Source organism: Dipteris shenzhenensis, chromosome 4, assembly GCF_047967505.1.
Source record: "Dipteris shenzhenensis isolate YYH24624 ecotype China chromosome 4, Dip_SZ_1.0, whole genome shotgun sequence".
NCBI classification, from domain to species: Eukaryota; Viridiplantae; Streptophyta; class Polypodiopsida; order Gleicheniales; family Dipteridaceae; genus Dipteris; species Dipteris shenzhenensis.
In genome coordinates this window covers 37,769,171-37,913,349 of record NC_141599.1, presented here as the reverse complement: position 1 = coordinate 37,913,349, position 144,179 = coordinate 37,769,171, and the positions used below count along the sequence as shown (strand labels likewise).

Genomic DNA, 144,179 nt, shown 5'->3' with positions numbered 1-144,179 from the left:
AGAACAAATTGTGCTTCACCAAAAGTATTAAATCTCTCCACAGCTTTGAGGTAATCTGAGCGGCGACCATTCCAAAAAGTCAACTATGCAACAATTTTGTACAATCAATGATTATTGAAAGAAAAGGAAAGGAACAAATTGCATCACACTTGCTACATAAGAAGATGCTCACCATCATAAGATCTTCAAGAAGCTCTCTGTTCCCCATACTTAGGTACTTGTGCATAGAGTCTCAATTAGAATAACACAAAGGTAGAACTAAATCCAAGATGTGAACCCATCCAAGTCATTTCATAGGCAATCCCCTCATAGGAAGCATTGCTTGCCTATAAGTAAGTAGTTAAGTTTGACATTATGCTACAATTTTGTTGTCATCACCTTCATTGTCTATAGGTAGTAATTAGTTGAGTGTTCCATGTCCCTTTTGGACTTCCCCTAAATTCCTAGTAGTGAAGAATAAAAAACTTGTGATGCTTCTAAGGATGGATGCATTATAGGTTATTGGAATTTCAAGATATTTAGAAGGATTACTGCCCAAAGTTGTAGCAATTAGTTGAGTGTTCGATGTCCCTTTTGGACTTCCCCTGAATTCCTAGTAGTGAAGAATAAAAAACTTGTGATGCTTCTAAGGATGGATGTATTATAGGTTATTGAAATTTCAAGATATTTAGAGGGATTATTGCCCAAAGTAATACCAACAATCAAGTTGCTAACTTCGAAAGCAGCAAGCTAGAGGGAGAGTGCAAGATCAAACCAGATTCAATTTCCACAAACATGAATAATGTTATGACTCATCTCGATAATGCAATAGAAGGCATTCTTTGATGTGCTAAAACAAAAAAGCATTATTTGACTTGTGAACACAATCACAAGGACTATGGATCACCAAGACAGTGTATCGTCATGAACACAATCCCAAGAAAGAATGCTCCTATTGGCACTCTTGAGGTCTAATCGAAGAAGCGTCCCAATCGATTGTATTAATGGAAAGTGCTTGGCTTCATCCGTCGTGTTCTAGTGGCCCTAATAGAACACAAGCAAACACCCATTACCAATGGATGCATCATTGTAGAAGAGAGTCACATCCACCGAATCCTATTAGATTTTGGTCTTCTGGGCCTAAACTATGAAGGTCACATCAGCCTGTAGGTAAACAAGGGCACCAAGGGAAGTGGGTGATGCGAGGGGAGTAGTATTGAGATTGAAGACGAAAAATCCAAAGGTGTGCAAGCACCTACGGTTTTAATTTGTTGCATCTAAACACAGACACATGGATTTCTTGGACAATCACACACTCGAATTCGGTGGTAAGCTTTCTTATCATATCTATAGAAATGGCGCTTCTGGAGCACCCATGCAGAACTTTCCAGTTGGAATTTTTTTTTCTCAGAGAGACTGATACAAACGTTTGAGCAAAAGCAAGTATATCTTCATTCCATAAAAGTCAAAAATCGACATAACAGTGACAACCAAAAGCATGGGCAATGGTATGGTCTGCGTAAGTGAGGAGGCATCTGAAGGGTGAGGGGAAGGAAAGGTTGGTGCCGATGATCTGAGAGTGGAGCCAACGAAGCGAGCAATGGGAGGTGATTTGGATTGTGGGAGGCCACACAACCAGGATACTCTGACAGAAAACACATTCTTTCCCAATTCTAGCTCATCCATATCTAACACAACAACAAAGAGAGTAAAAATTTTGATTCGTACTTATCCCGTGATTAGCACTTTCACTGCGATTAGAACAAGGAATCATCTAGAAAAGTTTCTCAAATCAACAACACGCTACTATTTGAGGGAAATTTTAGCATTAATTCCTTGAAAATGATGGGATACTCGTATTGCCCATCCTCGGTGCTCTTTGCAAGGAGCTCTTTGTATATAGTATATTGATACTAAGGTCAGAACTTGAAAGTGCAATGCACTATGTTTACTTGTTTTTAAAAATACATTGTTTTTGGAAGGTACATTCAAACACTACATTGTTTTTGCAAGTATGTTGCTTTTGGAAGCTCCCTAGTTTTAGACCTGAGATCTGACGGTTTATAATGCACCACATGGTTTCACAGGGTTTTAGAATGTGCGAAGTTGAGTAGTTGGTTAGTATGATCGACTGTAAGTAGGTTTTGTTGTATGTACTCTGTGACGTACATTTCGAGGTCCTCATTATTTAACACAAGGCCACATATTTGACATTCCATAAAGTACGATTCTGTAATGTTTTTTGATATGAGCTTGGCCTCATTTTGGAAGGTCATTTTCTGTAGAAGCACATTGTAGATGAATCCTTCTGGCTAATGAGACCAGGATGGTATTCAGTGAATTTGATGACCCTGTCGTTTTTTACAACATGATTACTGAAAACATCGTTGCTGATTTTGTTATGCACATTTTGTTTTGGCTGATAGGTTGTGTGGGTCTCGGCAATGACTCACATGTTGTGGGGATGTTGAAGAGATGCCGATGGAGCCTCCACTCCAAGCTACTCCTTTTGAGAGCAATGCAAGCCACAAGCTATCTGCAAGTGTCACTCAAGCGGCCTCCGGATTGTTACAATGTGTTTTCGCGCGAGAAAGAGGGAAGGGAGAGAGGGGAGAAGGGAGGGGGAAGGAGAAGGGAAGAGGAGAGTGAAGGGGGATGGAGTGGCAAACATAAGGGCACTATAATGGAAACAAGAGAACACCCAAAACACTCTCTTGGAAGAGAAGAGGGAGCTTGTTTTCAAACTTGTGCAAACAACAATGAAGACCCAAGTCAACACTTTGGCCTTTTATACATGTCACCTTTTGAAGGGAGGGCCAACCCTTTTCCTTTTAGCACTCTCCTTCTCTTTACAACCAAAGGCTCTTGGGCCCTAGGGTGCCAAGGCATATTGCTATTTTTTCCATCTCTCCCTACTAGCGGAAATAGCGCTTGTGTTACCCATATTAGAGCGCTTGGGACAAACCTGGCATTAGGAGGTGGTCCTAACCAGTTCCCAAATAGCGCTTGTGTTAGCCTTGCGCCTCCAAGGCTTAAGGGATTTGGGGCTCAAACTCCCTGAGCGCCCTCACGCCTTAAGTCACTTGGGGTTCAAACCCCCAGAATGAGGCTCAAAACTTGGAATGGCGAGGCTTAAATTCCGCGAGACACTTAAGAGCAGCTTGCAGTTGCAACATATAACCTATGCATGCTGCTTGGACTCTTTTGCCTCGGGGTATTTGGGGATCAAACTCCCTGAGCTTTGTACTCTTTCCATGGCTATTTCTGTTGACGTAGATCTAAATGTGCACGTTGCCTACAATCATTGGCCTTGGGGTGTCAAATGGAACCTACAATCTGTGCACGTTGCCTAGACGCTTTAGCCTTGGGATATTTGGGAATCAGACTCCCTGAGTTTGCTTTGTACTCCTTCCTTGTGCACGTTGCTTGCAATCATTGGCCTTGGGGTATTTGGGGATCAAACTCCCTGAGCTTGTCCGTTGAAGTAGATCATGAAGCCTAATCACTTCTAATCACTGATTACCCTGCATTTAGTGACTGTACTTTGTCGATGTTAACATGCCCCCCTTCCTGTTGTGCTGATCCGTCCTTGGGTCAACCGCATTGGAGGAGGTGTGTAGTGAGGACTGTTTGTAAGATTGCATAGCAGTCTAGCTATCATGGAGTGAGGCGAGTGAGGTACGAGTGATACTTCTAAAAATGGGTGGCGTGCATATCCTCGTACATGCGGATGTGATGTCTGTGGAGATTGCGGATGCGAAGGTCAAGGCGAAGGTCTTGAAATTGCATAAGATCGACATCGGGATTGAAGACAATCTGGTTGTTTAGATTGTGGAGGTGGTCATCGATGGGGCGACTATGGGCGGGGAGATTGCAGAGGAGTAAGAGGAGGAGGTGGTTGAAGTGGACCATTGCTATGACGGCGGGATCTAGAACTAAGCCGTACGTGTCATTGAATGACTGGAGGCAGAAGCAAAATCCCTCTTGCATCATTTCTTTGGAGAAGTTGTACTTTGGAAAGTTGTACAACATATTGGGGTCCTTTGTCTGGAGTTCCCCAAATTGGGCCCAAGTCCATCGTCGTTCCATTAGCATATATATATAGGGGTTGGATTCGACGATCGACATGGGCATTGCAGTAGTAGCACCAAAATTTCTCTAGCTTCAAGAAGGGGATTCGCCATCGTGGTTGTAGATTGGCATCTGCATCAGTCGTTGGGAGTAGAGCATCAGGGGCGAGGCTGTATCCTCCTCTTGTGCGCTTTGGGTGCGTGCATTGCCAGTCGTCGAAGGACTACGTGATGAATTGTGTGAGGGGGCGAACCTCTAGGATTTCATATAAATGGAGGTGGGAGCCCTCGAGTTGGCGCTTCCAATGATGCATAAGTGCATTGTCGAGTAGCTCCTGAAATGACTGCAAGTCAGGGCGCCATTGCACATCTTCAGGGGGAAGCAGGAGGAGCTAGCAGAGCTTCATCATCTGCAATGGGCATGGGCTCCGGCTCTGCTATGCCTATTGGTGTTGTCACTTCGGCTACCTATACAAAATGGGCTACCTTGAGCAGTGTGTTGAAGGCTGCATTAGGAAGGTCTACTGGAGTAGTAGAGGAGATGGATGGGGAGGTTCCGTGCTGTGCTGTGGTGGTGTTAGAGGTGTTAGACGAATACTCAAGTAGTGTTGTCCAAGGGAGGGGAGGTTGTGTGGCTTGTTGGGTGGGTTGGGCGGGATCTAGAGGAGGTGGTGGTGGAATTTTGGCAAGAATGGGCGGTAGCATTAAAGAGGGCGATGGCTTCTTGGCCATCTTCCTCGGTTAAATCCTCGAGGTGTGCTATGTGAATTGTTTCAAAATTGCTCACCAAGGATTCAAGTGAGTCTTAAAGAGCTTGTAGCACCCTATTGAAGAGGATTATTATGCCAAGGGGTTTGTAGGTTGTGGACAAGAATGCCACAAGGTGCCCTTGAGATTGGATTGCAGAGGCTCGACCATAGGTCTACATCCAATTAATGTCTACTTGCAGACTTTTGGGTGTGCAGACCCATGGCGTGAGTTCCTTGGGCTTTGCAATTTGCAGATTCACATCATCGTCCATAGGATAATTAAGGGACTCTGTGAAATGATGCGACACTAGGCCTGAAAATTGAGGAGGATGGGATGGGTAGCTAGAGTCTGGAGGTCGGAGGGGCAGAGGAGAGAGAGAGAAGTGGGTTGGAGATCTAAGGAGAAGTATGACATGGCTAGGATGAGGCAGCAATGGTCAAGGTTACGATGGAGGAAGGGTTGGAGGGTGTTAGTTGGAAGTGGAGCTGTGAGGTCTAAGGGGAAGATGAGGTTTTGTGCACGGAGTGTGTCAAAGTGCATTTGGAGGGTTTGGGGGATTGCGTGTGGTGCAAGTGTGTATGTGGTGAACTGTGTAGAGAGCTCCCTATACATTCGAAACTCTTGTTACTCCCGGTCTTCCAATTCTAACTCCTCTGATTGGCTAGGGGCACGCTATCATTCATGCTCTGCTTGGAGGGACACCATGAGTTCCCTTTCTTGTACTAGGAGATCCTGTAGAGTTTGGATCTGTCGTTCCTAGTGCACTTGTGTTCTAGCATACTGCACCTTTGCTTGCGCTTTTTGCTCCAGCGTTGTTCACAAGCCAGATTCTGCCTTGTCGCGATGCTTTACCTTGGACGCCAGAGGCACATTGGTGTTGGGCTTAGTTGTTGCAGCATGGCCCATTTTCTTGGGGGAAGCAAGTTCTTGTGAGACCGTCACCCTTAGCGCAGACCCTTACTTTCATGAGTAGGTTGGCACCATTAGAGGTGGTACGATCGCAATTACTTTTGAGGGTTTGCCTTCAGAATTAGAGGGAGGTTCTTGTGCAACACCTCGTAGGGGGAGGGGTCATTCCTTGCACTACTCCTTGGCTGCCCTTGGTGATATTTGTGTTGAGTCAGACAATTCGTGGTAATAGTGCGTACTCAGTACTTTGGAGCTAGTCTGCTACGTTCGGTTTGTCAATAGGTTCTTGTGGTGCTGCATCTTGAGATGACACAGGTTCTTGTGTTGCTGCCTTCGGAACCTTCGTAGCTTGTACCCTTGACTTTGGGACCCAAGCGACCTTCTTGCCTTGGCCGCCCAAGTGCTGGAAGATGACAAGGCTGTTGGGAGGATGTGGCGGTGGATGAGGTGGATTGGAGCTTGAGGCTCGAAACACGAGCTGGTGGTGCGGTCTTCTACTTGTAGTGGATGGTTTCGAAAGAGATGTTCTTGGAGAGACTGGGGCCTTCTATACCACTTGGACTTCCTCTGGGCATCGGGTCTGATTGAAGTGACATCGAGCACATAGGATAGCCTCTTGTACTTGTTGTTCATGAATTTCTTGAGTGGACGGTAGTGGTGGTGGAGCGAGCAATGGCATCAGTTTACCATTGCGGCTAGATTTCTTCTCCCTTGAGGGTGAGACTTTTATTGGGCTATTGGAGGTGGCTGGGGCTTCCAGTCTACCCTCTTGTGTAGCTTCCTTGTCGTGGACCAATGAGGATGGAACTAAAGGAGCAAGACTCAGTCCACATAGTGGGACCACTGTCATTCTACCACCATTTGTGAGTGAAGTAGTCCAGGCATGGCATAGCCCCAAGTTCTTCCCAATATAATCTGTTCATCAGTTGCTTCTACAGGAAGAACATAAAAGCATATATCCACTACCTAGCAAAAAACCGTTAGACTTAAATTCACATACCTTGCGGGAGATGACGTTATGGCTCGGCTCTTGGATCTATGAGTGCTTTGATGTGCATGCACGGAACCTGCAATTGAACAAGCAACCTAGCTGGCTCTACTGTTGGCTCGTCCGATAGTTCCACCTGTTCAATCGTTGCCTTAAGTAGTGCCATTTGCTTACACTGTCAGAGCTTAGCGTTATGGATTCTGGCTTCCTCGATGGCCTGGCATTTCATTCTAGCCACCTCGGCCTTGTGCTCTTTTTCTCTATGCACGGCTTGAAGGGTGGAGAGAGTGGGCCATAGTATCTTTTTAATTTGCTCCCGTTAAGGTAGCCATCCATTTCTATCCCATCAATGGTGGCTATTCGGCATGACCCTTGGGGACTGATCTCAACCATGTGGTAGGGACACATACCTCAGTACATTAGCTTGCGTTTGGTATTATGGATGCTATATAGGAGTACCAAATCTCCCTCTATTAGGTCCTTATTCTTGAGGTTGTAGTCAAACCACTTTTTATGTTGGGCCTTTTCTACCCAGAGAGAGTAGGCTGCATGCAACCTTATCTCTTCTAACCTTTCGCGGTCAACTAGCCATTTTGCTAATGCATTCTCTGTAAGCCTTTCCTTAATGGTGAGATGAAGGCTAGGCACTACATACTCCATTGGCATCGCCGCCTCTACATTGAAGGCTAGGCTGAAGGGGGTACAGTGCATGGCCACTTTGTAGGAGGTTCTGTAGGCCCATAATGCTGCTATGAGTTTATGCTCTAGTTGGTACGATTGGCCTCTATTGTACAGGTGATGATCTTACAACATGTTTTAATGGAGCTCTCAGCCAAGCCATTTGCCCTAGGGTAGTATGGCATTGACTTCCTGTGTATGATCATAAATTCACTAGTCAGGATTGCTATCGTTTCGTTGAGGAAGTGGGTTCCTCGGTTGCTAACTAACTCCAATGGACATCTGAACTACGTGATGACTTGTTCATATAAGAATTTGGTAGTGGATCTCACATCGGCCTTCACTGTGGCTCCCCCTTCTACCCACTTGATGAAGTAATCGATAGCCAGGATGATGTATCTGGCTCCGGATCCCTTAGCTGCTGGGCTTATGGGTCCAATAAAATCGATGCCCCATTTTTCAAAGGGTTGATTGGTCAAGATACCAGTTAAGGGCATCATGTCTGCCTTGTGTGGGATTTGGATATGTTGGAAGGGGTCGCAACGTTTGATGAATTCGGTCACATCTCTGAAGAGTAGGCCACCAAAGACCAACTTGTAGCACCTTACGTGCTGTAACATATGCGGCAAAATGACCTCCTATGATGCTTGAGTGGGCTTCTTCCAGCACATCGATGTATTTGTGCTTGCACACACATCTTCGTAGGATGCCATCCTTGCCCTTACGGTATAGTTGGCCTGCTATCAGTTAGTATGGCGGTGTACTTAATGAGTTTATGGGCTCGATCCTTCTTAAGGGCCTGGCCCAGGGGTAATCTGTTGGCCAAGTAGTGACCGATTTTGTACAATGGGCAGGCTATGTTCATGTAGAACAAGATGAATCTCCTATAATAGCCCATGTGGCTAGTAAATCGTTGGAATCCCTTGGCCTTGGTGGGGGGTGGTAACTCGAAGATGAGTTTGATTTTATTATGGTCTGTTAAGATTCCATTCTAGGACACTATGTGGCCAAGAATGACACCATGTTTGACCTAGAACTGGCACTTAAGGGGATTTAGGGATATGCAGTATAAGTGGCATTTCTTGAGGACGAGAGCCTGAGGTACTTCAAGTGGTCATCCCACTTCAAGTTCTCGTAGATGTCATCCAAGAAGACTTCCACAAAGTCTCTCAGATACTCTTTGAATACCATGATGATCATCTATTGGAAGGTGGCGGGGGCATTGGTTAATCTGAATATCATCACCTTGGCTGACACACCCCACTCAGGCAGTTTTATGTTGATCTTGTAGGGCGATCAACACTTGGTTGTAACCCGAAAATCCGTCTAGGAAGCTATAAGCTTCCTTTCTAGCTACCCTTTCTAGAACATGTTCCATGAATGGCAAGGGGTAGTGGTCATGTTTAGTGGCCACGTTAACCTTTTTCAAATCCATGCATACTCTAATTTTTCCATTTTTCTTTAGGACTATTATGATGGGTGATAACCAGTCCGTATGCTCAATCTCATAAATGAATCCTGCATCTATGAGTTTTTGGATTTCTTCCCTCACTATGAGTATGTATTTGGGATTCATAGGGTAGGGGTATTGACGTACCGGCCTGGCATTATCTAGCATGGGGATTGTGTGCTGCACTACTTCTGTAGGTACCCCTTTCATGTCAGTGTACTTCTAGGCCATGCAGTCCTTGTACTCTTGTAGGAGAGCTATTAAGGCATTCTCCTCGTTGGGGGTGAGATCATTGGTGATGAATACGGGTTGGGGGACTTGCCCTTTTGGGGCTAGGTTTACCTTCTTGATCGGGGCTAGCCCATCATACCCTTGAGAGCATCCATCTTCTCGAGACCACCTGGCCTATTGGTATAAGATCTTATGATCCTCAATCGTGTAGGTCTTCTAATGCGCCGGTACCTACCGTGTGTCCTCTTTTTCTTCAATCTCCTCCTTTACTTTTGTCAGAGCCATGGTCCTTTTGGCCTTAACTATGCTTTTGGATTCAGGGGGTTTGGGACCTGAAGGGGGCTCTTCCATTGCGCTTATAGAGCCAACCGATGAAGTTATCTTACTCACCCTGGCTCCCCAATTGGAGGAGAATTCTTGGTGGGAAGTCATGGCACCCACATATGACAGCTAGTGGAGATCTGATTTTACCCTCACGGTTCCCTTGCTTACCTCTCAGGGTTTGAGCATGCTAAACATTCTTAGGGAAACCACCAGGGTTAGACCCTCAAGCTCTGGGGTGGTGATTTGAAACCCTATCCTCTCTAGGATATCTATATTGGCTAAGATGTGCATCCAATTTCTACAAGATTTCTAGCTCGGGGAGAGGTGCATACCAAAAGCCATGAGACTCCTTCTCATTCTCTTCCTTGTCGCAGGGTTTGAATAGCTTCACGGAGGTGGTTCGGGCGGTGGTGTTGGATTCTACGACAAAGAGGTGTCGTGACAATGGGTGGGCCTTGTAGTTGTTCAAGTCCACTCTCATGGTTTGCTCTTGGTGCTACAAGTAGATGTTATCATTACACCGATTGTGCATGAGTCCGGACATTTGCAAGAAGGGCCTGCCTAGGATAGCTTCATATCCTGATCATCGAGAGTGAAGTCCATAATTACAAACCTGACGGGGTACATGAACCCAAATACCTTAATGTTTATGCTAGTAACCACTCCTAAGAGCTTGGAAGCTCCTCTGTCGACTAACTTTACTACCGTGCTTTCCCCATTTCATCCAGCATTCCTTGGTACAGACACTTACTTTCGCTCCCCCATCTAGGATGGCCTCAACTTTTTGGTTTCGATAAACTATGGGGATAGTGGCATTTGTGTCATCACCCTCAAAGTACTAGCCTAGCTTGTTGATGGGAACCTTGGGTAGGTTCTATCCCTTTTTTGGTGATGATTGGTTGGTGGGCTTAGGGCAAGCAGGTGCTGGGGGCAAGAGTGGTGTGTTCATCCAATTGGACAGGTCACGCCGTAGGATGGGATTTCCTCTTAGCAGGGAAACAATCGGCATTTTTACCTCTATCAATAGGAAGGTAGCCAATCCGGCACTATCATAGGGTTCTTGTGAAACATCTTCTTCCATGGACAACAGGTCCTCAAAGCCATGCAAATCTCCTTCCTCCTAGAGGTTGTGCAACACTGGGTCTTCTTGGAACATTTTCTGCATCAGATTTGGAGCTTCTTACTAAAGCTAAGGTGTTCCTCTTCCTCCACTCTTTTCGGTACCTTGAGCTTTCCTCCACTCTTTCCAATACCTTGAGCGATTTTGACCCTTGGTGGCCCATCAGGTGGGCTGGATGAATAGTATATGCTGCCTTTAGTCGATACTCAAACTTCTCTTGGCAGTCTTGTGCCAAGTTTTGGGCATCTTTATCTTTTCTAGGAATGGAAGATGGGTCTCCTTATAGGAGGGTGAGGGTGTGAGGCCTTGGACCTACATTGGATTGTTTACCTCTGGGCTCGAAGGTACTTTAGGGTCTTCATTCAAAAGCATGCTTGAGGCATTCAAAATAATTGACAATCTACCATTGACTCATCTACTACCTAGCCAGGCTAGGGTTAGTAGGCTATGAAATTTTATAAGAACATGTAGAGGACATCTGTGAAACCAAGCTTATATACCATTGTTGTAGTGCTTATAGTGTGTGCCAACATGGTCAACCTAGAAGAGGGAAATCTTAATCATTTTAATACTACTAAACTACACTACTCAAATAGTACTACACTCATCATTAATAATTCAACCCTGGGTGGAAGCATGTTCGGAAGCAAAAGAGGTGGCGAGAGTAGCTATCTCCTCATTGGAACCATCTTGGATGAGCACCTAGTCGGAGCTGTCTGTTGAGAGTTGTGGTGCCATGAGCACATGTAGAGCAAAGGTATGAGCAAAGGATAAGCTGCCACATGGCCTGGAGGAGATATCCCACATGTGAGCAAGCAAATGGATGTAAGTACCCTCACCTATAAAAGGGAGGTTCATTTGAAGTAATTCAATCAAGCACTTTGCACTATCTCAAGATTCTCTTTATGAGTCCAAGTTAATCTATCTTGGAACCTAATTGACTTGAGATACATGTCATGAGCACTCTCTTCATCATGCTTGCACTTAGGTTGCATCCTCCTTAGATTAGTGTTGTATTAGGATGTTGTCTTAGTGACTAGGAGAGTAGGATCCTCACTTTGTCATGGTATCAGAGCTTAGGTCTAGTTCTCCTAGATTAGTTTTTAGATTGAGGTTGAGTGTTCTCTTTTAGTGTTCATTCTTTCATTCTCCCGTTGAAAGAATTCCGTCCATGAGAGTTGAAGATTTCCGTTCAATTCTTTTGTGAGAGTTCCATTGTGGAAAAGAGAGAGCTCTTGTGAGGCCACTCTTTGTGCTTAGAGAGAGAGATAGGGAGATATTGCAAGAGAATTTGAGAGTGTTTCTTGAGTATTCATTGCTGAGAGAAAGTCTACTCCATGAGAAATAGAGTGAGAGACATAGGCGACTCTCCAATGTAACAACTCTGCAATGAAGTCTCGACTCACAAGCAAGCTCCATCAACAACATAACAATGACCTCCTACGCCTCAGCCAGCTGTAGCAGTAACTCTCACGTTTAGCCGACAACCTTCATGCTCCTAGTGACCCGACGGATAACCTTCAACGAGCTAAGGAGCATTGGTATTGACGATTGTAGCCTTGTCAAGCCCTCCACTGCAGTCATCAACGATTCGATCGCAACGGCTGACTCCTTCTATGACCCTCAAGGCAAGGCGGCCTCTATGCGATGACTTCTAAGCTCCCCCGCCATTCGCTCCTATGATGACACGGGCTAGCCGAGCTTCTATGCCTGCAGCACCTCAAAGTCTTAGACCAAAGCTTCCTTGATGCTCCAACGATGCTTCTGTGTGTCCGACGCTTCTGTGTGTCCAACGCTCCAGCAACGCTCCCTCGACACCTACGGCCTAAAGAGTGTCCACAGAAGCTGCTGTTGTCGGCTCTAGCAGCATCGGACTCTCCTCTGCGCCGTCGACGCCGTTTCGTCTTCCTCGTCGCCGTCGTCTGCAAGCTGCCCTCAAAGCTCTCCTTTCATTTTCTCTAAGGTTGGACCTTAGGACATGTGGCAGCCAAAGACGAAGACACGTGGCAGATAAGCCACTAGTCTACAAAGGGCCACGTGGCAAGATAAGGTGGTAATGTTAACTGTGGTTAAGTTAACTGTTCAGGTCAGTTAAACCCTGGTACAGCCTAAGTAACTGTGGTTAACTAAACCGGGGTAATTGGTTACTACAGTGCTACCCAAGCACAGTCCCTTTGTAAGCACAATTTGAATTCTGCATGTGAAATCCTGTGCCACATCATCAAAGACCCCTCTTCTTCACAAAAGCTCCAACAAGCCATAACTTGCAATCCAGGAAGAATTTGCACACGCTCCAAAAAGGAAAAGTGATCGTCTTTTCGAGCTCTACGCACCTGTCAACTCAGTTTTTCTGTATGCAATTAGACACTGCCAGATTTGAAAGTATCATCAAACTGGTAAGACCTTTGCAATGGCAATCCACACTCCAACTGTTGAGAAGTCCACCGGGGATGGATTTCACACATGGTCTACACAAATGAGATATCTTCTGATGCACCAAAAGCTTTGGAAGATTGTAAAAGAAGACATACCCACTGCACAAAATGATGCTTGGAAGGAAAAAGATGAAGTAGCACTGTCACTCATTGGATTGCACTTGGGTCCAAACATAATTCATCATATAGACTCTAAAGATCATGCCAAGGATGCATGGGATGAGTTGAACACAGTGTTTGGTGCAAAAGCCAAAAACCAAGAAATTCATCTTAAGATTGAATTCTATGGTATGCACATGGGCTTCAATGAATCCATGGCACAATTTGTCAACAAAATCAAAAGCATTATGACTCAACTAGAGGGCATAAATGCAAAAGTAGGAGAGAAAGATGCACTTGCAATTCTCCTTAAAAGCATGCCTACAGAGTATAGTGCATTGACAACCACTTTGAAGAATTTGCCAGATCCAAAGTTTGAAGAATGTGTATCCTCTCTTCTCGAAAAAGAAAGAGAGTTGAAGGCATCGACATCAACATCAACACTCAACAGCTATAATGAAGAACAAGCACTATTCAGTAAAACATCAGTGAAATGCTACCATTGCGGAAGGATGGGTCACTATCAAAGTGACTGCAGATTGAAGAACAAACCAAAGTGTCACCATTGCAAGAAGCTGGGACACAAGGAAGAAGATTGCAGATTGAAGAATCAACAAGTCAACTACGCGGAGTCATCATCAAGCCATGAGCCAAAAGGTGACATCAATGGAATGTATTGAAAAGCAAAAACCTTGCCAACCTTGCCTATGTTTTGTAATCAACCTGACCACCTGAGAGTAGCTATGAAAGCACCCAGGGGAGGTATTGACATGTAGAAGCCACACTTGACCACCTTAAGTAGCATGCATGCACTAAGGGGAGGTGATGGATTTGTAACTCACATCTGACCACCTTGCAGTAGCCAAAGGATTATGGCACCAAGGGGAGGTGTTGAGAGTTGTGGTGCCATGAGCACATGTAGAGCAAAGGTATGAGCAAAGGATAAGCTGCCACATGGCATGGAGGAGATATCCCACATGTGAGCAAGCAAATGGATGTAAGTACCCTCACCTATAAAAGGGAGGTTCATTTGAAGTAATTCAATCAAGCACTTTGCACTATCTCAAGATTCTCTTTATGAGTCCAAGTTAATCTATCTTGGAACCTAATTGACTTGAGATACATGTCATGAGCACTCTCTTCATCATGCTTGCACTTAGGTTGCATCCTCCTTAGATTAGTGTTGTATTAGGATGTTGTCTTAGTGACTAGGAGAGTAGGATCCTCACTTTGTCACTGTCACCTACCCACATGGCCTTCTTAGACTGGGTTAGGGGGTGTGGAGGGCCGAGCGACAGGGACCCTTTATCCTTCCTTGCCAACTTCCTCATTGCTTTGCCTAATGCCTTAGCTTGCATCCTAGTGATGACTTGTAGGGGCACTGTGGCCACCTGGCCTTATTCGATGCTAAGTAGATTAAGGCTGGTACTCTTTGGTGGGATGATTGGGGTTGTCGGTCTCCTTGTGGGATAGTCGGTCCCACACCCCACACACAAGGGTGTGGGGCTAGTCGTGGTTAGAGGGGTGGGGGTACGATCCTTGTATGGACAGTCTTTTAAGAAATGTCGTCGGCATTTGAAGCAGGACACTGGAGGGTTTGAAGTACCTCGATAGGGGCATTCACTTGCTCTATGGGGATCCTGGCAAGTGTAACATTAGAGCAAGGGTCTCCGAGCAATTGAGTTTAGGTCTCTTGCCCTTGCGTTCACGAGTGCGGTCTGGAATCCAGGAACCTATTGATCCTCTGGTTGGAGGTAGTGGATCAGGGTGCCACTTCCCTCCTCATAGGGGTAGTAATCGTGAGGTCTGTGATCTAGATCCGTATCAGTCATTGGACACTTCCTCTACCAACATTTTATTGATTGGGGTTATACGAGGTAGTGGGGGTTATGGGCCCAATATGGGTGGTGGTAACGGAGTTGGTATTGGCTAGAACTAGCCATAGGGCCACCCTATGTGATTAGGGGGTTAGGTGGGGCTGTTAGGGCTAATGGGGGTCTCATTTGATACATGGGTTGGGGAAGGGACCTCGAAAATCGACATTGGGAGGTATCATGGTTTCCCCACCTCTTGCAGTGTGCATAGTAGAGTGTCAACCTTGCCCTTAGGAACGGGCACTCATTGGAGGGGTGGTTGCCATTGCATACCCCACACTAGACATTGTCTCTCTATCGAAACAAGTGGGGGTTGCTCGGAGCCTACTTAGAGGTTCCTATCCTCTATTGCTAGCCTAGCTGATCTAGCAGATTGGTGGCCAACACACTCATATCCAAGCCCTTGGGCTCGTTGGTCTCCTTCTTGATTGTTTCTACACTCGAAGACCTAACTAATGGAGCTAATTCTGAGGGATCTGGGGTTTTATTTGAATTTGCCTTGTCCATCATGTTATCACATATGCGGATGGCCACCTTGCTGCATAGATCAAAGGATAGATCAAAGGAGGTAGGATTCATCACCATTAGGTGGTCGTGCAGCTTTGAGTCTACCAATCCGATAAGGAAGCGGGGCAACAATCATTTGTTGCTCATCCGCTCATACGTTCATAGCGGGTGTTGAGGTGTTTGATCCTAGCAATGTAATCCCTTAGGGATTCCTTATCATTTTGCTTTACCCCATACAATTGATTAATTGGGCTCCATTTATGGCCGCTGGGGGCGAACCCCACAATGAAGGCATCTCCCAGTTGATTTTCTCTTCTGGGGTGAGAGCCCTATACCATTGGCCTGCTTTGCCATCCAAGTTGAGACCAAAGACATTGGCCATTTCTAGGTCTCTGGGAGCACCAAAAGCTTTGCAAATTTGCTCCAATCGCTCCACGTGGGAGATCGGGTCTCCTTCTCTAAGGAACTTGGTCATTAACTTGGAGATTTCTATGGGTCGGCTCCTCGAGGGATTCGCAATCCCTACGGGAAACACTGGGGTGGGTGGAGGTGGTGTGGCCCCTTTTCCTATAACATTCACCAAGATGCACATTGCCTCATTAGTTAACACTGTTTGAGCGGCTGGCGAGGGTGGTGTTGCTATGGACCTGACGGGATGCAAGGCTGGCCTTATTAAGCCTGGCCCAGGTGGTGGTATCGATGTAGTTGCTGGTACTGTCATTGGAATGGATATGCCAAGGCTTGCATTCATCAAGGCAAGAGGTATGGATGGAAAGGGATGAACTCTCGGTGGGGGTGGGTCCTAGGACATGGGGACGCTAGTTCCATGCAATGGGCGGTAAGGTGGAAACTATAGTGCCCCATAGTTGACGAAGGTTGGTGGCACCTAGACTATTGGCGGTTCATAAAGCGCCCCCCCTTGGAAGTTCCTCGCATCCCCTCGGCTGGGTTCTTTCCTTCGAGACTCCCTCATCCAGGGATATTCATCATCCATGTGTTCCCATTGGGAAGGTCTTGCATAGGTGGAGGGTCCTTGGTCTACGAAGGTGCTTTCCATATCGGTCTATGGTTTGGGAGCTGGATGTTGCTACCCTTCCCTTCCTGTAGACATGCCGGCGAAGGGGTTCTCCATGTCTGCTGACTTTGTTCAGCCTAAACATCCGAACATGTTGGAGAATGTACCTCTCAGCCTGGATGCCACCGAAGTTGCGGGAGAGTTGGGAGAGGCTACACTAGTGAATGGGGTTTCGGAGGCCCGTGGACTCGAGGGGTCTTGCATTATTTCATCCAAGCTCTCCATCTCATTGGAGCTAGATAGATCTTCTTATCGGGGGCCTACTAACGAGTGGAGGCTAGGAATCGAGCTTCCAGATTCCTAGCTAGGGCGAAGTGTGGGCTGAGCATAGCTCGAAGCACTATCTTTCGACATGGGATCCTTGAGTGAAATTCTCCTGAACCTCAAGTGCATGTGGGAGGCCTCTAACTAGGCACACTCAGGTTGAATTGAGGTTCTGGATTTTTTTTTTAAATTTCTAAGCTACCCTAGAGGTATCCCAACAGTGGTGGGGATAGCTCTATGGCGACGGTCATAGGGATAGGGTATCGCATCAGATGGCGGGATAATTATAGTGACGGGCAGCGCAATGAGTAAAACGCAACGAGTAGCAGAGTAGATGTATCGGGCCGATCGGAAAAATAAGTCTTGCCACATGTCGGTGGAATAAGACACAAGCAGTATCCCTATGGACATAGGGATAAGGTCAAGACGACGGACAGTGGGATAAGGATGAACGCGTCAAACAGTAGTATATCTATAGTGACTGGTGTGGGGATTGAAAATAGCGACGGGTGGCGGAGTAGATGTATCACAAATGATCGACAAAATAAAAATAGCAACAGGTAGCCTGATAATTATAGGGATGGGCGGTGGGATACAAATATGACCACGAGCATGGGGATGGGCTCACTGCATCAGTGGTGGAGTAGCCAGATAGCAACGGTTGACGAAATAGCTCTAAAGCCATGGGTAAACGACTATCAGGTCGGCGAGATAGTAACTCTAACATGCATTTAATAAAGGCAGTGGGTTAGGCCGTGGTCAGAGGTTAGGTCAGTGGGATATGGTTATCGCATCGGGTCAACATGGTTTGACTGGTGGCATACTGCTAACGGACCGGCCGGCAGGATAAATAGTCGACGGGATAGCTCTATGGCACTGACTCAGCGGGATAGTGGAACACAGTGTCGCCAATTGGTTTTTGTGGACTTTTGGGGGATTTTGAGTTTATGTTCTGGTTTTGTTATTTCTTGAAGGGTGAGTTCTAGAACACAAAACAACTTCGAAATTCAGCAAGAATCATCATTTTTGTTGTTTTTTGATGTGGTTGGACATCACACACTCCTTAGCAATCTCAAAACTAAGTTCCTGTCAACCCAAAACACTAAAAAGCATAAAAAACAAGCTTAAAATGCTCCAAAATGACTTTCCAACAAGAAATGATAGCTTTCCTACTTTTTAGTCCACAACTCTCACTTCCTCCCTCCCTCTTCTCCTACAACTCCACTAACAAAGCTCCAAGTTAAGCTTGAAGCCTTGTGCAATTAGTAGATAATGAAGGAAGACAAGTGCAAATGCAAAAGCATACCTTTTCTCCGCGACAGTGGTGCCAAAAATGTGTGGGCCTCGATGGTGACTCACGTGTCGTGGGGATGTTAAAGAGATGCCGATGGAGCCTCCACTCCAAGCTACTCCTTGTGAGAGCAATGCAAGGCACAAGCCATCTGCAAGTGTCACTCAAGTTGCCTCCAAATTGTTGCAATGTGTTTCCACGTGAGAAAGAGGGAAGGGGGAGAGGGGAGAAGGGACAGGGAAGGAGAAGGGAAGAGGAGAGTGAAGGGGGATGGAGTGGCAAACACAAGGGCACTACAATGGAAACAAGAGAACACCCAAAACACTCTCTTGGAAGAGAAGAGGGAGCTTGTATTCAAACTTATGCAAACACCAATGAAGACCAAAGTCAACACTTTGGCCTTTTATACATGTCACCTTTTGAAGGGAGGGCCAACCAAAAAAAAAAAACCACCCCTGGGAACCAACTGGATGTTGCTCCTCCCCGACCTTGCTACTGCTCTCCCCCACCTCAGTCGTACGACTGTATGGCCTGCTCTCCCTCTCCCCTCTACCGTATGGCCTCTCCCTCTCCCCTTTGCACTCTCCTCTCAGCCTCGCCACCCTCTCCTCTCCACTCCCTAGACTCTCCTCTCTACCTTGCCCCTTTGTTCTCCTCTCTACCTGCTCTCTACCCCTCTCTTCCTCTCCACCTACCCTCTCCTCCCCCTTCCCTTCTTGCACCCTCTCCTCTCCCTCCCTGCTGCCCCCCTTCTTGCTACCCCCTTCACCCTCTCCCTCTCCCCCTACTGCCCCTTCTCCCCTTAGCCCTCTCCCCCTACTGCCCCTTCTCCCCTTAGCCCCCACCCTCTCCCTCTCCCTCTCCCTCCCTGCTATCCTCTTCTTTCCTAGCCCTTCCTAATAGCAATGTTGGTCGGACAGAGCCTTTTGTGTTCGAGTCGGCCTTCACACCTTGATTGACAATGGCCCAGCCTTCAATGTTGGTCGGACGGAGCCTTTTGTGTTCGAGTCGGCCTTCACACCTTGATTGACAATGGCCCAATCCTTGCCTGCTTCCACCGGTCGCGAAACCATCATTTTCTCAAAAGACGAGTTGCAACAGCTCAAAAAAGATAATGAGTAGGAGAGCTCGACACTGCTCTTTGCTCGCTCCCACCCTTCCAGGTTACAGGCCAGGGAGTGGATGGTCGCCACTCTACTTGGAGACATCACAAGGCACTTGGCACTTCACAGATGTTCATCTGCTTGGGCGAGGTTTTTGTTCCAGATTGTTTTTGACTCCTCGAAGGTAGCACGTACAATGTTGTAGGCTAGCCCGGTAGCATTGGGCTCCAAGAGGATTTTTTTGACCCCTTTTTCTTTGGGGTTTGATCTTGTCGAGGAAGACAACCGGACAATGTCACTCTTCATCAGATTTCTAGGCCTTCCTCTGGTGTGGCATTGATTGCTACATTCCATTGGAGCCGCCTTTAGAGTGGTTACTGAGATCCCCCCTCTCCCTGAGATGCCTACTTTAGCAGCAGAGGCAGTCAGGTTCGACGGGGTACCACGTGTTAGGGTCATTGTCTCTGGCCCTAACATCTCATATGAACACATTATGCTTCAACATCCAGATGGCTCCTTCTTCAGATAGAGAGTCAAGATTGCAAGGAGACAAGATCAGTGTAGGATTTGTAAGACCCTTGGGTACTTTGCCAGAGATTGCCCAAGGAGAAAGAAAAGACCAAAAAGATCCATGGGTGTGCCTCATAGCTTCATCCTACCTAGACCTTCTTCACGACCAGTTCCTATTGCCTCATGCATTGCTAGAACTTCGACTTCATAGCCATGACCATCAGCGTCTTGTCTTGGTACTTCTATAGTGCGGACAAGACAGTCAGCATGTCCTGCTTTGGTCGTCCCCCATTGGGTGCCTGTCAGAGTTGGTGAGCCAGTACCTCAAGCTACCACTGATAGGGTTGCAGACCCATTTGTTCAAGCAGGAGACATCCTTGTCCTGGTTCCATGTGTAGATGAGACTGCTCCTGACCCTGTTTAGATATAGGAGCGCTCATCTAGGGAGAACCTTTCTATAGAGACCCGTGCTTTACTTGAAAATAATGATAAAATTGTGGCTGAGGTCATGCAGTTGTGGCCACATTTTCTACACCTGATAGAGGTAAGGGGGTTATTGGTTCCACTCCTCCTTCCACAAGGCTCCTTCGCACTCCTACGCTAGAGGTACTCCTTCGCACTCCTGCGCCAGAGGTACTTCGTAGGAATTCATTTTTAGTTCTAGTAGACTTGGTTGAATTTGAGGCAGAGGAGGAGTTTGTACCCTCTATGCTTGGGGAGCACATCTTCCAAGACAAAGTTTCCCCCTCAGCAGGGGGTGTGTGCTTTCCCCAGTTGACTTCCCTCCTCTTGATAGGAGGAATTTTTTATAGGAGAGGGCTTTGTCTGCTACCAGGTCAAGTAGGATCTTCCATCCGGCCTCCTCCTCTCACAGATGAGGATTGTCAATTGGAATGTTCAGGTACTCGGGGGTGTACCTCACCGCCGCCGCAAGTAGCTGATTCGTAACCAACTTCATCCAGGTGTTACTGGGGGTCCCATGGACATTTTGATGATTCAGGAACACAAATTGGATGCCAGGGATTTTTTCAAGTCGGGTAAGATTCTTACAGGCCACACTTTTTGGTCACCCGCCTTGGGCACCAAGGGAGGTACTTGCATTTTTGTTTCTTCTTCTATACTCCCCTTGGTGATTAAACACGGGATCATAGTCCCTTCTGAAGCTCCAATGGATTATACTTTTGATTGATGGGCATAAGGTTGGTCTCTTAAACCTTTATGCACCCAATTCTAGAGGGGATTGTGTTCTTTTTTGGAAGGAACTACTCTCTTGGTAAGATATTGTAGATGCTTGGATTATAGGGGGCGCTTTCAACATGGTTGAAATGCCCTTAGAAAAAGGGGTGGTAGGGAAGATGGCATTCACTCTCTAGAGATAGCAGTGTGGGATGCCTTCCTTTTTCAGTACAATGGCAGGGATGCTTGGCATGATGGCGCTTTTCACAATCAACCACAGACTCTCCTATTTTCTTGGTCGAATAGGAGATTGCAGATGCCTATACATGCACGGATTGATAGATTTTATGTGGATGATTGGGCTCTTGACAAAGGTGGTATTGTTTGCATTGTAGGTGGGGTGTCCACTTCAGATCATTTTCTAATGATTTTGATGTTTCAGATCCCCATGTGAGGTGCCGCTCTACCAATGTTAGGATTCCAGATTCTTTCTATGCAGAGGAGGGCGGCATTATAGAGATAGTGTTGAGGACCTGGGCATCTCACTTGTAGTATGGGCAACTCTTTGATATCAGTGACTTTTATCTTTCAGTTGCTCGTATCAGAAGGGGTGAGATCCTCAGGCATGAGATAGGTATCTGCCAGCAGTTGCCTACCCTCCAAAGGGAGGAGCAGAAGAGGCCTACAGATGCTTTGATTCAAGAGCACCTTGCTATAGCAAGGGCTCAGTAGTAGTCACTTTTAGATTAGAGAGCAGAGTATGCCTTTCATGCCAAAGAGTCATTTGGACACAAAAGGGAGGTAGGGTCAACAAGTTCTTCTCTACTCTTGGCCCCAGACATAGTAGGGAGAGCATCTCACAGCTTGTTGACTTAGGCGGAGTTATTCAGACACATGGATCATCATGGCAGGCCACTTGGAGTGTCACATTCTATCTAGTGGTCTAGATGGGAGAGGGGACCTACCTCTATTGTAGGTGCTTGGTAGGCCTTTATGAGACTTCCAGAGGATCAAATACTTTTAGCAGTTGGCCACCTCAGAGGGAGTGCACTTAGGATACAATAGATACAGGCAGCCATTCTGCCAGAATGGATTGACACAGATGACATGCCGCTTACAAAGTCCACTTGGTGGGGAGTGTTTTTAGGGACGGGCATTCCATTATAGATCATTGCATTGTAGGATGCACATGAGGATACCCATCTCTGATTTTCAATTGGGAGGCAAACTTATCAGATCTTCTGATGATATTCTTTTGGAGGTTGCATTTTAGCTTGTTAAGATTGCAATATTCATGGAGTGGGGTAGGGATTCACAGTGGTATCTTGACCCTGATCCTATTCTCCTTGCACTGGGGTCTTGGAGACTCTGGCTGTATGATGGTTCCCATATCAGGTTCTTGTAGTGGGACCTAGGGGAGTGGGAATGGATTGATGAGGGGCATCGAGAGAAGAGCTTTCCCTTCTTTCGCTACACAGTTAGAAATGCCCAGAGGTTTCAGCTCAGTAGTAGAGGTTGAGGCCCTCTAGATTGCCACATTGGGATAGTTTTCTTTGGGAGTGCAGATAGGTGAGGACGATCTGGAAAGATGTTGCTAGGATTTTTTGCATCTTTCATACAACACCTTTCTATATGACCTGAGGTTTAGTGGCTTGGTTATCTCTTACTGGCCCACAGGTGTTTTTCGAGGGACATGATCCATATCCAGCTTTCATTGTATGACAACACCCAGTGGAGTCTAGTTCCCTCCAGGATGTTCCCCTTAGTCCTTTTAGATCTGTTCATGCCTCAGTAGACACATCTTGGGAGATTTTGGCTAGCATTGCAGCTTGGCATATTTGGAGATCCAGGTGTACAGAGGCGCTGGACGGTATCTAGGTTCACCCTTCCCAGACTATGGCCAGTATTTGGACTGACATAGTACACACTCTGATGGCCATTTGGGCGAGCATGTAGGGATCCTCTAGAGTGGCCACTACTAGGAGAGTTACTTTTTTTAGAGTTTGGCGGGGATCTCCTTTCTTCTTTGAGTTTCCTTCAGGGTTGAGATGGCATTTTCAGCCTCCGCCTTGGTTCTTTATTAGCTCACTTTGAGCTATTTTTTCCTCTTGCATTGCATGATGTACTCTCGCATTTGAGCTTGCTCTCGCAGTTTTCATTCATACTTAATGAAGTAATTTTCTTGAAAAAAAAAAGAGGGAGGGCCAACCCTTTTCCTTTTAGCACTCTCCTTCTCTTTACAACCAAAGGCTCTTGGGCCCGTAGGGTGCCAAGGCATATTGCTATTTTTTCCATCTCTCCCTACTAGCAAAAATAGCGCTTGTGTATTAGAGTGCTTGGGACAAACTTGGCATTAGGAGGTGGTCCTAACTGGTTCCCAAATAGCACTTGTGCTGGCCTCGCGCCTCCAAGGCTTAAGGGATTTGGGGCTCAAACTCCTTGAATGCCCTCATGCCTTAAGTCCCCCGTGAATGAGGCTCAAAACCTAGAGTGGCAAGGCTTAGCTTCCGCGAGACACTTAAGAGCAGCTTGTAGCTGGAACATATAACCTATGTACGCTGCTTGCACTCTTTTGCCTCAGGGTATTTGGGGATCAAACTTTATGAGCTTTGTACTCTTTCCATTGCTATTTCCATTGATGTAGATCTAAAATGTGCACGTTGCCTACAATCGTTGGCCTTGGAGTGCCAGTTGGAACCTACAATCTATGCATGTTGCCTAGACGCTTTGGCCTCGGGATATTTGTGGATCAAACTCTCTGAGTTTGAGCTGTACTCCTTCCATGGGCACATTACCTTGCATGGTATTTGGGGATCAAACTCCCTAAGCTTGTATGTTGAAGTAGATCATGAAGCCTAATCACCTCTAATCACTAATTACCCTACATTCGAATTGTACATTCGAATTGTACTCTGTGGATGTTATGTATGTTCTATGATACTTGTAGAATGTGGTATCCTCAAGGCATGTGAGCCTTCCATAATGGATGCATGACAATGTCATGGTTTTTTGAGATCATTCGTTGATGTAGTGCTGGAGGAGATGAGTCGACATAGTGAATAGACTCGCTCCTTGTGATTACTAGGATCTTTGCGCAACCTTTGTTTGTGACATTGGTTTTAATAGGAGTTTCAATTTCAATGTGTCAAGATTTTGCAACCCCAATCATGGTGCATCCTCTGGCCGAATGATTAATTTTCCCATTGGCTGTGCCTTCATTCCGTATTTGAGAAGGTGGTGTGATAGAGTTCATCACACGTTGTATGTTCATGTGGGATCCCCACAAGAGTAGCAGTACTGGATGGTAAGGAACAACGTTTCGATGCTCGAATGCAAGACGGAAGAAAAGCCATCTTTGTGTATGGGGATCAAGGATAGGTTTAGGGGTTAGCTATACTTGAAAGGAAATTGATACTTACATGAATGATGTGCAGATCCTGTGTAGCAGCTTCTTTGGCAAATATGTTGTAGCTACTACTGTTTCGAGAATACTAGATTGCACATATTATGTCAGGACAGATGTAGGTTGGACAAGTAATCATGACTTTGAGCTATCCTTAAGCTATAGAATTGTATCACAAATGATCAACAAGTGATCAAAATTACACATTTCTCTATGTCCCATGCTCTTAGAGCATCGTAGAGTAGCCATAGATCCAAAAACTACGGGTTATGTAATCAATACTAAGTTGGAGATTCAATAGGAGCAAGTCATGGACCAAAACACTACACAAAACCTCTCAAAAAAAGGTAAGGGTTTTGTACTGGATGAATTACAAATAATTTATAGTGTTTATCTTTGACATCTACTGGTCCATGTGGTGTGGAGGAGAGCTTAAGTAATAGAAATTTTGACTAGTAGGTGCATGATGTCATCATGCAGTTATGTGGTTGTACCCGATTTTCTTTCCATTGTAACATATGAAAAATGTTGAAATATTTGCAAATACTTGACATTATTTTGACACAACAATAAGATAAGTGGTGGTATGTGGCTTGAATTGCACTCATAGAGACATTTCTAAAAGAGGTTTTAGAAGAAATGCTAGATGTGACAATAAGTGAGATGCAAGAAATTACTTTTGATGCTCTTCCTATTCAACCAAGTGTGGCTGGTGACTAATAGATCACTTCCAATGCTCCTCCCATTCACCTAAGTGGTAGACTAACAAATCACATCCAATAGGTATGAGATGTAAGAAATGACTTTCAATGATCCGCCAATTCAACTAATTTTGGCAGACCAACAAACCACTTCCAATGGCTATGAGATCAACAAATCACTTCCAATGGCTATGAGACTAACAATAAAGCATGAATAAAGTTGTAGCTTAGATGTGAATTCTCCAATCTAGTCATGGGAAACCTATGGAGTCAAGTGTGTAAGGTCATTATCCATCATGCCTATAATAGTAGAAAAGATCTTACACAAAGTATGATGTGGTCATGCCAGATGGGCTCATTAACAGAAGTAAGGTTGATTCCCTTGCCTTGTTTTGCAAGTAATGGAGGATCTTGTAGGTGGACTTAAGACCCACGTTTCCATGACCAAGCAGTGAGCATGTTTGGAGCTACCATGTAGGTGGACTCAAGGGCCACTCGTCTATGACCAAGGGATGACCAAGCTGTGGTGAGCATGTCTTGTAGGTGGACTCAAGGCCCACCCAACTATGACCAAGCTGTGAGCACATTAAGAACTACTTGTAAAGGTGCCTTTAGAATTTGTTGTCAATAATATATAGATAAGGTAGCACATTGCAACTAAAATAGTGCCCATAGAGTGACCCAACGCCAAAGTGTTAATTGCTAAACATATAAAAAAGGTGGGAAGACATATAAAATTGCATGAGGGTAAAAGCAAGACCAACCCTCTTGCTATAAAAAATCAAAAGTTTTTTAAAGCAACTTCATCATTTGACTTCATATCAATGGAAAGGGTAGCATAAGTTTTGAATGCACGCTTCATGAGTTCTTGACGTGTTTGATAGTTTTGTTTATTTGTTGAGATCATGAGATTTGACTAATGTTCCACCTTACATGAATTTAATGTTATTATATCTATTGAATGCATTCATGGTATAAGCCTATATATCTCAAAGATAGGTTTTTAAAAAAAGTCTAAAGATCATGATCTCTGACTAATTTTACACTTTGCCTATATTTTCTTTTGTTGTATCTATGAACACATGCATGGTACAAGGGTAGATATCTTAAACATAGGCATTTTTCCTAGCATATCAAATACTAAGTTAATAACCTTTGCATGACAATCAAAGTCTATGCCTCATACTTTAGATGGGTTGGGAGAATGCAAGTCCTTATTGCATTCTCAAAGTACTCAAAAAATATTGGGTGGGTCATGAGAATTCAATCCATCTTTTAAGGAGGACATTATGGTGTGAGTTATTTGTGTGAACAATAAAGCATGGATAAAGAAAAGCATCAAAGCAAAAACCAAAGACTACGAATGTTGCAGAATCAGTATAGTCCCATCAATGTGACATATAACATGCTAGAGTATATACCATTAAAAAATTGCATCGTAAAAAATTATTTGATGGGAATTAAAAATTATTATGATTTAGACAAGTTAATATCAGATTTAACTCTATCTTTAAAAAGGGTTCAAACCATGAAATCAATTGAAAACCTTGTATGATAGTATGTGGTGATGAATATGTTGATTAAAAAATAGAACATTGTATGACGTATCAATTTCCACATTGATATATCCATTTATGAATGGTGGCTGCAAATCCTTCCCTTGAAAAGGATATGAATGCTACCTCATGATCGATCTTATCCACACATGGAGACGCATTATCCTCCTTCATATGCTTTCTTCTTTATGCACTCTACAGCTAAAAACTACAACTACATTCTGTAACGCACATAAATAGAGTATTCCTAAAGATAAAAATGGATACATATCATTTGGTTGCACTATGGTACATGACCTTGAAATTGATTTGGACCTTGTACATGTATTTGGCATGAACCTTGTCACAGTGTTGCTTTATGTTGTGGCCCTCTTTTTGGATATATTTATGATGCTCCTCCAAGTAGTATATACCAAATCATGAGGTAGCTAAATCACATCACCCCCATGACTTAGCTATCTCAATGCCTTGATAGGCTGTCTACATGCCCTATCTCGTACAGTTACGCTGTCTGGCCCAAGTGTTGATTTATGGTTGTAGGCCTCTTTATGATACATGTTAATGCACTATCTACCAAATCGTTCCATTATGAGGTAGCCAAATCACATCACCCGTTGACTTAGCCAAACCACATCAGATATTGAATTAGCTATCTTAGCACCCTGACAAGATATCTCAGTGCCCTAACTAGTTGCAACTTCTCCTAGCAAAGTTTTGAGCCAAGATATAATCTTGTGCATCCCTAAGTGTGCAGATGAGGTTCGATGTCTTCATATGTAAGTTTGGGCTCCATGCTATCTCAACGCCCTAAGATGCTATCCTAGCACTTGAGCTTGCTTTTGGCTTGCTTGTTGGTGACATGAACTTATGTATATACTCCTAGTAGTATGTCTACCTTGTATACTTGATTGGGGAGTGATTTGAATAGTGCAAGTGGGGTTCAAGATGAATTAGCTTCTATCTTGTTGGTGACATGAACTTATGTAGATACTCCTAGTAGTATGTCTAGCTTAAATACTTGACTGGGGAGTGATTTGAATAGTGCAAGTGAGGTTTTCCTTGATCTAGGATGAATTAGCTTCTATCTTACGATGATGACGTGTTGAGGATCCTATGTGATACCAATGACTGATGTGAAGTGCCAAGGATACTTCTTAGGTTGTATTAAGAGTGTAGACATTGATAGATACCTTATGCTTGACCTTAGAGTTTCACCAAAGTGCATTGAGATGGGCCTATCTTGAGGTAGGCAAGGCAAGGTTGGGTGTCAAGTTTTGGTACCCAAATTTGAGTGTTGCCTTCATAGTACCCTTGGGACTGTAACAATACTTTGGCTGCCATTTAGGTTGCCACCTTTGCATGTGTGCTACTTGTTTCCTTGAAGGGCCTTTTTGGAAAGAGATTGTGTATTTGAGATAGTGGGTGACTGATGAAGGGAAACACGTGGAATCCATAGTTGTTGTGCTTCATCAAGGTAATCTTGCAGTAGATCCTTCCTTCTGCACACATTTGTGTGCTTTTTTCCTCTTTGTTTGCACCTGCTTGTGATGGGGCCATGGTTGTTGAGCTCAATGTGGCAGTTGAGGTTGATTGCAAGGAGACTACTTCCACAAGAGGTATGGCCAGGGTACTTTTGGCCTCTTTGCAAAGAGACACCACCGAGTTGTGATCATTATTTGTTAGTGTGGCTGTTCTTTGTCACTAACAATTGATAATTGACACTCCAACACCATGATCTAACCAAATTGACCTCTTCTTCAATTGTTTCACTGAGTATGATAAAGAATTCACTTTCAACCACTTGGTTATTAACAAAAACTTGAGGTGCAACATAACACATGGTGTGCAAAACATGGTTATTAATGGCTCTAATTCCTCTATAAGAGTAGGGATAAGAGATAGCTATTGTAGAAATTTCCATACATCTTGTACGATGAAGTTATGACTTGCACCTAGATAAAACAATGCACATAATCCATGGTGTGTAGAACATGGTTAATAATGGCTCTAATTCCTTTGCTGAAGTAGGGTGAAGACATAGCTATTAGACTTTTCCATACGTCTTACATGAGTTGGCCATAGTAGGTTTTTACAGCTGTCATACTCGAGCAAGAATTAACCTATGCTTGACTTTATAAATGTTGTGTTGCCTCTGAGCGCGCTCTTTGATAAAACAGTTGAAGTCTTTGATAGCCTTATCATACGTGAGACGATATGTTGTATAGGTTGCAAATCTTCCCAGTGCATAGAGTGTGAAGTAAATACTTCATCTGCCCCAGTTTGCCGATAGACCCTGTAATGGGCATCTCCTCCATACTCGAAATGTGATGCAAAACTTCCATCGTGGGCATTGCAACTAGGAGACCCTCAACCAACACAATTGGCTCGACTTTCACTATTTGCTCCATCTACACCTCGTTATTTGCCATCTCCGTTGAAATTCAGACCTACACCGAAACATCTTTAAAATTGTAGTTCGTATGTTTGACTTGCTCGATGCTTGATGCTCAACTTCTAAGTATAGCATGAGAAGGGTGTGAGCCGTGACCCCTTCTGACACACCACACACACGAGAGAGAGAGAGAGAGAGAGAGAGAGAGAGAGAGTCTATTAACTTTCACTGGAGACCAAAAGGTCTACGAGACAACAAGAAACCCTCTAGTACATTTACTTTAGAGAGGGCACATGGCAGCTCCCAAGGATTGCAAACACAACCCCCATTATTTTAGAGTACCTACATAATAGTCCAAAAAAGTAAACAGCCATACATTAGTTTGAGACCGAGTCTTTTGATTTTGATTTAAACTCTTTGACTAGGGCTACACCTTCACGGTAAACTGCTCATTTTCCATCCTTTCTAGTAGCCCTGACTTCAGCTAATTCAATTGCCTTATTCTTGAGTTGAGCTTGTGTAAGCTCCTCTGTTGTCCATACTTTGGTATCCTTCAACTTGTAAGATTGTCGAAGAAGCTTGATCCGCATGTCTTGACTTCAATGTAAGGATTGCATGACCTTTATAGTGCATAATAGAAGCTGGCCTGGAGTTATCATCATCATCCACCTATTCAATGTTGGGCAAGCTTGCTTTGATGTTTGTCAATATTTCACTATATGTATCCTCTTTGTACCAGTCTTTTGGGAGTCCCCCTATTCTAATCTTCAATGCATTATCACATCTAGCTTCAATCCCCCTATTCTAATCTTCAATGCATTATCACATCTAGCTTCGTGTGCTTTAATCTCTGCTTGAATATTAGACTTACTTACTTTGGTGTTCACTTCCACAGTCACTTCCTTGTTAGCAGTTTGTACTTCAATGTGAATAAGATCTTTGACTGTAGAGACTAGCTGCAAAGTAGAGGGAAAATCCTTACAAGATTTTATAGCCTCACTACCTACTTACCAGGCCCTTTCAGAATGTGAAGTCAAGCCTTTACTTCTACCAATTCCAATCGTAGCTCTCTCACTACCTACTAGAGATAAAAAAATCTGACCTTGTTGCCCAAGGATGGGTTGTTTTTGAGCCTTCTTGTTGATAATTCCGTGCATATGGAGAAGATGTCATGGCTACAACTATAGAGTACCTAGTCCTGATGGAGGTTAAGGAGTTGAGGGGGACTTCCAGGAGAGGGTAGGCCAATCCATAATTGGATGTCTATTGAACCCCCTAGCTTAACCTAGCCCCGGGTTGGGTTGGGGATTTAGCCCAACTTGAGGTTAGGGTTAGTGTGTTTGCTACTAGCTGAGGTAATTGCTGGCTGAGACAAAGGGCTGATGGGTGGAGGGTTGCTAACAGGCACAAATGATCACATGTATGGATGCAACTCTAGTAGATATACTTGGATAGTTAATAGATAGATGGACATCCCGTGCAAGATGTTCTATTATTAATGTGATCACATAAACAAAGACAAGAAAGATGATTAGGTCACATTTACCCTTTTAACATTAGAAGATTTCTTTGAGAAGTTATCCAACCTAAATAATTAGTCTCTCAAACAGGCCAGTCCGTATGATAACATTGATTTTGATCTCAGGGATAGCTGCTCCCAATAACTATCTTAGAGAGAGAGAGAGGGGGGGGGGCCAGGGCAGGTTAAGAATATTATATTCATTTTCATAACAGAACCAAGTGTCCAAAGAGTACCTAATTCAAGGCTTGAGGACTCAAATCTGGAAATTAGAACTAGAATATAAGCTAGTCCTTTATTTCTTTTTGCAGTTTTTCCCTCTTTTTGCAGGGGCGGGAGGTTTATTTTCATTGCATGATGCAAAGTTGCGAATATTTGTCTAGTATGCTTGCCATAGTATACGAAAAGAGCTTGTAGGGCCTTTCTGGTAGGCCAAGGCTGGATTGTACTCCTGATATTGACTGATTACAGACAATCTAGATGTTGAGGTGTTCAGCGAGGTTCCCAAAATGGGTTGGCCAGCTTAAGAGGCTCATGTGAAAATGAAGCCTCTTAAAGTGTGTTTGAATGTTGAACATCTGTGAAGCAGGTTTATGAAGCAAAAAAGAGTGTCATATTTTCAAGACTATTAACAATCATGTTAGGCCTTTCTGATATCCTATAATGACAGAGATACACTAAAAGAAAGATATATTTCACTCAACAGTTTGAAAGAAAGCAAAGCAGAAATATATAATGATAGTGTGAAAGTATCCATTTAACCATTTTACTGTGTAAGTACCATTGCATAGGAGAATTAGTCATCGTAAACAGAATCATGCTGTCAAAAGTTACAAATCTCACTTTCACATAGGCCTCGTGCTTTTTCCAATTTCCTCCTTAAGATCAGGTTCTTGTTAATCAGTAATTTTCTGTGGTTCTGTTCATTCTGCCAAAAGATCTAGATTAAATAAATATAAAATATGTCTACTTCGTAATTAAAAGTAAGTTATGTGTATGCAACGATTATGATAGCAACTTCTAAGCAACAGAGAAAACTTCTTCCTGTATGAATTTTAAAATTAGAGAGATTTTAGACAAAATTACTCGAGTAATGTTGATTCCTTCAAACGGCCAAAAATAAAAGGAACCTGATAAGCTTGCTCAAATTGGGTTGCTCTATTAAGAGTAGCAATCAGCTCTTGTGACCGTTTTTCCAGAAGCTGCTCACAACCGTGAAGTCTTTGTTGGAGATAAGCACCTTTTGAAACCTCTTCCAACAGAAGTTTTTTTGTACGCATACCTTGCAAAGCTGTCAAAGTGGCAGGCGTTTAAGCTAAACTATCTTTCCCATAGGAAATTAAACCTTTTGTCAAATGTAGCCATACATATCACGTGAAAACTAGTAAAATCAAGAACAGTTTCTCTAATGCAATTAGAATACCAAATTGCAAAACACAGTTTGGGAGCTTTATTGTACAATTTTCTTGCAACCTTACAAAGCCACTTTACACCTATACTTCCTGCTTGTACCTTCAATGTGAACATGGCCTACAATTCTTCTGCTACAGCATCACTGCAATGGCACTATTATAATATCACAATACCAATAGCATCACATGATACAGGTAACCTAGGTGTGGGAAGTTCTAGACTACATATTAAAAGTATTCAAAGACCAGGAGAGAATAAGACCATCATACTATCTGCATGCCAGACTGTAATATCTAAAATAATGCACAACTAGCAAGTAATATATGCTCATCCTTTGCGATAGACGATCCATGGTACCCTGCTTCTTATTTGATCAAGATACACAATTAGAATTTAGCGTGTATGTGTATATTGAAATCAGCATTCTCTTCGAGCCACCTCCCTAATCTGCATCACAAAACGAGTAAGCTATGGGTTTGTGGGTTGGGCACTTGAGGTTATGACAGCTGACGATTTGTTGTCCCACTGAGATATTTGAAAGTCTCTTCACGCCATTCCGACGATGGACAAATGGTTTTGCCATCAACTGGTCAGAAGTCAAACTGTATAGCATATGTCAGGCCACATTGCTATCACATTTACTAGCTACTTCCTGCTTGTATAAAGTCGGATACTTAAAAGGATCACTCTCAAGATTTTATGAATGTAATGACAGTCTTAATGTGTCTGCTATCTCAATGGCATCCAACATCCTGAACTACTCAAGCATAGAGTCAATATAACTTATTTACATAAAAAATATGCCATCCACCGTTTGTTTCTTAGTGGATGTAGAGGCTTCTTGGTCATGCTAACCATGTGGTGCAACATGAATCAGAACATTTGCATATCGACTTGGAGATGCCCCATTCTGCTTACTATTTCCACTTGTGTTGAATAGAAATTCATCAAAGCATGTACATCTTGTGGGATGTTTTCTCACTTGCATTTGTGTCAATATATTCGCTTCCTTTCATTTATTTGTTTAAGCTTCTCATCAAACGTGAGATTTCCATAGGCAATCATCTTACGGGTAACAAGTTTGCAAAGTTTGCATGCTTTCTGTTCTTTAGCATATCAACCATAATGCATTTCTACCCTTTAGTACCAAAACTCTCATTTACCTTTAGGAATACAATGTAAACTGGAGTACCAAAACCCTTGAGATGCTAGAAAGTTGGCTTGTGTCCCTTCCATGCTTCATCCGATGCCATATCATGTAAGGCATTCTTAGATAACCTATTGATCAAGGATATAGATATGCATACTAGGTTTGCTCAAAGTTTGTTGGCAAATCTGTAAACATCTTGGTCGTTGCACTGTGAAATGTCATGCAGTCCTTCATTCAAATACACCATTCTGATATTGAGTCTTCGGCAAGGAAAACCATGTGTGGACACACAAGTGTTGGTAGAATTCAGTAAATGATTTTGAGATATATTCCCTTCCATTGTCGGATCGAAGGCATTTAATTCTACGATTTGTCTGAGCTTGTTCCAAAGTCTTAAATTTCCAAGCAACTGAGACCTCTTCAACGTGACGTAGACAAATACTTTCTGAATGGGATCATCTATGAAAGCAACAGCATTTGCTACATGCCAATGATGACAAATCTGTCATATAGCTTGCTATGTCACTGTGCATCTATTCTAGATGCCATTTGGTCCATGTAGCTTAAATTTTGAGAAATGGTTCATGGTGTTGGTTACCATAAAGGCAAGTCCTTTAACCATGTCCAGCTTTAAGCATTTGCATAGACCCAAAGAGAAGAGGTCAAACCGTTGCTGCCATAAATTGTGGTTATGTGCTATCATGTACATGGGGGTGCTACTAGAAGCTTATAAAAAATGCCTTCTCTGATGTGATGTCGAATCATCCCTTCAGAGACAATGGCATCAATCTCTATGGTTGAATCATTCTATGTTGATTGATTTAGAGTGCCTGACTGATACAGGGTACACAAAATATTGGACTCTTTAAGTATTAAGGTGAACTGTTGTTTTGACCTTTTGACAAATCTATTGTTGTGACCTTTTGGTATATCTAGCAAGAAATATTTTTAAAGCAAGCTAGCACAAGAGACACCTAAGTATATTGCCTACTGCACCAAATACTTCTCATCCATGATGTCGTTCTTCAAGGTCTTGGGGTTCACCCAAAGTGCAGATATAAAGATCATGGCGGACTTTCCAAGGATTTGCCTCACATGTCAAAATGCAAGCAGCCTTTAAACTCTTAGCATTATTGCTTCTTGCCGAGTACCGAGCCAAGAAATGCAATCCCTCTGATCATGAAGCAATAGCCTGATGTAGACATTTGGTATCGATACCACCTGAAAATCTAAATCACAATAGCCACCACCGAGTGTGGCTCATATCTTATATATGATGCTGTAGTTTTGCATGCATGTGATGCGACTTAACATCTCCTATACCCGCCCCATAGTGTGACCATCCTAGGCTTAGTAGAGTTTTGGCCCACTAGCCAATTGCAAAACCAATTCCACACCGCGTATCATACATATAAGGAGGCTTCCAATCAATCTCATAGTATGTGACGTCTACCTATGGAGACATGCCTTTTTTTTGCAATTGCCTACACAAGAGTGGTAGATGGTCTACACTACTCCATCTTGAAGAACTTTAGAATCTCACCAATGTATCTTTGAAATGAAACGAAGATGCCTTCATGTCCTCAGTGCAATTCAATGACAAGGCAATCCTGAAGAAGTCGATCACCTAAAACTCTTGGCATTAGTAGAGTGGATCTCTGTGATCTTCTTTGAGTGGTCTCTTCTTACAATCACATCATCAACGTATAACATGAGTATAACTTTCCTCCTTGCCTCCCAAGAGATAGAGTTGGTATCTGAAAGGCAATTGAACAATCCAATCCATCATAATTATTCATGAAAGCATCTCTCAAGGCCTATACCAACCTGTAGAGTGCCTTCTAGAGTCTACAACTTTATCAAAGCCTAGAGGTAGCTCTACGTACATCACCTCTTCAACATCTCAAATCAAAGAGGGCTAAAGTCTTGTTTATTCAGCCATTGATGATGTGTAGCTAAGGCCAGAACTACCCTTGTGGTGGTTACCTTGTAACTAAGCAAATGTTTCTTGGTAACCGAATCCTTCTACCAATGCACACCCTTCACCAAATTGGCTATATACTCGTCCAAAGAGCCATTGGACTTATACTTGACTTTAAAGACCCAATTGATTCCAATGACTTTGCGTCATGCTAGCCTAGCCACCAAGTACCAAGTTTTACTGGAAAGTATGGAGTCCATCTCATTCCTCATGGTCTCCTTCCATTGTAACTTCCCCTCACTTCTTTGAAAGCCTTTAGTTGCAAAATCTTGGTTAAGACATAATCTACAAAGTTTTCCCAGTCCAAATTCTTCTCAACCCCCTGATTGCTGCATCCTCTGAAGTGGACGACTCCTCTTCTGCCAGGTGTCTCTGTGTAAGGTTCAGCAGCTGCTCTAGGCTGTGAGCCCTTGCTGCTGCACCATGCACTCCCAATTGTTCTCCAGCCTGCTGTTGGCCTGCACACTAGAGTGCCCTGAACTGCACAGATTGAACTGAAAACTTTCCCTCATAGATGTAACATTTCTAATATCATTATTAGTTCTGCAAACCATAGGATTCTTTTGACTAGCCTTTTTACTCTCGTGGTGAGCCGACTTTTCTTCTAAATCAAACCCTAAAGAAAAGAAGGAATGTAAACTTCTTGTCGAAAAAAGTTTATGGAGCCTGGTTGCCTTGAAAATTTCTTTTAAGTTAAGAAATTTCTCCATCTATATGCTCAATCGGAAAATGGTGAAAGGATTCAAACCCAAAATTTTCCATTGTTGCATATAAGGGTTTCAAATCTCCAATCTCAAGGAATCCTTCTTATGAACTTTCTTGGCTTCCATAACATGCTCTTGAAAATAGACGAAATCTCTACGATAAGTAGGACCTACATAAAGCATACTATTACCATGCATATTCTAGACAGCATAGATTACTTGGGTGGTATGAAGAGGTTGAGGGCTGCAAAGATGTTGTTTAGTCCTAAGATGTCTTAATTTATTGAGGAACCTTATATTGATATTTGTATAATGTGCACTAACCAATATTGACTTAAAATTAGATCATTTGATAGAACCTTCCCGAAAATCATGAAGTTTATTCAATTTCGATCTAGCTAAGAAATCAAATCTATATCTATATGGGTTTCTCACATGTCTAGAAGTAGGTGGAAGAGTTAAAAGAATGTACCTCATGAAAGTCAAAATTTATAGAAGTCATGTTTAAATTTTGTTGAACACCCTCCCCTCATTTGAATGCATTTTATATATCCACATATATCTAGAGAGAGCAGGTAGACACATGGTATGCACACATATCTACATGGCTTGCCAGGCACGGTATCTAGATGGACAGGCTTCCCCCCTTTCAGTACAACATGGATGCCCCTCCTGCGAGATGAGATCAACCGTATCATACGGTTAGACCTCCTTCAGCTTCACACATCCCTGACTTGGGGGGGGAACTAGGAGCTCCCCACCAAGACCCAATTTTATCGCGACCCCTTCCTGAGAGTATCAAAGGAGGGATTCATTATCAGACCCCAGTATCTCGAGGATAGAGGAGTCTCTCATGCATTGAGGATTGCCATTGGTCACATGCGGGTTTCGTCCCATCAGCTGAGGATCGAGGCAGGGAGATCAGCGGGAGGGGTCACGCTAGACATAGTCTAAAGAGCGAGGAGACCGCATCCCCCACCGCAGCGCAAGATAGCTCGATAGACACAGATACAAGACATCTTCGCAGCCCACCAGAGAGCCATCACTGTACCAGGCTTTGGTTTCGTCCCAGCGCCTGGATAAATTGATTGATATGGCCCACTCTGCAGCCGTAGTTGACTTTTTTTTCCTATGATTATGATTATGATTCTGTTAGCATAGATTAGTGCTCAGCAAGGGTCCTAGCGTCCCCTTTGCTTCAGCCCACTGAGGCTTGTATGAGTTCTCTTTTCTGTTCACTTCGTCCCATAGGCCCGTGAGGCCTCCCGTGGACGTTAATATCTCTTTCTTTCTTTCTTTCTCCTGTTATAGGCCCCAAGGCTTGGGAAAAGTGGCCGACTGGAGCAGGCCTCCTGGCTGACTTTTCTGTCTATGGGCAGTTCTCTTTGGGCTGTGTGCCCTGTACCTTTAACTAGGGGTCCAGCCCCCCTTTGTAGTGTTGTGCCAGCTCCCCCAACTCCCCCCTATGCATGTACCTATGGGATGGCCTATGTGGCCGACTAGACTGGCTGACCAGCTCATCCTCCTGGCCCTATATAAGGGCAGGTGTTGCCCACTGCAGCCCCTCCCTTCCCTGCAACACCTGGTCCTTTGTTTGTGCTGCTGCCAGGCATTATACCTTTGCTTCTTTGCTGCTCTTCCGTTGCCTCAAGCCAGGCCAAATCTGAGGCTTGATGCCCCGCCATCTCTCTTGCATATCAGCTCCTTTGATGCGCCCTCTAAAGCTCCGGTTTACTGTGAGGTGCTGCCCATGTGGCAGCCCCCTCTTTCTCTCTCTTCTCTGGGTCGATCCTTCCCTAGGTCTCCCTTCCCCACGCTCTCTCATTTGGGGGCCTACGGATGGGGAGGTGACCTTTCCAACATCTCTAGCCTCAACATCCAGGTCTTTTCAGCAAGGGGAGGCTGCAATGGTGCCAAGGACTCCATCCTCATCTGAGTTTTTGTTTGTTTTCAGCAATTCCAACTCCCGTTTTCACATTGTGATTTCTTTTCCTAGAACTCTAGAATATGCTACTAATGTTGGATGAGGTTTGGATTACACACACATCTTCCTTGCGGATTGTGTTTCTGAGGAAGTCCGGTTCCCTCTAGTTCCAACATTGACAGGATGGTACCACCAGATCCTTTCCCATGACTCGATCTGCACACGTCCCAGATGGGCAGATGTATGACAATGATTGCAAAGAGATTAGAGCCCACCTCACATTAGCGAGCACTTGGGCATTTGATTTCACCAGAGGCACAACGGATCTCACACCAAGTGACATGGCGTAAGAAATGAGCTTTCCTCATACACAAAATGGATGAGGTGATTGGATCCTTTCGCACAGGAGATCCTACTACGGATGGGGGCTCTTGTCAAAGGGGAAGTAGCCCATTCCCATCGTAGATCCAACAATCTAGCATAGATATTCATGCTCTCTTTATGATGTTCCTGGCCAGGCATCACTTGATATGTCCTCTATGCCTAGACCCACTATGTGTCACTTGTTTACTGCACAGAATGAATGGGCTGCCCTTCTATGGCTTCATAACCGGAGATCACCAGATCGTGAGGGACTACCCATTGAGCACTTAGCACATGGACAGAGGTCTTTTCCCCGGTCCTAGCACAACTGTTCATCCATGCCGTATGCCAAGGCTTCCTGCCTACCTGGAGTACCACCACCATAGTAAGGGCGGGTGATCCCATGGACACTGGGAACTACCACACTCTTATGATTGGCCAGACTTTGGCTAAGATATATTTATCGGTTACTAACGAGAGAGATCAACAACTACACACAGGGTCACGAGCAGCAGGCTCTTGGGCAGGTAGGTTTTCGGAGACAACACTCCACTATTGAAGAGGCGAAGTCGAGGCATCAGAAAGTCTACACTTGATTCGTAGACTTTCGTAAGGCATTTGATACAGTCCCACATTCTCGCTTGATCAGGAGGTTACAGGAGTTGTAGCTTCCAAAGATCATGATTTGGGAGTCATGAGTCTATATGAGTCCGTCAGAGGGAGGGTACGTGCCCCAGGAGGTCTATCAGACGAGGCTGAGCGCACTATCGAGGTGAAACAAGGCTGCCCCCTCTCACCGACTCTCTTTTGGCTCTATATTGATGAGATCACTTCCTTTGTTGATCGCCTAGGTGGAGAGGGTTCACTTTTGGCTGACTTGATGGTGCACATAATGGTTCTCTAGAGGACACCATCAACGTGGCTTTGAAGGTGGAACAGCTCTTCAACAACAAACGCAGCTCCAAAGACAAGCCCAAGTTCCAAAGAGACTTTTCGAAGGAGCAGAAGCAAAGAGACCGCCAAAGGATCAAAAGGGGACCAGCCAGCCCCTTCCAGAAGCAAAAGTACTATTCCGAGCCAAGGTCTTCAAGTGTGGCGGACGAGGCCACAACTTCTATGAATGCCCTAAGGCTGCCCAAAGCAGCCCCAACAACAACAATAAAGAAGCAACCCAAAGCAAGAACACTCCAATGGTGAACAATATGGAAGCTACCCCACAAAAAGGAGGTCACATTGGTGCCCATAGTTTACTCAAAACATGGGGGTCAGGTAAAGGATAAATCCGCTCTTTTTCTGCTAGATAATGGTGCTCCTCACAATTTTATTTCTCTTGAGATGGCTCAGAACTTGGGGATAGTCCCAGAAGATCAAGGAGAGGCCTAGGAAGCAGCTTTCAAAAGCAATGAAGAAAAGGTGTACCCTCTCATTGGCAAGTTAAGGGTCCACATTCAAGGATATCTGCACCATCTATCCTTTATGGTGGCTCCAATTCAAGGGATTGATGTAATTCGCGGGATGCCTTGACATAAGCAAGTTAACCCACAGATTGATTACGCAAAGAACATTTTCACCCTCCAACACAAGGGTAGGGATGTGAGCATTGCAACAGGAGTCTCGGGGAACACCATTCCCATGGTAAGACATACACAATTTTCCAATCTAATTAAGAAAGGAATGTGTTCTTTCCTCATTTTTGTACTTGTAAGGGAAGACGATGAATAAAGTTCAACTCCTCTTTTGCAAGCACGATTAGACCTTCTTAGGGGTTTTCAAGTTGTTTTTCTCAAGAACTTCCTAGCCATCTTCCTCTTGAAAGACCCGAAGATCACAAGATCGATATAGTTCCGGATTCTCACCTCCAAATAGACCTCCCTATAGAGTCAAACCAATTTCAGCAAGATGAAATCTTCAAACAAGTTCAAGAACACTTGGATAAGGATTTGATCCGGCCCAGTAGCTCTCTTGTCTTATTAGTCCAAAAGAAAGACAAAACTTTCAGGAAGTGTGAATACTTAGTAATGCCATTTGGCCTTACTAATACCTCAGCCGCTTTCAATCAGTTGATGGAGTGGCTGTTTAGAAACCATTGGCAGTTTGCAGATACTTAGTAATGCCATTTGGCCTTTTTGATACCCCAGCCGCTTTCAATTGGTTGATGGAGCGGCTGTTTAGAAACTATCGGCAGTTTGCAGCAGTCTTCTTTGATGATAATCTCATTTTCAGCAAGAATTAAGAAGAGCATAAAGAGCATCTGAGGATTGTATTTCAACTCTTAGCTGAAAATGCTCTCTTCATTAATGAACAGAAGAATGAATTTTTTCTAACTAAAATTCAGTATCTTGGGCACATTATTTCATATGAAGGTGTCCCAATGGACCCGGCCAAAGATACAAGCAATTGTGGAATAGCCCAACTTGAGAAATGCTCATGATGTAAGATCCTTTCCTGAAAATTTGGCCCCAACCGAGGCACCATCCAGCAGCATCACAACCCTAGGTGATCTCAAGATACCTATGTGTCAAGCTGACAGCTAGAATAGAGCATGCCCCAAGTGAGTCTCTGACATGCTTCATAGGCATAAAGACACTTGTTAGCACTCCAATTATGCCTACACAGCTCTCATTTCACTTAGGACGAGCACATGATCAAACATTTTGAGCGCTGCACTCATTCTGTGTCATTGATCTTCAGTTGAATTTATCAATTTTTAGGGATGCCCTTAGCACTTCTAGTTTCCCCTTAGGGAGCTTTGTTTATCGTGCAAATGTATCTGCCTTTCGGTCTCATAGGCTTGTTTGGCCTTTTGGAAGATGCTAGTAGAAGAGCAATTGTGGGCATATAGACAATAAGCATATTATACAGCAACTACTAAAGCCTGCTAAGAGGCACACAATAGTAGGGGAGGGTTCTGCAGCAGTGGGTGTAGCAGAGGTGCCCGCAGTGGTGCATTACTTGGCTATACCTTGCAACAAGTTGTGGTACACTATTGCGGTGGGTTTTGTACTTGATTCATGTATTTATACATTAGGTTTTTGGCTGTACTACTATGCGTGTAGTCTTACCAAATTTATAGTGTTTCTTTATTCTAAGAAGAAATCTGTCATTTAGGATAGTTATGCTATATGAATCTAGGTAGTCTAATACATAATTTGCTTCTACATTTGAAGATGTATGCCTTTGATTTTTTTAAAAAGGTGACTTTGACTCAATCATTTCAGCTTTAATCAAGTGAAGGTTTGTAGTGAGTGCAAAGGATCTGCAAGGAATCTACATAGGCACCCATGGCATCTCGTATACCTATCCCTAGGTTTGGTGAAAATGGGTATGCAGGATGAGACCAACTATCCTATTTGGAGGATAAAGATACGGAGTCACCTGGTGGCTCGATCCTTACGGGAGATTATTGATGGAGTTGAGACTAAGCCCCAAGATCAGCTAGATGCATCGAGCAGGTTCTAAAGACTGTTAGAAAGCAGAGTTGAAGGGTTGAATGTTGCAAGTAAGAATGAGAAATAAAGGATGCTTAGGGGTCTTATATAGACCTTTGCACTCAAGGTTGACCACGCTGGGCTATTCAAATGTTGACCAGGTCGATCAAAGTCACTATGACCAACATCAACTGCTATCATGTTTACCAAAAAAATGAACTATGCATATTTTAGGTCCTAAACGTTTTTATGTTCTGGGACATCTCTTGAGTGTCCTAGAGCCAAAAAGTTAAGCTTAAAAGATTTAATCTAACCCTACTTAATCTTTGATGAATATGAACTAACAACATGACTTAATTAGTAGGTTGTAGGTGTCCATGTGTACCACATGCAACACAGTTGTAGAGTGGTTTGCCATGTTTTTACTCCCCAAATCATCCACAATACATAAGAACCTGTAATTGCTGCCTTACCAGCAATGCTTTCTAGGAATAGCACATCTTGCAGAGATCCTTGCTCATGCACACCACCGAAGACAACCAAGCGTTCATTTTCAAAGGTCATTGTGTGTAGAGATCTCCCATACACTGCTCCTCCTCCTCCAATCTGGCTTGAAAGGCAGGACTTGATATTTGACTTCAATACGTCCCAATATCTCCACACTTTGGTTTTGATATCAAGACTGTAAACATCTTCAAGATACCTTTGTCCATCATATCCACCATGAACTACCAAATGGTCTCCTACAGCAACCATTGCATGGTGTCTCCTTGGAGTTGGTACTTGTCCTTGAGTGGTCAAAACATTCCACGTGAAACTTTGCAGATTTAAAACCTGAACATCACAAAAATGGGAGGTACCATTAAATCCTCCAAAAACATACATTTCCCCCCCAATGATTGCTGCTCCATGTCCACGTCGCGGTGACGGTGGAGCTCCAAAACACTCTGGGGAGGTCCATGTCATTGCATTCAAGTCTAGGATCCACAACTCATTTAAATGTCCTGTACACCCCCTGTATCCACCAAACACCACCATGTATCGCCCCTGTTGGTACAAACAGCTTGTATGTTGAGATACTGGAGATGGTGATGCACCCATCATGCATCTTGGTTGTACCCATCTGCAAGAACCTGAAATTGCCATGGTTATGATTTTTATGTTTGCAGCTAACATCACTAGATCCATACCTGATGAATTTTGAAATATTGTTTCAATTCTAGTGCATGTGATTTATAGATTAGTGGCGATTAAAAGATATTGGGACAATAAACAGTATACTTACACCCATTATCAAAGAAAGAGAGGACTGAAATATCTGAAAACTCCCGGCATCCATCAAACCCACCAAAGACGATCATTTTATTTTCAATTGCACAAGCTGTATGATTCCAGACTGGGGTAGGAAAAGCACTGCCCTTTTCAGTACCAACCACTGGGATTTGCCATTGCTTCTGAACTGCCATGATTCAGACCACAAAAGCTTTGAAAATAAGACCCCCAAAAAAAAAAAACTGATTTAGCGTTGTATTCAGATCCTATCAAAACTTTAAAGTATGGTTGAAAGTGTTTGGCAGATACTACATACCTACATAATACCACCAGAAAATGAAGGCATATACGACAGTTCTGCTGTAAATAAACAGTGGAAGAGATGCCAAATGTAGATGCACCTAAGGTAAGATAGCTTGAATAACCACCCTAAGAGGAAGGACGCGATCTCCTTCTCTGATGATGTCAAATCATCTGGCCCAAAGCTGAGTTGACTTACCCATGTCTTAGGTTACAGTGTGAGTTACATAAGAATACTTTTAAGTGAAATTCGAATGTTCTTAAAATGAGGATTTAGCTGGAGCCATGATCTTGGAAAGACAGAGAATTGAGAAGATAAAGCAGACTATCAGAGCTGGTATTTTTTCCCACCAAGATGGGAAAGCTGTCACAAAATTGTACTTCTCTCAAGAAATAAAGAGAAATCTTTTATTATTGACTTCGATCAAAGAAAGTTCACTTTGGTTACCTAAAGCAAGTTTATTTTCCTTTGTTTTACCTCTAATAGATTAAAGTGTTGGATATTGTTTATTGATTGTATGTTAGAGTTTGACATCTTCTAATGTACATTACTGAGTGAGGGCTGCTTTGTGGGTCTGCCCGCCCTATGTAAGGATAGAATAGGAGGGGGATGTACATGTACCAGGGCCACATCTTCTGCCAGGGTGTCATGGTGGATCCAGCCAGTTCGAGGGCTGATCCTGGACGCCAATCGCTGCGCCAAGGTACAGCACAGGTTCAGGGGGTTGGTACGGGAGTATACAGGGCAGTTACGGCTCAGATCAGGGCAGATTCGGGGTCCCATGGACCCGTCATGTTGCCGCGTGGAGCCACCCCTCCTGTCACCTATTCCAGGGCCTGGGTGGGGGGGGGGCAGGTAACCCAACCAGCCTAGTCAGGTCTCCACAGCCCAGACCCGACCCATGGGTTGGGTCAGATCGACCCTGCAGGTCGGTCCGGGTCAGCCTGCATAAGCAGGCTGACTGTAGAGGTGAGGGGGCTATGTATAGGCCTCCCCTCTACCCTCTTTCACCACTGTTCTCGAATTTTTTGCCCAGCAGTAGAGGGACTTTTCTCCTGATTTCGGTATTGCATCCCTCCACCTCCAGTTTCCTGTTCACCATTCGCTGCACTTTACATGGTATCAGAGCAGCAGCACGCATAGAGCCTGGGACCAGGAGAGCTGTAGAAGCAATCATTCAATTTGTGGAAAGTTGCTGCTGATTGGAGGTCATTGAGGGACTGGAAAAGGCAAGTTAGGGAGCTGAAAGCAAATCTATGAGAAGGTACCTGAGTAAGGAACAGCAAGCACTTGGAGCAAGAGAGTTGGAGGCAGAGATAGCTGAGAACAAGGTCAAGATCTCCGTCTTACCCACCTTTCTAGTGGAACGGCAGTAGGATGGCAACAATTACAGCGTGTGGAGAGTTATGATGGAGTCAGTTCTGCAGTAGGTATGTTCTTTTCTTTTTTCTGAATTGCACTCCTCAGGTCATCAATTACATCAAGCATATGACGCTGGCGAAAGGCATATGGGAGCATTCGGCATCAATGGAGACCTGAAGGAGAAATTTACATAGAGCAACCACCCGGCTTTTAAGTTCCAAACTCAGCAGGGATGGTCTATAGGTTGCACAAGGCGTTGTATGGTCTCAAACAGGCACCACGAGCATGCAACCAGAAGATCGATGCATTTTTCATACAGAAAGCATTTCAGAGGATCATAGCCGATCCGAACTTGTCTATCTTCCATGAGAAGAATCTTGTTACTCTCATTATCCTTACATCGATGATCTCATCTTGACAGGGAGCTATGTGGCCCACATAGCCGAGCCAAAGGCTGCCCTATCGAAGGAGTTTGAGATGAGGATCTAGGATTGCTGCATTTCTTCCTCGGCTTGGAGATCTAGCAGATCAAGAGGGGGTTCTTTGTCTCCCAGCAGCAGTACGTCCATTAGCTGCTGGAGGCCTTTGACATGTAGAATTGTAAACCCATTTCCTCTCCAATGGATCTGGTCACTAAGTTGTCTCAGCATGATCCCAGTGATCGGGTGGACGCAGCATTGTATCGGAAGCTGATTGGGTCCTTGATCTGGATTTTCAACACCAGAGTGGATCTCAGCTCGTACGGCTGTTGAGCTCCTTCATGCAAGTACCACTGAAAACCCACTGGGATGCAGGAATGAGTATCATCAGGTACCTACAAGATACACAAGATCGAGGACTCTTCCATGAGGCAAGTTGGGGAGTCAAGCCATGGGTTCAGCTGCAGAGATGGAGTGACTGCAATTGGGGAGGAGATCCACACACACGGAGATCGACAATAGGATGCTATTTCACCCTCAGATCAGCAGCAATCACGTGGAGCAGTAAGAAGCAATCCACAGTGGCATTGTCATCTACCAAGGCTGAGTATAGGGCCACATGTTCAAGTACCTATGAAGTGGTGTGGCTTCGGAGATTGCTTGGCGAAGTAGGGTTCCCACAACGAGATCCAACAATCATTAGGGGTGACGACCAGAGTTGCATAGCAGTTGCCAGAAATCGAGTGTTCCATGCTTGGACTAAGCATTTGAAATGAAGTATCAATTTGTTCGCGAGAAGATACTTGATGGGGAGATCTTGCTGGCTTTCTGTCTGATGGAGGACAATACAGCAGACCTATTTACCAAGCTTCTACCACAACAGCTGCTTGGGGAGCATTGTACCTCATTCGGGTTGATCCGACATCCAAGAGCTGAGAGGGGGTGTTAGAGTTTGACATCTCCTAATGTACATTTCGCTTCTTTGTAGGTGTGCCCGCCCTATGTGAGGATAGAATAGGAGGGTGATGGGACACGTACCAGGGCCACATCTTCTACCAAGGTACCATGAAAGATCTAGCTAGTTCCAAGGCTGATCCCAAGATGCTAGTGGCTGCGCCAGGGTACAACACAAGTTCGGGGGGCTGGTATGGTAGTATACAGCACAGGTACGGCTCAGATCGGGATGAATTCGGGCCCATGGACCCACTCTATTGACGCGTGGAGCTGCCCCTGCTGTTGCTTACTCCAGGGCTACATTGGGGGGCCAACCAAGCCACTCACCTGGTCGGGTCGCTATAGCCCAGACCTGAACCCATGGGTTGGGTCAGACGCCCTGCAGGTCAGCCTAGGTTGGCCTACATAAGCAAGCTGACTATAGAGGTGACAGGGCTATATATAGGCCTCCCCTCTTCTACCCTCTTTCATCACTTGTTCTTGAGGTTTTTGCCCAGCAGTAGAGGGACTTTTCTCCTGATTTTGGTGTTGCATCTCTCCACCTCCATCAGATCTTTTCCTAAATGTGAGTTTGTTGTTTTGCTCACAATTCGCTGCACTTTCACATGCATAGGACCTTGGAGAGTGCTGAAAGGCCCACATTTCAAGGGGGAAAGTGCACAAGGTCGACAACCAGCTTTTTAGGGAAGGGGCCCATGGAGTAAAAGCACCAACTACAGCTTTATGGGACGTCGTTTCTTAAAAAGACTAATTCAGCCAGCTTTCCTTGGCTGAAAAGCTCCCAGCTTTTAGGGCAAAGTCCAAAACCATGGTTGTGCCTAGTTCTATAAACAAGAGAGCTTCTTAGCTCCTCAAATCAGAGTTCTTCATGCTCCTCCATGAGTCAATTCGCGGGGGGGGGAGGGGGGGGGGCTTATTTTTGGCCCTAGTGCTGCCCTCTCTCTCTCTTATTCAATCATTCTTTACAACTATTGTAATTTGTACTGTATACTTAGTCTATTGCGATGTGCTCTTCTTCTCATCCTAGTTGTGCTCTCTTTCTCCCTACTCTCACTCATTGTTTTGTCATGGTATTAGAGCATCCTATGCTATTCTTGTGAGAGCTTTAGCTTGATTTCCAGCTTTAGCGGCTTACTAGTCCTACAACAACTTGTTGAAAAATATATGAAGATGTACTTCCAGCTCAAGTCCTTGCCCACCACGAGATCACACTTGAGAACTCCAAATCCTACTCTGGATGTATACACACATGTATAAATGTAAGCCATGCTTAGAGCCTATAATAGACAACAAGAGCTGCTACATGGGCATGGTTTGGACATGCCATGTCGACAGATCAAATTGAAGGAGAAGCTGCCACGTGGGTAGGATCTTGGCTGCCATTTGGGAAGCACATATAGCTTCCATATGAGCAGCATGTGGCCACGGATGAGGACTTGTTAGGCCTGCAAATGTGCAGAGTTGGGAGGTATTATTGTTAGAGACATATTGTGCATGTGTACATAAAGTAGGAAAAATGTTTCACCAAGAATAGTTCATGCAAGAGAGAGAGAGAGAGGAGAGAAAGCAGGTCTGTATAACACAGTCCTAGGCTGAAAATGAAACTCCACCACTCATATAGTGGCACGTCAACAAACTGCATATGATGCCACATCATCATCCGTATGGTGCCATGTGGCTACTTGTCACATCAGCAACATATGTATAGTACCACATCGGCACTGTACATTTGCCTTATAAGTGAGCAACTACGATATAGATGAAGGGTAACAGAGGGTAGAGCATTGACTATCAACACCCCACAGTCAATGCCCAAGTTGCCACAAACTATTGGAGATATCATAGTCAAAGAGTGTGTTGGTGTGTAGTACTAGGTGATCTAGTACTAGTCTATGTGTGTGAGTCTTGTGTGAGTGCCACGTGTCATCATGGGACTTATCCCATATGCACTAGGTGCTAGTGTGTGAGTGACTAGCCTATATAAGGCTTGTACTTCACTTGTCTTGATATACTTGATGAATGAATGAAAGCTTTGATTATGTCTTCAATAGTATCATTTCTTCACTCCCTAGCCTATATCTCTCTCCCCGTCACATCATGTTTCTAACATCGTATCAGAGCAGGTCAGTACTGCCCTAGCCCGCCTTGCCACGTCATCACCTTCTCCAACAAACCCGAAACACTAACTCTGCTCAGCTGCCTCTCCTATGTAGCTTGCTCATTTTCGCCTCTAGCTGCCTCTTCCTTTAGCCATTTGCACCTGGTTTTGCCTCCACATCCTGCCGCCTCTACACTCCTCTTCCTTTCGCCTTCATTCAGGTTATTTATGCACGTGTCACCAGTGGTCAGCGCTTCCTTCAGGTCGCATCTGCACGTGTGCTTCCCCAAGGATGTTTTGGAGCATTTCGGTGCCACAATCTGCATCCCGTGTGTTGCTGCTGCATGACTGCCTACAACAGAGGCGTTTTCGAGCCACCTTAAGGCCACTAGCACACCTACAGCAGACGATTTTCAGTTTGGTGCCTTGCTGTAGCATTTCGGAACTGTTCTAGGGAGCCACCTTACACATTTCGGACCTACTGTTGCGCTTTGGAACACCTACACACCTGCTGCAGCACTTCAAACAGTGCTACATCATTTCGGACTGTCCTACGGAGCCGCCTTGCTCATTTCAGACCTACTGCAGCATTTGGAGCTGTTGTCTCGACCACAAGGGCTCCTATTCTGGTTCAGTTCTACAGTTCAAATCATTCTCTTGCTGTGTTTTCATTAGGTTTTGCATTTTGAAGCCTCCAAGATCATCGACTAGCTGCTGGAAACGTTTATTCACGCATTGCTTCAACCGCCTTGCATTTGTGAAGGCTGTTGATCCATTTCAGAGCCCTAGACCAGCCCCTCTATTTGCTGGTTATTCATTTCAGCTTGCTGGCTCTTCATTTACTGCTGCGAAATTTGTTACATCAGTTTGCTACTATGGAGCCTCGTCCTTGTGGTGAAGACTCATCAGCACAACTCTCAGCTAGGGATGAGCAAAATGGCAAAGCACTGGCGCTTATTGGCGTGAGGTTGTCTGACAAACTACTTCATCATCTTGACGTCACTACTTCAACCAAGGAGACACTGGACAAGCTTGAGATATATACGCCACATCTAATGGACCTAAGGAGCAAGCTTTATCTGCTATATTACATGATCTATCCCTCTCTGAGGTGGTAGATGATGATCAGTGATGTCAAATAAAGGTTCTCAAGCTTGAGTTGTCCCTGTAAACTGAATGTGTTTGGAGTCAATAAGAGGTACTCTACCCTGGGTTGTCCCCCAAAAATGAATGTATTGTCTTTTACTTTGGTTGATGGTATTGACCACCCAGTTCAGAGTAAGGGGGGATGATGAGTGATGGTTTGCCCTTGCCAGTCGCAAGCTGACAGAGAAGTCACTATCACACGGGAGGTGTTGGATAGTTGGACTTGCTCTTTGCAATATTGTGGTGGAGGGGGATCAGTCTACTCTTTGCGTGTTGGGTCTCACACTCTTTGCTCTGAAGGGGGGTATTGGAGATATCATGGTCAACGAGTGTGTTGGTGTGTAGTACTAGGTGATCTAGTACTAATCTAGTCTGTGTGAGTGCCACGTGTCATGATGGGACTTATCCCATATGCACTAGGTGCTAGTGTGTGAGTGAGTAGCCTATATAAGGATTGTACTTCACTTATCTTGATATACTTGATGAATGAATGAAAGCCTTCATTATGTCTTCATTTGAGTCTCCCTCACATCATGTTTCTAACACAAACTCCCTTCTTTCCTTTATTCTTTCACACCGAATCTGGCTACCAATACCTGTAAATGACATCTCCTAGCACAAAGGCCTGCAAAGGAAGAGATCTAATAAAAAAGACCTAAATTTTGGGTGGGAATTTCCAACCGAATTTGTGCAAATCTCCATCTTGAGCACTGAATGCTTGCAAAGGAGTGGACTTGACACAAAAGCCCCAAATTTCTATGGCCAGATGCAAAAACGAGCATGGGCTAGATTAGCGTGCTGGTCAAGTTCTGAATGAAGTAGATCTCGTACAACTGTATGGTCTCTTGGAACCAGTACTGAATGGAATGATAGTATATTGACAATTTATTGACAATGCTTGTTAGCAATGTACTCCTAAAGCAAATTTCATAGTTGAAAAGTACCACACTACTCAATATCCAACATAAGCAATTTTTGTGTCAATGACCCAAAGGTTTCATGCTACAAATCTCAAGGATAAGGATACAACTTTTCCTTTGTATCAGTATCCCACTCGTCTTTCCCATTAGAAGCCTCATGTGATCTTAGCGTTGGCATTTATGAAGCAAGTTACTCGATACCAGGAAACCTCTATAGCCCCTTCACAACTCTATCTACCATCCCCACGTGTACACATAGTTGGAGATGATGGCTTATAGGAGTAATTGTTCACATTTGTTAGTTGGATGTGGAGGGCTCAAGACATTGTCTGGGGGACTGCACGATGGTTCACTCCTTGATAGTGGATCATTAAACTCTTACGCACCACCATGCATTCCCATGGATGTCGTGTTGGAAAGGTCACCTCCCCATCTGTAAGCCCCCATATAAGGAGAGCACGAGGGGGGTGGACCTGGGAACTAATGGAAGGCCACATGACCAGCACTATGGCTGCCATGGGGGCAGAGATCAGAGAAAGAAAGAAGAACCTGGAGGAGCCATGGTGGCTGCGACAAATGAAGCTCATGGATGGAAAGTTGGCTGTGGAGGTTCAGCCTGGATTTTGGCCTGCCAGAGGCATGCTTGGAGCAGCACCAAAGGGCGAAGGCACCTTGGAGGTGAGCTGTTTGGCGGGTCTGTGGGCAAGTGTACGACCTGCAACAGGGATTTGAAGATGGCGCAACAGGGCAGGGCAGACCAGCAGATGGGGTCGGCCACATGGAGGAGCTGGTTGGGCTGGTTGGAGCCAGCCAACCAGGCTAGTCATAGGGTTGACCTAGGGGCTGGGCCCCTGCCTTGAAGTGTGGGCCAAAGGCCCTACACAGGTCAGCCTGTTTGGGTCGGCCATAGGCAGCCTGTCTGGTTGGTTTTTGCAGCAGCCCTTGGGGGCCTATAAAAGCAGGGCCTCCAGGCCCTCATTTATCATCACTTGCAGCAGTTCAGGGAGCAGAAGGAGCAGCAGACCAGCCACCTGTGGGCCTCTATCCAGGAGAAGACAAGTGGGCTGTAGAGCTGCAGACCTAGCTCAGGTGCTGCCCACCTAGGCTGGCTTCTGGACAGCAAGGTGGAAGGGATCGGGACGAAGAGTCTACATACGCTCGAGGTGGAGTACGCGGGCTCAGTGTTTTAGAGATATCCGGCAGATAGTAGAAGTACCTTGTGGTAAGATCAAAGGACCACGCTCTGGTGCGACTTTGGATCTCTCTCTTTTGTATTGTGCCCATAGCTTTGGACGGAAATATATTATTTTGGTGGTTTCTATACTCCTCTCCCTCCCCTCAACCGCCTCCTCTCTCCCTCACTCTGCCTCGCGCTCTCCCTCTCTCTACCTCCTCTCTTCCCCACCGTCTACATATACTAGATTGAGGCGGCGGCTGAACATTCTGAAATTCCCTCCCGAACTTTCGTGATTCCTCAACCACCTTAATGTTTAATCGCACCTCTTGGGCTTACCTTAATTGTCGACTTCGACCCCCCCACCCGCCCACCCTTCCCCCACACTAATTAATTAATAGCGACTTTTTCCTCACTGGGGGCCCCTATATGTCAATGTAAGCCCCAAATAAGGGGCTTGCCACCTACATAATAATGTGGGTGGATGAATCAGTAGGCAAAAGGACTGAGGATGCCATGTGGGCAGCAAGATGGCTGCCAAATGGGCAGCAAACAGGAATCCTTGTTTCTAATATTTTGGGGCAGCCTCAAAGGCCACCATCAGGGATCAGGTCGGCTTATCCAAGGGGGCTTGAGCCCTATATAAGGATCCCATCCAGGGGTTCCACTTATCCTTTGGATGTTTACCATGCAGATCATTGTGGAGCAGTGAACAGTAGTGGGAGCTTTCCTAAAGATCATCAGTCCAGTAGTCCTCCCTGCAGGTCACAATTCTGGGTGAGGAGCAAAGCAAGAACAAGGGATCTACATCAAAGGTACTTTAAAGGAGCCTAAGTTTAGGGGGTGAGTGACCTGAACGTGATGGTTTGAAAATTCCAGTGAATCGTAAAGCTTTGTTGGATTTGGGCTAACCTTCAAAATCGGACTGTTGGTAACAACACTTACAGGGTGCAGACCTACAATTGTAGGAGAGTACAAGGAGTTCATGAAAGGGAGCTTTGTCCGCAGTACACATCAGAGCATCACTTTGGAGGAGTGTTCAGCCTTGAGCACCTACTGAAGCCTACACGGAGGCAGGTGGCAGACAGGGAGAGTTTACTTGAGAGGGTGCAGCAAACAGTTGGTACCTTACCTCGGCAACTGCGATACAGTTTGTTGGTAGTTTTAGTACTTGACATCTACCATGATAAATATTCTGTCTTGGCTGTACATCTAAGTTCAGATCTGAGTTGTCCTCTATTACTGTTGTGTGTAAAGCGCACGGAGTTGAGATGTGTTCCACACATGTGTCTTGCGCTCTCTAGTTAATTCCTCCGCTGCATGAGAGTTGGCATTTAGCAAGCAACTTCCCTCGACTTTTCTACAAAAGAGACTAAGAAGAAAAAAAGGCAGGTGAGCTTTTGAAAGTCTCATAGTACGATATGTCACCTTATGACTCTAAGCGATATCATGGAAAGAAAGCCCCATAGGCCCAATCCTAGTACATTCACAAAGGCATGGTCACCCCCATGGTAGAGGATCAACTACCGCCCACCACTTCTTTGTCAAGGAGCTGACAATATGGGAGATGCTTAGTAGCTGGGACAATTGTCCGGGTTCAAAAGCTCCATGCTTGTATGTATGGACCAATACTTCAATGCAGCATCCAAGATGTTGAAAACCATTGCGTCAAACCAAATTAAAGCTCTCAAATCGACCTAGGAGCATTCTGACTCCAAGGTGTCTCAAATCATCCCAAGGGTTTTTTGAGGACCTGTACTAGACCTTGTTTCTATAAGCATTACCCTAGTTTTTGCTAGGTGGGTCTTCTATTTTCTTCCTTGCTTGCTTTACCCTCGTTGATTTAGAGATGTGCAACTAATAAATGGTAAGTTATTTTCCTCTCCTCGCTGTGCTTTGACTTATCAAATGGAAACAAGTGCAAGGCATGAGTTACTTTGTATGCTTTTTATGCTTACGAGCTCTTTCCCCTTTGTAGAAAGAAGCATCAGCAAAAGAGAACCAGAAGAGAAAAAAGGCATGCGAGCTTTCAAAAGCCCATAGTACAGTATGTACATTATGGACAAGAGCAAGTTGACCCAGGTCATCATCTTTTGTTCCTTGTAGATTTTTGGAAACACAGAAAAAAAATGAGGAAAGTCCTATCACGAGTTTTCAACAGACATTCTCTAAAACCAACTCTTTCTACTGTATATGTTTATGAATTCAAAAAAATCAATAGGGATTAAATGCAGAAGAGGGTGGGGCTTCTGAGATGGAACCCCAATACAGAATCTGCAGTTCTCAAAACAGGGGGTGAGGCCCTTGAACAGGTTTAAGTATTTAAAACGACCAGCTTCAAAGAGGAAAGAGCAATACTAGCAGAGGAAAGTGTGGGGTAGGGAGGGAGGAGAAAAAATAGAGGAGAGAAATAGGGGAAGCTGCCAAATTGCAGAAAAGAGGGAAAAAAATCCCCATCCAGAACTGACACGAAGAGAGAGAATCCAGATAATGCAGAGAGGGGGAGTAAATGGGGAGAGGGTTGGCAAGGGAAGAGGAGGGGCAGTAAGAAGGCAGGGAGGAGTGAGCTTACTGTCCTAGAATTTTTGTGCTGTTATGGAGAATTGCCAAAGGTGTTGGGAGCTGCATGACCTTTCTCACTGCTTGTTTTCAAAAGAAAAACAACAACAAGATGCTTGTTGATGCTATTGCTTAATCCTAAGTAAACTGAAGCCATGATTCCATTTTCCCTAGAAATGCTTACGTGGGTCGAAGAGACATATGTCACCACAAGAATTTTCTCCATTGTATCCTCCAAATACTGCAATGTAACTTGATACTTTTGAATCAAATGTGCAAGAAATGGAAACACCAGAGTGTCCAGCACGAGATGATGGCCAGATTTCATTTGTTTGGCTTATAAGAGTCCAGTGTAATCTATCTGCACATCATCAATATAAATATTTGCATATTGTAAGTTATAGCTAGATATTTATTACAAGAATTTGTTGAGCATTATCACCTTAATTGATCCAAAGTTTTCAAGACTACACAGATGTTGAATAAAATAAGCAAACAAAAAATGTACACTTTTATGTTAAATCTACAATGAAAGAAAGGGGGACAGATTTGGTGAAGGGCCAAAGATGGCAGAAAAGGGGAAAAGGGAGAGGAAGAGAGAGAAGAGGGTGAGGGGAAGACAAAGAAAGAGAGAGATTGGGGAAGAGAGTGTAGGCAGCACATAGGAGGAAGGAGGTGGGAGTAGATAGGATTAGATGCAACATAAAAAGTGTACAAATAGGGGTGGATGGGGACTTATATAGTCCCCATCCACATTTCCCTCCTGAGAGGCCTCTAAAGGTCCCTCCCCATCAAAAAGTGTACAAATAGGGGTGGATGAGGACTTATATAGTCCCTTCACATTTCCCATGTAAGAGGCCTCTAAAGGTCCTCTAAATTGCCCCTTTTGCCCCCTTCGTTACAGCCGGATTTCCCATAGAATTTTGCCCTCCAAATTTCACGACATGGTTGTCCAAAAAAAAAAGTGCAGCAAACAGCGACTGCTAATCAGCCCGGTAGGAGATAGGGGTATCCTAGTAAATGCTTTCCGGATGCCATGAATTTTCATCCTTGATAAGATACTCTATGTAGACCTCGTTGCGTAATACATGGTCTCTGAAACCCACGATGCGCTCTGGAACATAGAGGATGTGGCCCTCCTCATCCATAGGTGGCAACTCAGGAAGAACATGGACATGCTGTCCCACATGTGGTTTCAGCAAAGACAAATTGAAACATCATGGATTTTGGATGTACTAGGTACCTCCAACTGATATTCTACCTCTCCAACCTTGCGGATGATCATATAAGGACTATAATACCTATGAGCAAGCTTTGTGTTGGTATTACCTTTCAGCGAGGCATAACGATTCTTATGGGGATGCAAATGCACATACTCTCCCTCTTTGAAAGACAAATATCTCTTGCGTTCATCTGCATATTTCTTATGCTTGGCTTGGGCACTGCATATTCTTTTTTACCAACTACAGACGGACATCCATCCTCTACAAGTCATTCCTGTGCTTGCTGATTTATCACAGCCATGTCAACAATTGAAAGTGGCATCCTGACCTTGCATCCGTACATTGCCTCAAATGGGGGGCTCATGCCAATGGAGAGATGCTTTGTACCGTTGTAGCAAATTCAGCAAGTGCCAACCATTTATCCCAAGACTTCTGAGTATCATGACAAAAGTGCCTCAAATATTCCTCCACCCATTTGTTCACCCTTTTCGACTGTCCATCAGTCTCAGAATGGTAAGCAATGCTAGGTGTGAGTAACATAGCCACTGCTGTAAATAACTCCTGCCAAAAGTGACCCATAAATTTTGCATCTCTGTCACTGGCAATTTCCTGAGGGAAACCATGATGCTTAAAGACATGCTCAATGAATTGCCAAGCAACCTGTGATGCTGAATACCGAGTCTTAGTGGGTATGAAATGTGCTTGTTTTGTCATCCTATCCACCACAACAAAGATGATGTCCCATCCCCTCTCTGTAGAAGGCAATCCTGTGATGAAATCCATTGGTATGTGCGTCCATTTGCCCTCTGGAATGGGTAATGGCTGCAAGAGAATTTGCTGTCCATTTTATTATGTTGGCAAGGCAAGCATTCAGCCCAAATCCCCCCACATGCCTTCCCAAGTAAAGCTCTGCTTGATTCTTTCATATGTTGTAGTGACACCCGCATGTCCAGCCATGGAAGAGGAGTGCATTTCTTGCAAAACCAGCTGTCTATATTTTGAGTCTGGCACTAAATAAATTATGTCTTGTCCTAGCACCACAACAGCCCATTATGTGAATTCCAAATGACCCTAACTAGAAGGCTTCTGCAAATCTCAAAATATGAGAGCTGCCTTAGAATTCTGCATATACTCGTCTTGAATGCCATGAATCCACTCCTAATATATGGTAGAGATAGCAAACCAATTCAGCAAATGATGAACGATTTGTTCTGAGATTATTTGGGCAAATTCGTTATCGTGTTTTTAGATGGTGTTTTTAGATGACATCTTGGTATATAGTCGAACACTAGAGGATCACATTGGACACCTCCGGATTGTCTTAGTTATTCTATGACAGCATAAGCTCTATGCCAAGATGAGTAAATGTGACTTCTTTATGAAAGAGATCATTTACTTAGGACACAAGATTTCTTATGAAGGTATTAGCATTGATCTAGATCGTATCGAAAAGGTTTTGGAATGGCCCATCCCTCAGACTGTGAAACAACTTCGTGCTTTCCTAGGATTTATGGTCACATCTTGGACAAGGCATCTGCCAACCACATTTTCCTTCCCTTTTCTGTACTCAATGTCAAAATCATCGGATGGACTGCAGCCAACCACTTCTTATGCTTATATGATAAATTTGGCTAGGTGAGGAAGAATCTGAGTGTCCAATGATCTATTTTCACCTTAATTTTACTCTCGTATAAATAGTGGTGCCATTTCTTGAAAGCATGCAAGATAGCCAACATCTCCTGATCATAAACATGGTAATTGAGTTCTTTGGCATCAAACTTCCTGCTTTCAAAGGCTACTACCCCGTGTTCCTTCTCAGAACAACGCCCAATTCTTTGCCACTGGCATCTACCTCCACAATGAAAGGATGCGAAAAATCAGGGCATACCAAGACAGGTACATGAGTGAGAGCAAATTTCAGGTCTTCAAAGCTGCGTTGTGCTTCCTTTGACCACTGAAAAGCATCCTTCTTCAAGAGCTCAGTAAGAGGAGCTGCCCTAATGGCAGATTTACGAATAAAGCGCATAGTGAAGATAGTAAGACCTAAAAATCCTCTCAACTGGTTGGGATTTTGTGGCTATGGCCAATCTTTGATGCATTTCACCTTGGTTGGATCGACCCGAATGCCACGTCTACTCACAATATGCCCCAGATACCCAACCTCCTTTGCCATAGAAGTGCATTTGCTGGCTTTCTGATGCATCCTCAAAATTTACAGCACCTGCTTCACATGCTTAATGTGCTCGTGTCTATCCTTGCTGTAAATGAGGATCTTATCAAAGAAAACCAGCACGCATATGAGGAGAAGTGGTTACAATATCTTGTTCATCAACGCCTAGATGGTGGCCGGTGCATATAGCATAAATTGTTTGCTACGCATCCCAATAGATCTCCTCCTTGTCCACATGAGCATTTCCATTGCATCCTCTCGCGCATGAAAAGGCATAGCAACCTGATGCTCCACATGAAAGAGTCCAACGGCCTCGCATGCTACACATGGGTTGAGTGTCATTGGATTGTATACAATGCATGTTATGTTCAATAGCACCACCGGGATCATAGGGGAGATCAGCCCCCTTCGTGGCTCCAGTGTCTGGAGCTTCTTCCACGTCCTGTGCACCCTCTGAATCATCATGAGTGGCATCCAAGGTCTCAGAAGCATCCATTAAATCCTCATCATCCGATATCCCAATAATCATGCTGAGTTTTGTAGTACCACCGTTACGCATTTTACAAACTTCCCGATGCTCAAGAGTCCACTTCTCACCACACTTAAAGCATAAGTTTGCCCGCTTTCTGCTGTCCATAATAGCCCTGGTGTGTTGTTTAAATTTTGATTTTTCATTTCCAGCACTTGGCGAAGCTCCTGGCTTAGCATCACATGGCATGTATGGCTTAGAAAATGGCATCTTGCTGCTTGTAACAGTGGGAAACCTTGGAAATGGTGGTGCTGCTGATTTCTTGTCATGCCAATCAGTCACCTTAGGCTTCTTCTCAGCCTCATTTGCAGTCCCGTATGTGCTGCCCGCTGCCATCTTATACTTCCTGGCAAATTTGGGCTCAAACACCTCTGCCAATTGGGCTGCACTGCAACCAAGGAAGGACTCAATCCTTGGATGAAATGCAACTTCTTCCCTTCTCAGATACATCCTTCATTTCCAGCACTTGGCGAAGCTCCTGGCTTAGCATCAAATGGCATGTATGGCTTAGAAAATGGCATCTTGCTGCCTGTAACAGTGGGAAACCTTGGAAATGGTGGTGCTGCTGATTTCTTGTCATGCCAATCAGTCACCTTAGGCTTCTTCTCAGCCTCATTTGCAGTCCCGTATGTGCTGCCCGCTGCCATCTTATACTTGCTGGCATATTTGGGCTCAAACACCTCTCCCAATTGGGTTGCACTGCAGCCAAGGAAGGACTCAATCCTTGGATGAAATGCAACAACTTCCCTTCTCAGATACATCCTGTACAAACAAGGAAAGTCTCCAAAAGATACTCTTGGACTGTACCAGTCTGTGACAACGCATAGAATTCAGCCAAGTACTTATCCAAGATGAGTGGGGATACGAAGGTAGTAACCATCATTTCTTTGAAACCCCTCCATGCGGTTGGCCTTTGAGGTGAATCCCTCATATACCACCACCAAGTATGTTCATAGTCCTACATGTGCATACCCTCAAAGATTATGTGGCCCTCATCCTGCTTTGAGTAGAAGGGACAATAATCTTCCAGCTTCGTAAGCCACTCCTCTAGCTCATTAGGTGTGCGAGTGTCCCCTTTGAATTGATGCACTATGAGTTTGTCCTTGACATCCTTGGCTGCATAATTCTTGTGTGCATAACCTCCAAAATTGCGGGCATCATCACGCTTGAGGTTCACATAATCGGAGAAAGACATCTCAAGTTTGATGGCCTCAGGCAGGGCCTTATATGAACGCAAGGAATCTGCCAGCATCTCATTAAAAGTGGTTTGCTGCCCACCACTAATCCCCTACTGCTGTCATCTGATGCACTGGCTGGGTCCGGCTATATGTGCTCACTGGTAGAGCAATGTGTGCATGAACCCTGGCTAGGTCTCACTGCCAAATGCATCGCATGTCAAAGGGTTGAGAAGAGGACTGACCTCTCTCCCAGTGTGTGGGCTGCCATATAAACCAAAACCAACTCTAGGAATACTCATTGGTGCCATGAGAGGAGCGCTATCCGGATGCATACCAACGGGTCGGCCCAAAAGAGACGGCTCAGCCTGCATAGATGCAAAAAACTGTGAACCAAAAGATGGCCTGACTATTGGAAAGGTCACTCCCCATTTGTAAGCCCCCATATGAGGAGAGCATGGGAGAGGGAGACCTAGGGCAGGATATGCCAAAGAGGAAAGGAAAAGAGGGGGCTGCCACATGGGCAGCACCCCACATCAAACAACATGGAAGGTACCTCGAGCTGGGATGGATCTGCAGCAGCAAAAGGCGAAGCGATAGCCAGCACAAGGGACCAAGAATAGTACGGCTGCAGTGCGGTCTGACACGTGGACTGTACGGATCTATTTGGCGCTGGAGAAGGGGCTGGCAGAGACGCAATCAAGGTGGGACTGTTGGTACAGGAAGGCGCATGGATGGAGGATATGGAGGAGCAGCAGAAGGGCTGCAAAGGGCCCTGGCAGCAGCACAAGAAAGGAGCAAGGGGTGGCTGGCCCCTTGCCCTTATATAGGACTCCTTCGGCTGAGCCAACCAAATCGGTTAGGCCATCCAACCAAGTCGGCCAACAACCAACCAGGCCAGTCGGCTCATTTAGGGCTGGCTGGTCGGTCAGTTTGAAGGGGCCTTGTGCCCTATAAAAGGAGCCTTTAAAAGGAGAGGCCCGAGGCCTCATTTTGCATCCAACAGTTCAGCAAAAGCACGAGCAGACAGGAGCAGACAGGAGCAGCCATAAGCCACTCACTTGGGCCTCACACTGGGGGTGAAGGAGAGTTGAAGGTGTGCTTAGGGGCTGGACCTTGGCTGTCTTCTAGGGCAGCAAGCTGTTGTGATCTGGATGGAGAGTCTACATACGCTCGAGGTGGGACTTTGGATCTATCTCTTTTGTATTGTGTCCATAGCTTTGGATGGAAATATATTCTTTTGTTGGTTTCTATATCTAGCTGGATTATTGTTTGTCGATGAGTCTGCACATCTATGTGATGCACATAGGTTTAAGAAGTTTGTCATTCCACTCCCCACACACACTGCAAGTTCCCAGGCTATTCTATCAATCTTTCATTGTGCATACCTTCTGTTGGTCCATTTCTAACATGGTATCAGAGCCCAAGTAGGAGGCTGGACACTTCCCAGAAGAGGAAGCAGAAGAAGTGCTTCTATTGTGACACACCCGGTGGATGGAGAAAAGCAGTAGAGCCCAATCCGCCTTCACAGCCACCCTTATCCACGTTTAAAACACCCGAATAACACAATCACAAGGAAAAAGGCATTCATACATCATCATTGCTCTACACATACCGTCTGATACAACTCACACTTTAGCCACATTTTCTCCAAAAGCCAGACAGCCTCAGAAAGAACCTAGTGGACCACACAGCCCAACACAAGCTCCTACTGATGACTGAGCTCAAGCTCACAAGGCCTTCAGATTCTCTGGAAAACAAGCTTCCCTTACAAGGCATACCAACTCACGGCCCTCTTGTATCCAAGGTATTGATCCAAGCCTCTATGGTTGAGACTCTCTCCCATTCGTAAGCTCCCGACAGCCATTGCTACAGCTCAACTATCAAGCATCATTCGAGACAGCCTTCATCTCTATCTCCCTGCATATCTCTTCCTTGCTCACTGAGTTCACCTTCCATCTCAGCTCATGTGTTCTCTTTTGGGATCTTCACCCTCTAAACTCCTCGACCTCTACTCCTCCTACGAGCTCACATACCTCTCCTGCTCTCTCGTAGCCCTTCCACTCTCAGAAGCTTCCACATCCGTCACCTCATGTTTACCGAACCTACTTCCTCCCTTAGACCTTCCGCGTCTACGAGCTTCCACACTCTTCACACACAATAGTCTTCACCGTAGCTTTCATTGCTCACAAACTCCCCTCGTCACCCACAACGAACCGAGATGCCAACTTCTCAAGAACCCATCACCCACCGTCCATCAAGGATCACGGACCCTTTCTCTTTGCCATCTTCGACCTCCAACCCGATCCTCTGGTCTGTAATTGCGTCGCCACTCCAGTCGCTCTCTCCATGCACAGATTGCATCTCTACAAGCACCACTTTCCTTCACTGCCCATCTCCTTTCACACGACGATAGCTACTCTACGGCTTCACTCTTGCTCATCGTTCTCACGGAAATCTGTTGTTTAGAGATCCTCCTAGGAGCCCTCGACCAATGCAATAGCCATCCTTCAAGCTCGGTCCCCTTCACAATAAGAGCAACAGATAACTGCCTTATTGCCTTTCACAGCCGCTCTTATACATCCCAAAGCTCACGAAGATCTACCATGCCATAGCCAAGAAGCTCTTTGTACACGTAACAATCGACCTCTTCAGCCCGTATAGTAGTGTCGCCCATAACAAGAACTCCATCCAAAAGCAAACGGCCCTTTGCCCAACTCACAGAGCTTACAAAGCTCACGTGTCCTCCCAGGTGCTCTGAGGGATCTCCCCCCCCGCCACATACGTTTTCCTTCCTCCACTACAAATCTCCCTCGTCCAGCAGCTTCAGCCCGCAACACTCTACATAACAATGGCTTCTCAACCAAGCACCAGCTACTTGGAAACCTTCAAAACGTCCACTCAATCCCCTGTGTGCTCACGTTGTGCTTTTTTAACCAAACTCCCCTCTATCCTCTTATGAGAACCTCTCAGTAAGGGCAACGGCCCTCGAGCCAGATCCCTCAACCTCTAGTATGGACAGTCGTCCTCTTCATCAAATCCAGCCGCTCCCACCTAAGGCAACCACCGCCCTTCCGTCACCCGTCAAGTGATCATAGCCAATACCGCAGCTTCCCCCTTCGCTCCAGCCTTCAAGCTCCTTCTAAACTACTTCTCCCGTCCTTCCTCTAGAAGAGCCTCTTCTGCTCCACGGAGCACACCCTCTGTCGCCCGCGAACCCCTTCCAGCAGTGCTTCACGTAGCATGCCAGCTTGTCGTCGAGAAGCTTGCTCCTCCTCATCACGTAGCCACCTGCATGCATGCTTTTTTGATTATAGCCACGTCACCTTTTGCTTTTTCACCACTCTCCCAATCCTTCCTTCAAGCTATACCAAAGCCCTTCATGCCCATATGGTTCTGTTAGGCATTCACTCACTTGCATGTCACCAACACTTAGCATTTAGTTCATGCCCTCATACAGAGAGGACTCGGGACAACCATGAAAGGCGTATGTCATCCCACAACAAAACCCCGTCACACTCTAAATATCATGCTTTGGATTATCTGGTGGTCCTACACTGCACTTCATTATCTCCCAGAAGTCCCTGTAGAAGCGCCTTCCATCTCAAGAAAGTATAGCATCAATGTGGAGTCTTTTATGAGAGTATCCATAGCTCATTTCCACAACCAACTAGCTATATAGATAGCTATGCACTCACCCATCAACATGCAATAAGTAAAAAACATTTTTTCTTTTTTATCCACACACCGGACATTTTGTGAAGGATTGCAAAAAGAAGAAGGCGGATTAAAAAAACAACAAGGAGTCCGACTCATATTCAGAGAGTAACACAAAAGCCCAAGCTAATGTGGTAATCGAAGAACTATTCTTGGTGACATCTCCATGTTTTATTGATGTACCATATGCCGTCCTAGAAACCACACTGATGATGTCTACCATTGAGATGTGGGTCGACGGGGAGTTAGAGACCTTTGTGAAGGTGAAGAATAGCATGGAGTGCTTGGAACCTTCCAAGTACGTGGCTGTTGATACTAACACGAGGGTGGATTCCATGGAGTGCCCTAGGGTTTGATATTCAAATAATTGCTGTAATTCAAAAGGGAACAGTACTGGATTACACAAGTTTTTGGTATGTGCCTCGATGAGGCGCATGGTTTGCTTTCAGAGCAAGCACACAGGCAGTACAATGGTCTAATATGTATTTGATGTTCTTAATTTGAACCTTTATAGCATGTTGTGGAGAGAATATGCTCTTCATATGTCTCAGGTAATGTGAGATTGGAAGCAATGGTCCTTCTTCAAATGTAGAAGAGGAAGTGTGGTTGCTTCTTCGAATCTCGGACACAAATTGCTTGAAGGTGATGGACAAGGTGTACTGAAGCCAGAAGAGTACTTGCTTGAGAGCTCAGTAAGAGTTCGTGGTCCAGGTTATCGGGAGATATTCTTGGGACTTCGCTTCTCGAGATGGTTCTTTTGTTACAGACCTTGCCAAAGGAAGGACGGGTTGAAACAGACCCACTAAGCATGGTGCCTGGAAGACTCTAGGTTGTTCACTCATTATGAGGGGGACAACTGGAAGATCGTGGTGTTTGGGTTGCTCGAGTTTGAAGGTGGGAACGTGATGAAGGTGGTGGTGGTGCTAGGAGGTGCTACCAAAGATGGACCTATGTATCAGGACGGTGTGCGGAAGCAGAACCAAACCTGGTGGAGCATGAGCCACTAGATGAAAAGCTAGGAAAAGATTTTGACATCAAACTGTTCCAGAGGACTACTACTACCAGGGAGTTACTGGAGCATCCTCATCAACGTGTTGGCATTGGGCCAAGATGTGCCGGTGAGAGGGGGTGTTGGAAAGGTCACCTCCCCATCTGTAAGCCCCCATATGAGGAGAACATGGGGGAGGGAGACCTAGGGCAAGATGTGCCCAAGAGAAAAGGAAGAGAGGGGGATGCCACATGGGCAGCCCCTCACATCAAGCAACATGGAAGGTACCTCGAGCTGGGATGGATTCGCAGCAGCAAAAGGTGAAGCGATAGCCAGCACAAGGGACCCAGAATAGTACGGCTGCGGTACGGGCTGACACATGGACTGTAAGGATCTGTAAGGCACTGGAGAAGGGCCTAGCAGAGGCGCAATCAAGGCGGAACTATTGGTGTAGGGAGGCGCCTGGATGGAGGATGTGGAGGAGCAGCTGACAGCAACACAAGAAAGGAGCAAGGGGGGGGCTTATCCCTTGCCCTTATATAGGACTGGTTGGGCGGAGCCAACCAAGTCCATTAGGCCACTCAACCAAGTCGGCCAACAACCAACCAGGCTAGTCGGCTCATTTAGGGCTGGCTGGTCGGTCAGTTTGAAGGGGCCTTGTGCCCTATAAAAGGAGACCTATAAAAGGAGAGGCCCCGGGCCTCATTTTGCATCCAACAGCTCAGCAAAAGCAGGAGCATACAAGAGCATCCATAAGCCACTCACTTGGGCCTCACATTGGGGGTAAAGGAGAGTTGAAGGTATGCTGCAGACAGAGCTCCCTAGTGGCTGGACCTGGGCTCTCTTCTAGGGCAGCAAGGTGTTGTGATCTGGACGGAGAGTCTACATACGCTCGAGGTGGAGCATGCGGGCTGAAGTCCAGAGATATCGGGCAGATGGTAGGAGTACCTTGTGGTAAGATCAAAGGACCACGCTCTGGTGGGACTTTGGATCTATCTCTTTTGTATTGTGTCCATAGCTTTGGACGGAAATATATTGTTTTGGTGGTTTCTATATCTAGCTGCATTATTGTCTATCGATGAGTCTACACATCTATGCGATGCACATAAGTTTAAGAAGTTTGTGATTCCACTCCCCACACACCCTGTGTGAGTTCTTGGGCTATTATATCACTCTTCCGCTGTGCGTACCCTCTATTGGTCCATTTCTAACACTGACATCTTGCAAGAAAGTGCTTTGCGGCGCGAAAATGCATCATCTCATTCCAAATAATCCCCATGCTGGGGTACATGCAACGGTCCAAAAGACTGACGCTCATAGGAACGACGAGCATCTCCCATAAAAACCTGCGTGCAGCAGAAAAAACAACCTAACTGTCTGAGTGATCCCCTTGCTGGGGTACGGGCTGCTTGCCCTTGTCCTACATAGCCTGGCCAATCTAATGATCGAGCAACTGTCCCATCTGGGCAAGCCATATCCTACATAGCCATGGCCGTGGTAAGCTACTGGCCGAAGTCCTGTATCTTCTGGCGGGAAGCACCCTGGAGCATAGAAGCAAGGGTATCAAGAAACTGTTTGTGCTTCTGGAGACGCAGGAGAGAGAAGCTGAGTTGTAGGGATCTCTGTACCACCAGTGGATGCACCCACTGTGGAAGGCAATAGCTCATGTTGAGCACCCTGATCACTATCATGCAAGGTATCCCAAGGGGCACACTAGAGTGGCATAGTGGATGTCTGAGAGAGAGAAGCTCGAATGCACGCAAGTAAATGAAATGGACTCAAAGAAGTAGACAACAAAACATTGCTGTAATGAGTACCTGATATAGTGTGTTGAACCACTAAAAAGTCCGATGACGAAGCTCGAGAAGACAATCGATGAAGAGGACTGGCAGGGGGGATTGACGACTGATCGAGTGTGGGTGTGTAGACGGGACTGGCAGGGAGCGATGGCCACAGCTGATGGCTTTTGTTCTTCCTTCAACGGGGGCAGAGGAATACAAGAGACGCAGGGATTAATTTGGGCATTGGATGGGCGTCGCTAGTCTTGCCTCGCCGTTGGAGCCCATGATCTTGGTGTAGCTGCACATGCACTAGAGGTCGCCACGCAATTGAAGGCCACTGCTGTAGATGGTGGCGTGACGTCCACTATGTTTCAAAGGTCAATTGAGAGCTTTTGGAGTCAAGTGCCATGCACGTCAATAAGTTACTGGAAGAGAACGTCCAAGTTGACGGATATGGCACTATTACGTGAAGGGACTCTGCCATCCGTGTGGAAGGGGAGAGAGAAGGAGCACACCGACACACACAACCAGGATAAACACAAGAGTGTGGGGATAAAACATATGTGTGTACCTCCCCTAGCACACAGTCAACCTTTTATATGAAAGGATAAGGTTACAACACTAAGTACGGTGTACTTAGTGTACTTAACAAATAAAAGTACTAAATGTACTTAAGTGTACTAACTGTACTTGGGTGGCCATAGTGCCTTTACCCCAACAACCTCCCACTTAAAGGCAATATGCCCTCAAGTAAAAATAAATGAGGCTCAACCTATACCCATCAACTGTCGGCAATGTGCAAACCGCTCTGCAGGCAAGCCTTTTGTCAACAGATCTGCTGGATTATCATCTGTGTGAATCTTGACAAGCTGAATCAGCTTATCATCTATTACCTCCCTGATGAAGTGATACTTCACATCAATGTGCTTTGTCTTTGCATTAAAGACAGGATTGTGTGCCAACTGAATAGCACTCTGACTGTCACAATGCAACAATGGAATATCACCTGTAATGCCCAAGTCTCCCACTAGCCGAGATAACCATAACGCCTCTGTGGCTGCAATATATTCAGCTTCCGTGGTAGACAAGGCTATGCACTGCTGCATCCTTGACATCCATGACACTGCACCTCCAGTGAATGTATAAACATAACCGGTAGTAGACTTCCGGTTATCGGGATGACCAGCAAAATCTGAATCCACATAACCATGCACCTTTGCATCTCGCTTGCCAAAGCATATGCACAACTCCTGTGTGCCCTTCAGGTATCTCATGATACCTTTCACTGCATTCCAATGCTTCTTGCCTGGATTTGCCATATACCTGCTAACCACTCCCACTGCAAACGCAATATCAGGTCTGGTAGCAACCATGGCATACATGAGACTGCCACAAGCTGAAGCATACGGAATCTTGGCCATTTCAGCCCTATCAGCATCTGAGTGTGGGCTGTCCATTGCACTGAGTTTCACATATGGAGGCAATGGAGAACTAAGGGTCTTCCCCCCCTCCATATGAAACCTGTGCAATACTTTGCCAATATATTCGGTCTGAGACAAATACAACAAATGTTGTCCCTTGTCTCTCCGTATCCGCATTCCCAGTATGTGATTTGCATCACCAAGGTCCTTCATATCAAAGGCCTCATGCAATCTTTTCTTAAGGTCATCAAGCTCCTTACGAGCTTTACCAGCAATAAGCATGTCATCCACATATAAAATGAGAATGATTAAGCTGCCATTTGCAGCCCTTTTGGTATATAAGCAGTGATCGTCATCACTTCTCCTGAAACCTTGGGACTTCATGAAGGTATCAAATTTCTTATACCATTCCCTTGGTGCCTGTTTCAGCCCGTAAAGGCTTTTTTTAAGCTTGCATACAAGTGACTCCTTGCCCTTGACTGCAAATCCTTCTGGCTGCTGCATGTAGATCTCCTCATGAAGATCATCGTGAAGAAAGGCTATCTTCACATCCATTTGGCATAATTCCAAATTCTCACATGCAAAGAAAGCAAGTACAATCCTGAGTGTGGTCATCTTAACCACTGGAGAAAAGATCTCATCAAAATCGACACCATACTCCTGCTTAAAGCCCTTGGCAACCAACCTGGCTTTATACCTTGGCTTAGCTCCAAGTGTGACTTTCAATCTATACACCCACTTGCATGGCTATAATTTCATGCACTTAGGCAACTGCACCAATTCCCAAGTACCATTTTTATGGAGACTGTCCATTTCAGACTTCATGGCTAGTTCCCATAGCCTTTTATCATGCATTTGCACGGCTTCCTTGTAACAGGAAGATTCTCCACAATCTGTAAGCATAATAAAATCTGCTCCTGGAACAAATTTGTCTGGCGGTTTCATTTGTCGAGTGGACCCATTGGTCTTGCTGTCCAACTTGCTGCTCACCTAAAACAGGTGGCTGTTCCAGTAGATCAGGCTGCAGAATTATGCCTGGGAGGTCTTCCAAAGGTGGCATGTCCCATAGTACATCTTCCGCCACTGCGGGGAAATGTGACAAAGTACCGTGCACCTCCAAGTGAAGGACTAGGCATCTCACACACGTCTGTATGCACAAGCTCAAGTTGAGCATCTTTATGTCCTAAACTCCTTTTATGAGGACACTGTAACTGTCTACCACATATGCAGTGCTCACAAAACTTTAAATCAGAAAATTTAAGAGACGGTAAGTAGCCAAGGCGAGCCAATTGCTCCATTCCACTTATGTTCATATGTCCCATCCGGCTATGCCACATAGAAATATTCGGCAGCTCGGTGGCATGAATATCAGCATGATTACATACTTTAGCATGGAGAGTATACATTGTGTCAACCTTAGAGCCTCTGGCAACAACCAGGGCACCTTTGGTGACCTTCCAGAAACCATGACCAAAGCTGGTCACAAAACCTTCGTCATCCAACATGCCAGTAGAAATCAGATTTTTCTTGACTTCGGGTACATGCCTGACATTGTGAAGCATAAGCTGAGTACCATCAACAAATACAAGCCTGACATCTCCAACACCAACAATACTGCATGCATGATTATCCCCTAGAAAAGCGACTCCATTACTGCCTGCTGCATATCTTACAAACAATTCTTTGTAAGGTGTAACATGGAATGAGGCACCTGAGTCAATGATCCAAGAGTGCATGTCTGCAAAATCTCCTGCATGGAGAGAATGAGCATCCAAAGTAGAGAGAAATAGAACCTCTCCCTCACTGTCATAACCGTGTGTAGAATGAAGCTCTTCAATCTTCACACTGCTCTTGCCATTGCTTACTGGTACAATTGCTTTTGCATCTGACGCATCAGTGTTTTTGGCTTTGTCTCTCTTATCATTTTTCAGTTTAAAGCACTGCTTTTTGGTATGTCCCTTTTTGCCACAGTAGTAGCACTCAACATCTTTGTTGGAGCGGGACTTGCTCCTCCCTTTTCCCCTTTCCTGAGATTTGCCTCTTTGCTGACTTCTCCCCCTCGCATTTAAGGCATTGTTAGGCTTTATTGCATCTTGAGCTTTCAGCTTCTGCTCTTCTTGCAAAATCAGCCCTGTGATATTTGAAAAACTTATGAAAGTGTTTGCATTTGTTACAGCTGTGGTGAATGTATCCCAACTTTCAGGAAGAGAGATCAAGAGTGCCATACCCTTGGTTTCCTCATCCACCACATATTTTTGATTTGCAAGTTGAGTGACAATTGAATTAAACTCATTGAGATGTGCATCCATGGAGGTCCCTTCCTTCATCTTCACATTGAAGAACTTGCGCAACCAATATATCTTTGTGGCTACACTTTGCTGCTCATATGTGTCCTGTAGCTTTTTCCACACACCCCAGGCTGTTTTTTCACCATCCACATTCCAAACAACACTCTCATGGAGTGACAATTCAATTATGGACTTTGCTGATAGATCAGCTAGTGCCCAAGCATCATCAGATGTGCCAATGGGCTTCACACCTTTGTGTATAATAGGAGCATGAAACTGCCTGACAATTAGCACATTCAGGACCATCTTTTTCCACATTGGGTAGTTAGCAGCACCCTGCAACTTTTTAATATTGAGAAGAGAAGATTCCGAGGATGAAGCCATTACAATCAGCAAGAAATATAACCCACACTTGGGTGCCTGACTCCCTGCAAACTAAGTGCACAAATGCACTTGTAGTTGTGCTCAAAAGTTAATTCCTGCAATGGAACACAGGACCTGCAACTTTCTCCCACTTAACAGTAAATACTGTCTGTTTCCTGCCTGCTGCAGATCCAGAAAAGCAATACTTAATGCATTAATTGATGCTCTGTAGTACAGTACAGCAGTACCTTTATTTGACACAATGTATGTCCCTGCTGTAACAGTGAAAACAACACTATTTTTATGCACTTTAAACTTCAGTAAAGTGACTGTTTACAGTCCAAAAGTTGACTCCGGACAGTACCTGACTGTACTTTCTAGTACAGCAACAGAAATTGACTGTATAACTGTCCAAAACTGTCAGAATCAGACTTTCTCTTGCCTCTATAACTGTGTTACACAGTTTAGAACTTGAATGAGGCAAAAGCCCCTTGACTGGAAGCCAATTTTTGAAAAATTTTAGTGCATACACCGCTTTCCCAAAGCTCCACTGATCACATAAAGCATCTAGGTGTTTCCCCCAACACTGATATGCATAACAATGTCAATAGCCCCAATTCATATGCATCTGCCACTGTCGCGTAAGTCATAAAATGCATCAAATCCTTGCACAAATCAACTCCAATCAGGAGGATATACGCAAACAAGTGCGTGTATAAGCCAATGCTTGGCTGTGGCTACAAAAGCCCCTTGATTCTGTACCTTGTGACTTGAAATTCTCAACACTGACTAGGTACTCACGGGAGTGTAGTCTGCATCATTTTGTAAGCCAAAGCTCTCCAAAGATTTTAAGGAATACCAAAGGCATTTAATCAACAGTTTGTCCCGAAATCAGGGCAAGGACGCTTGGCGGGAGGCGGGGAAAGAAGCGATACTGGCGCCCGTAACAAGATTGCGGTGGAGACGCTGATGGCGGAGCTGCTGGCGCCTGTGGCGCTGGTAGCACCGCTGCTGGCGCCTAGCAGCTTGGCTACTAGCGTCGCCGGTGGCTTTGGCTGCTGGCGCCGCTAGTGGCCTTGGCCGCTGGCGTCGCTCGTGGCCTTGGCTGTTGGCGTCGCCGGTGGCCTTGGCTGCTGGCGACGAATAACCTCGACGGCTGATAGCGCTGGCAGCGCTAGCAGCTGCTGGCGCTGCTGACGGCGCTGGCTGCTGGCTGCTGGTAAGACCCACGTTTGGGCACCCACAAGAATAGGCAGCTGCAGAATAGGCGAGGATAGGGAGAGTGGCTCTGATACCAGTTGTGGAAGGGGAGAGAGAAGGAGCACACCGACACACACAACCAAGATAAACACAAGAGTGTGGGGATAAAACATATGTGTGTACCTCCCCTAGCACACAGTCAACCTTTTATATGAAAGGAAAAGGTTACAACACTAAGTACGGTGTACTTAGTGTACTTAACAAATAAAAGTACTAAATGTACTTAAGTGTACTAACTGTACTTGGGTGGCCATAGTGCCTTTACCCCAACAATCCGTTGGTTTCTGGCTCTAATTTTTGCAGTTGAAGCTTGCGTTAGTTGCTTGCCTGTTGTGGCGTTGGTCATTGGAGCGGATGCCTCCTCCAAGCTGAGTGTTGAGGTAGAGAGGCCCAAGAAGGAGCTCTGATACCAATGCAATGAAAGGAAGGGGGACAAATTTGGTGAAGGGCCAAAGATGGCAGAAAAGGAAAAGAGGATAGGGGACAGGAAGGAGAAGAGAGAGATAGGAGAGGAAGGGATAGAGGGAGAGGAAGAGAGAGAAGAGGGTGAGGGTGAGGGGAAGAGAAAGATAGAGAGCGATTGGGGAAGAGAGTGTAGGCAGCACGTTGTGTGGATAAAATTGTAAATAGGTTTTTCACTTGTTGCATGCTTGTCGGTAGGCACTTAGCCTTGCACATAGTCAGATAGTTTTGATCTTGGGCTTTGTGAGCACCCTTCTTCTATCTGAAGGATCTTCTCTGATGTAAAAAAAACTCTTTGAGTTTATGAATGGATGTTTGCAAGGCCTCAGTGGGAAATGATGATGTGCAGTGTGGGTGCACCAGACACTCCAAAGCATGGTATCCAATGTGACGGTGTGTTTGTTGTGGAATGACATACATCTTTCATGGTTGTCCCAAGTCATATGTGTATGAGGGCATGAGTATTTTTTGTTGTGGGTGTCTTGTGTATTTTCCGTGTGTCAGGTTTGGGTTCATCATATGTGGCTAGTCTGTGAGGAACTAATCACTAAGTGTTAGTGGCATGCATTTGTGTGCACTAAGTCTATGGTTTGGGCATTAAAGCCTTGGTCTAAGTTTTGGGGAAAAACTTTGAGAGTGGTAAAAACATGAGGTGGCTAATCAAGAATGACGTGGCTGGAATCAAGAAAAGCATGCATGCATGTGGCTACGTGATGGAAGGGGGTACTTCTAGATGACAAGTTGGCATCTACGTGGGCGCTATGATGCGGGCTGGAGAGAGGGACTGTGGTTTGGTGAAGAGCTTGGGGACTTGACTGTGGGAGCGGCTCGGGGATTTGGCTCGAAGGTCAATTGCTCTTGTTGGAAGATGCTTGAACAGGCTGTGGCAGGCAAGTAATCACGCGGGCTAAAGGAAGTCAGCTGTTGCTTCTGGGAGCTTCAGAATTTGATGCGACTCTACTGTATGGGCTGGGAGATCCTAGGTCAAGGAGGCATGTGAGCATGCAGAAGGTGATCGCGAGTTTCGGCCGTGGCTCTTTGCTGTGAGCTTCTTGATCGGGGGTCGGCTATTGCTTTGGAAGCTCCTGGACGGTGGAGGAGTTGCTAACGTGTGGGCTCCGAGCCTTGGAAGAGCTCTGTGTGCCCTATGAGCAGGAGAAGCCACGGTGCTGACTATGATCACGTGACGGGTTACGGGCTGTTGCTCTGAGGCTATGGGATCTCTACAGTAGGAGACAGCTTGATTGGTGACTATACGGGCTGGGAGATCCTGAGACAAAGATAGTGGCTTTGAGTGGGACATGGGGTCCAGATGGAGAGGTGAACTATTGCTCTGGTTGAGAGCTGAGGGACAGAGGATGAACGTTGCTACTATACGGGCTAGAGAGGTCTGCAATTCTAATATATGTGTGGCTGTTCAAAGTATACATAAAGGACAAATTGGAGTATGTGCACACATAAAGATGCTACTTTGCACTGAAAAAAAATCCGCCTTTCAATTTCTACACTTAAATAACAAAGGTCATACAACTCTCAGAGTCATATCAATCAGATGTTCTCCCCCCCTTTTTTTTTAACGCTAAAATAAAGTGCTCTTCCTCGTCCCTCCGGGGATGGGATGCTGAAACTTCAAGAATAATAGTCACAAAAAGCTGCTGGGATTGAAATCGCAACTGAAGAACATAATCCACACCTATTTACATTTACTAAAACGTACGAAAATTACCCTCAAGTAAACCTGGTCTGTTTTCATCAATGTGTTCTACAGAATTTATCATGTCATACTTTTCACACTTTAATGATGATTCTAAATTGTCAATTTCAAGTTTCAATCTCCTTGATTCTCTTAAGTCCATCTCCAGTCTCCTTATCCTTTCTTCCAATATCTGTGATTTCTTTACTGCAAAATCTGTCCTGTTTCATAACAACAACTATAAGCAGAAAAAACGTATGCATAAAAATATATTTATTTGTGAGGTTTTTTAACTTAGCTATTCAAAAACCTGTCTGCTGTCTGATGAGAAAATGAAATCAATGCTGACCCTGAAAATTTCCAGTGTAGTCCCACACAACATAAGTGCTACTGAAAACATCTCGAAGCTGAAAAACATTGTTCTTTGCAGACACATGGATGTTTGCAATATAGGGGCAATATGAACAATGTCTCAGGGAAAGTCAGCATTGAATCCATTAACAATGGTGGTGAGCCACATGCGCCTGAGTTAATTCTATGGATCATAGAATGGTATCTGATTGTTTCGGCTTTGTTTTTGGAACAAAATCTTTATTCTTCTTTGTGAAATCTATAAGCGTTTTTTAAAACAATTACTTGGATCTAAAATAGGAATAGCTATCACATTCTGGTTCTAACTTTTTTCTTGATTTTTTATGCGAAATCCAGAAGCTTTGCAGCAGTGACATCTAATTTCACATATATGATTATTGTTTATGGTTTTCAACCTTGTGAGCGACTATCATGAGATTGAAATTGCACTACGTATTGTGGTTTTAAAGGATAAGTTTTGGGCATGTTCGTGAATTCATCTAGATTTATATATGATTATTGTCTTGGTAAGAATGAATGTTGAATTCAGCAATATGGCAAAGGGAATGCCATTATTAATTCCACATCCAGGCATGTGATGCACCCTTGACGTAGTACAATCAGCATTTGTGACTACTAACACTTAGTGTAATTGGAAATGTGATTCACTCTGAATAAGGACTCTGCTGCTGTACCGCGGATTTTGGGAGCGGCTGAGGGCTGCACAAGGGGTTGAGATGCTGCTGGAGGCTGGGAACTGAATGTCAAACTGAGGGGCAAATAGCCCCTTATATAGGGCTGGTAAGCAGGCCAACCTGGCAGACGGTTTTGACCGACTTGACCAAGCATTGACTGACCTGCTTGGTCAGGTCAGTTCACCAAACTTGGTCAGCCATGAGGATTGACGTAGGTGACCCGGTGGCCCTACCAATGGGCTCTTAGAATGCCCCAAAAACCCTGCAAATATGATGTGTTGGAGTGCTGCCAGATGGTGACGTGTGGCCAGTTGTCACTTCCACCTGTGCCTAGCACTGGTGCATGTGACATTCCCCTCTTCTAAACTTGTTGCTAGGTGGATATCTCACAAGGCTTTGCCCTGGTGACCCAAACTACTCCGTCGTGGCCTGCAACTTTGGGAAATAAGAATTGACTCCCATAGCTCGTGCTTGACTCGTCCCTAGACTGGGCTCACAAAGGGGTCACGGCATACACCAGAATGTCTTGGGTCTGACTGTGTGTCACAATGCACCCTAGTGCAGGGGTGCATGCGACAGTCCCTTCTGCTTGAATTCTGGATGATGGTATAGCTGCTGAGGGACTGAGTGAATCCACCAAGCAAATGTGATCATGATGACGACCAGCTACTGCTCGAAACTTGATTGTCCTCCCAAAGAGACTGAGTTGGCACTGCTCCAAAAGACTGAGGAACAAATGCTCTACTATGTTAACACAGCGGCTAAATAAAAACCCCTGAGAAAAGGTACTGCCACGAAGATTCGAAGCCAAACTACAATGGCCAGTCATCCCACACACTACTGTTGCAAACTCCTAATCAATGGGTGGTATGGCACTCTGATAGGCTCCTGGAAATGTGAGCTGCATGTTGTCCTCATGAACTGCTGAGGACTGGGTTGGGCTGCTGATGCGGAGGCATTGAACTCTGGAAAGCTAATGGTATGATTCTGGCTACCAATTGCTGGCATGCACCCTCCCCACTGCAGGAGAACTGTAACAGAGAAAAAGGCTAACTCATTCTCTCTCCTACTCACTACTACCTGAACTGCGAGAATAATGCACTCAAAACACGAGTGGAACTATGGAGAGAGTGTGAGAGTCTGAGGGAGGAATATAATGGACCTCCGAAGAGGAAATAAATAACTGAATATCTGTCTACCCAATAGGGCTGAATAGAACGAAAGAATAAGAACTGTATGAAGGAATAAGTTCTCACTGCAAAAGGAAAAGGAAACAATATTGCATGCTTGGACTGAGGGCTGTTGTGAGGCAGTCCCTTGCTGCTGCTATAACCTGGATTGAACCGGCTTGTAGATGAGCCTGTAGATGTCAAGAAAGGGGTAGTTCTGTTGCTCCCTGATTGTCATGGGCATCCACAGCCAGTGGACATGCTGGAATGCCACGAAGGCAGCCAGCGCAGGAGCCACATCAACTGCCATGCAAGACTGCCATGCAGACAGGGACTGCCACACAAGCGACAGCAGACATGCCAGATAAACAGGTCACATCAGCAACAGGCCCCGCATTAGCGATGATGTCAGCAACCACGTGGAGATCGGTGGATCCAGCAGGTCGGCCCACAGACTGTCCTAGTCGGTGGAGCAGCAAAGAGGCCAGTTGGTCATATCATGGTCCAAAGAGTCTTATAAAAGGGCAGCCCTTGGCCCTCTTTTCCCATCTTCCTCAGGCAGCTCTAGCCCACAGCCAGCAGCAGCTTATGAGTTCAGGATCAGGCCCAAAGAAGACTACAACAAACCAGCAGCCTCTCCACCCCTTCAGTTAGTCTACAATAGTTCTCCAGCTCTCTCTTTGTAGTGAGGAATTTCCCTCCATCCAGTACTTGTCTATTCTACAGTTGTATTCAGCCCTATGGTCCAAACATTGTTTACTATTCATTTGCCTCTTTGGAGGCCTGCTATATTCTCATATTCGAAACCAAAAACAGTCTTCCGAGCGCACCAGATACGCTACACGAATACCGTGGATTGGTATGGAGGAAGAAACTAGACTTCGTTCGTCGGAACGAGGAGGAGCTACTGAACATTTTGTTTAGTAACAACTCTAAGGACTTCTAGCGGAGATTTCTAGAAGAACGGTCCCCTCCACCACTCACTGACACTCAGATCTGGTTTGATTATGCGCACACACTTTATGACATCCCAAATCAGCCAGCCCCTAATCTCTCACACATGCTTCGCCCCACATCCTACACCCTCTTCACTAGAGGAGGGGTAAAGGATACCGTAATGAAACTTCATAATGGCCGAGCGAAGGATCATGAGGGGCTATGCACTGAGTTCATTGCATATGGAATTAACCTCCTAGCCCCGATCTTAGCAAAGCTTTTTAATGAAGCTGTTTGTTTGGGGTTCCCACACACTTGGACCATTAACACTATCTCACCCATCCACAAGGCAAGGGATCCCATGAGCCCGGAGAACTACAGGACCATTATGATTCAACATGTCATGTCCAAGATTTATGCATCAGTACTTGACTCCGAGGTTAGCAGACTTGCAGAGTGTCGAGGACTTAGCAAAACAGGACAGGCCGGATTTCGGTGTGATCGTGGAACCATGGACCACATTCTCACGCTTAGATGTATCATCGAGGAGGCGAGGTCACGAAAGCAGAGGGTTTATTATTGCTTTATGGATTTCCACAAGGCATTTGACACGGTTCCGAGAGCCCGCCTCACACGGCGCCTACAGGACTTGGGTTATAACCAGGAGATCATTTGGGCTGTCATGGCACTTTACGAGAGAGTTTCGGGTAGAGTTCGGGCACGATCCGGGTGGACAGACGAGATCATGAGCACCATCGGGGTCAAACAAGGGTGTCCTTTGTCGCCTACCTTGTTTGGCCTCTACATTGACGAGCTTGAGATAGTGATGCAGACACAAGGAGGTGTATGTTGCTCTCTTGCAGGCACGCTAATCTAGATATTGCTCTACGCAGATGACGTGGCTCTCTTGTCTTCCTTAGCAGAGGGGCTTCAGAGACACCTAGACGCACTACAATCCTTTTGTGAGTCTCATGATTTGAAGGTCAACCTAGGTAAAACCAAGGTCATGATCTTCAATACATCTCGAGCCATCATGCGCCAAGAGCAGTTCACATTTGAGGAGTCATCTATTGAGATAGTTTCATCATACACTTATCTTGGGGTTATCTTCTCCGGACCCAGCTTCACTATGAGATCCGCAATGCAGGCATGCTTGAGTAGAGGGTATGCTTTATTGGCCAGACTAGAGAGGTAGTGCTTCCGCTCGCACTTTTAGGATCCACGCACCAAGGGGTTGCTTTTTGACTCCTTGGTTCGCCCAACAGGGATGTACGACAGCCCTTGTTGGGGGCCAGACTTATCGGATACAGAGTGGGCCCATGTGGAGCGGCTACAGGTTCTCATGTTATCACAGATGATTCGTGGTAAGTCATCCGTTCCTCACCACATATCATTTAGGCTGAGTTTGGGTCACCCCCTTTACAGCTAGATGCTGCATTTCAGGTCATCACGTATCTGTACCGAGTTAGGGAATATGGGGATTATACCTTAGGGAATATGGGGATTATACCTTGGAACATAGCAGGCTACCATGGATAGCTCTATCCTCTTCTATGACACTTGGAGCAGGAGGAGACCTGAGGTGCCGGTATGCACGTACAAAGAGATGGTTTAAGCGACTAGGGCTCCACATGGATAGACTACCTCCCTTCCAGTACAACATGGATGCTCCGTTTTCTCCCCTCCTATCACACGAGGTCAACTAGCTTATCCGTGAGGATCTACTACAGCTACACACATTTCGGACCTAGTTGGGACCGAGTGAACTCCCAATGAAGCTTAGCTTCTACAGAGATCACTTCTTACATATCACAGCGGAGGGTTTCATTGACCCACCAGGATACACGCAGTAGACTTTTTGTTGTATGCCGTGACCCCATTGTGAGCCCTGTCCAGGGATAGTCGAACATAGGTCAGTCCCTTCGAGCCTTAGGGCCAGTCTTGTTCCTCCAGTAGCCACTGGAGAACTAGGTAGGGTAGCTGGATTTAGCCTAGGTTAGTAAATAGCCTCAATGGCCAGGCCACAAGGACCAGCTTTCGGGCTGCCCCGTTTGACTGATCAAAGGCTGGCTGGTCAAAGGCTGACTGGTCAAAGGATGACCAGTCTGAGTTTGACTAGTCAAAGGCTGACCAATCAAAGGTTGGCTGGTCAAAGGATGACCAGTCAAAGGCTGACTGGTCAACAGATGGAGCGAACCAGCCTAGCCCAACCCTATATAAAGGACTCCTTGGGTCCTCGTTTGGGGATTCAGTTGCCCAGCTTTCAGGAGCATGTCCAGCCCCCTCTGCCTTCCCTTTGCCCTGCACACAGCCACACCCAGTCAGCACACGCAGCAGCATCCATTCGCAGCCAGTCAAGGGAGAGAAGTACAGCAGAAGGGCCAGGATTCGAGCTTCCTCAGTAACGGATTTTTGTGCACTGTTTCAGCAGCCAGTTTAGCACAGCAGTTCACAGTTTTCAGCAAGCGTTTCTCTCAGATTCTCTCAGTCTTTCCAGTCTTTCCACTCAGTTTTCTCATATCTCTTACTCCGTATTCACTCTCTCACTCACGCAGCCACTGCATAGCCTTTGGACAGCAGATTGCCCCAGCCTCTCATTGCATAAGCGGCCTTCACCATCGGTGTGGACAGCATTGAGGCCACAGTCAGGGTTGAAGCTGTTCTTTGGAGTCTTGGTTTTGTTCAAGGGTGGACAATGTCTATTTGAGTTGCGATTCCAACACTCATGAGATTTTGTCTAATGTATCAGTTCTCCATAGGTAAAGCAAATTCCTCCCTATATTGGGGAGGAGGGCCCTCAGTGGGTACAGGGACCCGATCGGTTGTCGACTCTATTCTCTCTCTCTTTACCTCTACCTCCTTTCACTCTATTTTGTGGTGCATCTGAAGACGCCTCGCTAAAGGTTTAAAGAAGGTCTTGCTACATTATGCTACATGATCTTATCCCGTTGCATGTTACAAGTACGGAACTTCCAGCCAGGACCCTCGAAAAGGAAGCTTTGCTTCAACGGTACCAGGACATTTTCCTCACATCGAGCCTTCCTCTAGATCTCACTCCGAGTCGGCCAGAGGACTATCGCATTGAGCTCGTTCCTAGATCATCACCCCCTAGTAAGCATCCTTACCGTCTCAGCAAGACGATGAAAGAGGCTCTTGAGCAACAGTCAGAGGAGTTGTTTGTCACGAGCACGTGAAATTTTGGGACTTTTGATTTGCGACTCCCGTAATTTGCGCGTGACTGCCTTGAGCCTCTGGGACGCAAGGGTCCGGCCATGGGGAATTAAAATTCCTAGTGGACCCTTGCAAATAGTGAATGTGTGCCCAGTTACTAGGCAATTAATTCCTAGGGCCAAAGTGTGCAACAGGGGCGCCAAAAGAGTGATGCAATTAAAAAACTGCTTTTAGGGGCCAAAAGAGTGGTGCAATTAAAAAAACACTCCTTTTTGGAGCCTAGGGCTTTAAAAGGGGGAGGGAGCCCTTCTTTTGGATGCAGTTGGGCAAATCAGTTCTAGGAGCTGAATCGTCAGTTTCAGGAGTTCCAGAGCCTGCCAGGGAAATTCGTTTTTACCCAAGGGCCAATTTCAGGTGATTTAGGGCCTGCTAGGGAAATTCGTTTTTACCTAGGGGCCAGTTTCAGGTGTCAGTTCCAGGTGATCCAGGGCCTACCAGAGCAAATCGCAATTGATCCAGGAGTCTGTTGCAGGTGGCGATTTCTGCCAGGGTGTCTGTTCCAGTTTGCGATTTGCTTTTGGGCTCTTTCAAGCTGTTCCAGGTGCGTGCAATTGGTTCTAAGGCTGTTCCAAGAGTTCTGGACCTAACCAAGCTACTCCAGGTGAACTGCAACTTGCTTTTTTTCAAGCTTTCAGGCTCTGCAAGAGATTTAGACCTGATTTTCTGGAGCTTTCTGGGTGTTGTGGCTGGTTTTGGTATCTTTCCAGGCGTGGGTGTTCTATTCTAGGCTGCTTCTAGGCTGTGCCAGGGCAGAATCAGCTTATCTCCACAGAATCTAGGGTTTTCCAGCCAGGGTGACCTTTCTTCTGTGGAGTCTAGGTAGAAGAAGGCTTGTCTTTGCCTGTTTTTGCTGTTTCCTGATTGGTTGCTGGCTAGTTATTGCGTTTGGGTTTCTTTCCTCGCGAAGGGGGGTTGATTTATGTTGTTGGGTAGTGGCCAGGGAGGCTATAGAATGAAGAAACTCGCTGGGAAGTGTTTGGTTGTTTGATTGCACCAAAGTTCAGCTGTTGAGGACTTTGTCTTGCAATTGTTCAACCGTGTTTGGCTGGTTGGGCACTTGGATGTGCGATTGTAGGAGTGGTTTGGACAGTGGATGCTATTGGGGTCTTTGTTGCATGCTTTGGTTGGATGAGGATACAGGATTGCCTAGGGATTGGATGCCGTTCACCGTTTGAAGTTGAGCAGGGAATTACCAGGTGGGTTGGACGGGAAGTCTGAGGGCGTTGGTTTCCCTATGGAGCAACTTCCCAGAGACCTTTGTAATCAGCCTCTTGGCTTCAAATGAATGTTAAATAAATACCGCAAGGGGCACCAATGTTTGGGGCCAATCGGTGTCTTTGTTTCTGAGTAGGAGCGCTCTAGCTCCCCTCTGATTTGTGGTGTGTTGCAAATTTGTTTGTCTATTTACTGTAAATGCTGTATTTACGTGGATCCTACCACCTTTTACGTTGTTGAGGCTGGTTTCAATGGTTCCATTGCCGGGATCCACCTAACTTCTTCAAGAGGGGAGCCTGTGGTTGGCTTGGTGCAAGTCTGGTGAAGAAGAGAGCATACTATTCAGTAAATATGTCACACAGGGAGAGATCCATGAGCCTTACTGAGGAGGAGCAGATGTCTCAATCTCTTGGAGGGGACCAGGGTGCAGGAGTGGAGACCCAACATGTTACCGAGCATCAGGATGATCGGACGGGTGCGGAGGATATGGAGCTATTCAAGGCACAGATGCAAAGCTTTGTGAGTGCTTTCATGCAATTCATGCAGGATCCTCGCTTCCAGAAGATGATGAACTCAGATGTGCAGCCGAACAAAAGGAAGCCTAATGATGGGGATAGGGATGTTGGAGCTAACAAGCGACCCAATGTCACTTTCCAGGATCGACCCTCTCAGATCCCTTATAGTCAGCAGCAGTCCAACACGGTTCCGGGACCAACTCAAGGTAATAATTTTCAGTCCATGGTTTCCGGACAGCAAGGAGTTTTGGCAAAGCCGGTTCAGCCAGGCTATTTTGGTGGTGGGTCAGTGTTTCAAGCTATGGTCAGCCCACAAGCCCAATTTTCAGGTATGCCTGCTAGCCAAACAGTTGGGTTTCAGCCTAGTTTACAGCCCATGGGACAGAACATGATGTATGCAAATGTTGGAGCAGCCCCAGGTATGCAAACAGGTATGCCTAATGTAGCAACAAGTAGTCTTGCTTTGGGAAATATGCAAAATTTGGGTGCCGGTTTGAATAGTACAGCTTTTCCTAATGCTAGTAGGGTGGGGGATAGAGTGAGTTCTGCTGTCCCGTTTGCCCAGGCACCTGTTCATGACAATTTGGCACCTCAAGGGAAGTTGAAGGACTTTAAAGAGGCAGGTGCAGCCGTGAAATTTGAGACATTCAGTGGGGTGCAGGACAAACTTAAGGCCTTGACCTTTTTACAGCAGTTCGATGCAGCCTACATAGGAGGAAACTTCACAGAATCATCCAAAGTACGCCGGGCTGCAAGTTTTCTAAAGGGGAATGCACTTCAGTGGTGGACCACTATGCTTATGCAGAGCACCGCACCAAACACGTGGGTAGGTTTCAATATTGCATTTGACAAAGGAACGCAAGAATAGCACAAAATGTTGAATCCATGCGGACGTCCAGGTTCCAAGGTCAGGGTCCACTTACCTATTAGCATTCACAAAAAGCCATTTGTTAGAAAAAAATTGGCAACATCTGGGAAGATAGGTGATGCTTGTGTTCCCCAACTTGTTATCACTTATACCAATGAGACTTAGAACTACATAAAGATTCTGCATGTATACCAAAAGAGACCCAAATGCCACAAGTAAGATATCATTTATTGTTTTTATATTTTCAAGGAAAATATGCTCTAGTCATAGTATTTTTTCCAAATTTCTCCATTCCCTTCATGCTTCCTCCATATTTTGGGAGATGATGGCCATTTTGGCAAGGTCTCCGATTGTCGATATTCTAGCAGTCTTGTGGAACTTACATGAGTTCATCCCTAGAGTATCCTATCAAATTCCGTGGAGGGTGCTTTTTTCAAAAAAAAGCACCCCCTCCAAAGCTGGGGGAGGTTGGCCTATTTTGGAAGCAGGGCTTCCCAATTAGGCTGCCCTGCTCCCTATATAGATGGGGCAGGGTACCAGCCCACCCACAGCCTCGCAAAGAGCCTAGAAGCTGCATCGAGTTGCGTGCCTGCCTGCTCCAGTCGTGCATCAGCCTCAGCCTGTTCGCACCTGCGCCAGCCATCCGTACGGACCTGCGTCAGCAACCGTACTCTGCCTGCGTCAGCCATCGCCATCCGTCCGTACATCCGTACAGCTGCGCAACCTCCCATACAGTACCTACGTCAACTGTACCTGCAATCCGTATGGACGCCGTACAGCTATGTCAGCAACTGTACGGCCTGCGTCAGCAGACCGTACAGCCACGTCAACAACACGTTCGCTGCAAGATTTCGCCCGTAGCATCCGGTAGCGGGTTTGGTGAGACTTCGGGATTCGAGGGCTTCCGGTTCGCCAGTTTTTCAGCATCCTTTTCCGTCAGCATCTTTTGAGACGGTTTTCCTCTGCTCCATTCTCCTTTTCGCTTCGGTTCAGTCAGTTATTTCTCTCAGTTTATATTCAAATCAGATTTCAGTTATGTCTGATTCTGCAAATCCCTAGTTCACCATGGGAGAGCAGGATTTGGATTACACTCCTGTGGGAGAGGAGGATCAGGGTCTCTATGATGACCTGATAACAAAAAAGGCCTTCAGTGAATTCACGACTGCTCTAGATGGAAAATTCGAGCAGGTCAATTCAAATCAAACGGGGTTGACACAGCAACTCCAAGGGATTCAAGCAACTCTCACCCTTTTGGCTAGCACTGTACAGGCACTCACGCATGTGGATGCCATGGCTTCAGTGCTAGGCCCGAATATAACTCCAGACCCTTTTCCGGGCAACCAAACGTCAAGAACGAAGGAAGTAGTTGACACTTGGTTACACAAGTGGCAAGTACACTTTCAGTTCCACCCATACCCAGATGAGAAGAAGATCTAGCTTGCAACGGGGTTCATGTCAGGTAAAGCATTGCTATGGTAGAAGGAACTCCAGCCTAAGCCCGATACATGGACAGATTTTGAAGGGGTCTTCAAGAAGGAGTTCCTGAAGAAGGAGGATGATTACGATATCGTTGGCAAGCTCAAAGCCCTCGATATGTCAAAATTAAACTTGACCTTTGAAGTTTATCTTCAAAGATTTCGGGATTTACAAACCAGGGCCACTAAGATGGATCCAGTGACCTTGTTAGGTTTCTTCATGGATGGTTTGCCAGATTCCTACAAGTTGCAGATAAAGAACAACAAATGCACAACGTTGCAGGAGGCCATGAATTATGCGCGCATATACGATGATACCATGGCTGGTGCCAAAGCAACCACAGTTTCCGACACGAGTGGAAAGAACAAACGCAAGTTCTTTCAGCATACGACTGGTACTGGGGAGACAAAGTCTACGGACAACGCCTCCAAGAAAAATTTAACTCAGGCTAAGAATGGTAAAGCCTGTTTCCTTCGCACTTTGAGGCTCAAGAAAGAAGGACGATGCTTCTATTGCGAGGAGTGGGGCCACACAAAGAATGAGTGTCCAAAGCGCAAGAACCAAAAGTTGGTGCTTGGACCAAAGCTCCAGGCGGGTCCACGTACCGCAGCCAAGGGAGCGAACCAAGTCTCGATGACAGGTATTTCAGTAAATGTCATTACCTGCCCACTCTCTTGTAATTGTACTTTCAATACTTCGTTGTTTGGTTCCCATGATCTTTTCCGAGTTTATGGAGAAGTTATGGACCAACAGGTTCACATTCTCTTTGATCCGGGCAGCTCTCACAATTTTGTTAGTTACAAATTTGTGCAGAAGATGGGGCTGTCCACAGTACCTAGCGACCACACCTATGAGGTGCAGCTTCCATCCGGGAAGCAGTTTTGGGATCGCAAGGTTGAAGCGCTTCCTATCCGGATTCAAGCCTACACGGGAGCTCTTACATGTTATGTTATGCATCTAGAGCATGTAGACTTGTTGATCGGAATAGAGTGGTTTAAAACCCACAATATTCAGATCGGATGGACGGAGCATACGCTTTCTTTTGAAGATAAGGACACCCAATTTTGTGATAAAATTCCCTCTTCTCAAGGGCCTATTGTATCTGCGATGCAGCTTCGGAATATATTAAACAATTCTCATTATGATGCCTATCAGTGTGTTTTGATTCCGCTTTCTTCATTTGTTGTTTCTGTAATTAACAAAAATGAATTAAGTGTGTTTGAACACCGTGAATTGAGAATCTTGTTAGATAGTTTTAAGGATGTATTCCCAGCTCAACTGCCGGTAGGTTTACCTCCAGAACGGGCAGTAGATCATCGCATAGACTTAGTCCCAGGGGCTCACCCTATCAGTGTACCACCTTATAGGATGAGCCAGGTAGAGGAGGATGAGTTAGCTAGCCAGCTACAGGATTACCTGAATATGGGCTATATCCGCCCAAGTAAATCACCTTGGGGTGCACCTGTCCTCCTAAGAAAGAAGAAAGATTCTTCCTGGAGAATGTGTATAGATTATAAACGATTAAATAAAGTGACAATTAAGAATCGATACCCTCTCCCTCGTTCCAATGATTTGATAGACCGTTTGGCCGGAGCGGAGTATTTCACTAAGATTGATTTGCGTACGGGTTATCACCAAATCCGTATCTATGCTAAACACATAGATAGGACCGCATTCCGAACTAGGTATGGTCATTATGAGTTTCTTGTCTTACCTTTTGGTTTGACCAATGCTCCTGCTACTTTTCAGCAGATGATGAACGATTTGTTCAGGGATTTTCTGGGCAAATTTGTTGTAGTGTTCTTAGATGACATCTTGGTATATAGTCGAATGCTTGAGGATCACATAGGACACCTCCGGGTTGTCTTAGTTGTTCTAAGACAGCATAAGCTCTATGCCAAGATAAGTAAATGTGACTTCTTTATGAAGGAGATCATTTACTTAGGACACAAGATTTCTTCTGAAGGTATTAGTATTGATTTTTATCGTATCCAGAAGGTTTTAGAATGGCCTATCCCTCAGACTGTGAAACAACTTCGTTCTTTCCTAGGATTTACGGTATTTCTTCGGAAGTCTGTGCGTGATTATTCACATATCACGGCACCCCTAACAAACATATTGAAAGGTCGTGGACGCAGGTCTACTCAGCCGATCCCTTGGAATGATGCAATGAACAAGGCTTTTGAAACCTTGAAGTTTTCTATCAAGGAAGCACCCGTTCTTGCATTACCCGATCCTACCCGGCCTTATGTTTTAGAGGCCGATGCGAGTGATTATGCGATTGGGGCAGCTCTATTCCAAGAGGGCAGACCTGTAGCTTTCGAGAGTAAGAAGCTAGACGACACTCAATATCGTTGGCCCACACTCGAGAAGGAACTTTATGCTGTAGTGTATGCTCTTAAGGTTTGGAGACACTACTTGTATGGTTCAAAGTTCCTTGTATTGACTGATCATCAATCAATTAAGTATGTGTGTGATGGATCAGAATTGAGGGGAAGGAAAGCTAGATGGGCAGAATTAATGCAGGATTTTGATTTCGAAATACGTTATCGTAAGGGTTCGTTGAATAGTGTGGCGGATGCCTTAAGTCGAGTTAAGTTTGTAAATGCTCTGTCATTTACGGAAATATCCTCAGACCTATTTCAATCCTTGAGAGGGCTATACGCAACTGATACTCATTTCAGTTCTTATTGGCAGAGAGTCCAGGATGGGAGCTCCATGGTTGACCAGGACTCAGGGATTGTGCCACCTAGGATACAGGCGGCGGGAGGTCAGTGGATGATTCGGAACGGTTTGCTGTTCCGGAATGAAAAGATTTGTGTGCCTCATGTTCTGGACCTTAAATCCAAGATTCTCTGGGAGTGTCATGATGCTCCTAGTGCTGGACATCCGGGTATACATAGGACTCTGTCTCTTGTGAAGCATACCTTTTATTAGCCTAAGATGCGTGCATTCTGTCTCTTGTGAAGCATACCTTTTATTGGCCTAAGATGCGTGCATTTATTGAGAACTATGTAGTAGGTTGCCGAGTTTGTCAAGTTACTAAGGCAGAACACCTTAGAAGCGCGGGTTTATTACAGCCATTACAGATTCCAGGTAATAAATGGGAAAGTATTTCCATGGATTTTATTACTGGCTTGCCTCGAACGCGCAAGGTTCATGACTCCATTTGGGTCATAGTCGACCGTTTGACAAAAATGGCTAGGTTCTTACCTACTAGAACAACTATTTCAGCTGTTCAGCTGGCTCACGAGTTTGTGGACCACTTGTTTAAGCTGTATGGTTTGCCATCTGACATAGTCAATGACAGGGACTCAAAGTTTACAAGTAACTTTTGGACACTTGTTTTTGAGAAGTTGGAAACTACTCTAAGTATGAGTTCCTTGGATCATGCACAATCCGATGGCAATACAGAGAAGGTCAACCAGTTGGTTGAAGACATGCTTCGGGCATATGTATCTAAGAGACAGTCTTCATGGGAAGATTATCTACCTATGATAGAATTTGCTTACAACAGTGCAAAGCATTCTAGTACTGGTTACAGTCCTTTTATGCTTATGTACGGGTTTCAACCTAAGTCACCAGTTATGGTTGGGTTAAAAGGAATTCAAAATGATGCTGCTAAGAACTTCTTGCAAGACATGCAAGAAATGTTGCAATTTGCCAAGGAGTCTATTAGAAGTGCCCAAGATCGGGACAGATTTTATGCTAATAGACATCGTTCACCTAGAGAGTTCTTTGAAGGAACGATGGTATATTTGCGAATTCCTAAGGAATCCAAGAGCCTAAGTACTGGTTTGGTTCCGAAATTATCCCCCAGATACTGTGGCCCATTCAAGGTCATTACATATCCTCTAGAATTGCCTCCTGATGTTAAAGTACATCCAATCTTTCATGTCAGTAGACTGAAAGAAGTCTTGGGTGCAGATGATCAACTTGTTTCTCCTCATGAGATTATAGAAGTTACAGATTTGACTTTTATTCCTCACGAACCTGAGTGTATTCTTGAATTTCGTGAAAGACAGATTCGTAATCGTACTATCACGGAATACAAGATCAAGTGGAAGGATCGTGTTGAGGAGAATGCCACATGGGAGACATTACAAAACCTCCAAAGAACATTTCCAGATTTTTTAGCGAACTCAGGAGTGAGTTCTTAGAGGAGGGGGAGTATGTAATGTGCACGGATTGGTATCTGACGTGTACTAGGTACACAGAACTAGCTCAGGTTAGCCTGGGGAGACTTAGAGCTAGGCATGACTATGAATGTAATTATGACTTAGTGAGTGATAGATTGGTAAAAGTACTCCATCTTAGACCAGAATCTATAAAAAACATGTCGCTCTCAGGAGCTTTTAGGGGACACAATGAAGAAGACACATCCATAGTACGAAATATTCCTTTTCGTATACAAAAATATAGAGATCGAAGGGATTTTCTAGTAGCTCCTTTACAAGACGTTGACATGATTGTAGGTAAACCATGGCGGTATGATTTTAACCCTGCTATTCATCCTCATACTCATCATTGTTGCTTTGTACATAAGGATCGTAGGGGATCGACACGTGTATACAATTCCATTGATTACTCCTACCCAAGCAAAAAGATTGGTAAAAAGAGAGGTAGATTGTAATCTTGTGTATATACGGGATTCACGAGATCTTCACATCTCAAAAGAATATCGGAAGAGAAATGAGTTCCTTAGAGCTTATGAGGATCGATTTTCAAGAGATGACTCATTCGAATTGCCTATGGAGAGAGAAGATGATCATGCCATAGACTTAGAGCCAGGAGCTTCTCCTCCATGCAGAGCCCCATACAGGATGAACAGGATGGAAATGGAGGAGGTAGAAAAACAAATTGAAGATCTATTGCAAAAAGACCTGATTCGACCAAGCAATTCTCCATTTGGAGCACCTGTATTATTGGTCAAGAAGAAGGATGGATCATAACGTATGTGTATAGATTACCGTGCTTTGAATAAACTTACGATTAAGAACCGGTATCCGATTCCAAGAGTGGATGATTTATTGGATATGCTTAAAGGTGCTAAAGTTTTTAGCAAATTGGATTTGAAATCTGGTTATCATCAACTTCGGATGAAAGCTGGGGATGAACATAAGACTACTTTTTGCACTCTCACTGAACATTATGAGTTTTTGGTCATGCCTTTTGGCCTAACTAATGCTCCAGCCACTTTTAGTAGGCTGATGAGAAGGGTTTTGCCTACTTGGAAAAATTTGTCATAGTCTTCTTTGACGACATTTTAGTTTTCAGCCAGAATGAGGAAGAGCATAAGGATCACCTTGCTGAGGTGATGGAGCTCCTAAGGAAGGATCGATTGTTCCTAAATACCAAGAAGAGTGAGTTCTTCAAGACAGAAATAGAGTATTTGGGACACATTGTGTCTGCTGAGGGAATTCGGGTTGACCCTAAAAAGGTCAAGGCCATAATTGAATGGCCAATACCCAAAAATATACATGAGCTGAGATCCTTCCTAGGGATGTGTAGTTATTATCGCAGATTCATTAAGAATTTTGCACGTCTTGCTTCTCTACTAACAGATTTGTTGAAGAAGCATTCCTCGTATGAGTGGGGAGAGGTTCACCAAGTAGCTTTTGAGGAGCTTAAGAGAACACTGGTCACTGCACCAGTGTTAACACTTCCGGACATGGACAAAGAGTTCTTTGTTGTATGTACGGATGCGAGTGGTACCTCGATTGGGGCAGTGTTGATGCAAGGAGGGCATCCCATTGCTTATGAGAGTAGAAAACTTCAAGGGGCTGAATTGAAATATATCACGTATGAGAAGGAGTTACTCGCAGTCATTCATGCTTTAAAGTTATGGAAGCATTATTTATATGGTTCTGCTTTCAAGATTAAGACTGACCATCAAAGTATCAAGCACTTGTTTTCTCAACCCATTGTTTCTTCAAGGCAAATCAAATGGGCTGAATATATTTAATCCTTTGGGCAACCAAATATCGAATATCAGCCAGGAAAGGAGAATTTAGTAGCCGATGCTTTGAGTAGAGGGCCCCAAGTTTAAGGAGAAATCATTAGGAGCAATGGTTGAAGCTTATCCTTTAGATGAGGACTTCACTGACATTTATGGGAAGATTCAGCGTAATGAGGTCGGGGGTTTAGAGGCTTATTCCATCATGAGACATAGAGGCATTAGAGGGACCATTGACAATATTGAGAGATACTTCCATTGGCCTAAACTTCACAAAGAAGTTTCGACCTTTGTTCAACAATGTGACGTATGTCAGCGCATTAAATCTGACACAAGTAAGACTACTGGTCTTTTGCAGCCTTTGCCTATTCCCCTTGGAAAGGTGGAAACACATTACAATGGATTTTGTGTCAGGTTTCCCCAAGGTTGGTTAGTTTGAGCAGATTTTCACTATTATAGATAGGCTGAGTAAACAAGCTCATTTTATTCCCTATAAAAAGGAGTTGTCTGCTCCTGAAACAGCAAGGTTATTCATTAGGGAAATCTTTAGGTTACATGGGTTACCGAAATCTATTGTATCCGATAATGATGGTCATTTCGTTAGTAACTTTTGGACAGCCCTATTAGAGAATCTCGGCATCAAACCGAAATTTACTACAACCTTCCATCCTCAAGGAGATGGACGAAGTGAGAATGCCAATCAAACCATAATTACTTTACTTCGAGCTTATGTCCATGACCAAACCTAGAAGGTGGCCAGAGTTCTTACCCATGTTAGAGTTTGCTTATAATAACACTGTACATACTTCCACCAAGAAAGCCCCATTTGAAAGCATCTATGGGCAATGTTTACCCACTCCAATAACACACTTGGGGGAGCGAATTTTTGCTGCTCACCAGTTTGCTGAGGATATGTCACAGGTTATTGAGGAGGTAAAAGAACATATTAAGAAGGCCTAGGTCCAACAATCCAAGGCAGCCAATAAAAAAAGAAAAGAAGTTTATTACAAGGAGGATGATTGGGTTTTACTAAAGATTGATAAAAGAAAAATCAAGTCAGTGAGAGGAAGTACAAAACATGTCAAGTTAGCACCGAAGTTTTATGGTCCATTTCAGATTTCAGCAGCTTTATATCCAGAAGAAGGATCCAGAGCGTATGAGCTGAAATTACCATCCCACTAGAGTATGAAGAATATCTTTCATGTGAGCAATTTGAAGAGATACCATGGCGATACTTCTGCGTTTTTGGATACTCAGCATCAAGAAGAACCTGAACTTAAAGATGGGACTGAAGTTCTTACTCCGGAACAGATCATGTACCATAAAGAGAAGAGTACTCATGGAAAGAAGAGATATATGTATTTACTGAAGTTTAAAAACCAGCCAGCTGGTGATGCACAATGGATGGAAGAAGAGTTCTTTACAGATTTTCCACAGATACTCATAGATTATAAAGACGCGATGCAATTGCAGAAGTAACATGAGAAAGTGCACGTAAGAGGAAGAGACAAGCAATAATCTAGAAGAGGACTTTTGCTCATTCAAGCAGGAGGGAGTGTCATGACAAGAGAAATGATTATTTAGTTAATTAATAGTCATTAGAACCTTATTACTGTTAGGCGCCAATTTGATGGTGCGGTTATATGTTTGTAATTATGATCGATCAAGCGGTGTAAATAGTACCGCCAAAACTATGTAACATTGGCCAATGATAGTAATAAAGATGTGCACACACATGTCTAGGTCCTAGGGGCAATAGGAAAGGGAAAAGGTGCATTAGAGTGCATTGAATGGTAGGTGCATGGGTCATAGGATAAGGGTAGGTGTAAATGGGAAGATGGAACTTGAGTGATCTCAAGGGACATTAATGAAAGGGTATCACCCTTTCATTGTGAATCTCACGTAGCATTCTCTCTACCACATTGCATTCATCCGCCATCTCTCTCCCACCTTGCATGTAGGTCGGAATAGAAACAAGTACTTTCATGAGGGCGCTCTTCCCCATTGGAGGGCCAATTGGCATTAAAATTCTGCATGCATTGCACACATTTGCATTCTTGAAAAGTCTGGTTTTTCATAAAGCAGATTGGGAGGAAGTGCCCGAAGCTCTCTCATCGCAGCTTTGGCCCCTTTCCAATAGTCAAAGTAGTAAATGATGTGGCCATGAAGTTGCAGTTACCTTCGACATGGACCAAGCACCCCTTTTACCGTGTCATGGCTCAAGCAATGTGGGCCCAGCACTTACAACAGTACCAAATGTGGAGCAACCTGAAATTGTTGATGAGACCGAGGTCGTTGAGCTTGAGCAAATCTTACTTCATCGGTTCAAAAGAGGGAGGGACAAGCAATCGACAACGCTTGTATCGAGTCAAGTTCAAGCACAAGGGCTCCCACAAGACACCAACGTAGCATACAAGGCCGCCTTTTCCATACCCTAGTTCGAGTTTCAGCAGAAGGGGATGTCACAGGCATCGCAGCCCATGGATATGCTGAACTGCCATGCAGCCAGCCAGTGCAGCAGCCATGTCAACTGCCACACAGGCAGCCACGTCAATAGCAAGCACTATGTCAGCGATGATGTCAGCAACCATGCAGCAACTGCCACGTGGCAGGTCAATGGATCCAGCAAGTCGGCTAGCAGACTGTCCTGGTCTTGGAGCAGCAGGAGGCTAGTCGGTCATATCAAGGTCCAAAGGGCCATATAAAAGGGCAGCCCTTGGCCCTCTTTTCCCATCTTCCTCAGGCAACTCTAGCCCACAGCCAACAGCAGCTTCTAAGTTTAGGATCACGCCCAGAAAAGATTGCAGTAGACCAGCAGCCTCTCCAGCCCTTCAGTTAGTCTAAAGTAGTTCTCCAATTCTCCCTTTTGTAGTGAGGGATTCCCCTCCATCCAGTACTTGTATATTCTACATTTGTATTCAGCCCTCTGATGCAGACATTGTTTATATTCATTTCCCCCTTCGAATGCCCGCTATATTCTCTCCCTCTGATTCTCACACTCACTCCATAGCATCACTTGTGTTTTGAGTGCATCATTATTTCGGTTTAGTTAGTATTGAGCAGAAGAGACACGGAGTCAAGTCTATCTCCCTGTTACACTGGTGCTGGACTGAACCGGGCCCTGGCCTTATATAGTCTTTTAGGGCAAACTGGATGACCCCTCGTCGGCTCGTCAACATCGACCGTTGACCTAGTCGGATGGTAAATGCCAACCGTTGACCAATCTTATCAAAAGTCAACGTTAACTAAAAAGTCAACACAATGACTTTTGACGAAAAAGTCCACTCTACGTTTTTTTCTTGCATTGTCTTCTAAGGTTTCCTGGCAGTATTTGATGGTGCTACAACCTCACGTTCTCTTGAAACTCGAACTAGGATATGAAGGGGGCCTCCCCATATGCTGAAGGAGGTGGTTGACTGTGGTAAACTTGGCTCATAAATCCCGATCTAGTGGAAATGAATCCCAATGAATCTTGATCTGGTGGAAATGAATCCCGATCTGGTGGAAACGAATCCCAATGTCTTTTGCTGACTTTTGATAAGGATACTTGCTGTGGGGGTTAATGATCCAAGAAGATGCTCAATGCGATTCTCCTCCGGTCATATTGGTGATAGGGGTAGAGGGAGACTTGTCGTGAGGGAAGCATCTTGGTCCTAATGTAGTACTACATCCTACTAGGGGGTCTTGACTGAAGCCCTCTAAACTATTGAAATCAAAGCTCAAGGCGGCACACCCCTAAGCCAAGACATGAACATTGACCCATGGCCTGGTATTTTGATATCTAAGCCTTGGTTCTGATAATCAGGTCGAACTTCAAACTAGTGCCCCCATCATGTCCCCAAGATGATATCCGCTGCCTGAGTAGGTTCAAACCAAAGTGACCGACTGTCTACCCACCCTAAGGTCTTCAAAGTGGTTGAGGTGACTTCCATGTTGCTCTCCACCTACTATCCAAGAAATGCACCACTTAAGGCAATGGTATCCATCAGCATAAGAGTCAACTGAGCCTGCTTAGCTACTTTGGTGGAAATGATGTCCTCGGAGCTCCCTAAATGTACCAAGATGAGGACCTTCTTACCACCAATATGCCCATAAAACTAGAACATTGTGGGAAACGTACGAGGCTCCTCCTTTTGCTGATCTTCAAGCTCCTCGATGACAGCTGATGTTCTTCTCGTAGGAGTTGAAGCTATGGATGAACCACCTGACGTAGCTCCTTCTACTTGAAGCTTCTAGAAGTGCGGGCAATCCTTCTTCTTGTGGCCGTACACATGACAATGGAAACATCAATTCTCTTTGGCATAGATCACTCGTGTCGTCGCTGCATCCAAGCACCCACCATAGCCATTGCTATCCTCCGTCATCCAGCTCTTCTTCTGTTGCCCATTCCCTCTATCGCTAGGCGTGGAGCCCTAGGACTTCTTACTATTGACTTACTTGGATCCTTGACTCTTGTGCATGAGCTTGAAATTCTGAACAAGCTCGTATGCATAATCTTGTGGCTTGAAACTACGAACCTCCCACTGGATGTCTGTATGCAGCCCATGGAGAAACTTGCTCAGCTTCTAGTTTTCCTCTAGCTGCAGCTATATGAACACTTGAGTAAACTTATTGGCGTAATAATTCACCGTCTCGGTGTCCCCCTGATGCAGCTCATCGTACTGACTCTCGAGTCTATCCATGTACTGAGGTGGCAAGAACCGTGTTCTGATATCTTTCACGAACTCCATCCACATATATAAAGAGGTGTCTCGTCCTTCTGGCACTTGAGCCACCAGTTGACCGCCTTGCGCGTGAGGTGCATTCGATGCGAGAATGCACCTCTCGTTTTCGTGGCTAGGCACAACTAAAAAATAGATTTCGAACTCATTGAGCCATGAAGTCAACACTAATGGTTCGGTCTTACCATCATACCGAATTAAATTGAGCTTCCCAGGAGAAGAAGCTTTGACGGGTGCTGGACTCTCTCTCAGCCTTCTTTTCCATGTGGGTGGAGCAAAGAAATGATAGTTGCCAGTCCCGTTCTTCCTTCTCGTCTCGAGCAGTGAGCTCTCTAAGCTCCTTGGCTCTTTGGGCCTCGAGCAGTTGGAGCTCCTTGGCTTCCTAAGCCTCACGATCACGTTCGTCTTTCGCCTCCCGAGCTGCTCCCTCGCACTCTCTGGTGATTGTCCTGCATCTCCTGGACCTAAACCATGCGGGCCAAGACTATCGGACTATTGTTGCTACATCTGCATCATGGCCATTGTAGCAAAAACTGACATAGAGGCCTCTGGGGTTGGGTTTTGTTGTGGTGAGGCATAGGAAGCGGATCTTGCCTCCCCACCAGTGTTGGACGTGCCACTAGCACTCATGGTGTCCTTTCCCAATCTTGTCTATGGGGCACAAACAATTCTTCATCCGCAGGCAGTCCTTTATGTGCTTAAGAGTCTTCCATCTCATTAAAAAAATCCGTGGACTATTCTACAGCAGTTCAGACATTGGTTTCTCTTGGGTCTACCAGTCCAAGGGACCATTCAGTTTCTGCATAGCTTGTGCAGTTCCTCAGGGTCTTCCACCTATTGGGTTATTGTAGCCATTTCCACAACTCAAGGGTCTTCCATCCCTGGGGCCATCTCAGCTCAGTCAGCCACCCAGATAATGAGCCTCTTGGGTCTACCACCCATGGGGATCATCGGGTACTGCAGAAGGATAGGCCACTACACTGTGCTCTAGGGTGGAAGACCCCTGAGCAAATGATGGACTCATACTGGTAGCTGCTAATGGGGACAGGAACTATGAGCTGGCTATGAGAAACTGTTGATGCTCTAGGAGCATTTGCTCTCGTTCTCGCCTACACTCGACCCCAATGCTGCCAAATTGGCACGACCTTCAGTCCGATGCACGGACATGGTCCAATGTTGTGCATCCTCCTTTGTCTTCTTTTCTTGCTCGCCTAAGAGCTGGAGCTGCTTAGAAAGAAGCCAATTATGCTCAAGGAGACAATGCTGGATGGGTCCATGATGGAAGACAAAAAGACCCATCAACTGCTGCAACAACGACTGCCACAGGAAAACAAATTCCCCCTAACCTTTGCCCCCGCAAAATGTAAACGCATAGGGGTGAAGAAGGGAGCCGGCCCGACTAGTCCAAAGTAGGGACAATATATAAAAATACATAATACATATTATCCCCAACATGCTCCCTCCTCTACTGGCTAAGTCCACATTACTAAGCTTTGCTGCCAGGAACCACGCTGCTCTAATACCAATGTAACATGCGGGGACTTGCTGTGTCAAAATATATGAATGCAGAAAGGAGAACTCAAGCATGAGAGACACCAAAGATCATAGTAACTATAGCACACTACATTATTTATACTGCTAGCATAAATGCCCTGACTATTGCTGTACATGAGTGCCAAATGGGCATACAAAACGGAGCTGATAAAACTTCCTAACTGCAATTGTGGAGCTATGCTGCTGAAGCAGACTTTCCAACCTCAAGCATACTTATTACTGGCCAACCCTGAGCTGAAAGTGCTTCTGGTCACCCTCTCCTTGGATCGCGATTTGTACGGCTGATATCTGCTGCTGTATGGTGGATTTCTGGAGAGGGCTGAGGGCTGCACAAGGTGCTGAGATGTTGCTGGATGCTGGGAACTGAATACCAACCTAAGGGGCAAATAGCCCTTGGTGGTCGGGTCACTTGACCCAGCTTGGTCGGCCGTGAGGACTACAGTACCTTGGGTGACCCAGTGGGCCTGCCAATGGGCTCTTGGAATGCCCCAAAAACCCTGCAAATACGCTGCATTGGAGTGCTGCGACATGGTGACTGTGCAGCCCAGTTGTCACTGCCACCTGTGCATAGCCTGTGCCTGGCACTGGTGCATGTGACACACAGGCTACAAAATCTAGAGGTCTATCATTATCATGGTGATGAAATCATGAAGCGTTTGATGAGGAACATCTTCGTTCTCAGGAGCAGCCAAGGCATGGGCTGCCATGGAAGCATATGAGACATGCTCACTCTCAAACACCACCACTAAAGATCTATAGTTGCTAGACTCACATGCCAGCAAGCACACAACAGGTTGGGGGATTGGTTTCAATCATTAAATCAGTCCACAATTTGTTGGATAGAAGTTTTGAATGCTTACAGACTGGAAATCAATGGGAATGGCACAATTCCAGTCATAGTTGCACGGAACCCATAGTTGCACGAAACGGCCGTTTCGTGGCCGGAAACAGAAACGACGAAACGGAAACGGCGTTTCGTCAAGAAATGCCGTTTCATAAAACCTGATTTGCCCTAACCCCTAAAAGACGTGATTTCGCCGCCTGGCTTCATCTTTCGCCGCCTCCCGCCCATTCCACTCCTCCTGTGCATCCTTGCTGCTCTCTCCACCTTCTCTAAGCTCTCTCCACCCCTCCATCCTTCTCTTGGACTCTGTACCTCCATCTTTCTCTCTCCATCCTTCTCATCCTTTGCTCCATCTTCTCCATCCTCAAGCTGCAGCTTGGCAGCCTACTCTCCAGACTCCATCCCTCCATCCCTCTTCTCTCCATCCTCTCTTTAATCTTACCTGTAACCTCTCCATCCTCCTCCTCTCCATCCTCCTTCACTTCTACCTCTGATCCTCCAGGCTCCTTCCACCTCTCCATCCTCTTTTACCTCTGAGCTCTCCATCCTCCTCCTACCTCTCCATCCTTTCTCACTTGTGACCTCTCCATCCTCCTTCTCACCTCTCCATCCTCCTCAATGCCGAGAGATGTTTATTGGGTCCATGTCTCCCTCCTGAATAGTTATAAAGGAGGCGGTGGCTCCAAGAAGTGGAGATGCAACTATTGCGGCATAAGCAAAACGGGGTCTATCACACGGGTGAAAGACCATCTAGCAGGTGTTCCCAGCAAGGATGTAGGACCCTATGAGTTCGTGCCTACTCCAGTGAAAGGTGGCCTAACAGAATGGAAGCGTGTGCGTATGGCAGCCTTGGCTGCAAAAAGTGGAGGACAAGGGCTGCAAGATGAAGAAGAGGCTGCTGACACTGAGCCATTGGTTGATGCCAGCACATTGGGTTCTGCAAAGAGAAGTAGAGGGGCATCAACTACATCGAGCGCGGGTCCTCGTGCTACAAGAACACCCTTGCCACATGGATCAATTAGTGTGGATGCTAGTGCGGGGAAAAGAGGATCACTGCAAAGGTCTAGCATTCAAGCACGCTTGCAAAAGCAAGCAGTGAAGGAGGCCACTAGTAAGCTCACAAAGCTCTTCATACAGTGTGCAATACCCTTTCATGTGGCGAAGACTACATGATGGAGGAAGGCCATGAGAGCCGTAAGCCGCATTGGGTATGAATGGGAAGGGCCTACATATGAGGCCTTGCGGACAAGGGAGCTAAGAAGAAAGAAAGAAAGAAAGAAAGTGTATTATTGTCCACTAGAGGCCAAAATGGGCCCATGGGACATCAAGAACTCTGCATACAAGATAGCACAAAATCAACGTGCCCCAAAGAAGAGGCATCGTCGAATATCATCTAAGTGCTACGCAATATAATGCAAGTGAAAGTACATAATGTCAAATCTGAGCCTAAATACAGAGTAAACTAGATGCAAGGAAACCGCCCCCGGGTGCAAAATGGGAGGGATGAGCACAATATGCCAATGCAAAGATACAAGTCCAGGTGTCACGGAGTCTGAGAACCAAAATAATACTGGAAATCCTGTCCATCGACTCTGCCTCCTGCTATGAGAGTACAAATCTGGGCAAAGGTGAGGTGAGCGGCTGGTGGGGCGAGATCTCCATGAGTAAGTCTCCTCCGAAATGCTGCCATCATCCTGGATCGTCTGGAGATGAAGCGGCGAGTACGTCCCCTATGTAACAAGATCCTGCGGCGTCTACAAACCATCTCATATGTACATCCACATGGTGGAGGCATGTGTCCTGTGTGGGCTCTGCCGTCCTCGTGCTCCTCCTGGTCTCTGTCCTCTGGTATGGCGTGTGCCTGAGCTCTATGAGGCTGGGCTCTATCACGCTCCGGTCTGTGCTCTCTGAAGTAGTCTCGCCGAAGCATAGTGGCCTCCCTGACATAAAGGGCTAGGCAATGCTGATCCTCGTAGTCCATCACTCGTGAGAGAGGTCCAAAGCCATCCGTGAAGAGAGAGGGAATGTGTGGAAGACCAAATGAAGCCCTTGAAAGAGACTTGGAAAAAATATGGATGCACACTCTTATGCGATGGATGGTCAGATGCACGCAAGAGGAATGTGTACAATATTTTAGTGTCTTCTTGCAAGGGAACCATGTTCTTGAGAGCCATAGACGCTTCCACTGCAGGTACAGTGATTACAGGGTTGTATATTTGGGAGCATTTACGGGCAGCCATTATGGAGATAGGTGTTGAGCATGTGGTGCAGGTGGTGATAGATAATGGCAGCAATTGTATGTCAATGGGTGCCATGTTAGAAGATGAGTTCCCTAAGATTGTGTGGACACCTTGTGCCTCACATTGCCTTGATCTTTTGATCGAGGACCTAGGGAAGATACCTTGGATTGATGCCATCTTCTCCACAGCCCGCAGTATCGTGAAGTTTGTCACGAAGAGACCCAAAGTCCTCAGCATCTATCGGGCTTACAGTGACCTTGGGCTTTTGAAACCTCCAACCACAAGGTTTGCTTACATGTTCATAGTGGTGGAGAGGCTTGTGCGAGTGCGCCAGGGCTTGTTGCGCACGGTTGTGTCTCGGGAGTGGGGAGATTGGGATGATAGAGGCCAAGCAAAGTCTATCAAATTTTTTCGCATGATCATGGATGAGTCTTGGTGGAATCAGGCGGAGGCATTAATCAAATCGATTAATCCTATCTACATGGTGCTTCGCATCATGGACATGGAGGGAAGCACATTAGGGCTCTTGTACGAGTTTATGGACAAGATTGGAGAGGCCCTCAACAGAAACACTTCCCTATCGCCTGATAAGTAAGACTTTTTACTTTTGTAATATGTATAATTATTGCAGTTACTAAATTGCAATTTGTTATCATGAAGCCTAGAATTTTCAGATATATATTATGTATGTACTATTATCTATAGTCTATGAATTTTGCATGCATAATGCATTCTAATTTCTTGCGGCATGATTTAGGGTTGAGTCCATCCGTGCTATATGGAATAAGTGGTGGAATTGGTTTCACCGCCCAATCCATGCGGTGGCACATGTATTGCATCCGCTCTGGCGCAGTCAAGAGCAATATGAGAATGACGAGTTGGAGGAGACATGATTTAGGGTTGAGTCCATCCGTGCTATATGGAATAAGTGGTGGAATTGGTTTCACCGCCCAATCCATGCGGATCCATGCGGTGGCACATGTATTGCATCCACTCTGGCGCAGTCAAGAGCAATATGAGAATGACGAGTTGGAGAGGCCCTCAACAGAAACACTTCCCTATCACCTGATAAGTAAGACTTTTTACTTTTGTAATATGTATAATTATTGCAGTTACTAAATTGCAATTTGTTATCATGAAGCCTAGAATTTTCAGATATATATTATGTATGTACTATTATCTATAGTCTATGAATTTTGCATGCATAATGCATTCTAATTTCTTGCGGCATGATTTAGGGTTGAGTCCATCCGTGCTATATGGAATAAGTGGTGGAATTGGTTTCACCGCCCAATCCATGCGGTGGCACATGTATTGCATCCGCTCTGGCGCAGTCAAGAGCAATATGAGAATGACGAGTTGGAGGAGGGGATGCAACAGTATCTACAAAATTGGACGGGTGGTGACTTGGAGATGCAACGAAGAATGGAGGATGAACTTCTATTGTTCCGCAATCACAGCCTCTCCTTTGGTCGACCTACGGCTAGGCTCCGAGAGACACAATTGCAACCTGTCTCCTGGTGGGAGAAATATGGCAACTATACTCCTACTTTGGTAAGAGTCTAAGAGACAAGTTCCAACGCCACTAGTTAGAGCTTAGTCGTTAAGTAATTTGAAGTTTTATCTACTACAAAGATGTTTAAAGTTATCAAGTTCCTGATACTTTATCTTTGCTTAACTGGCTTATGGCAGAAACACCTTGCTATACGTGTTCTCTCACAGGACTGCAGTTCCGGTCCTTGTGAGAGGAACTGGAGTACTTGGGCCCTCTTTCACACAAAGAAGAGGAACAGATTGAGCACGGCTCAATTGGAGCGGTTGGTGTTTTGTCATTGCAACCTCCGTCTCCTTGAGTTCGCCGCCGGCTGCCCTGAACCTCGCCAAGTGAATGTAGACAAGGTGGACGTGGAGAAGATGAAGGCCATACCAGATATCCCACGGGAGGAGCTGGACATATACACCATGTTGTATGAGGAGCTGTCAGCACCAGCACACCACACACGATCATACACTCAACCATCTAGAGATGGTGCTAGTACTTCAGTTGCACCCGATGGTCCTGATCCTGATGTTGATGATTCTTCTTCAAACAGTGACACAGATGCCTCAAGCTTTTCTGAGGACGCAGAGGATGACGATGACGAGGAGTCCATGGATGATGCAGATGATCAGTAGTCCTGCTGCTTTTTTTTATATCATCCATGGGTGCTTTTATTTTGAGTCTTGCATGACTCATGAGTCATGATCATGAAATTTGTGGATCATGAATCATGATCATCTATGGAGTCTGGAGTCTGGACATTGGATACTTTCAAGTTTCAAGTTTCAAGTTTCAACTTGTGTGCTAAGTTTAAACTTTAAAGTACTTCAAACTTCTAAATTTCAGATTCTTGTAAGTTGTAATGCCAAACTTGTTAGTCGTGACTCATGATACATGTTGATTTCAGATTATTGAAGCATCATTCAAGAATTTAGAATCATAGAGGCATGAATGATGCATTGATGCTTGAAGGCTGAAGCTTCAAGTATAGATAATTGTAATTTGTAATATGTATGATTTGCACTCTATTGATAATTATATTATGTATAAAAAATAAATTTTTATACATAAATTGTATCATATTGCCATTTCTTCCGTTTCCGTTTCGGCGGGGCCCGGAAACTCCGTTTCTTCCGTTTCCGTTTTGGCTGGTAACTATGATTCCAGTGTCGGTTTCACATGACGAATGTGTGAAGGACCCGAAGAATGTGAAATATGTGCCAAGTCCTCGAAAGAACTTGCTTTCTGTTTCAGCATTATGTGATGATGGGAATGTTATACTCTTCACAAAGCACAGGATTTCCATAAAGGATTCATGTAACAGAGTGTTAGCAGACATGTGACGCCTTTAGACATTTCAAATTTGATGGCAAAATGATGAAAAGAGAAATCGCATGTTCCACATCTAAACAACTCACTACATATCAGCTCATATTAACCCCAAAAGCCTTTGCACATTGAAAAGACTTAATATGGTGGATGCCTTCGATCCAATACGGCTACATTTCGCTTTTTGTGAGGATTGTATTTTTAAGGAAACGCGCAGGTTGCCTTTCCAAAAGTATAAGCAGAAAACGGCACCAATCCCTCTTGATCTTGTGCACTCACATTTGGTGGGGCCTATGAACACAGCCTTTTGGTGGAAAGAAATATATCTCGACAGAGGAGGTAAGTACAAAACTAATGAGTTCAAAATATTTTGCAGCAAACAAGGCATCAAGCATACTACCTACACTCTTCAGCAGAATAGAGTGCAAAGAGGAAGAACATGCAAGTCTGGCGGACGGGGACGAGAGATGCTCACCTCACTAGATGGTCTCTTCCTTGGAGTATGTCCTTCGATCAATCCCTAGATCCAGCTTCCCTGTGCCTGATGCAGCGAAAGATCCATCAACAAGAATTTGCAGATCATCACTTGGACAGGGAAAGCCTTCTCTGTTTGCATATACCCAGGAGGTGGACTAGACCAACGCAAATAGCAAGGAGAGCCATCCTCTTATCAATGCATGGCAATCTTAACTGAGTGGACACCCTTGGGCAGGTTACAATGGCAGTTCTTCATATTGTGGATTGGCCAACAACAGACACCTATTTTGATATAGCTTTTAGCTCACAACCATCAACGGTCATTCTCAATGGGAACTTAGAAGAGCAGATGGCACAAACAAGAAGGCATGTTTTAGAAAGCCCGGAATGTTCAGCATCAGGGTAGCAACTTGATTCTAGAAAATTTGTAGAGTAGCAACTGTATCATGAGTACGTGAGGCATTGCCAATTATATAGACTTCCTGCATCTTTTTTGAGAAAGCAAAAGATGTTTTGCATCAGGATGCTGAGCGGCCATAATGGTAGGGTAGCATCTAGATTCTAGATAGGGCTATAGAGTGGCTTCTTGGAAAGCTGTAGCATGGGCAAGTTTGCATCGCCACTTCTAGATGGCATCCCTGTATAGGTGATTGACAATTTGACACCCTATGTTGATGACCCTGGAATAAGCCCATACATGAGAAGGAAACAATTCCCAGATGAAGTATTCTGAGTAACTCGCATGATGGCGCAGCTTGCTGCTTCCTGCTGGGCCTCCATCACATAGAGATCCATGTTAATACAAGCAATCTATCAAAAGCCGTCCTAAAATCCATTCCATAGGTAATAACTCGGCTGAATGTGGATTGTTCACAGCCAGTGCAATGATAAATGCATCCACGGATGTAGGTCATGAACTAATAAGTTAAATTCCTGTTCCATTTGAAACATTCCTCTCCAAGAGACATTTGATGGCATGGATCAGGCAACAAATCCTCTTGTGCAGTCAGGATCATGGCAACTTTCTGTTCAGACTCATACCTACTCATTTCAACGTGCATTGACCATGAGAAGAAGGCTTTCTTCAAACTTCGGATTTCAGCTTGCTTTTCCTTGCACCATATCCATGCTTCACACCAATGTTTATATCTGATGTGCATTAACCAAGCAGTGATGATAGACAACCTGCAATCACCACAAATGTATATATTTACGGTGCCCTTCCACGACCAACAAAAGGGGTGGAAAAGAGAAGAAAGATACAGATCCCGAGTAATAAGATATTAATCTGCGAAAACAGAACAAACAGATATTCGGTATGCACAATGTGGATAAAAAGGGCAGAGAAAATGCTTGGAGGATGACCTAAGGGATGTATGTTCTCTCTGCAAACAAGGCTGGCAATGCAGACTTGATCGTGGATACTAAAGCCTATCATAGCAAAATTACAGAATTCAGATATTGTTTGTAATACCTCATTTTAGTCGCTTTTCTCAATCTTACTTTGTTGATCAGCTTATTCCCCGATCGTTCAGCTGCCAAGTAAACAAAAACACTTTTTTTCACACGCCTCTCTCTCTTCCATTTCAACGACAACCTGAAATCTCTATTTTGGCTTTGTCTGACTGCTGTCCCAAACCACGATTGGAATAACTTTCTTTTGAATCTCCAGAGTCTACGATTGACAAATGATGTGCTTCTCGCACCCACAATCTCTGTCCTTTTGGCGATCCCAAACCAATCTCTGAAACATGGTCTAATCAACATTAGTACCCTCTGCCTGTCGCTGGCAAGGACATGTTTGGACTTCTCCATATTCTTAGTTCTATATTGCATCCAGCGAGCAAAATATTTGCGTACTCCTTTCTCGACGTAGAGCAGCTCAGCAATAGCATTGTTATTTGCACTCTCTTCCGTGAAAAACAGCCACCTTTTCCAGGCCTTTCGCAAGTGACTTGCTGTCCAGACAATCTTTGCCCGTCTCTCTTGATTTCTGTGGTACATTCTCTTGCAACAAGCGATCCGCAACAAGGCGCCGAGTTTTACTAGTATTCGCCGATGTGCCATATTCGCAAGCGCCTCGGACTTCGTCCACAGATCCTTTCTTAAGCTGATCCAATCTCGCCACCCGCACATAGAACGGACGATCATCCTGTCCTTTCTGAGCGCCAAACATTTCTGCAGCAGCCGTTTCTTTGCTCTGCATGCTGCATGTAGGCGTAGTAACGCTCCAAACCATTTCGCCAATACTGATCGATTCCAGAAACGTTCGGCTCTCAATAGCACCTGGACGATCAGAAACCACAGAAAGTCCATATTGTACCATAGGAATGCAATGGCCATATGCAGATACTACGGTAGCGCTGCTTCAAGAAACGCGGATACAATGGTAAAGAAAAGGTTTCACACACGTCTGGAGCCACTGCATTGTACCTTCTTCTTCCTGCGGAGTTTGCAATAGCGACGCCATCGGCTGAGAGCTCCAACAAGGTGCTTGAAATAAAGAATGGATTGAGCGCGCTCGACAAGGCGAGATTCGACTTGGAGGAGGAGGGAAATTTGCTCTTGAGCTGCGACACTGGTGATTAAAAGATCCCGATCTCTGAGGGCCTGTAATTCCCATTTGGAAGCGACATCCTTTGCCTGCGAAAATGGAGGAGACGAGAACAACAAGAAAGATTTCAAACCTGCATCAGACTTATCAAGTATGCATGTTACTCTTCCTGCACACATATGCATGTTGTTACTCTTCTAGCACACGTATCACGTATGCATGTTCCTGTTCTAGCACACACATATGGGGGTGTTCAGACGGGGTGCATGTTGGTGCTTTGGATAGGAAGATGGGCACCACTTGTGGTCGTTCACACCACCTCGTGGAAACGATTTACATGTAAATGTTCAATGGCTCACTCGATTTTGCTACAGACTTGAACGGTTCAACCGCGTTTCGTCCACTTTCTTGCTGCGTGTATTTGCCTTTTCAACGACGGCGGCCAGGCAGGTGATGGCTGCCGCATGAGCAACACTGAACGTTTCGTCGTAGCTGCTAATCTTTTTCATATCCTTTTGGATTTTCTTTTTATGACTAGTTGTCTTCAATAATTATTCACCTCTATGTCCAAATTTTCATATAATTGTTAGAATTGTAATCACATTTTTTGCAGCATGTAATTCGAGCTAGCTCGGTGTACTTTAATTACTTATATCTTTGACTGACACAAAACCATTAAGTATTAATAGGTTCAAGAACTTCATGGAGGTAAGGTCACCTACTCACAGATTGTGGCTGAGGGCATATTGAACAAGTTAAAAAGTATACGTGAGGGCACACCTAAATTCTCAACTCAGGCCATGAACATTAGAGTGCATCTATTATGGATAGAAGCATAAGAGCAACTATGGAGCAATGGAAGCATGAGATGAGGGTCCTAAGGAGGGAGGAGGAGGATGCAATGTCAACTATAGAATATGAGAGAGTATAGAATAAGGATATCAAACCCAATGCAGAGTAGGCACCTTGAGGAAGAGCAAGCACAACCCTAGGTAGAGCAAGCACAACCTAGGGCAAGTTGAAGCCACCAAAGCCCAAGCAAGGGTTGCCACAATTTAGGTGCTTGAGTGGAGGTAAAGAAGAAAGGGCAATAACTCACATCAAGTACTCAAATTAGTAGCTAAAGAATATTGAAAGATACTACTTGATTCAACAACTGTGAAAGCATATTGAAAAAGCTAGAATCATGAGTTAGGAGCTCAAATAAACCTTGAGGACCATGCAAACTGTGGATTCAAGCCATGCAAAGAACAATTATTTTAATACAATATAATTCACTACTATGAGAATATTTTACTAGAGCATAATTCACTATTATGAGAATACATTTTGATGTTGTAGGATATTGCTAAAGCTCTTGATGGTTATCAACTTTGTGAAATGCAAGATAGATGACTCTCAGATTGCCTAATGTTATATAGGGTTCCTCAAAAACTTTATCAACTTCAAATCATGTTGTGGGAGTCAAATTCAGCTATTGCCATGAGCAAGCAGACTGTGGAGGTGTTGAAAGAGGATGTTCATACCCTTAGGTTGAGGGAAAGAAACAATCAAGAAAATGTTGCTTGTGAGCAAAGTCACATCTCACAACAGCATTTTCTTCCATGGATTATTCTATTTCCATGCTCCAAGGTGCTCATTACATAAATTGCAAGCACCTTATCACGGATGAGTGTCAAATGCAATGTTCCTAATATAGCCACCCTTGGCATTTATTTTGTTGGGTTGTGCATGTGAAATCAACGTCAAAATGTGCAATTTATCAGCTACCATTGCCTAGATTGCGGATTAAGTAAATATGCCTACATACTAAAAATGTATGTGAAGAGAAAGTATCAATAGCAAGAGCAATATATGGTGAGACGCCCTCCTTCAAAAAATGGTAAAACCAAGCTTCTTGATAAAGGATCCAAAGTGCGAGCAACAATGAATCCAAGTATTGCTCAATGGGATTTATGAGGGTAGGATAATTGTGATTTTGCATGATTGGCATACTATCATTAGGATTTTTATCGTCATTGCACAATTGGTTTAGGCCAATCGATTAGCCTAGCAACCCAATTGGGCTCGTCTCATTGGGATTTTATAGTAAATTGGAATAAAAAATGAGAATGGAGAATAATATTAAGTCCATCTTAATACCGATAGATCCCTGCCCATCTTGACAAACTCATATATAACTCCTATTTTGAAAGTATTGCCCTAGTGAGATGGAATTGAGTTGCAATTATTAATCAAATCTTATTAATATAAATCACTCATTGCCAATTAGTTGGCTCACAGAGTGGATGAAGAGATGGGGGCAAGGGTGATGGGATGTCTATACATCAAGCTTCCACTATTTTTTCCCCAAAGGATGGTGATAAGACATCTGCCCATCATGCTTCTACTACTTCATTACCCATCATGGTTATGAGACATCTATCCATCATGCTTCTATTGGCTTTCTCCCAAAGGATGGGATTTCTCACAAAAGAGAAAGCTATCATGGAATATATCATGCTTCTGCTACTTATTTCCCACTTGATTGGATTGCTTAGGCTAGAGAAGGCAACTCCTCTTTGATCTTGCTCTCCCACTTGATGGGATTCCTCAGGTAAGAGAAGCTATTATGGAAAGAAGAGGGACACACATATAATTATCTCTATCTTTGAACCCCTATTTGTTGCCTCAAACTCAAAAGTGGGCTTCTACCCTTTACCATTACCTTCCAAGAGGTGATGCAATCTTGAATACAATGATATTATGATGAATGATGCATAGGAATTTGTTGAACCCTTGAAGGCAAGAATAATGTAAGCTATGAATAGGTCTATAGAGTCAAGCATAGGGCTAACAAAACTTAGGTTAATACAAGGCAAGGTTAGTTGTGAAGGGTAAGCACAAAAAGAAGACAAAGACGTTGAGGAGACGGTAACAAAGAGGCCAAAAGGGTTCACTAAAAAGAGACTAAATATCTTGTAATGTTAAATGAAGAAGGAATTACATGGTCTCAAGCAAAGCCCAAGGGCTTGCTACAATAAGATTAACACCTATTTTAGAGCAAGGCTTTACAACATTCAAAAGAGACTAAATATCTTGTAATGTTAAATGAAGAAGGAATTACATGGTCTCAAGCAAAGCCCAAGGGCTTGCTACAATAAGATTAACACCTATTTTAGAGCAAGGCTTTACAAGGAGCAAACTTGATCGTAGAGTGTATGTGAAGAGGAATGTATATGCTCACATAGTGATTGCACTCTATGTTGACAACTTCATCATAGCAAGTAGCAGGAGAGCTTAGTCTTTGAAAGCAAGTTGAGATGTATAATCTCAGATTGGATGTAAGGATGGTATTTTTGTCAACCAAACTTAATATATTGGATCCATGTTGGAGCTAACATTTTACATAATTGGCATGAGTTTTTTGCTATCATAAAGCATTCTAAAATGTTGTCAAATTGGAAAAGCAAGGTAGTTTAAGGGAGAAGGCTTTTCTTTTTCAATAAAAAAAACTTCTATTGAGTATGAAAAGAATTCAATGAAAATACCTCTATTAAGTATGAAAAAAGCCCCAAGATCAGTGCTCATGACAAAAGTATATCATGCATAGTGTGAAAAACAAAATACACTTGAGTGGATAAACTCATCAAGAAGAGCTAGCAAAACTCATTAAGAAGAGCTAGCAAAGCACCGAAATTGAGGCTGAAAATGCCCCTTCAAACTTGTGGTGGAATCAAGAAAAAAAGGGAGCCACTCCGCTCTCTAAGGAAGATAGTCCTCCTAGCAGAGGCTGCTTGGGAAGACCCCTACCTGCTCAAGCAAATGGCTATCAGATTGTGTAGCATGTTTGTCCAAATATTGGCAAATGAGGGAGATGGATGGACCAGGAGCCATGTGTCTGTGCATCTATGAGCAAAAATGCTTGCTAAGGTCTTCCAAAAAGTAATTAACAAGGCATGTGCATGTCTGTAAAACAAGAGAGGGGAGCAACATCCAAAGAGTATGAATCAAGAAGTGTCATGGAGCCAAAAGATCTCAAGAAGAGTCATGCCTCTTATAAAAGACTTGAGGGCCCAAAACAAAAAGCCAAGCCACCAAACCCCAATGCGTGAAGAAGGGGGAGGGAACAAAGTATTACAAATTCTAAAAATCCCCTTTCAAAGAAACTTTGCAGTAAAAAAGGTAGCAAGGGCAAGTACAGGATTATCCAAACCTAGACCTCCATAGTCAATTGCATCCCTCCGTGCATGAATAGAAAGCCAAAATAAAATAATGATTTTCTATTCTTGAGGGACTTCCAAAGTCTTCTTGAAATAGATTTCTACAAGACTATAGAAATTTGAAAATTCTCGCCGTGAGGAGCTTTAGTGGGCTTCCAACCCTTAAGGCTGAGCTTAAACCTACTATCATTGTTAATTGGGTAGCGAAATAAAGAGAGGCTCTTCTCATGTTTTCCTACATCAATCCAATCCCTCCCTAGAGTCCCACTTTGAGACTCGCAATAACAATGTGAGAACCAAATTCTCTACTTCCTTGTGAGAATTTCTCAATACTTGAAAGCATTTTTTATGTTTGCCTAGTACTAGACCCTATTCCATGTAGTATCCAAGTACTTGATCTAGTAAAATTCTTTAATCGTAATAAGCAGTTTACTCTTGTATACCACTATGCATTATTTCTATATAAGTACTATCTAAGACTAAGTACAAGTATAAAGTTTTTAGGATTGTGCTATTGCATAGTGTTATGTTTTGAGTATTGAAGATCAACACTTCAAAAGAAAAAGTATGAACACAAGGATTTATCTATTTCCAAATAGTAATATTTTTGCATTATAAGCTCCCTAATGGCCAACATTGTGATTGAAAGATTTAAGACATCTCCTTGTTGGGATCTAGAGGCCACCTCTCAATACAAGCCTCCATCTGAGGAGGACATGGGCGAGGTTGACCAGTAGCAAGAGAAGGGAAGAGAGAAGAGAAATTGGGCTAAGGAAGGGGCTAGCATGGAGGTATATCTACAAAGAAGAAGACACCCAAACTACCTTCCATGTATGCATCATGTCAAGCTATCACATGGGTAGCACATGGGATCTAAAGATGCTGCTGCATAGGGTATTGTGGAGGGACTGGCTATGGCAAGAGAATGGCCTATCCTTGGGGCCTTGTCGGCCACAAAGGCTTGTTGGTCTAATCAAGGGCAACGTCGCAACGTTAGTGGTTTCGCAAGAGGGTGGGACTAAGCAACCAGGTCATCCATCTAGGGGTCAAGAAATGGGTTGCTAGTCTCCAAAACTACAAATAGGAGTAAGGCCTACTTCTAGGCTAGCACACACAAGAACAAGTCAGCTATAGGATGGCTACCAAGCATCCAGCCCTACATAGGGCCTCATTTGTGAGATGTCTAGGCAAGCATGCAAATCACCACAAGGGTGAAGAGTAGAGAAGTAGTATATGCATAGACCATTGAAGCCTCAAGCACATAGGTTGAGGACTAAAACAAATTGCGGCAGGACAACATGCAGAAGGCCTTAGGAGCCCACATTATGACAGCATCTTGCTACTTGATGGTAGTGAATTTGTGTGATCTCGAGAAATTCTTCCAATGCAAGGAGTTGGTTGTAGCAAGCAAGCTCTCTATTTCATTTGGCTTGGTATATAGACCATAGTGTGAGTTGGTATACCCCTCAGCTCAGTCTCTCTAACATGGTGTCAGAGCCAATCTCATGAGTTGGAGTCTAGAATATCTGCGACCATGATCTAGTCCAAACCAATCCATGGTGACCTTACCAAGCAAAAAGGAGATTCCACATTTTGGTGTGACAAGTTAGGCTTGCAGTGTGCTTTTATAGGAAGGATCTAGACTTCAGGTCATCTACATCCTACCATGGCATCCAGCTCAAACATTCCAATTTAAGTGATGAGTTAGATGAAACCAACTATTCAATTTGGAAGGAAAAATTCAAAGCCATCTTGTGGCCACCAAGATATGGGACGTGATAAAAGGGGTAGGGCTAACACTCGGGATTCAACATAATAGATCCAAATAAGGCAGAGGAGTGGAATCTCATGGATGAGTTGCACTCTCTAGGATATAAGGACTATTGTAGATTGTTGATTCCTCAAAGGACTATTGCATTCTCCATGCTCATTGCTTATAAGGGCTACTATATATGTGTTAATTCCTCATATCCAATTAGTGGAGATAGTGAATGCAAATACCTATTGCAAATGTGTTAATTCTTCATATTCAATTAGTGGAGATAGCACATCAAGCATAGGAGACCTTGAAGGATCTCTATAAAACTTAAAAAATAGGGAGGATGAGCATACTCTAGAATACATTGTTTACCATGATGAGTCTCACATGGCTTCCTTGTAAAAGGTTCTAAGGGATGAAATGGTGGCAATCAATCACAAGGTGGATATGGGGATGCTCTTGGTCAACAAGCTTCCAAGGAGCCATAGAGGGCTGATAATAACCATTACACCTAGAAAATAATCAAATCCAATTACCTTTGAGGATTTGGGACCATTGTCTCTTCAGGAGGAAGCTTTAATGACATTGTATCTATGAACAGGATGATAACAAGAAGGCTTTAGTGGCCAAGGGTAAGGCAAAAAAGAAGCAAGATGCTAAGGATTGATTAAAGGATGATGGGGACTCTATGGTGAAAGCAAAAAAAAGAAGAAGAAATGTTTTGATTGTGGCAAGCCTAGACATTTTGCTAAGGATTGCAAGAAGAAGGATGACCAAGCAAAGCAAGAGGACCAATCAAAGGCAATGAAATTTGGCACAAAAATTGCAAATGCAATAACTAGAGAGCTTTTCTTAGTGGTTGTTCCAAGCATCCCTGATTAATGTTTGCAGACCCATATGGGACAATGTTCATGGTGGATATTGAAGAATGGTCCACAGATCTAGCCTTTGTGGTAGAGGTGGAGGATGACAAAACTTTCTTAGACACAAAACCTAAGGATGAGGCTACTATCACTAGCAAAGATAAAAATCAAGGTGGGCACTCAGAAATGAAGCCTCATGGGCTAGGGTCATCAATGGCCACATGGAATTCTCATGGTATGTCTTCTAAATCAAATTTATTGGAGACTTAAGTAGATTTCTTTGAGGTGGCTATTTGTATAGGAGTTCTCAAGTGTTTGGAGAATGGAGGGTGGAATCTTTCATATAGACAAAGGGGGAGTTCTCATTGCGAAGGCTTGTGGTGCCTGCTCTACAAGAATACTTTGGAGACTGGTGATGAAGATTCGAGAAGTTCAATTTGCTGACCACTGCAAGTGATCAAGAGGCTTCTGCATGGTGTCCCACTTGATTGACTTATGAGTTTCCAATTCTAGAATAAGTTGGATTGATTCTTGCTAATGGGGATATATGACAATTGACCACAACGATTTCACCATGCACGACTCATGAACCATGTGGTATATGGTGTTGGTTTGTTGTCAGGTTGGAAGAGACCTCATATGTATGGTGCTTCGTAGGGTCCACGCTATTCTTTATTTCCAAGGGGGATAGATGGATGGTCATTTGTCGTTTGGAGGAATATGGTCTTATCATTTGCAAGTTGACAAGCTAGTAAGCTCATGGGTGAACCTGTTGGAGGTACCTAGATTGCTTTGGGAGACAAGAATGTTCGTGAACATGATTTGTAGTGCCACACGTGGTTGGTGCTGTGATGCATGGATGGTACATGGTTCCAAATGGTGTACATGTACGGGGTTGGACCTAAAGGAGTAGAAGTTGTGGGTATGATGACCAAAGATCAAGGACATCTTCAAATGTTCAAAAGAGATCTTTTGATGAGGAAGCTGGATGGAGGCAATGCATGGACTAGATTGGGGGGGCTAGAGGGAGTGTTTGGGATCTAGGGGTCACCTCCCCATCCCATATGATAAGACATGGGGACCAAACGAAGAGAGTGGATCCATGTGGATAGAGGAAAGAATAACTGGTTAAGCAACATCAACAAGCTCTTAGCTGAACTTAGAGAGGATTTTCCCATTCAGGGAATGACGAGCAACAATAGTTATCTTCATTTAACTCCTAAACATCACCTTGATAAGAAGCGAACTTCATGATGTGCAATCTTAAACGAAGGCGTTAACAAACACAATCTCAAAATCATGTATAAATGCAATACACACAAATTTTATGAAAAGAAAAATGCATGCACGAAGGGAAATGCCACATGGAACCCTTATGTGATATCCCACATGTAAGAACCTAAAATGCTGAAACCCCAAATAGGATGTTCGTATTATATTTTGAAATTGGGCAGCTTTGGATGGAGGTGGATGGATCAAAGGCCTAGGATGCACAAAATGGTGAGCAGCTACACAAAGGCACCTCAAGTGGGCTCCAAACTGGCAAACTTTGACAAATAGGAGGGCATTAAAGAGGACAAAGGCGCCACTAGTTGTTGACCATTGGATCTTGGCTACACAATTGAAGGGTGGCGATTTAGGTGCATTTTGAAGGGTGGAGATGCATTTACAAGATTGGATGACTAGGATTTGAGCACATAATCAATGGCCTGGATTGAAGCACCTTTTTGGTCCATCTCTCCCCTTGGATCTCTTTCAAATGAAATGGATTGCCCAGATTGAAGCGCCATTTTGATGCATCTCCCCCCTTGGACCTCCATCAAATTAATGGCGACAATTGAAGCGCCTTTTGCTTTCATGTCCTCCCTTAGATCTCTTGCAAATCAATCGCTAAGATTGTGGTGCTTCCTCCTTTAATCCCCTCCCTTGGATCTATTGCTTGATGAAGGATTTATATTTTATCCCTCTAATCCTTTGATGGTATCCCTTAGATCTACCCCTTGATCTAATGGCTAGGAGTGCTCTACCTCAAATTTGAATATATCCCTTGGATTGGAGATTAGATCAAGGGCTCGGAGTGAAGATCATGGGTCTAAACTATGGGTACGCATAAATGCTTTTGTCAACTTCAACATACCATTGCCTCACACCTCATAGCACTCTCATTGATATACCTCAAATCACTCTCTAATGCCTTGAAATTAGGAAACACTAATTCGAGGCCCTTTTGAGACCCTATTTCTCCCCTAATGCCTGATTTTATGTTGCTCTAGACATTTATTTATAAGCTTTAAATCTCAAATTTGAAAAAAAATTAACCTTTCGCCTTGTTTCTCAAAAAAATTTAAGAACATTAAATTTGTTTTCTACTTTTGTGTGTTCAAAGTCAGTTTTTATTGAGGATTTAATATAATAATCATTTCATGTCATTGCCTCATATATGTGGATTTTGAAAAATATATATTGTGATCCAAGTTATAAAAGTAAGTTTAAAAATCATTAGGATGAGCATGTACAAATTATATATTTTGGTTGGTGCAAATATGTAAGGGCACAATAACTATTAAAATTGTATTAGAGAACAAGTACTAACATTCATCCATTTATAAACATCAAATTTTGATCTAATTATATTCGAGATAGCTATTGCTAAAGTGAAGTTTTAGTCATCCCATCTATACATGTATGATAAAAACACACATAAATATAAAAGGTTTCAAAAGTTGTAGCTATTACATTTACCTCACTTAATAATTGTTTTAAAATGTCATTTTGATGTGCTAGCTCAAGTAAAGCTGTGTTCTTTTGCCATTCCCAATTTGATGATGCCACCTTTTTAATGCAAATCAAAATATAATTTATATTTCTTTCCACAAGGCACAAGGTTTGTGTTTGTAAAAAATAAACCAACCCATTTTTCAATACTTCAAATGGTTTTTACTTTGCACATAAAATTAAGATGAAATATCCTCTAAGTTCATCAAATTTATCAAGTCAAAGATACTATAACTTTGTGTATCATTTTAATGCTTCAAAATTGAAAATGATTGATAATTAAAATAATGAGGCATCTATGTCCAACAATATATAAGAAATTTTTACACGAAAAACTATGAACAAATTTGTGAAATGAAAACATAATGGATGAAGCACATGAGGGTTTAGGGTTTAGGGCTTAGGGTTGTATTTTTGAAAACCCTAGAAAACTTTATCTTGTTGCATTACAAGTGAATTTTGACTTTCAAGGTTTGAAATATTCTTAATTACTTTGATGATAATATGCTATTGGTTTGACCAAGATTGCACTCATGCCTATGATATAGTTCAAAAAGCTTCTTCATGCTATGGCAAGCATAAAGCTTGCTACTAATGATGCCATTGTGCACATCACCTAATGCAAGATCATGTGACATTAGTGTTTTAGTGAAAGTCAATTTCACTATTCTAAAGAGGCATGAGGATTTAACCCTTTTTCCTTCTATGATTACATTCTTGCAAAGGAATGCAGAAGTTGAAGAGAAATGTTTGTGTTTTTTGGTGTGTTTACCATGCAACAAGTTGCAGTATAGGGATACATGTGGCCATACGTTCACTAGCACCATAGTCCCCAACTTTTGCTGCAAGATCATGGGTGCAAATGTAGCCATGACGTTGTCTAATCTATTGTTTACGTTATCACCACCACCAACTCTGATCATAGCCTCAATTCATGACCTCTATCAGCAATGCTGCTTAGTATTGCTTGCCTTCCATGCAAGCTCTACAAACTTCTTATTTAGTTGTCAGTTCTGAAGTCCCTCCACCCCGTCCTTGTATTCTCAATCTCTTCCAGAGCATTGTATCCAATGTGTCCAAACTTCTCGTGCCATTACCATCATTCCATCACTTTGGATTTCATGATCACGTCATCCTCGTCAAAAATGACTCATCCTGTTCTTAGCCAATTCACTGGCAGAAAAGCAAACTTTTACATAGGTCAAGTACATACAAGACATGCTAGAAAATAGAGGGGGTTGGTTGCTACCACCAACGCTCCTTGCATAGCATAAGATAAACAAAGACATCATGCCTAGGGATCACATGGTGCTAATTTCAAATCGAATTTCTTTCCTTAGAGAGAAAGAGAGAGAGAGAGAGAGAATAATTGAACAATGCTGAAGAAAGAAAAAAAGAAAGTTATATTAACGTCTGTGGAAAGCCTCAAGGGCCTATGAGACAAAGTACACACCCAAAAGTTGCAATTACATCTGGATAACCCGTGAGAGTCGGGGGAGCATTCTACAGGATGCTACATGCGACCAAAGCACAACTCACACGTGGACAGGGAGCTTTAGCCCGACTAGAGAGGCACTGCTTTCAGGTGCACTTTTAGGACCCACTAATGAAGGGCTGGCTTTTCAACACCCTAATGAGGCCACCTGCCATGTATGCAGCACCTTATTGGGGGAGCGGCAGCAGGTGATTTTGGGTTCCAGGATGATTCAGAGTAAGCCCCTAGTCCCACATCAAATAGTACAGACAGACTTCGCCATGACACCTCTCCAGCAATCGCATCTGCACGACAACCACAGTACGAGGTGGGTGTGGACTGGACGAGAGGAGTAGAAGATGCGTTCTTGTGCAGGTGCTCCTAGAGCTTTTCAGGGACACCCTTTCATAGTTTGCACAAAGCCACTGCCTGTCGTGGTATAAGACGCCGCAGTACTGATACCAGAATTATTACGTGTTAGAAAAGCGCAGCGAAAAGAACTCTCAGCACCCAAGCACCCTCGGGAACTCAGCAAACACTTACTGAAATATAGACAGCAAACAGAGAAGAATAGAACTCAGTTTATTCATCCACAAAACATGGGAAAACTCCACACTCAAAAAGGTCATGAAACATAGGCAGTGGCCAAGCCCTAAGTCAGCCGACTTTGGCCTAGTAAAAAACCAATGAACAGACTGCTTCTGTCGTGACTGGAGCAGCAGATCTGCCCGACCCAAATAGCCTAGGTGACTCTAATCCTGGTCACCCCACACTGTCAAATCATGCTCCATCTACTGCAGGAGGTTCACACAGACTGTCCCATGCATCACGGGGCTGTTCAGGCCATGAACTAGTCCGTACAGGTGCTGCTGCCTTGCCACATGTCATCGTGGCAGTTCCAGGTAGGGTTCCACATGTTGCTGATCTCTGATTCACCTTAAAATTTGTGCAAACCTAGGTATGCCTACACGTAGTGCCCTGACCCCTTGTCCTCCTCATTTGGGGTCTCACAGGTGGGTCAGTGACACTTCCAACCCTCCCTCTCAATGACATAACAGACTGCCAATGCCCATTCGTCTGATGAGATGCTCCAGCTGAACTCTAGGGATAGCCTTGGTAAAAATGTCTAAAAGTTATCCTCCGTTGGGCAATACAGCAGCTCCACGATCTTGTCCCGGATCAGCTCCAGACGAATGAAATGGTACTGGACCTTGATATGCTTCGTCCTAGCATGAAACATAGGATTCTTCGCAATTACTATGCAACTCGTTTTGTCACACATCACAATTGTTACCGCCTCCTGGAGAACTCCTATGTCTTCCAGTATCCATTGGAGCAAGAGAGACTCCAACGCTGCCTAACCGGCTGCCCTATATTCTGCCTTTGTAGAAGACAATGCAACAGTAGGTTCCTTCCTACTTAGCCACCAAATGGCCCCTCCTACTAACATATAGCAATATCCTGAAGCGGAACATCGTGTGTCCCAATCTCAGCACAATCCTAGCCACAGAACCTACGAGCTCAACTCTGAAGTGGTAGGATATTCCACAACTGGATGTTCCCTTGATGGTACATTAAAACGCAAAACTCTGCTTTCACGCAATCTTCTGTTGCCTTGTTTGAAAACTGGCAAAGAACACCAAGTGTGAATGCTATGTTAGGTCTCGTGTTATGTTATGTCAAAGCAGGGACATAACTAGGCTAGTGTGATGGAGGTCAGGTTAACCTATGGTCATGTGTCCTAACCTTGGGACACTTCAAACACGTAGTACCTTTGGTACGTTGGGGAGTCTTAGGCTTGAGACACCTAAGACACCCTGCATCTGTATAAGTGAGAGTCATTGCTTACTTCGGGATTCTCGGGAGTGGGGCCTCCTGAGAATACATAGCTAGGTTGAGAGCCCGTCCAGGCCTGTGTCCCCCTAACGACATCTATGTGCAGATGGGGCTGTGTGGTATGGGACGCATAGCCTTACTGGGGATGGACTACGGTCAGAGGTTGTCTGACCTCTAGCTCGGGGTGATCCTGAGGAATCTACGATTGGGTGGGTACACGCTAGCCGATACCACACGTGTCCCTATGTTTGTATTCTAATATGGGTCTATGCTTGCAGGTTAGCATGAAGATAGAGGAGATGTTGGATCCCTAGCTTATGGAATGTTTCATTTGGTATCAGAGCGAACTCTATCTTCTTGATTTTAGAGCTTTGAAGGTTATGTTTGCCTGTGCAATTGCTTGTGTGTGATTGCGTGTTTAGAGGATGGATTAGAGAATTTGTGGTGCCTTGAATCTTCAGGATTTGCTTGGAGTTTTGAGGAGTGAAAAACAAAATGATGTGTTTGGTGAATTTCGTTTTTGTATGAGGTGTACTGGGAACTTCGCTTTTGCTTTTCCTGCCTCTGTTTGCAAGTTAGAAGACTTTGCAAGCACAGAGGAAGGTCCAGAGAAGAGTAAGGAGTGAAATTTGCAGCAATTAGAGTGTTTGGTGAGAATCTATTTGTATGAAGGCAGGCAAATCTGTTTGAAACCGTCCACTACAAGTTTTGAGCCGGAACAATGCCTAACAGGGTCATTTTTTGCTCTAGTCACATTGCACAGCCACCTGGAATAGGTGCACTGCTGTTCTAGGGCTGGCGATTCAAGGGCAGGATGTTGTCGGATTTTGGAGGCTTGATGCAGCCTGGAATAGTTGCTACACTGTTCCAGGGCTGCGATTCTGAGAAACAAAACATAAGGTAGCTTGCCTTGGGGCCAGGATGCTTCAGGACTGATAGTGGACCTCCAGAGGCTCATGCTTGCTTTCTGAAAGTTGAGTTAAACATTTGGACATGCAGGCTAGTCCTACTTTTTTGGAAAGTACGGGTCATGTGTGACATGCACCCATCCAGCCTCTACTTCAATCAGCCCTTCCTACGCCCATAACTCTGCCCATACCTCAGCAAATCGAGTGCTTTCTGCTGCAAATGATTGCTCTCTCAGCACTCTTTCATCCTAGCTACTCTACTACAGCTCCACCTTTCAATCCTTGCCAATATCAAGCAATTCTGCCTCTCTTTTCAAGGGAGAATATTGTCTTGAAGCCCTCTTTCTCATCATGGAGCCCATTCTGGGGGATGGAACTCAGCCCAATCAAGCTGCTGGAACTTCTGTTCTACCACAGGTGCAAGTGGTTCAGATTGATGCGAATGTTCTTCAGGGTTTGTTCAATGAAATGCAAAATACTCACTCAGCACCAGCAGCTGATGCTCTTGCAACAAACTCAGCAAGCTCATAAAAAGCACTATGGTATGCCCTCCTTTTCTCCTAAGATCTACTCAGGAGAGAAAAAAGAGAGGACTCCAAAGTATGTACGCTGTTGGTTGAACAAGTGGGGAGCTCACTTCGCCATCATTGACTATCCAGATGATATCTGTTGAGATGTCTTTACGAGGGAAGGCTTTCACATGATGGCGAGCGTTGAAGGCCTGACATCTTCTTATTATAGTTAGCCTCTTCAGGCTTGGAGTTGGAGTTGCCAGCTTGACAGTTCTTTCGGGGCGAAGAAGCCTTCGCACCAATTCTTCAGCACAAGAGAAAGCAAGAGCCAAGGAACTCTGCTTCAAGTGTGGCAAGCCAAGCCACATATCACCCACTTGTCCTTTAAACTGAGTGAAAGGTAAAGGGAAAGAAGCTGTCCCCTTCATAGAATCATGTACGCCAGGTAATCCTTGTCACATTGCTCGCCTTGAAGTTTTTTCTTCTGATTTAAATTGTCATAAGTGTCATTTTAATGTCCATGTGTTTGGATCCCATGATTTAATTTGCATCGTTGGATATGTCAAGGGGCATCCAATTCACATCTTATTTGACACTGGACGTACTCACAATCGCTTCTCTTGTACAGAAGCTGAACATTCCCATGATTCCCAGTAGCCATTGCTACGTCATTAATCTCGCGCATGGAGCCACTGAATCTTGGGAAGAGTTAGTTCCAGATCTTCGGATGGAGATTCAGGATTACTCACAAGATTTATCGTCCCATGTTATGAGATTAGATAGTGTAGACCTTTTGATTAGCATGGAGCGGTTCTTTGCGAAAACCGTTTTGTAAATATTGAATACAGCAATCATGTAATAAAATTTCAAGTTAATGGAAAGTGGTTTACTCTTCAAGGGGATCTTCATGATTGCCTCTCAACTTGATTTAAATTTACATGAGTCTAATAATCAGTATTTTTACGGTAGGCAGCCTATGGGGAATTTTGGGTTTCTTGGCCTCTCCTTGAGCCACGTGTCCTAATATAAGCCTTGGATTTAATTTTGATCTGAAGGCCTACAACACTTGATGAAAAGTATGCTTTTGGATGAAAAGCTCTTGATGGAAGGCATGAGAGCTTTTGAAGGCCTCTAAATCTATATATTTAACAAACTTCAACTCTTTAGTTATTTTTGGCTTAATCTTTTGTGAAAAAGCTAGCTTTTTGTGTTCTTCTCACCTGCAATAGATACACTCGTTGTGCCTTCATGTTTGCTTCTTCACTTCTGTCTTTGCCCAAACTTCTCAAGTACCCCTGTGAGGAGTGGAAGCTGTTGGGAGGAACGTCTTCATAGGCCTTTGTGGCTGTTCTGTTGAGCTTAGTGATTCAATGGTGTCAAGTCACCCAATTCCAATGGGAGTGATCGTATCGCTATCAAATTGGCTAGGATGTTTGAGTAACAAAACACTACTATCTTGACAATCCACCTGCTTGTAGCGTGCATTTGTGTTGTTCCACTCTCCTTCGTGGAGTCTTGAGTCAATGAACAATTAATTGAATTTCTGAATACGGAATCAGAGTGTTCTTCGGTCAACATCGAATAGAAACAACTCCCCCCTCCTCTCGCTCTCTCTCAAACTGGGCACATCGCAACCATGCGGGAGATTCGCTGGTCAGGAGAGTGAGGAGCCTACAAGAGGGAAGAAAAAGCTCACCATAGATTCCTCAAACTGCAGGAACACCATCACAGCCGGTCACAATGTGTGGTACTTGGCTTTGTGACCTTCTAAAAGAGAGAAGAGGATTCAAACCAGCTTGGCCAATGGGCGGCGAGCGAAGCTAGAAAACTACAGCTCAATGTTGAGGTGCATGGGAGAGAAGCTGAATCTAGAGGATGTGTCAAAGGGCGAGTTTTTCATGGTGATCTACGCAGCTCAAATGACCGAATCGTACTGACTTGACCAGCCTTGTGAGACCTTGCATCTTTGCGTACGCTAAGCACTGGCCTCGATCCCACTCTCTTTCTCAAGGCAGTATCGAGTGGAGCCGCAGGATCCAGGATTATGGAGCTGTAGCTTATCGATGGTGATTTTACACCCAAAGGCTTTGCTGAGAATATGGTAAAGGATCTTGGAACTGCTCTTAGAGAGTGTCAAGCAATGGGATCGTATCTTCTAGGATTGGCATTGACACAGCAGTTGTATGTGTCCCTCTTAGCACATGGAGACGGTCAACTTGGAGCTCGAGCAATATTCTTTTCTCTTCAACCTCTCACTATTACTTCCCACGGATTGTCATTGGCTTGTTGGGGAATTTTGGGTTTCTTAGCCTCTCCTTGAGCCACTTGTCCTAATATAAGCCTTGGATTTAATTTTGATATCAAAGCCTACAACAATTGATGAAAAGCATGCTTTTGGATGAAAAGCCCTTGATGGAAGGCATGAGCGCTTTTGAAGGCCTCTAAATCTATATATTTTGCAAACTTCAACTCTTTGGATCGTCTAGCTGATGTTGGCTCTGTCGCCCTCTCTCTCCAACATTGCTCACATCAAGAAATCGATTCGGAGGTAGAGACAGGATTTCCACGGTACATGACGGAAGAAATCATGACAAGAATTTGGTCGATGCTCGAGTTGGAATACAGATACACTCATTGAGATTTAGGTAATATATCATTCTCTTACATATTCGCGATACTCAATCATGGCGCTAATATTCTCAGCGATTACAACCTCAGCGTATGGGGAAGGGCCCGTTCCCTTGGATTATAACTATTTGGAAGAGGAAGCGCGCCGCCTCCCCACCCACACACTGTGTGGTTATATAAAATAAATACATATCTATATATATATGTTTTCCATTTCAAGTTCTATGTTTTCTTTTGCTTTTGCATATTCTAAATTCTTCTTTTTCTATTTGTGTGCCGAGGTATTCACAAGAAGGGAACGCTTAAACACATACGCCATCTGGTCGGGCTTGCTATTGTCAACTTAGTTTATAGTCAGGTATTTTTCAAACACTGGCCTGTCATCTTTTCTTCATCGTTAATTTATAATCAACATATTATAGATTACTCTCTTCATTCATTCCCCTTAGGCGGCCTACCGCACCCTAGTTGTTTTGCTTTGGAAACTTTTCAGTTATTCCAATCTCGAGACTGTAATGCTTTCTAGTGTGTAGAGAAACCTGAATTGTGTTTTGATAATAATTTAAGTTCATTTTTTGCAAAACACACCCATGAAGCATGTTTCAATTGTGATAATGTTAATGATTGTTGTCCTGAAAAACTGCAAACAGGGTAAGATTGCATAATGTGTTTTACTCATAATAATACTTGGCCACACAACCCCCTGCCCATCTGTTTACTAAATTATAGTAATCTGTTTACTGAATGATTGGCCACACAACCCCCCCCGCCAATCCGTTGAAAGATAACAAACAAAATTTCACTGATGGATTTCCATGTTAAACAAGCTTCAGTTTGGCATGAAGAATGGTGGAACTGGGCTAAGAAAGCCTCTGCTTGCCTCTTCTTTGGCATGTCGGCTGTAATGACAATGCTTAATCGAAAAATCCATGATGTTATTAGTGCACTGGATACTCAAGAATTGAGCCGGACTTCAAGATGCTATTTCATGCAGTGGTCTTTTAACAACTCGTGCCGCATCCTAGTCATTGTGAAAGGGAAGGTATAAGAACCCATTAATATCATCAACCAGTTGGCAGAGTATTGGAGTCAACCATGGAGGAGGACAGCATGGATCTTCTTGAGTTTGCTGAGAAATATGCTAGCATAATGAAGCTTCTCTTTCTAGCCCACAAGCTGAAACCCCAATGGACAATTCTACATCAACAGCCCGGGATTAAATTGTTGTTCACCCCCTCAAGAGGTTTCAAAAAATTTGAAGGCAGCATTGCTTCTGCAATATGAAAGGTTTACCTCAAGAAATCCAGGAGAAGACATTCTCGGACATTGCCATGTCATCTCCCATCACTCCTAAACAGGGATCCTCAAAACACTTTCATACATCCTTATTTCCCCTCAGACTTTGGAAGCAGAATTCATTGCACATAGATATAAGTTTGGGAGCTGTGGGAGATAAACCTGATGGCTCCATTGGCAGTTGATACATGGATCTTCCTGGCTGATCTTTTGGACTCTGCTAAAACAGTAAAGACTATGATAAAAAAAGCTACGTAGAACTTTGACATTAGTCTTACTTATAATTCTGCTCTCTCTTACTTCTCCCCTATTGCAGTCAGAGATGCCCAGCTCTCTTGCCCGTGTGTGGAAGGTGCAAAAGAAGAATTCCCAAATATTATCAACAACATCTTTAGTGTGGGCAGATCTAAATGCAGATGCCTTGAGAACAATTTGATTGTGTAAAGCTCAGCCGCTCAGGTTTGATCATAGTGGCTGAGTCTCATAGTTCACCTTTTATCAAGGCATCTACACTTTAGATAAGGTATACCTATATTAGAAATGTCATCGATATACTTGGAATTCTCCCATCACTTTGTGAAATTTTGCTCTTGCAGAGCAAAATTTTATATGATACTCATATCAAAGCTTTGTGTAGCCTATTTCACCTCAGCCTTTATTTTTAAGAAAAGAATCTACAAGATCAGCTAGGAAGATCCAAGTATCTATTCCAATTGAGCAAGTAGATTCATGTCCCTGAGCTCCCAAACTATATCTATTGCAGTACGGTCCCTCAAATAGTTTTATAGGATACCAATGGTTCCGTGCTAAAGGTATGTCAATTCATCATCTTCCACCATTGGCCGCTTTATGAAACAGAATCAGCCATCATGGGCTAGTTAGCTTTTGTAGGTTTAGAATCCTCATTATTTGGAAAGCTCCTTGTTATACTCTATGGTCATGCGATAGTTCATCACTAGAGGTATGTCCATTCATCATCTCCCCCCTATTGGTATCATCTTGACGCACCACTCTTTGTCTGGCACAATAAGAGGTTCACAGGATCGATGACTTGTGACAAGCTTATCTTCAGCAGACTTGGGTATCATCGATCCAGTCACATGCTACTAAGATCATGTCTATAGGGAGCCTAACGTCATCTAGCCAGAGAGGGACTCATCAAGCCACTACATCCATCTCCCACATGAAATATGGATTCGTTTCATCAATTCCATATAGAAACTCGATGGGTGATCAAGGCCACACACTATAGTCCCCCACCATGAGTTCAAATTATACCCTTTGCGATATGTAGGACATAGAGATAAGAGGACTCTCTCTCTCTCTCTCTCTCTCTCTCTCTCTCTCTCTCTCTCTAGCTCTAGAGAGAGAGAGAGGGAGAGATGAATCCAGGAACACGCCCAAACTCATCCTCTAAAAAAACAACATAGTGCAGTTTCAATCTCATGATAGTAACTCATAAGGTTGAAAACCATAAACTGCATCACCATAGCAGGGACTAAGTACTATGACATCCCCACTGACGTCATCAGCACCCAACAGTGGGTGTAGACCATAGTATAAACATATGGTCCCACACATACAAATCCACACACCCACACATACTTGAGCATCCATTTATACAAAGTCTTTGTGCTGAGTTTCTGTCGGCACTCCAGAGGTGAAGGGCAGACTCAGCCATGACGAAGGCTAGCACTGAAGGAGAAGGCTAATCAAAAAGTAGTCCAAAATCTCTTCATTAATTGCTTGTGAGGACTAAACAATTTCATTTTAGTCTCTCCCAAACCAGCATCTAAATCTAGTTGATAGGGCAATGCACCACTGAAGATAGAAAGAATTAGGTTGAACACCATAAACTCATTGACCACCGAGACCATTAATGCGCTGCCTTTTCTCTATCAAAGGTCACAGGATCACATCCTTATAAATAAGAGAAGAGCCGCTTACAAGACACCATTCAACACATGACCCTAGCCTCACATCCACATGTGAGGAGAGAGCCAAGGCCATAGAGGAGACACTGCATACGAGGCACTCTCATTGCAGCCCCAAGCAACTTTGCATCAAGCTCAGGTGAGACCCACAAAGCAAGCCAGAATATCAAAAAGATAGACCTTGGACATCCTCTAGAGGCACAAGGCCAGGATTGCGCCCAGCTCACTCTTAGCTTTGAGAACTCATCCTCAATCTCAGACCTAGCTTGATCATCCCAAGCCCCCAAGCTCCCTCGATAGACAAGATCAGGAGCCGTGGGCAACAAATGCAAATCTCATATAATTTTCATGGACATCAAGGGCCAAAATGGCCGAGTTTCCATCTCTAAGATATATCTTTCTACCAGTATTTGTTTATGATCTTTCTCTTCATTATATACCGTAGAGGTACAAGACACTACCGTAGTGGTACAAGACACCTCCTCTAGTTCCCCTACGTAGGGTATCACCATGGTATATTTCAAAATCTAGATCCCTCAAAATCTAGATCTTGGTCTTATACGTTCTTTTGGCCTTCTTGCAAACATCAATCTCCACAACCAAGGGTCTCCAGCGACACATGGGAAACTTTTTGAAGGTCAACTTGGTAAAACCAAGGTCATGATCTTCAACACGTCTAGGGCAGCTGCACATTAGAGCAACTCACCTTCGATGGGACACCAGTTGAGATTGTTACACCAGTTGGGAAACTTTTGAAGGTCAATTTGGTAAAACCAAGGTCATGATCTTCAACACGTCTCGGGCAGCTGCACATTAGAGCAACTCACCTTCGATGGGACACCAGCTGAGATTGTTACATCTTATACATACTTGGGAGTCCTCGTTTCAAGCCCGATCAAAACGATGAGACTAGCCATGCAGGCTCGATTGAGTAAACGGTATGCTGCACTTGCTAGACTCAAATGTTAGTGCTTTTAGTCACATTTTCAAGACCACATCATATCCTGTTAGCAACGTCTGGGGACACCCCTCTACAGCTTGATGCAGCCTTCCAAGTGGTCACATACTTTCACAGAGTCAGGGAATTCAGCACCACTACATCAGGATGACGCAGACTACCTTGGCTGGCCCTGATGGCACTAGAGGCAAAGGAGGATAAGCAAAGTTGGTACACCCATACACATAGATGGTTTGCAAGATATGGACAAATAGCCACTGTTTCAGTATAGCCTTGAGACCCCATTCATTCCGTTCACCTGTCACAGGCTGAACCATGGGTGAGCCAGGTCATCAGAAAGATGACCTACAGCTCCATACGTAAAAGACCTCCTAGCATCACAAAAGCTTTCAGTAATACTCAGCTTCTACAAAGATCATTGCTTGCAGATCTTGCAGGGTTCTATTGATCCCCATGCTTTGAGGATCTCGATTGGACAAATCCGAGTATTCCCTACAGACTTCTTTTAACCGTTGCCTAAGCCACAGGCGAAAGAGCTGAGACTTAAGTAGTGCAAATATCTCCTTTTTACTATTAGACTTAGGGAGACAGACAACTACTACGAGCTACCTCCCGGAGACCACAGAGGAGGAGAGACGGGTCCAGACAAACTGATCGGACTGAGCACAAGTGGCGCTCTATTATTGATTTCCTCACTAGAGCAAAGCCACTATCAGCTATTGATATTCTTGTCCCTGACATCAACCTGAGTGTGGATGCCTGCTTTAGGGGCTCCAGTCCTTTCATTTATGTGGTTTTTCTTCAGTCTTATAGACCCTTCGGTCTCTCCAAGACGATAATAAACTCTCTCTCTCTCTCATCTTTTTCGACTGTTCTCTTAACTCGAGTTATATGGAATTTCCGCTTACTTTACAAGCACCATGATTGTCCAACTTGCTATATCAGGCCTCCATGTTGCATTCCAATGATGGGCAAGAATTTATCTCTTTCTTTCTTTCTTAAGTATAGCCGTGCTATGGCATTGCATCTTGATGGTGCGGCGTCTCCTTCGTGCTGCATTCGATGCAGCTTTGTTAACAGGACATTGTCGCACATATATCTCTTCTAAATAGCTCGCGGGGGATAGATTGAGGTATGCAATTTAGGACACAAGGGACTGTTATCGAACATCTGGCGCATTCAATGGGCTCAACGACAATAAGTATCCAAACTGCCGCTACTGTAATTCAAAGGTGACATACATTCATGCTCTTAAAGGTATTCTTACCTTCTGGGAGAGAGGTCTGTTTGGCAATTGCAATTGTAGCAGATCCAAATCTTTCCGTCTCCAGTCGTTTCGTAAGATCTGAGAAAGGATATCGTGGGATTTGAATCCATTCTAGTTGAAAAAACAAACTATTCTCCAAAAAGATTTTACCTGAGGAATGGAATCATCCATGGTAGGAAATGCTCTGCTTGCAAGCAAGGGAGCTAAGGATGCCAAGAAGAAGGACGACTTTCTCAAGAAGGTTGTGCTTACGTTGCATGGTCCTCTTGTTTACATACTATTCCCGCCATGGTGCATTGAATGCATTTGGGCCTTGGCCTAGACTTCGGCAAACAATCTTGCCCCTCCGGTGGGCATGCTCACATCGTAATCTGTAAACACCCTTAGTTTCTAAAATTTTAAGGTTCCTTAAAACCTCACATGGCCACCTCCCCGTTGTTCTCCGTGAACAAGAAATGCACAACAATGAAGGGTTCTGCTCAAACACCCCTCCCACTCGCATTCCCCTTTCTCGCTAATAACTTTGGGGAGGAAAAGATGGGAGTCCATCGGTTTCGGATTCCAATGGAGTCTTGGATGTTGACATTTCCAATTCTAGGTGTAGGTACCCCCAATTGTACATATTCAAAAACATTTAATTAGTAGAAAGGGGAAGGGTAAAGAGGACATAAATGATGACTTCCCTTTTTGCTCTATTTATAAGGGCCTTTCCTTTTATTTAGATAACCATTTTAAACCCTTCTTCTCGAATGTTTTCATAATAGTTTTATGTAGCCTAATGAATGAATTTACTTAAATCCCTCATTTGCATGAAAATTTGGAGGTGTCCCTCTAACCTTTCCTTAATTGGGCTATTCACCCAAGATATCAATTAAATTTCTCAATAGGGCAATTAAGGCTTCCTCTCTCCTTCACTTAACTTGTATAAATGGAACACTTTATTGAGATTAAGGGCTTTACTATTCCTAGTTTTAAGGAGAAGAATTGATGATGATCATCTTATCACGTGGAGGATAGCTTACTTCTGTGGGGTGTATGTTGAAGATTTTGTAAGGGTTGTAACTTGGATTAGCATGTCCAAGGCATATGCTTATACTAGTGATCTGGGTTGGTTCTAGTTGAAAGTACAATGTGGAGCGAGACCTAGAGATGCAAGAGTGTAGGAATTGGAAATTTATTTCAACAACGTCTTTACATTCTTCCAAACAACTTCTTCATGGGAATATAGGGAGCATCTTTTTAATTTATTAACATGGGTCCAAAGTGGCTCATAGACAGGGGTCCATAATGGGTCATTGATAGGGGGTAGGGATTCATATTCACATAACATGCATTTTTTGTGTGATTTACGTACGTAAACAACAATTTGATGCAATGACAAAGGCAATCATCGGTAAGCTTCCCAGTATAAACAAATTAGAAACCAAAAATATACCTCTTGTAGTATGCACAGTACCATTTGCACATTATAAATTTATTGCCAGTAAATGTACATTTACTATCAAAAAAAGGACCAGTATTACCAAGAAATGCATTAAAATTAACAAGAAGTTGGAGTGCCAGTAACAGCACGGAACTTCCCCATGTGTATAACAAGCTTGTTGGGCCATTTTTAGGCATTGGATTTGAGAGGTAATTTTCCGATCTTATCTTAAGCCCACCCTATCCTAGGGAGTGGTTCTTGGTTCTTGCGCTCACAAGCTATGAGGCTAGATGGGACTACGCCTTGGGTGTAAGCACCTAGAGGGATACTTTTTTTGCCTTTTTTTTCGTTGGCATGTATCATGTTGCATGCATGCATTCTATATAACAATTATATATCATCCATGTTTCACATGTCATGCATGCATGCATGCATGTTCTATTGCACTTCTACATTTGTAACTTCAAATTTGAATCATGTAATACATTGATGCGTGTTTTAAATGTCATGATAAGTGGATAAAATCATGTGTATGTGTCATCGTGTGTTAGAAGTAGCTTGTCTAGACAATACCCCTTGCATATGCACATAGGGTATTTTAGTTTAGCATCATGGAGGATGTCCATTTACTAAATATATGTACAGCACAAGTTTCCATTCTACTTCTAGATTTCAAGAAAGCTTATGATAGAGTAGATTGGGTTTTTTAAAAGGGTACCCTTCTATGATAGAGGGGCTTCCTATTTGTAAAGGTCTACCCACAGCCACGTGCTTATCAAAGGTGGCAGGGGAGAGAGGTTTCAGATTTGTCGATTAGTCTGGCACGATGTTATCTTGCCCCTTTCTTGTATTTATTTGTGCCTGAAGCAATGAGCATCTTTTTGAGATCTCAGACATACATTATTGGGCTGAGACTTCTTCTCCTAAGACACAATGAGGAGCACTTGGGTAGAGATCAGACTGATGATATTGCTATTTTTGGCATACATTATTGGCTCGAGACTTCTCCTAAGACACAATGAGGAGCTCTTGGATAGAGATCTGGCTGATGCCACTTCACAAAATCTCAATTCTTTCAAGGCATCCTTGGATTTATTCTACTCTGCAGTAGGTGCACATATTAATCTAATAGCTTTTGGATTAATAATGAGGACACTCTAGATTGGGGGGCTGATTCAAAGGGGTGCTTCTGTCAAATACTTAAGTTGCGAGGTTGGTGTGAGCATCTCTCCTTCATAGCAATTTGTTCATGTTGAAGAGTATCAAGAAGAAACTCCTATTAAACCCGACCTTGCTCTCAAGGTGGTTATCGTCAACAAGTATTGTTGGCCATCGTATGTTTTGCTTGCTCTTGTTGGTTCCACTCTAGGGATTGTATCATTGAGCTCAAAAGGGCGATAAGAAATTTTATATGGAGTGGACTATATGGTTCAACAGATAACACCAAAGAAAATTGGGGCTAACACTAAAGACAAAGGAGCAAAAAACGAAGGGAATCCAAAGACCCCAATGTGAAGGGCAAGCAGAGGGATGAGCGATAGCTCTAGAACTGAAAGGACGAATGGTAGGCCAGAGGGTCACAAGGCAAAAGACAAAGGGCGAAAGATGAAGGGCAAAGGGAGAATGACAAATGGCAAAGACAGAAGGGAGGAAAGAAGATAAAGGATGGCTTCAGGAACCAAACTTGCATGGCCAAACGGGTGGGCCCTTGATGTGATGGTCACCTAATAGTGGTCACATAGCTCCGCAGCTGAGACCTACAACCCCTACAACTATGGTGGTAGGAGTTTGTGGGGATGTTAGGAAAAGGATGGTCACATGGGGAACGAGGCCCCTGACACAACCAAGGAAACACAACAATGATGAAGTGATTCCAGGGGAAGCCGAGAAGCCAAAGTGTAAGTCATACATAGAGAGGTACAAATTGAGTGTAGACACCGAGAAAGTGGGCGTAGTAACTCAAGGACAAGCCAGCAGAGATCCTAAAAAAGAAAGCAAGCAACGAGGCCAGTTGAAAGAGACACTAAGCCACAGTAGCTACCAATTCTATTGTTTCCAAGAAAAAGAAGTCTTGGGAAAGAAAAAGGTCCCCAAAGGCTACATTCAATGAATCAAAGGATTTGCTGACAGGAGCAAAGGGCCAGAGCTAGACTTCTCCTATATGTATTCGCGAGGTCAAATTCAGGTTTGGTAACAAAAGAGGAGAACAAAGAGCCCCTACCATAGAAGAACAAGAAAGGAGAAGGACAAAGGATGAAGGTCGAAGGTTGATAGGAAAAGTGACAAAAGATCACAACTCTTGAAAAGGGAAACCATTGAAAAGAAGATAGGGCCAAGCAAGCATGAAGGGGCACTTGACTGTGCACAAACCAAAGAAGGAAATATCAAAGCTTCAAGGGGCATAGTATTGCAAGAAGAAATAATGAAGAGGCGGAGCAAGCATGAAGAGGTGTCGGACTATACAGGACCAAAGAAGGATGACAACAACAAGGAGCTTCAAGAGATGTAGCATCCATGACAAAAGGAGGAAGAGATAGTTGACATGAAGAAGATGCGATCTTTGGAGGATGCAATCTTCGAATAACCATGAAGCATGGAGTGGTGGCATGACTTGCCTTGCATGCACAAGATCAAACAAATGCTGACAAGAACGGGTTAATGAAAGGTGACTTCGCGAATGTATGTTCATGGAAGTTGATGGTGGAAGGAATAAGGAAAAGTGCAATACAACAAAAGGAGTAGCCAAATACTAAAGACAAAAGAGAAAATGACTAACCATGAAATGAAGTGAGGAAGTGACGAAGAGATATACCTTGGCTATGGAAGACTAGAAGATGGCCAATAGCAAGGAAGTGTATGGAAGGCATCTTGAAGACCACGTATCCATAGGCAAACGTTGATACAAAGAAGGTTGAAACTTTGAATGACATGCCAAAAGCATATGAAAACACAAAAGAAATAAAGGAAGACCAAAATTGAAGAATGAATGGTGAAGGATGACCATGGATCATGGAAGCACCAACAAAGAACTCCATTGGGTGAGGAACCAAAAGAAGTCCAACAACAATGGAGAGGAGAAAAAAGTGACATCAAAACCACATATTCATGGGAGCCCCAAAGAAGTCTATGAGGACATGGATGAGTTCAGAAGGGGGGATAAATCTTAACATGGAAGAAAAATGGTGCTAACAATGAAGATGAAGGAGGCCAAAGATGAATGGAAGCCAAAGACCTTAGAACAAAGAAAAAGTAGGGGGAAAAACGAGAGATCCAGAACCAAAATGATGAATGGCAGATCAAAGGGTATATCACAAGGAAAAATATGAAGAGCGAAGGGCAAATGAAAAAGGACGAAGATGAAAGGGAGGATAGAAGATGAAGGATGGATTCCAAGATTAAAACAAATAGTCACATGGCCAAAAGGTAGGACCTCAATATGATAGTTGCCTGAGAGTTGCCCCGCAGGGCTTCACATCAATCGGGACCTTGCAAGCATGGCAAGAGTTGGTGGGGATGTCAAGATAAGGATGGTGGCATGAGGAAAATGTTGGAGCAAGTGGTTGAACTAGTAAAGGTGGGAAACAATGGCCAAAAATGTATGAAAGGACATGTATGTCTCATTGCAACTGTCTTCCCCTCACAGGTATATAGATTGTAGATATTGATGGAAGCCGATGTAAATATTTTATTGTCATCTTTACATGCGTATAGATAGGTTGGCTATAGATCTCTCTCTCTCTCTCTCTCTCTCTCTCTCTCTCTCTCTCTCTCTCTAAGGCATAGCCCTGGGTTGTAAAGTGTGTTGACCCACTAGTGTGAACTAGAATAGATTGGTTTTAATGGCAACCAATGTCCATATCTCTATGTCATCTTTTAGTGTGGATTGCTTAGAAGGCCAATGTTGTTCGGCTAAGTGTTCTCTCTTTTAGCTCTTCCTTAGCAATCATGATGCCTATTCACAAATCTAGAACATGGGGAAATGGTAGGAGAACCCGTTTAATAGGAGCAAACACCAAGCAAATAGTAGCAGAACCTGATTAATAGTAGCAGACACCAAGCTAGGGTGTAGTCTTGTTCTCCTTCCACGGGTGGGGTTGGATGGATAATACTAGGTGGAGCCCACCTAATGGCCCCATTGTAGGACTGCTATACTTAAATCTTCAGGTTTAGTGAAACCAAAAGGTAATTCTTTTCACACAAATTCACCACTTAATCAATTGGAGAAGGAGAGCACAATGACACCACGAAAACGACAGCAGAATGGGTACAATCTCCCCCCCTAGATGAGTGGCTCACGCTTCCTCATCTAGAGTATTTATGATATTTCATAAAAGCATCAAGGAGCCAAAATTATCCCTCTCATCCAAAAATGGGGGATTTGCTTTACATAGCCATCTTAGGGCCCAAAATGAATTATGTCCATAACAAAATATATTGCTCAGACTTGCAATAATAAAACGCTGGCATTCCTAAGATGATGTCCACTCCTTGTAAGGGTGCCACTAGAAAGTCTCGTGTATCCTTGTAGGGTTTGATTGAGATTTCAAGATTCTTGACTTCTCTAGTACAATTGTACTTTGTTTTGGTAAAAGCAGCTTTGACCTTATAGTTAGATGGGAAAGACTCTAGGTTTAGCTTTGCTAAGGTTCTTTCCGAAATGAAATCATGAGTACTACCATCGTCATGCAAAATAACAACCTCTTTGCCATTAATGAAACCTTCCATCTTTAGAAGAGCATGACAATTATACTTACCTCCCTCTTGCTTAGCTGCTTCATCGTCAATCATGTGCACTTTCGCCCTCGGGGTCTTCTTTCTTTCAGGACACTCGATGGCTATGTGTCCCAGCTTGTTGCATTTGAAACACCTTATTTCTTTCTTTGGAAAAGTCCCACCTTTTGGCTTCAAAGAAGAATCTGTCTTTTGTGGTACAAAACCATTTTTAGATTTAAAGAAGGGCTTTTTATCAAATCTCTTTTTCTTATGGAAGGGTACATGCCATTCCTGATCTTTTCCTTCTTTTGGAATCCCATTCTTCCTTTCATAGTTCATTGCAAGAGAAATTGCAGAGCTCAGTGAGTGAGGATGAAACATGTTGATATCGGCTCTCAACTTAGACTTTAGACCTGCCACATACTTCCTTCGTTAATCACGCTCATTAATTTTCTCTAAAGACTATAATTGGATCAACGTTTACCAAAATCTATCAGTGTATGTGGAGATCGTTTCCTTATCGAATTGCCTGAAAGTGTCCCATTGTTGTCTAGCTTCTGCTTTGAAATGTGAGGGAAGGAAATCTCACTAGATGAGCTTTTGAAAAGACTTCCAAGATTTTGGTCGCCTTTTACTGTGCTTAGTGATGTTCCACCAAAGTGTAGCACTCTCTACTAAATGATTTGCAGCGCATTTAATCTTATCTTTTTTAGAGAATTTCTCCCCCAAAAAATAATCATCTAGCTGACTAAGATCCAAGACAAGACAGTGCGTGGTTCTTTCTTTCCATCAAAATTTTGAAATGAGAAAGCTTTTCTACTTATCTTACTCTTCTTTCTCGAATTTTGTGCTCTTAGTGTGGCTTTGACTGTCCTGATAATAGTATCATCGTCGGATGACTCATCATTAGATGAATGTCTCTTCCTTTTCTTACCATTGATTTTCTTTTCCAATCTCTCCCTATGCTCACGCTCATCGGCCAGCTGTGCTTGAAGTGCATCTAACTGCTCTTGTTTCAAGTGTATGGTAAGAAATGGATGGCGGAAGATACTAAGTGTGTGAAATATAAAGAAAAAGAAATCACTCATCTCGTTCTTATTGGAGGTGGAAAAGACTAGAGTGGGAGATATGTGACCAATGATGTCACTCGTAGTCGTCTTTGTGCTTGACCACTCTCCAATTAATTGCATGGTTTTTTTTTCGTGGTTCCAATCGCCTTCTTGATTCGAGCTTCTTCAGATTTTGCTTTGCTTTTTTTTTTTTTAATATAAACGCCTTTGCTAGTCGGTAGAGTGGCCTCGCACTTTACCAAAAGGTAATTCTTTTCACACAAATCACCACCTAATCAATAGGAGAAGGAGAGCACAATGACACCACAAAAACGACAGCAGAATGGGTACAATCCCCCCCCCTAGATGAGTGGCTCACGTTTCCTCATCTAGAGTATTTATGATATTTCATAAAAGCATCAAGGAGCCAAAATTATCCCTCTCATCCAAAAATGGGGGATTTGCTTTACATAGCCATCTTAGGGCCCAAAATGAATTATGTCCATAACAAAATATATTGCTCAGACTTGCAATAATAAAACAAATATAAAATTGGCCAAGGCCATATATAATGCGCTGTGCGACACCTTGATCGGTACCCTCGCACTAACTCCAATCCTCGGTATGAGTTTCATCACTTGTACTCAAGCTGCCAATTACATTAGTTTTTAACAATCGATTGAACGAATCACCGGATCAACCGATCCCAACATAACTGCGCTCAAAGCACAATAATCAAGCACAATACCAATAACACTAGCGACATCAGTATTAACATGGAATCACCCACAATATCGATCATCTAGCATGGCAAAACACAAGCTAGTCAGGTGCCCCCAACTAACCACACAAAGTATCCACTAGGACCCCCGTCGTGTCTGGTGCGCTCCTATGGAGTACTTTGCCATAGTCACACGACTAAAAATAATAATGTCCAAAGCAAGATATATCATAAATATAATTTTCGTAACATCTAGCTTCAAGAGTACCCTTTGGGGATTTCCCCCTTCCTCTCAAAAAGATATTGATAGGTATCCTTTCATGTGAGCTTGATAATCACGACAGACCACTTGGTACTTCTCACTATATGCAATGGCATAAATGGGAGAGAGGTCTCCTTAATGGGTTCTTGGAAGGATTTCAAATACCTTCCATATGGTCATAGATTTTGATTATTAAGTCACCTCAAAGGAAGTATAGGGAGAATTTAGTAGATTCATGTAACCATACCCTTGCATTGGGTTCATGTAGATGAGCGAACTCATTTTTTGTCTCATTGGCTTGGGGCCTTTACTAGGTCAGGTGTCCCACATTAGGTCATAGGAATAGACATTTACATGAGGATGCCTTGGTCTTTGATGTTCATTTTAGGGGCAGTTGTCTAGGTCTATAGATGATATCCTTGTGGATGTTGTATTTCAGTCTGTCAGGGTTTCAAGTTTTATGGAGCAGCCTTTTTTGGCTTCAAGATGGTATCTAGACTATAACCATGGAGCATTGGTATTGGTGGGAGTGGGAGTGGATTGATATAAGGCACCAAGAGAAGTGCCTCCCCTTCTTTCACTACATGGTCAGTAATTCCAATAAATTTTAGCTCAAAATTAGAGATTGGAAGCCCACCAGAGCTCCTCGTTAAGAGATTTTTATTTTTCTTTTTTTGCAAACTTGCAGAAATCCCTTAGGACAGCCTCTAGAAATCCCTTGGAAAAAGAAAATTCAATCTTTTCTATTCGTTTTCTATTGATGGAGGGGTTGCAGTAACCAGTTTCCAATGTTTAAGGTAGACTCTACTTGTATTCATTGCCTTTCTACTAAAGAGTGTATTCAACATTGCTTATGAATAATGGGATTACAATAGGAAATGATCATTTGGAAGGGGATTGCTAGTGTATTAAGCACCATTATTTATCCCTTCTTTATGACGGGCTCAAAGGCTTAGCTTTCTCTTTTAGGGCCTCATGCGTAGCCCTCATGCATATATGAGAGACGTGACTCTTCTTGGGATCTCTTGGTTTGGTGACATTTCATTGAGTTGTGCTCTCTATATGATGTTCTCGGTTCTCCTTACAGACCTGCACATGCCTCCATAGATACTTCTTGGGAAATCACATTGGGCATATTGGTGTGGCATGTTTGGAGATCCACATGCGTAGAGGCCTTGGATAGTTCCTAGGTCCACCATTCACCCTATATTTGGATATATACTGTACACACCTTGATGGTCATTTGGGTGATAATGCAGGGGTCTTCCTAGGTAGCTTCTACCAAGAGGATTGTTTTCCTTAGGGAGTGGAATGGCTCTCCATTTTTCATGGACTCTAGGTTGAGGTGGTACTTCCATATTTGACCTTGGATTTTTTATAGCTCTTGCATGAGCTTAGTTTTGCCCCTTTACAGTATTTGTTTTCTCATGCCTTGCATGGTGTACTTCTCCTATGAGCTTTTCTCTTGAGGCACTTTCATACTTAGTATAAGTTTTTTCTTTGAAATAGAAATACACGTATAAGGGGTTCTTATTAAGACAAAAACACATAGGATAAGGGTTCCTAAAGTCTAAATAAATCTCCCAAATGTACAATACTTCACCTAGATATCCTTTGAGAAAACATTAATAATTTTCAAGTGTTGCTTGTTGCAAGGGACACAAGAAAGCTACTTTTCATCATCCTAGTTATTAGTTAGGGTCCTTATCATAATCTTCTTTGTATGATTTGTTCATATGCTTGTTCATATAGTTGTACTTCCACTCTAGCTTTATGCATATACAACTAATATTTAAAATGCTTTTTTAAATTTAACTAATTTGTATAAATACGTAAATGGGATATTTAATTTCAACATGCAAACATGCCTACATATAAGAGGGGGTAAATAATGATAAGCATATAAGAGTAGAACTCAAATTCATAACAATGACCTTAGCAAAACTCAAACTATATCCATTCCTATTGCCTAAAGGGCAGTGGTAAGTGTTCCACAAAGATATAACATAGAAGTGTAGGGCTAATATTATATCCAAGAATTTAAATATAAAATATCTTTTTGGGAAAGAATATAATCATTTGCATACTACATTATTGTTGGAACCTGGGGAAGAATAGATGCATTGTGGCAAGACTCAATGAGAACACATAAGATGTTGCAATGGTTGTTCTATTGATTTGAGAGGGAAGTCCCTCTTTTATAGAAATGGAGAGAGGGTCTCCTAAATCAATGGCACCTCTCCTACATCAATGGAGGTAACTCCTAAATCATAGGAACTCCACAATCATAGGCACCACCCCATGTGGGGGCCTTTGCATTACATCATCACCTCTATCATGGTCTGTGGCACTAAGTGTGCCTCTCCTATACACACACACACACACACACACAACCATATGACTGCTAGTGGATGCCCTTGATCACACATATCCCAAGATACCCCCCCTCAAGGGTTGCCTCTTGCTATGTCAAGGATACATCTAGTCACATAGTTTCACAAGCCATCTCGTGGTGGTCAAGGATAAATCTATGGCTAGGATTTCATGCTAGCAAAGGTGCCCAAGGGTCAAGGTTTACAAAAATGGGATAGACCCCCCCAAATGGTTATCTCCCTTGCATGTATGAGGATTAATCTTAGGCCTTTGTGTGGACCTAGTTTCTCATTTTTGCAAAGAGGTACCATGGGGACCAACACATATCACATGGCCTACATCATATGGTGACAAAGGTATTTAACAAAAGACAAAACACATAACATTATTTTTGGAGTATTATTCCAGGTAGATAACCTCAAAAATTTGACCAAGTGATGATAAATAAAGTTCAAAATACAAAGTGCTCAAAAGGCATAGTCTTTATCTTCTACCACAAAGTTTGATTCTTCATTTGTTGATGGATTTCTCTCTTCAACCAGATTTTCTTTGATGTAGCTCTTCTTCACATGATATGCTTCATTCTCTTTGGAGATGTAGTGGGAGTCATCCCTCTCCTCTTCTTGGGCTTGTCTCTTGGGGAGCAACTATAGAGAAAACCTTTTTAGGTGGCAATACTCCCTAGTATGATTGGGTACTCCACATCTTTACTCTCATTCTAGGCTTCTTTTGGAATGATTTCCTCTGAGATACATAATCAATGTTAGAGAAACAACATGATGAAGGCATATTGGGAAGGTCTTACCACTAATGTGGCAGTGTCTAGTCCCTTACAAAGAAGTCTCTTTCTCCATAAGTATAATTGGTTGGAGAGATAGTTAGATACCCCAAACTCTTAGCATAAAGGAAATACAATAGTACTTTGATCCTCCAAGATTAGTTCTGCTACTGAATCACTCTCTTGGCTTGTACAAATCAAGTTTTGTGTTTCTCACTTGATGAAGACAATACTTGTTCTCATGTAGAGATTTCCATAGTGCATGTAGATAAGTATGCGAGCAATGTAAAGCTCTTTCTGATCAAAGATACTCAACTCCCTTCTTGAAGACTTGAATTTCTTCACATAGGCTTCAGAATTTAGAATTTCTCACAAATCAAATCCATCATATGAAGAATTATTGACTAAAGACTATTGGACCACTCATTTAGAAGTTTTGAATTAGTTACAAATGTGCTCAAAGTAATAAGACAGAGACCATATCAGTGGTCAACTAAAGCAAACATATCCTCAATTTTTTTATTTTCACAAAATCTCCAAAACATACGTTTGACCAATCAACATTTTGATCACAAAACTGTCAAAAATAGAGTCCAGCAACAGGCAAGGAATGGAGGGTGCAATTGAAGCTGAAGAGAATAGTTTTGAGAGGGCTTTCAAAGGCAAATGGAAGACTGAATACCACAGAGAATCCTCAGCCAAAGCAGAGGCACAATGTTGCATCAGGTCGCTTGGAATAATAGCACCAAGCCCGACTAGTTTTTTCATGTTTTCTCCTTATTGTAGCAAGCATTGGTGCTCAAACTTCATCAACACCTTTCTTGTAGTGTCACCCAGATTGTGCTAAGAGAATTTGAACAATGGCTACCTCTATAGGCCAAATTATGCAAAAGTTTGTGGAGGGAGAAGCTATGGGCATGCACGACTGAAGTAGTATTTCCTTAATTTCTTGAACTTTAAGATTTGCCCTAACTTAAGGAAGCTATAGCTCAGATGGCTCGAGAAATGATCGCCTACAGAGGGAGAACAAGCACTTGGAAAATTTGGGGAAAGAGGTGGAAGAAAGCATGAAGAAGCAGAGAGATGGGGAAGATGATGACATGGCAGTCTTGGAAGCTCTAGATGCTCATGGAGGTCGGAGCTGCTCTGATACCACAAGTTGGAACGTGGGGAAGAATAGATGCATTGTGGCAAGACTTAGTGAGAACACATAAGATGTTACAATGGGTGTTCTATTGATTTGAGAGGGAAGTCCCTCTTTTATAGAAATGGAGAGAGGGTGTCCTAAATCAATGACACCTCTCCTACATCAATGGAGGTAGCTCCTAAATCATAGGAACTCCACAATCATAGGCACCAACCCATGTGGGGGCCTTTACATTACATCATCACCTCTGTCATGGTCTATGGCACTAAGTGTGCCTCTCCTACACACACACACATGCACAACCATATGACTGCTCATTGCAGAGGCTTTTGGTGCCTACTACAGAATACTATGGAGACTCAATTGGATTGATTCTTACCAATGGGGATCTATGAGGAATGGCGACACCTTTTGTTTAACTTAACTACAACCTCCTCTAGGCCTTCAGAGGGTGTGGGTATAGGTAAGAGAGATGAGGTGCCAACCCACCCAAACTCTCTGGTGTAGTCAAGTACTCTACCTCCCTTCCAAGAAATGTCCCCCTTCCACATATGCAATCTTCCCATGATCAGATCTTGATCTACATTTTGAAGTCTGAACTCTCTTCTTATCTCAAGCCAAAATTTCCATCTAATGTTATTCCTGTCCCAAAGATCACCCCAGCAAGAGACTCCCTTCTTTACCAAATGCCAAGCTCTTAAAATTTCATTATCACTCAACTGCTGGCTTGGAAAAAAAGTAGATACCCAAATGGAATCCAAAGCCATGTAACTTCCTTTCCCAGTGAGTGTGATGAAACATTTGATCTGTTCAAAGGCTCCCCACAGGGATTTCCACAGTTGGCTCCCTTTGGTAGAGCAAGGCTTGGGTTCCCAATAGCTACCAAAATAGGGTAGTCCTTTTATCTAGGGGCTCTGAGTGGTCTGACATGCCTAAACTTTCTGAGCAGAAGGTTAGCCCAGTCCCTACCAGGATTGGTAATTGCTTTAATTATCCAAGTGGCAACTAGCTTGTAGGCAGCCAATCAAATATTTATTACACCCAGCCTTCCTTCTTTTCTTGGCCTGGTTCTAAACTTCCATTTAACTTTAGCAATCCTTCTTTTGGTGTCATTCCCACCCCATAGGAAGGATCTGCATATCCTTATGAATTTTTCTAGTCCTATTTTGGATGGGCACTAGTAGGAGAGATAGAAAATAGATATTGGGTAAATACAATGCCTTCCTCCCTGCCAAGTTTGCTTGTAGCCCTCTGATACTGTTTAGTTCTTTTTGAATTTCTCAAGGAACCAATCCCATCTGTCCTTCATCTTGACATTGAAACCCATAGGGATACCAAGAAGCCTGAATATCTGACCATGAGGTATCTTTTTGCATCCCAACTGATTTAATAGGTTTAAGTTGTCCCCTGTTAATACAGCATACCCTATTTTGGTGTGATTAATCTTTGACCCAGATGCTCTACAAAAAATGTCCATGCACTCCATTGCTCTTTGGATGTCCACATCTGTGTTTCTGATTGTGAGGGTGGTGTCATCTGCAAATTGCTGATTGACCAACTGGTTTCCTGAGGGGAGTTCTATGCCATTGATTTCACTTGCATCCATTGTTCTTTAATAAGCCACCCCAAGGCATCAACAACAATTGCAAATAAGAGAGGGGCAAGAGGGCACCCTTGTCTGATGGATCTTTTTCACATAAAACTCTGAGACATCTCCCCATTAACACAAACCTTTACAGAGGCATTGGAAAGTAGCAAGGCTACATAGGAGATGAAGTTCTTCCCCAAACCCAAGCTATTGAGGGACTGCAGAAGAAAGTCCCAATTGAGTCTATCATAGGCCTTATCAAAATCTATTTTAATAAGACATCTCTCCTACTTGGTTTCCTCAGCATGTGTGCACCCTTCCCAGAGATTGATAGTTGCCTTCAACAAGTGTCTGTTCTTGATGAAGCCTTTTTGTTCTTCTAGGATCCACTTGTCCATTTTGTGCCTGAGTCTCAAAGCCATTGCTTTAGCATATATCTTGTAAGAGTAGTTCAGCATAGTTAGGGGTCTCCAGTTTTTTAACATTGTTTTGTCCCCTTCCTTTGGAATAAGTTTAATGACACCCCCATTTAAATACTCTGGGAGCAGCCCCATTTGGATACTCTCATTCCAGACAGCCAGGGCCAATAGTGTCCCAAAAGACTTTGTAAAATTCAGCTAGAAGTCCCTCCTCTCCAGGGGTTTTTCCATTAGCCATTGCAAAAATAGCCTCTTTGAACTCTTTAAGGGATAACTCTGCTTCCAATTGATTTCTATCTAAATTAGAAACAAAGGGTGGTCTGGCTACATGACACTTAAGTCTTGCCTCTAAAACATTATGGTCTATTAAATCCACTGCGCTTAATAGGTTTCTGAAATGGCTGACTATTATCTCTATTTTTTTATTTACTAAATGGGCCAAATCTCCATCTTCTTTTTGTAGCAAAGTTACTTCCTCTTGTTTCCTCTTTTTTCTGATCCTTGTGAAGTTCTCTTTGGTTGGCCTATCTATCTTACTTGCCCATCACTCTCTGAAGTAGATGTTGACATTATGAAGTTTGATCTGTTCTTGTATCCTGACCTCCTTTCTTTTGAGCAGTAACTGTTGTTGAGCATTGGTGTCACTGCTTCTAGCTCTTTGTTCTAGATCCTCAATGTCTTTCTGAAGTTTATCCATACTTTTGGCTCTAATAGCTACCCTGCTCTTTCTGGCCTCCTTGAGTATTGAATGTACCTTTTCAATAGCATCCTTCCATCCCTGTGCCTTAGAATCAGCTGCTGCAAAAGAGGAGGACCAACTCTCTATTATTTGTTTTTGTATTGTTGCCAGTTTGAAGAGGGAAGGGTCAGCCTTAAACCAGGAGTTACCTTTCTTTCCAATACCCAAGTCTAGAGAAGCTAACACTGGTTTATGATCAGAAAGAGTGAGAGAGGGAAAGGTGGCTTTCTTAATATCTAGAGCTTGATCAATCGAGCGAAGTAAACTCTATCTAGTCTGGCTTCTCTTCTTAAGTCCCCTACCTATATGGTGCTCCAAGTGAAAATACTAGGAGTCCCAATGTCTACCACTTGAAGAGATTCTTTGACATCTTCCCAAATTTGAACTCAGATCCCCTGAGAATTGAACCCTTCTACATCCCATCTATCTTTAGTAGTCTCAATCATATTGAAGTCCCCCAAAATGATACAATCACTCCCTAAGTTCATCAACGAATCCCATGTAATTCTTCTTTCCAGAGAGCCTGTGGGAGCATACACTGAGACCACTGTGAAGCAAAAGCTTTTTATTCTGTAGTCCAAAGCAATCCACTTGTGGTTGGGGTCGTGTCTGCATCTGATAACACAGTCCTGATAGTGAGACAAAACACCAATTGCATTGCCACCCCTGCCTTCATCATGACTTGTATAGAACCATACTCTTTTACTGTTAACTCTTTTTAGCCTCTTTTCCAAAGTGTCATTTATCACTTTAACTTCTTGTATAGCAAGAAAGGTTGGAGACAGTGAGCTGTCTCTTAGCCATTTGGCTAATTCCTGACTCCTCTAAGGGTCAGTTAATCCACAGACATTAAAGGTAAGAAAAGAGAATGGTTTATATACCATTCTTGCTCTTCCCCTTTTTAGCCTTGGGGGTTGGGCTTTTGGGTGGGGCACTCTGACCTTTTACTTGGGAGATTCTTCTTTTGTTAAGAGTTGTGGCTTGAGGTTTAACTAGAGGCCTAGGAGGGTTATTCTATTTTTGGGCCAAGGGAAGTTCTTCCTCAGAGTCTCCAGGCTCTGACTCACTCATACTGGCATCCACTTGATTTACATATTCTTCAAACTCTTTGGATTATCCAGGTTAAATCTCAGCTTTCTCCATTTGGGCATCTTGAATCCACTCTTTAGTTTCTTTATCAATAAGAGCTTCAAAGGCATTATTTGTAGCCAAAGGAAAGGTTACCCTCTCCTTTTCTGGAGGTACAATAGATTTCTTCTGCACCTCTGTCTGCTTGACTGATTTGATTTCTATCTCTGCTTCAATAGACTTCACCAAGTCTTGATTTTTTGTCTTTCCTTTGACAGTCCACTTTGGTTCGGGAGGAGGAATGGGTTGCTATTGGGTTGGCTCCAGTATTGGCTTAGGACCATTTCTCTTTAGTGGGCAGCCTTTGATTGTGTTACTTGAAAGCCCACACAGAAAGCAGGAATTGGGGAGGTTTTTGTAGACAAGGGGCTACTCCATGAAAACACTTCCATTCCTGTTAACTATAACCAGGTTTTCAGGAAGTTCCTCAGCTACATCAAGTCTAACACAAACCTAAGGGTGACCTATGGGGTTGATAAATTGCTCCTTTTCAACATCTATAACTTGGCCTAATCTTCTACATAGGTTAGGAGCTTGGTTGACTAGGGAGAAAGGCAGATCAAGAAGTTCTACCCATACAGGAACAAAAGTGGATCTTGGTTTGTCAGGGTCAAAATCTTGAGACCAACACTCAAGATATAGAGGTTGATGTCTAATAGTCCATAAAGCATGGTGTAGGGCCTTCCAAGCCATATCTTCAATTTCAAAAAGAAAGAAAAAGAAGCCTTTTCTTAAAAATCTAACACTGGTAACTACAAGGCCTTTTCTAATCCAATTATTTCTAAGTCAACCTTCTAGGAAAGTAGCAGGGGGCCTAGGGTCAGGCAAGTACCCAATCAAGGCATGAGATTCTAACTAATCAATTGATTGTTCAAACCTGTCTTCATCTAAGAAAGCTGCCACCTTACCTTTAAAAGGTGAGCTCTCCTCAACTTCAGGCTGTTGATCCTGATGTTGAGGTTGTTGTGGGTCCACTGATGGATGGCCTTCAGTTTCTCTTCTGTTGTCTTTCTGGATGGTTCCTCCCTCTGTACCTATGGATTTGGAGGTGGGTCTTGGGCCATCTATTGGTTGAGTACTAGGGCTTTCTTGTTGTGTTTGTATCAACCTGGAG

General features: G+C 43.9%; 2 protein-coding genes across 4 annotated transcripts; both read right to left on the bottom strand.

Annotated features, from left to right (window-relative positions):
• Positions 1–31,227: 31,227 nt before the first annotated feature.
• Positions 31,228–114,087, bottom strand: LOC147902816 (uncharacterized). Its single transcript, XM_087373947.1, has 16 exons — positions 114,079–114,087; positions 113,880–113,969; positions 104,690–104,855; positions 104,193–104,482; positions 103,234–104,045; positions 102,782–102,944; positions 72,676–72,844; positions 70,132–70,483; positions 58,041–58,256; positions 57,563–57,882; positions 57,320–57,418; positions 53,757–53,933; positions 42,653–42,826; positions 41,841–42,500; positions 31,535–31,695; positions 31,228–31,332 (listed from the first exon to the last, which is right to left on the bottom strand). Exons 1-16 carry the CDS (start codon positions 114,085–114,087, stop codon positions 31,228–31,230), a joined length of 3,963 nt encoding a protein of 1,320 aa, XP_087230073.1.
• Positions 114,088–114,598: 511 nt separating this feature from the next.
• On the bottom strand, positions 114,599–126,987 carry LOC147902815 (uncharacterized). Of its 3 annotated transcripts, none has more exons than XR_015540924.1 (3): positions 126,876–126,987; positions 126,726–126,803; positions 114,599–115,085 (listed from the first exon to the last, which is right to left on the bottom strand). XR_015540924.1 is itself a non-coding variant. In XM_087374242.1 (3 exons), the coding sequence occupies exons 1-3, from the start codon at positions 126,894–126,896 to the stop codon at positions 115,632–115,634; spliced, it is 309 nt and encodes a 102-aa protein (XP_087230368.1). In that variant the 5' UTR covers positions 126,897–126,981; the 3' UTR covers positions 115,402–115,631. The 3 variants fall into 3 exon arrangements, 1 of the variants encoding a protein (XP_087230368.1); XM_087374242.1 differs by lacking the exon at positions 114,599–115,085 and adding an exon at positions 115,402–115,841 and having other exon boundaries at positions 126,876–126,981; XR_015540925.1 differs by lacking the exon at positions 114,599–115,085 and adding an exon at positions 126,578–126,628.
• Between the last annotated feature and the right edge of the window lie 17,192 nt (positions 126,988–144,179).

Bases quoted from the DNA above. Each gene is read 5' to 3' on its own strand.
- LOC147902816 (XM_087373947.1), bottom strand. The intron at 58,257-70,131 runs GTCCTTGCCCTG...TTGTTTGTACAG, and splicing joins TTCCCCGCCTCCCGCCAAGC to GATGTATCTGAGAAGGGAAG. The intron at 53,934-57,319 runs GTATACAATCCA...GATGATGTGCAG, and splicing joins TATTGAACATAACATGCATT to ATAGATTACACTGGACTCTT.
- LOC147902815 (XM_087374242.1), bottom strand. From the start codon at position 126,896: ATGGATGATTCCATTCCTCAG. The intron at 126,804-126,875 runs GTAAAATCTTTT...ATCCTTTCTCAG, and splicing joins TGGATGATTCCATTCCTCAG to ATCTTACGAAACGACTGGAG. The intron at 115,842-126,725 runs GTAAGAATACCT...TTCTGGTATCAG, and splicing joins ACAGACCTCTCTCCCAGAAG to TACTGCGGCGTCTTATACCA.